This window comes from Cetorhinus maximus, chromosome 12 (assembly GCF_964194155.1).
Source record: "Cetorhinus maximus chromosome 12, sCetMax3.hap1.1, whole genome shotgun sequence".
NCBI lineage: Eukaryota > Metazoa > Chordata > Chondrichthyes > Lamniformes > Cetorhinidae > Cetorhinus > Cetorhinus maximus.
This window is the reverse complement of record NC_135890.1, coordinates 90,511,981-90,656,159: the sequence shown is the minus strand read 5'-3', so window position 1 is coordinate 90,656,159 and position 144,179 is coordinate 90,511,981. Positions and strand designations below refer to the sequence as shown.

Below are 144,179 nucleotides of genomic sequence, written 5' to 3'. Positions count from 1 at the left end.
CATTTGATGCACATTTCTTTCCCAAGTTCTATTTTAGCTCTGTGAACATGGTTTCCTGCTCTTCCCCAAGATTGTTGTTCCCCCCTACCCCAACCTCCCTCCGTACAATCCCCACCCCACCCCTGCCCCCCAACTTCCAACCTTGCTCTAAGACTGTTCTGGCTCCACTTTATCATTTTGTGCCCAGCTCAAACCTGTTCTATTCGAAGCGATGCAATCTCTTCCTTGGCTCCATTCAACTTTGCCTCAAGCTTCACGATTCCCCTCTTGGCCACATATTAACACATGTACATTCTATCATCTGTAGAGAAAGAGAGAAAAAACTGCAAATACTGGATATCTCCGATGAGCAGAAAATGCTGCAAATGCACAGGTCGGATTCTGACAAAAGGTTTTATTTTTCATTCCCATCTTCACAGGTGATATTAATCTACTGTCTAATTCCAGCATGTTTACATTTTTGTATTTTATAATCTGTGGCTTGTCCAAAACATAATCTTTCATTTAATCATTTTGGTCCGATATTTTCTTATTTGTTGCAGCTTTTTAAAACGTGGACGCCTGGAGCGATCTGCAAAGATGCGGGCTGGAATGGATGGGAAATGCAGATAATTAGATGAGCAGCAACACATAACACAAATTACTGGAAAATCAGTAATGACCATCATCCTGAAATAAATCAGAAGACAGACTGGTGAAATTCCCTCGGAATTACAAGCTAAATTTTGAGATGCAGAAGTGACATGGAGCATCTCTTCACCCTCAGGCTGGTCCTTGGAAAGTACAGACAGTACAGGAGACATCTGTTCATGAGCTATATTGGTTTTTTTTATTAGTACCCAGCAATAAACTGCCTCAACACTGGAAAGTTTTTACAAGAGTAGTTCAGGCTAGGTCGAGGTGAAAAGACAAAATAGTTCAAGATGAAAGTAGGGCTGCGATGTCTCACCTCCACATATTTTAAACATAAAGGAAATTATTACTTCCATACACGCAGAGGGCTAGCAGCAGGAGTCATAATATCTGGGTTGCAGCTTAATAATCAAGGCTGCTATAACGATATTTATTTTATCGACAGTGCAAGAAGGGATGTAAACCATCCCTTTCACATTGATCATCGCAACTAGTTTTAGAAGGTATAAAATAAAAACAGAAAACGCTGGAAATAGGCGGCAGGTCTAGCAGCATCTGTGGAGAGAAGAACAGACGTTTCAAGTTGATGACCTTTCACCATGATGAATGTCCAGCATCTACAGCGTTTTGCTCCAGCCAACTGTGTTTACGATTTCATAAATTGTCTAGCAGAGCTCCTAAACACAACTTTGCTGAAAAGAGATAATGGCCCAGGAGGAAAAAACCATTCGGGCCAGTATTCTTATTTCCCAGTTTTTACTGGTGTTCCATTTTAAAGTATACAAGGCCAGTTTGGACAAGTATTCTTATTTCCAAGTTTTTACTGGCATTCCATTTAAAGTATACTAGGCCAGTTTGGACAAGTATTCTTATTTCCCAGTTTTTACTGTTTTTTTCCTTCTGGGGGCTATCTTCCCATTTCCGGTCTCTTGCTAAAGCACTTTCCTGCAATTTCTGTGAACCCGCTTTACCCGTACTGATCATATACTGAGAGCACCTCAAAGAAGAAAATAGGGCTATTTTCCTTCTCCAATATAAAGCTTAATCCTGGGAGTGAACCTCAGATTATTCCTCCAATGAGAATTCCTGGGTCAAAATCCTGGAACTCCCTCCCTAACAGCACTGTGGGTGTAACTACACCACAAGGACTGCAGCGGTTCAAGAAGGCAGCTCTCCATCACCTTGTTAAGGGTAACTAGGGATGGGCAATAAATCTGGCCCAGCTAGCGTTCTCACATCCCGTAAATGAATTTTTAAAATCTGATCAACTATCGTGACTGACATCAAGTTTTATCCCCGCCAGTCAGATTCTTCACTGTTTGAAGTCCAAATAGATGTCAAGACCTTACAGCATCCTAAATCATCATCCACCAAACATTACAATTCTATGGGCAGGATTTCCCAGTCGGCAAGCCGGGGGCGGGGCCTGCTCGTAAAATGGCGCAGGATGATGTTGGGCGGAATTCCAACATTTTTGGCATTCATTTTCTTGGGCACTTTCAAACACTAGACAGGATCTGGCCTCAAGCATTTATAAATAAATTATTATATGACCTCACAACAAAGCTGCAATTATGTCCTAGGAACATAGGACTTAGGAGCAGGAGTTGGCTATTCAACCCTTCGAGCCTGCTCTGCCATTCAGTAAGATTATGGCTGATCTGGTTGTGGTCTCAATTCCACTTTCCTGTCTGTCCCCATAACCCTTGACTCCTTTGTCTATCAGAAATCTATCTGCCTCTGCCTTGAATAAATCCAATGACACACACTGTTCTCTGGGAAAGAGAATTCCAAATACTAACGAGCCTCAGAGAAAAAATTTCTCATCTCAAGTCTTATAAGGGAGACCTCTTATTCTTAAACTATATCTCCTAGTTCTAGTCTCCCATAGAAGTGGAAAAATCCTCCTGGTGTCTACCCATTCAAGTCCCCTCAGGATCTTATATGTTTCAACAAGATCACCTCTCATTCTTCTAAACTCCAATGGGTACAGGCCCAACCTGTTCAATCTTCCTACACAGGATAAGCTCTTCATCCCAGGAATGAGTCGAGTGAGCCTTCTGTGAACTGCTTCTAAGGCAATTATATATTTTTTCAAATAAAGAGACCAAACTGTACACAGTAATCCAGGGGCTGAATTTTCTGTTTGGTTGGGGGGGGGGGGGGGGGGGGGGGTGGAGTGGGAGCGGGTGCGGGCATAGACAGCAATTGGGTCTGCGCTTCCATTTTACGCGGGCGGGCCAATCCGCGCTGCCATTTTACGCGGGCGGGCCAATTAAGGCCTGCCCAGCGTAATGCACGGCTCCCGAGGATAGCGGGAATGGGTGGGCAGGCGGCAGCGGGAGTGCACTGTCTGCCGGGTCCAATGGCGACCCGGCAGCCTATTTATCTGAAGCACTGACAGCCTTTGCAAGGCTGCTCACAATGGCAAGTGGAAGGGCTCACCAGAGGGCTGGAGGGTAGGGCAGTGGGACAAGCCAGGCCGGAGGGTAGCGCGGGGGGCCAGTATGCCTCTCGTTTCTCAGATGACTGACTTGCTGCCCTCCTCGAGGAGGTGGCAGCATGGCAGGATGTGCTAGTTCCCCCGGACGGGATGAGGAGACACTCCCACATGACGAAAAGTGCCTGGGAGGAGATGGCGGAGGTGGTGAGCTGCAATTGAATCATTGACGACATTTGCCCTTTGCTGGGTGGGCCAGCAGATATTGCCCATGTTGAGGTCAGCCTGAAGAGATGTATTTTGCCCCCGCAGCATGTGTCACACTGAGTCCCACGCGACTGGTTTGGGGGCAACCTGGAGGAGCTGTACCTAGGCACTGTGCTTAAAGTCCAGGACATGTCCAAGTCAGGGTGATGACATGCTGGGAAGGGAGCTTCAAGGTGGCATGGCAACGAACCATCTGCTGTGCTCTGTACTCCATGTGCTTGCACTTCCTTGCGTGACAGACATCATCGCGCGCCTGCCCAGCGAAATATCGCAATGGTGCGTGGTGACGTCGGGGCCAAAGGGAAAATCCTGCCCCAGATGTGGTCTCACCAATGCCCTGTACAGCTGCAGTAAACCTTCTCTACTTTTATATTCCATTCCCATTGCAATAAATGGCAACATCTAATTTGCCTTCCTAATCAATTCCTGTGCCTGCATACTAACCAGGACACCCAGATCCCTCAGTATCACCAAATTCTGCAATCTTGCTCCATTTAAATAGCATGTTTCTCTTCTATTCTTCCTGCTAAAATGGACAAGTTCACATTTTCTTACTTTATACTCAATTTGTTCATTTTTTCTCCCACTCATTTAACCGGTCTATTCTCTTTTGCAGACTCTCTACCTCCTCTTGACAACTTACTATCCTGCCTATCTTGGTGTCATCAGCAAATTTAACTACCAGATATTCACTCCCTTCAACCAAATCATATATGTTAGATTGTAAAAGGTTGAGGCCCCAGCACTGATCCCTGTGGCACTCCATTAGTTACAGCTTGCCAACTTGAAAAAAAACCCACCTATCCCTACTCTCTGCTTCCTGTTAGCATAACCAATCCTTTATCCATACTAAAATGTTACCCCCTACACTATGTTCTCTTATTTTCTGTAGTAACCTTTGATGAGGCACCTTATCAAATGCCTTTTGGAAATCCAAGTACACCACATGCACAGGTTCCCCTTTATCCACCTTGCTTGTTTCTTAAAAAACTAATAAATTAGTTAAACATGATTTCCCTTTCACAAGCCCATGTTGACTCTGATGAAATTATGATTTTCTAAGTATCCTGCTGTAACCTCCTTAATAATGTCTAGCAATTTCCCTGTGACAGATGTTAGGCTAACTGGCCTATAGCTTCCTGCTTTCTGTCTCCCTGCTTTCTTGAATAAAGGTGTTACAGTAACTATTTCCCAATCCACTGGGACCCTTCCAGAATCTAAGGAATTTTGGAAGATTATAAACAATGCATCTACTATCCCTGCAGCCACTTATTTTAAGACTCTAGGATGTAGGCCATCTGATCCTGGGGACTTGTCAGCCTTTAGGTTTAATAGTTTTCCTGGCACCTTTTCCCTAGTGATGATTGTTTAAATTTCCTCCCTCCTGCTCACCTCTTGATTTTCAAGTATCTTTGGGAAGCTTTCTAAGGTTGGTACCAATGACTTAGGTAGGGAGGGGGATGTAGTCCTGCAGAGAGGATTTAGGGAGCTAAGTAGAAATTTAGTAAGTAGGTCCTCAAAAATAGTAATCTCCGGATTACTCCCAGTGCCATGTGCGAGTGAGTACAGAAATAGGAGGATAAGGCAGATGAATGCATGGCTGGAAATATGGTGCAGAAGAGAGAGCTTTAGGTTCCTGGGACACTGGGACTGGCTCTGAGAAAGATGGCACCTGTACAAGTTGGACGGATTGCACCTGAACAGAGCAGGACTGAGTTCCTTATGGGGCATTTTGCTAGTGCTGTTGGGGGGCTTTAACCTAACTCGGCAGGGGTGTGGGAACAAGGAGAGAATCTTAGAGCATAATACTAACATGCACAAAATACTGGGAGAGACAAAAAGCACCAGAATAGAGAATAGTAAGTTAATAGGCAGAATCGGAGTAAGGGAGAAAGTACTGAAGTCTAAATCATGGTTATACTGCATGTATGTGAATGCACAGAGTATAGTAAATAAGATTGGTGAGTTACAGGTGCAGATTGCCATGCGGAGTTATGATGTCATGGCAAAAACAGAGGCCTGGCTCAAGGAAGAGCAGGGCCAGGTGTTAAATAATCCTGGGTGCAAGGTATTCAGGAGAGACAGGGCAGGAAGAAAAGGAGAAGGGGTGGTGGTATTGGTTAAGGAGAGTATTGCAGTGTTGGAGGAAACGATGTCCCAGAGAGTTTAAGGACAGAATCAATTTTGCTGTAGCTGAGGAACAAAAAGGGTGCAATTACATTGCTTGGTTTTGTCAATAGGCCACCAACTATTGGGAAGGGTGTCGAGGAACAAATCTGCAGGGAAATTACAGAGAGGTGCAAACATTATAGAGTAGCTATAATGAGGGACTTTAATTACCTGAATATAGACTGGGATAGCAGTAGTGTAAAGGGCAGAGAGGGGCACGAGTTCCTAGAGTGTGTTCAGGAGAATTTTCTATGGCAGTATGTGTCCAGTCCAACAAGAAAAGGTGCACTGCTAGACCTGGTTCTTGGAAATGAGGTGGGCCAAGTAGATCAACTGACAGTGGGGGAACATTTAGGAGACAGTGATCATTGTATCATAAGGTTTAGGATGATGGTAGAAAAGGATAATGGGCAATCCAGAGTAAGAATAATTAACTGGGGAGAGCCAACTTCAATGGGGCAAGAACTGAGCTGGGCCGGATAGACTGGAACCAAAGGTTGGCATGAAAAACTGTAGTTGAACAATGGGCTACCTTCAAAGAAGAAATGGTTCGGGCACAATCAAGGTATATTCCTTCAAAAGGGAAAGATAGGGCAGGCAAACCCAGAGCTCCCTGGATAAAAAAGGAGATAGAGATTCAGGTAAGGAAGAAAAAGTCTGCTTATTACAGGTGCCAGGTAGAAAATACAATTGAGAACCAAGCTGAATACAGAAGGTTCAGAGGAGAGGTGAAGTAAATAAGAGAAGCAAAGAAGGATTAAGAGAAAAGACTGGCAGCCAACATAAAGGGCCTAAGTCTTCTATAGGCACATAAATAGTAAAAGGTTGGTAAAAGGAGGAGTAGGGCCCATTAGGTACCAAAAAGGGGATTTACACATGGAGGCAGGGGACATGGCTGAAGAGTTAAATGAATACTTTGCATCTGTATTTACCAAGGAAGCAGATGCTACCCAGTCCACGGTGACAGAAGAGAAAACTCTGTCACTAGAAGGGTTCAAAATTGATAAGGGGGAGGTATTGGATAAACTGTCAGTACTTAAAGTTGACAAGGCACCTGGACTGGATGAGGTGCATCCAAGGACATTGAAGGAAGTGAGAGTGGAAATTGCCGGGACACTGGCCATAATCTTTCAGTCTTCTCTAGACTCAGGGGAGGACACCAGAGGACTGGAGAATTGCAAACATTACACCCTTGTTCAAAAAAGCTTGTAAGGATGAGCCCAGCAATTACAGGCCAGTCAGTTTAACTTTGGTGGTGGGGAAACTTTTAGAAACAATTATTCGGGATAGAATTAACAGTCATGTGGAAAAATATAGGTTGATTAGGAAGAGCCAGTATGGATTTCTTAAGGAAGACTCATGTTTGACTAACGTGCTGGAGTTTTTTGAAAAGGAAACAGAGCGGGTTAATGAGGGTAATGCTGTTGATGTAGTGTACATGGACTTCCAAAAGGCATTCGATATAATGTCGCACAACAAACTTGTGAGAAAAGTTATAGTTCATGGAATAAAAGGAACAGTAGCAACATGGATACAAAGTTGGCTGAGTAATAGGAAACAGTGAGTAATGGTTAATGGCCATTTTTCGGGCTAGAGAAAGGTTTGTAGTGGAGTTCCCCATGGGTTGGTATTGGGACCCTTGCTTTTCCTGATATATATTAATGATCTAGATCTTGATGTGCAGGGGACAATTTCAAAGTTTGAGGATGATACAAAACTTGGAAACATTGTAAACTGTGAGGAGGGCAATGTAGAACTTCAAAAAGACATAAGCACATTGGTGGAGTGGTTAGATAGATGGCAGCTGAAGTTCAATGCAGAGAAGTGTGAGGTGATTCATTTTGGTAGGAAGAATGTGGAGAGACAGTATAAAATAAGGGATACAACTCTGGAGGGTGTGCAGGAGCAGAGGGACATCGGTGTATATGTGCACAAGTCATTAAAGGTGGCAGGAGACAACATAAAACATACAGTATCCTAGGCTTTATTAATATGAAGCATAGAGTACAAGAACAAAGAGGTTATGCTGAACTTGCATAGGGCACTAGTTAGACCTCAGCTGGAGTATTGTGTACAGTTCTGGAGGTGAATGCATTGGAGAGTGCGGAAGAGGTTTACAAAAATGGTTCCAAGGATGAGAAACTTCCTTTATGAAGATAGATTAGAGAAGTTGGGACTGTTCTCCTTGGGGAGGAGAAGGCTAAGAGGAGACTTGATAGAAGTGTTCAAAGTCATGAGGGGGCTGGACAGAGTAGATAGGGAGAAATTATTCCCGCTCATAAAAGTATTGAGAATGTGAGGGCACATATTTAAAGTGATTTGCAAAAGAAACAAATGTGATGTGAGAAAAAGATTTTTCACACAGCGAGTGGTTCGGGTGTGGAATGCAGGTGATGGAGTCAGGTTCACTTAAGGTTTTCAAGAGGGCATTAGATGATTATTTGAATAGAAACAATGTGCAGGGTTATGGGGAAAAGGCAGGAGAATGGCACTGAGTCATAATGGTCATTCAGAGAGCTAGTACAGACACAATGGGTTGAATGGCCTCCTTCTGCACCATAACAGTTCTGTGATTCTGATTCTGTGAAGTCTTCTGTAGTGAAGGCAGACATAAAATACCTGTTCAACACTTCCACCATTTTCTTGCTTTCCATTATCAATTCCCCAGACTCACTCTCTAACTTTAGTTACTCTTTTCCTATTTGAAAACTTGTAAAAACTCTTACTATCTGTTTCTATATTACCAGATAGCTTTCTCTCATACTCAACTTTCTCTCTCTTTATTTTTTTAGTCATTCTTTGCTGATTCTTAAAATCTGACTATTCTTCTGACCTACCACTAATCTTTGCAGATTTATACAATTTTTCTTTCAATTTGATACAATCCTTCTTAGTCAGCCATGAATGATGTATCCTTCTCAAAGAGTCTTTCTTTCTTACTGGAATAAATCTTTGCTGAGATTTATTAACTATTTCCTTAAAAGTCTGCCACTGCATATCTACTGTCCTACCTTTTAACCTAGTTTCCCAATTCACTTTGGCTAGCTCTGTTTTTATAACCTTACAATTACCTTTAATCAGGTTTGAAAAACAAGTCTTAGACCCACACTTCACCCCTTCAAACTGAACATGGAATGCTATCATGTTATGATTGTTGTCACCTAGAGGCTCCTTTACCATGAGCTTATTGATTAATTCTGCCTCATTGCTCATTATCAGATCTAGAATAGCCTGTTCCCTGGTTGGCTCTAGAACATACTGCTCTAAGAAATTGTCCTGCATGATCGCATTTTCCAGGCTACCTTTGCCAATCTGATTCATCCAATCAACATGTAGATTAAAGTCACCCATGATTATTGCAGCACCTATCTTACATGCCCCATTTATTTCTTCCTGTATACTCAGCCCCAGAGTGTGGCTACTGTTAGGGGGCCTATAAACTACTTTCACAAGTGACCTCTTACCTTTCCTATTTCTTACCTCTACTCAAACTGATTCCACATCTTGCTCTTTTGAGCGAGGGTCATCTCCCACATCTGTACTAATGACATCCTTAATTAACAGAGCTACTCTACCACCATTTCCTAGCTTCCAATCCTTTCAAAATGTCAAATACCCTTCAATATGCAGGTCCCAGTCATGGTCACCCTGCAACCATGTTTCCATGATGGCTATCAACCCATACATATTTATTTCTATCTGTGCTAACTATTCATTCATTTTGTTATGGATGCTGTGCGCAGATATAGAGCCTTTAACTCTGTCTTTTTACCATTTTTGCAATCTAGGGCCTTATCTACTAGCACACTAAGTTTGTACTGACTCTTCCTGTCACACTCTTATTATCTTTACCCAAATTGTCACCCGGCATTTACTGCCTCATTGTTACCCTTTGATTTACTACATCTCTTCTCACACAATCCCTTCCCCCCACTATTTAGTTTAAAGCCTTCTCTACCACCCTAATTATATGACTATCGGAACACTGGTCCCAGCAAGGTTTATCAATATCTTATTAACTACATTGTTAATGTTTAATGGCAATTACATTGTTAAACAGATGATGGGTATTTGTACCTATAAATGGGGATAGCTGGGACACTCGGGGGTTGGAATAGTGTTGACTGTGAACTAAGTCAATAAATTTTCTCCAGCAAAGAAAGCAGCTGTGTCTTTGTCTTAACTTCACCAACTGGTGTAGATTTGAATAACACGGTTCAGGTAAAGACCATCCCAACTGTAAAGCTCCCACTTTTCCCTGGTGCTAATGCCCATGAATCAAAACCCATTTCTTCCACATCAACCTTTGAGCCATGCATCCAACCTCTTTCCTGGTCCTGTCTATGTCATTGGTACCAACATGGACCGTGACAACTGGATCCTGCCACCCCCAACTGCAAGTTCCTCTCCATCCCCGAGTAGATATCCCAAACCTTGGTGCTGGGCACGCAACAAAGCCATCTGGACTCAAGCTTTCACTGCAGAGAACTGTGTCAACCCCCCTGACTATACTGTCTCCCACTACCACCACATTCCTATTAACTCCCCATACTTGAATAGCTTCCTGTACCACGGTGCCATGGTCAGTTCACTCATCCACCCTGCAGCCCCTGCTTTCATTCCCACAAGCTGCAAGAACCTTGAACCTATTGGACAATTGCAAGAGCCAAGGCTCCTCCACTTCTACCTTCGCGATCCACTTACCTGCCTCACTCGCAGTCACACTCTCCTGTCCCTGACCACTGACTATATCAGAAGACACTAACCTAAGGGGTGTCACCGTCTCCTGGAATAAAGTGTCCAGGTAACTTCCCCTCTCCCTAATGCATCGTAGTGTCTGCAGCTCGGCCTCCAGCTCAATGACTCTGAGCCGAAGCTCCTCAAGCCGCTGACACTTACGACAGACATGTTTGCCCTGGATCACACTGGTGTTCAGGAACTTCCACATTCTGCAGACACAACACATCACCTATCCTGCAGTTATATTATGTGTTAATTAATGTGTTAATTAATAAATTTGACTACTCCCAATGAGCTTTACTACCGCTAGAAAACCTTACTACTACTAATGAAACCTTATAATTATTAATAAATTACATTTGTTTTGTAAGATAAATGAGCAAAATACTTACTGACCAATCACTATCCTGATTCCCTCCTGCCTCATTGTACTGAATTCCTTCACTCAAATTCCCAATTTCACACCCTGTGACTAGCCACACTGAGTGATGACCTGCTGTCTTTGCACTTGCTTACTTTGTGTGCTTAGCAAGACCACTATATTTATACTAGCTGGAATTCTACGGAGATAAGTCAGCACTGCTGGCTAGAGAGTCTAGTTCAAACTAGCTACCTAATTAAGTAACTGCAGCTGCCCGTCCTGTAGGGAGCCTGTTTATCTCTAAGACTGAGAGAAACTTAACTTTAACAGTAAATTGTAATTAAATTCCAAATGTAGACTAGATGTTAAAAAGAGAAAATACATTTTGGAAAGGCTTTGCAAGCGCTCTCAATCACACTCCTGCTGTTACTTATTCATCACTGTTACTTTGTTGCTAAATTGTGGTGCCCTAGCAGTAAACATTTCTCACTGAAAGAACTAAGAAAGCAATTAAAAAATCGCAATGCTTTAAGTGGTGCAAGTTCACTTTAAAAAGGCATCATGCCCACCAAATATCCTGCCCTCCCAATCAGTGAGCTACCAATCAATGCTGTGAAGGCATCAGCAGCTTGCTTATGTAATTCAAATGAGGCCAGGGCTTGAAAATGGCTCTAGTCTTTCACTGGTACTATCAGACGAGTATTTTGATCACTCCATATATCAGCTACCTGAAATGCACCACATAATCAAAATCAACTCCACAGTAATTTTCAGAACCAGAAAGACTCTCTTGATCCATCTGACCAGCCCTGGAGTTCTAGAGCAGAATACATAATTCACTACTTATATTCTCAATCTAGGTCTATCTAATTCCTTCTTAAGATGCCTGACGTTATCAGTCTCAGTCACCTCCCTAGGCAGTCCATTCCATACATTAACCATCCACTCTAGGAAGTAGTTATATGTGATCCCTCTGCTCATCATCCCTCTCTTGACCTTCTGCACATGTCTCACTCTCAAAGCCATGGTATGACCTTTAAATATCCTTTTGGATGAAGACTGCATCCGTTGACATTCATGGCCTTGCTAACTCTTTGGTTTGAAGTCAAACTCACACATCTTCTCCAACCCTGAAGCATAACTTCCTGCTTTGTGCCAAGTATTTATTTTCCCCAACAACCCTTAACTTCCTATAAAGCTTGAAGTCACTCCAAGAATTCAATATTACTATCGGAAAATTTCAGGGCATCGAACTCCTGTGGAAGTAACGTGTCATCTGCATCCAAAGTGATCTCGGCAGAACTACATTAACAAGGGTTGATGGCTGAAAAGGTCCAGATAGGAAAAAAATGAATGTAGGGACCTGATGGACAAGCTTTCAGAAAAACAGTGCCCTGTTTTTGCCCAAGGATTAAATAAATGATTAGTCAAATAAGGGAATAATTATTGACATGTAAAAAAGTTAATGAAAAACGACAGCTTTCCAAATGTAGTTTCAGTGAATGACAGAGCAGCTATAATGCAGCACTTCTCATGATAATCCAGTATTCATGCTGCAATGAGGTATTATTATTAAATAGTAGGATTTGGACAATGCAAGTAATATAAAGTTTACAAGATGATGCCTGCACTGAGGCGATAGGCGTGTGTCATAATTGTTATGTTGTATTTTACAAGCTGGGGCAGAATTTTATGCTGGGTGGGGGCAGGAAGAGGGCGGCGATGACATCAACGCGGACGCGGGTGAGCGCTGAGAGAAAGCTCCCTGAAGGCAAGAGAGCTGCCTCAGGGAGCTGCAGACCCAAAAAACCATCAAATAAAGTTTCAAAAAGCAGGGAAAAAATGTCCAACCATCAGAATCAGGCACCTGAAAATATAACGGATAAAAAAAACGCCCAACTCAATCAAACGTAAAATCGCCCGCTTTGACATCATCGCCCACTCTCCTCCCGCCCCCACCATGGCAGTGCTGAGCTATCCAGCGCATGCTTCACGCTGGCTGGCCCTTCATTGGCCAGCCAGTGTGAAATCGCGGTCCGCAGCCAATTGCGGTCAGTGATCCGTTTCCCAGCTGATCGCGCCCACCCGCCGAGCTAATTATTCAAGCCCTAATTCTTAAAACTTAAAACTATAGGGTGTCAACTATTTAATTGCTTTGAATGACTGCCACCTTGTGGTTATTGCTGATGATTTATAAACACGAACTCCATCCCCTCCAATCTTTTACTAAAATTCTTTTACTGGAACAGAAGATGAGGATTCAAAACTGAAACGGCTGCTTGAGCAAACAATTTTTGGCTTATTTGAAAATCCATAGAAAACAATCTGCAGGTTAACAAGACCATAAAAAAACTAACCAAGCACTTCGATTTATTTCTAGATGGATAGAATGGAAAAGTAGAGCTGTTATGATAAACTTGTATCACACTTTGGTTAGAACTTATTTGGAATATTGTGTAGATCTCTGGAGAGGGTGCAAAAAAGATATATAAGGATGGCACCAGAAACGCATAGCTCCTACCAGGAAAGGATGAACAGAGTGGGTTTTGTTTCTCCTGAAAAGAGAAGGCTGAGGGATGACCTAATTGAAGTCTTTAAAATTATGAAAGGTTTTGATAGAGTGGACACACCATAAAACCATACACATCATATTTCTACCTCTCTTCAGCTCCACAGAAGAGTCATAATGGACAGAATCACAGAATTGTTACAGTGTAAAAGGAGGCCCTTCAGCCAATTGGGCAGAATTTTGCCGTCGGCGAGGAGGGGGCAGGGCCCGCTCGCCAACGCGTAAAATGACGCGGGATGACGTCATGTAGGGTTTAAAAAAGTTTAATAAACTTATTATGTAAATTATGAACATGTCCCATTTCATGTGACATTGTCACATGAAGGGGACATGTTAAGGAATTTTTTTTTTCTATTTTTAATATTTTTCAAAGTGGAAGCGATCTCCCTGAGGCTGCACTTAGTCTCAGGGAGATATACGCTCTTTCATGCGCATGCGTGAAAGAGCACACTCTCGCTTTTGGGGATTCCCCCCCCCACCACCCGCCCACATAGCGCTTCCCGCCGGACGTCACGTTGGGCGGGCCTTAATTGGCCCACCCACGCAAAATGGCGGCGGGGCCCGCTTCTCCGGCAGGGATCGGCTCCCTGCCCGCCAGAGATTGGGTCGGGCCCACCCGCCCAACAGGCAGAAAATTCTGCCCAATGTGTCTGCACCGGCTCTCTGAGCATTTTTACTTAGCACCGTTAGTACTCAAAACATTAACTCTGTTTCTCTCTCCACAGGTGCTGCCAGACCTGCTGAGCTTTTCTAGCACTATCTGTTTTTATGTTGCTAGAGTTAGTTGAGGAAGGAGGCAGAGGAGAATCGAGTGGAGCATAATGCTGGTATGGACTGGTGAGGCCAAATATCTGATTTTTGTACCGCATACTCTATGTAATTCCTTTCAAAAAAAATAGAATGCACGGGTACATAACCATCTCATTAGTCATGTTATTTAGAATTCACAAGTTAGCTTAATTCAATTTTGGACTATATACCATATGAAAGCAACCAGACAAGAATTTGAATTGCGACTGAACTCAGACCTAAGGAAGTACAATGAAAGATGGCGAGGCAAAGGGGTGTTGTGAAGCAGTAAATCATCACATGAATTGATAGTATATTAACTTAGAGCACTGATTCTTGAATACATGGATATAACAGTTTCTGGAAGACATCATTTATCTGGTAGGGATCTAGAAATCCAGACTATTTCAACTGGAAGATGGACATTTTTAATACCACTAGGAAAAGGAGAACTTAGAATAGAAAAGGGCCACTGGCTTCTGGGGAATGAAGGCAACTATGCAACAGGAAAAGATCAAGCACAAAGCATAAACATAGGAGGATGGGTTTTGACACCATTTAAGTTCTGTGTTTGTACAGAAGTTTTGAAATTGCACAAATACAGCACAAAACCATAATATACATCCACAAACAATTGCAAGCACTGAATCATGCCATAGTTACTACCAGACAAAGTGCTATTTTAAAAATTAAACATGAACATTCTTAGTTGTGACTAAACCTAATTTCAATTTTACAGTACTTTTGCATATGCTTTGAATGTCCTGAAAATATGGATCAAAATCATTTTTCGACCCTTTGATGATTTAAAAGAAAAAAAAGCCATTCAAATGGAATGAATGCTACCAAAGGCAAAGAATTAAGAATTGGATCAATGACCTGCCACTGATTTTGAAAGCAAACCAATCAACTGCATCAACTACTAGTCCATTCTATTACTGCTACCGTCAGGGATCCACAGAAATACTGACAGACATTTTGACAGAAAGCACTGCCCTATAATATTGCTCCCTTAATTTAACACACTGTGGCATTAATCACCAACAAACTATATAACTGGAGACTGACATTAAATTGGACATAGCGTTTAGAACACATTAGAAGTTCCAATGAATGTTAAGTGTGTTTTGTAGATACAATATTAAAATTCAAATCTATTTCAGAGCATTTATGCCAATTCAACAACAACTGTGAGTCAAAGTCGTCCCAAATCACAAGCAGGGCCTCTGTGTGTGCCTAATTTTCATTCATTTAGTTATAAATTAATTAGGAAGATTTTTCTTCTGTGTTTAAAACCACAACATAAATTTAAATCCACTGTCACCCTCACCAAAAAATTTAAACGGAAGGTTTTTTTCCTTTGTCTATCTCTCTTCTATTGAAGGCATGAAGTGCAGCTCCGCTGCAGCCTGAGCCCTGCTCATTAGACCACTTTTGTTTGTGAAACTAGACAGTCCGCTGCTGGTTCTTCAGCTGTAGGGGCATCATATGCATCACAGCTAATGCAATCTGTCTTATCTGATGTCCACATGCTCTTAATATTCAGTAACCCATGACGAAAGTGATGAGGAGCTATAATGCTGGCAGCACTTCCCGTTCTCTAACCCAGGGATGCTTGACCACTTTAACGCTCTTGCCACTATTTTGGCTAAGATTAGCTAATATGATAAGTCTGGTTGAATGTAAGACATCCTGCTCCATATAACTGGGATCAGGTTCAAAAAGGCAGCTCATTACCACCATCTCAAGGCCAATTAGGGATGGGCAACAAATGCTGGCCTAGCCAGCGACGCCCACATCCCATGAAAGAACAAATTTTAAAAGCCTACTCACTGAGCTGCTGGGGGAGTTCCAGAGTTAAATTTCTGTTTCTATGGTTTGCACTAAGTGCAGTAGCGGGCAGGTAAAACCACATTTTACCCACCGGACGCAATGGCGGCTTTTCACGCCGTATCGTCCCAAACTCGCTGCATTAATTATGCATTCCCGGGAAACACACCGTTTCCTTGGCAGACGGGCTCTCATTCGCCCGCCAAGCCATCACCTCGCCGCTTCATCATGCCGGGCACCATATTTAAAGTCCAGCTGCACACACACCTCTCGGTGCTTCCAGCCCACGGCTGCTGCAAAGAAGACATGGCCCCGAAAGGCAAAAAGGCTTCGGACCCCAGGTTCAAAGACGTGCCCCTTGAGCACATTTTGGATGCAGTGGAGGCGCGTCGTGATGTCCTCTAACCCCACTCTGGTCGCAGGATGGGCACCAGCCTCACTAATCCAGCTTGGGGGACAGTGGCAGCAGTGGTCAGTGCCAATGCCCTGCAAAAGAGGACAGTCACCCAGTGCCGCTACAGGATGAATGGTCTCATCTGTTCTGCCAGGGTAATTCACTCTTCTCATCACTCTCAACTCACACACTCACAAATCCCTCACACATCCACAGGGATCTCACATCTCAAGGGACAACACCACTAACTCTCACACACACCCTCACATCTCCATGAAGCTCATACCCTCTCGAGCTAGGGTCCTCAACCTGTCCATGGCTCCGCTCACCACACAAACATTCCACACAGTGCCATGTGTCCTGCTCACACTCTCTCCATCTGTTTTCATGCAGGAGAAGCCTGCTCACATCAGCAGGGAGAGGTCCCAGACCAGGAGGCGGAGTGGCCCACATTAGGCCCCTTGCTCACTTTGAGGAGTGTGCCATCTCACTGACTGGTGAGGACATAGACTGTGCCTCCTGTGATGGTGAGGTTGGCGGCAAACACCCACGTGAAAATCCTGCACCGCATCATCCCTGTCTCAACACAACTGTGAGTGTGCTCCCTCCTGCTTTTGACTCTGCTGTTATTCATTAATTATCTCTTCTTTGGTTCACAGAGAGCTCTGCCAAGTGACCGACACCCTCAGACAGCCAGTCCCTCAGGTCCATCCACGTCCTCACCTCCAGTCAAGGGGACACCTCCTCCATTGGAGAGCTGGAAATAAGCAGCCTGGAAGGCCCGTCACAGTGCTTACCCACACCCTCCACACACCTCAGTGGGACCTTGATCTAGAGCAGGCTTGGGTTCACAACCTGGTGGTCACCACACGGACACATGTCCACAGCATGAGGAGGCAAGTTCCTGCGAGCTCCCCAGCACTTGAAGGACTGCTGGGGAAGAGGCATCTGTGAGGTCCGAGTCAGATGATAAGCCCCTGGATTCGGCCTTCCAACTCATTCTGGGGAGTCAGCAGAAGGCGTGGGAACATCACGCAGAGCTGTTGGTAGCCCACAACAGAGTGGCACATGAGTCGGAGGAGTGTGTCCACCTGCTCTCTGATGAAGTGTTGCCCACATGTACATGTATGGAGGTCTCCATGGGAAGGATGGTGGACACTATGGAGACCTTGGTCCAGCAAAACGCAGAGATATGTGCAGACCTGCACTCCAACGCGGTAGCAGTGGATGAGTTCCTGCAGTGGCAATGCGAGAGGGAAACGGGGCACCTCGACATCCCTCCAGGTGCTCCTTCCCCTCAAGGAATCAGGCCAGGGCCCCCAGGCACCCGAAGGGAGGAGGAGTGGCAGCTGGACACCCCTGGGTCATCCACTCAGGAATCTCAGAGGCTGTCCACTCCCTCTGAGTCCCCTTTGCCTGTGAGCCCCTCAACCTCGTCCTCTATCACCATAGAGGGAGCAGCTGGTCAATGAGTGATTCTGGAGGGAGAAGTGTGTGTGGGGCATGGCCTTTCAGAGCCTCGTGCAAGCACTCTCCCACACACACGGATCCTTCCCAAATCACACTCACCTCAATGTGCTGAGCATTTTCAATGCTGCCTTCTGGGGTTCATTTTCAGTTGTCCATCTGAGCTGACCGACATCTCCGTCCACCCAATGATCACACTCCCTCACAGCACCTGATCTCGCCCCCCATGACTCTCATTTCAATTTCGATTTGAACAGTATGGTCTGCATTCACTTTTTCATCAGCTCCCCCATCTTTTCCCCTCCCCCAGTCAACCATTTCCTTTCCCCCATCACAATTGAACCCCCGGCATCCCCTTCCACCTCCCCTCTATGACCTACCAGCCACAACCCTTTTTACTTCAGGGATGCCCAGGTGAATTTGCACATTCCCTTCCTTCCCGAAAATCCCACCCCCATCCACATTCACCTCCCTGACCTCCTCCTTTCCACTCCCAGGGTCCGTGTCTGCCTCCTAGTCCCCACAAACCACCCTCGCTGTCCCTTCTATCACTACCGTCGAACACTCACCTTCCCACTCTACGGCCTCACTATGCCCTCAGTCATTCTCATTATTCCCTCATACCATGGCCACCCTCAGTTCACTCCCCAGGAGGCAGCCATGGATCCATCAGACCCCTCCCTTGCACGTTCACCTGAACATCCCTCCCCCCACCAGACCTCTTCACCCCCAGAACCCCTTCCCCCCACTCTGGACCCCTTCCCCCCAGAACCCCTTCCCCTCTGGAACCTCCCCCCTTAGTCCTCCCATCCCCCCCAGACTCCCCACCCACTTAGTCCCTCCCCCTTCCTGACTCCCTCAGAAACCCTTACTTCTTCCACCACCCTTAACCCTTCCCCGCCCCCGACTCCTGCCTCCAGCTTTACCTCTTCCTCCAGCCTCACTTCTTCCCCCTTCCTGACTCCCTCAGACATCCTCACTTCTTCCTCCAGCTTTACTTCTTCCTCTCTCTGCATTCCTTCCTCCCCATGGACACCTTCCCCTCTCTGCACTCTTCCCCCACCCAAACTCTTTACCTTACACCTTCCACCCCCTTACACCTACCTCCCCTGTTTCCATCTTCTCCCCTGTTACCCGCTCCTCCCCCTGTACTCCCTCCCTCTCCCAACCTCACCCCACCCCCCGACACCTTCATCCTCCCCTCCCAACCCCACCCCACCCCAACACCTTCATCCCCCCCACCCAACCTCATCCCCCTGACACCTTCATTTCCCCCTCCCAAACTCACCCCCCCGACACCTTCATTTCCCCTTCCCAACCCCTCACCCACCTGACACCTCTTCCTCTGACCTTCCTCTCCCAGCCCCTCGACCATCATCCGTTGTGAGCATCAACGGTGACTTTCCAACTTCCGTGGGCTGCTTTGTAGCAGAGCCATGTCCATGAGAATCCAATCAGCATGCCATGGACATTCCTCCAGGATCCCATCAGTGTCGGGCTCCAGCACCTTCTTCTCTTCAGATGTCCACGACCTGAGCAAGACCCTGGTGGTAAATCCTTTCTTCCGCACGTCACACTTGTCAAGACGTATTCTGCACGGGCCTGTTTTCCCGCTGACGTGGGCGGACGATCCAGCGGGGGTGGGGCAATGAGTCCGGCGGGCTGGCCTTATAATGATACGCTGATGTATTACAATGAGGTTCCCTATATCCAATGGTGGGAAACGCGGTCTGCGAACTGGCTGACCGGGTGATCGCAAATTGGTTTCACTACTTTGTGAGACTGATTTTTGGCCCTCTCGTCATATTGTCCGTTCACGCCACTGAACATGCCCAACACCAGCGGGCATGGAAAATCCCGGCCTATGTAATTCTAGTTCTCAGGAAAATTGTTACTTCTTGCTATTTAAATGTTATTTTCTATGCACTTAACATTGCCCCTTACTTCATAGCAAAAACTATTCACTTATTAATAAATATTTTTTATGCAAAAGCAAAATACTGCAGATGCTGGAAATCTGAAATATAAACAGAAAATGCTGGTAGTACTCAGCAGGTCAGGCAGCATCTGTAGAAAGAGAAACAAGACAATTGCAGGACAATGACCTTTCAATCAGGACTGGGAAAAATTAGAAATGCAATAGGTTTTGAGCAGTGAAAGGGGGGAGGGAAGGATAAAGAACAAAAGGGAAGGTCTATGATAGAGTGGAAGGCAGGAGAGATTAAATGACAGAAGTAAAAAAGGTTGGGTGTGCAGAGCTAATGGGGTGGTAATGGAACAAGTTAAGAATCTAAAGAAGTGTCTAGAGAAGGTGTGAATGGCACAATGATAAAAAGCAAAAAAAAAAGAGATAAACAAGAGAGTGAAACCAAAACCATCTAAGAAAAGAAAACTAAAACCGACTAAGAAAAGGAAACTAAATGGGGGCAGAGGTTACCCTCTGAAATTGCTGAACTCAACGTTGAGCCCAGAAGGGCGTAAAGTGCCTAATCAAAAAATGAGGTGCTATTCCTCGAGCTTGTGTTGAGCTTCATTGGAGCACTGCTGGAGGCCGAGGACAAAGGGGTTAGCGTGGGAGCAAGGTGGGGAATTAAACTGACAGGCGACCAGAAGCTCGGGGTCATGCTTGCGGACTGAACAGAAGTTTTCCACAAAGTGGTCACCCAATCTGCATTTGGTCCCTGAGTAGACCACATTGTGAGCAGCAAATATGGTAGGCTAAATTAACTATCCTTACTCAGCCTGGCCTATATGTGACTCCAGTACCAGGTTTATGCCTGCCTTTTGTGGGATATGTGGAACATTACTACTCCCCTCCCTCGCCTCTTTTTTCAGTACATTGATTCGGTGCTGTTTCCTGCACCCACCCCAAACTGAAAAATTTCATCAACTCTGCTTCCAATTTCCATCTCCAAAACAGTGAAAGTACACTCTCAGAACAGGTCCTAAGAGCAAAAACCCTTTCGCTTAGACAAGGAAGCAGCTGTCTTTGTTCACTATTTAACGGTTTTCAAGCCTATCAATTTCACAGCCCCATCAACCCATGCTGTGCTCTTGCCTCATTGACCTTAGCGAGTTTCAGGCAGGACAAGAAACCCATGGGCTGGCAGTTAAAACCAGCATGCAGGGTTAGCTCTTCATTCAATGCCAACTTTACGTATTAAAATCGCCATCCCACCTGCCCCACAGGTCCCCATGCACCTCCAAACGCACGCAGGTTAAATGCAAAAGTGAGCAGGATCATATTGGCTTTCCGGCAAGGCGGCATATTTTGATGTTTTATTCCCCTGCATGCATCGACACCTCTCAGCCCTCACTGGGTAAAGTTTCCCCCCACTGTCTCTCAGAACAGCCCAGCCATTAGATAAAAATATGAAGGAGCTTGACAGGGTAGGTACTGAGGCATTGGCTGGGATTTTTCTGGTCCTGCCCACTGCGGGAATTGTCCCGGGTGGGGCAGAAAATTTGATGGTCCAGCCAAAGGTCCGTTGACTCCGGGTGGGAATTTCCTGCCCCGCGGCAGGCGGGACCTGAAAATCCCGGCTATTGCTTCCCCTGGCTGGGGAATTTAGAACAAGGAGGCACCAGTTTCAGGATAAGCGGCTGATCATTTAGGACTGAGATGAGGAGAAATTTCTTCACCCAAAGCGAATCTTTGGAATTCACGACCCCAGAGGAATGCAGGTGTGCCACCATTGAAGGTATTTAAAGCTGAGATAGATAGGTTTTTGGTGTCTCAGAGAATCAAAGGGCTTGGAGAACAAGTGGGAAAGCTGAGTTGAAGCCCAAGATCAGCCGTGATTGTATTGAATAGCGAAGCAGTCTCGACAGGCTGAATGTTCTTATACCAAGGATAAATCTGTAGTACTTTTTGACAGTCTTCAACCCATATATCAAAATTGGATGCATGTACAAGACGGAAACGTACACTAAAACTTAGGGCAAGCAGAAGTGACCAATTTAAAACTTCTAAAGGACCATCTACAACCATCAACATTTTTGCGAGTGCAAGAGATACTTTGGGTGGATGAGTTTATCCCCACTTTTGCTGTTACTTACAAATTCCTTTGGCATTTTCTTTCTCCCTTGGAACAATCCCTGCAACTGAATGATGTGAGGTCCTCAGTTTCAATAAGCTGCAAGGTGCAAAAGTCCTACCGGCAACGAGTGATCGTAGATTGGGCTGCTGCTAGCAATGCCACTGAATATGCAGCATCACAACAAACACATTTTATTCATTTTATTTTCATCATGTTATCTGCCAGAGAATGTGAGTTTAATCTCAAATTCAACATATTGACAGAGCGGAACTGTGCATAATTTATATGGAATACAAGGACTATAATTTACTTAAATACACCAGTAATTATGCTATAGTTTACTAAACACTCTGATAATTATTCTGTTGCTTAAAAAGCCTTCAGCATTTTGCATCTTCAAGGCCAGTCCTAGGTCTTTCAAAATAATTAACCATCATTTACACCTAAGAGGTTATCAATCACACAATTCCTCACAATTTAGCAATTCAATTGATCAGCCCCAACTTCCCTTCCTGGTCCCTATGTCAGCTGATCTTGTTGATGGTTCCCTCTCCTCAGGTCCCCGTCAAATCTGCCACCGTCATCTCTCTCCTCAATAAACACCCTTGACCACTAAGTCCTTGCAAACTACCCCACCATCTCCTACATCCCCTTCCTCCCCAATGTCCTTGAACACATTGTCACTTTACAAATCTGTGCCCATCTTTCTCAGAACTCCATGTTCGAAACCCTCCAATCAGGTTTCTGCCCCATCAAAGTTCTTAACAGCCCTTATCAAAGTCACAAATGACATCCCATGTGACTGTGACCATGGAAAATGATCGCCCTTCATCCTTCTCAAACTCCCTGCTGCCTTTGATAAGCTGACCACACCATCTTTCTCCAATGCCTCTCCGTCATTCAACTCGATAGGACGATGTTTGCCTGATTGCATTCTTATCTATCCAGAAAATCATCTGCAATGGCTTCTCTTCCCACTTCCAACACCATTACATCTGGAGTTGCCCACAAATCTAACCTTGGCGCCCTTCTATTTCTCATCTATGTGATGTGATAGCATTCAGAAACACATCAGGTTCCACATATATGCCGATGACACTTAGCTCTATTTCATCACCTTGACCCCTACACTATCTCCGATTTGTCATACTGCTTGTCTGACATCCAGTACTAGGTGAGCAGAAATTTTCTCCAACTAAATACTGGGATGACCAAAGCCATTGTCTCAATCCCCATTGTAAAGTCTGTTTCTTGGCAACAGTCAGATGCTGAAACTGAGATTATTCTCAACCTTGATATTGTGTTTAACTGTGAGACCAGCTGACTGAGCCCTAGGCCAGGATTTTCCCCTCGGCAATTTGGGGGCGGGGCCCGCTTGCCGAGGGGAAAATGATGCGGGACGACGTTGGGAGGAATCCCCGACGTCAACCAGGTCCCTTTAAATATTTAGGAAGGTGGGCGGACAGCGAAATCAGCTGTCCGCCCGCCGACCTGTCAATGGCCAATTGAGGCCATTGACAGGCTAATTAACCTTATTAAACACCCTGCCCGGCCAACCTTAAGGCTGGCGGGCAGGCCAGGAGCCCCAGCGGGCTGCAGATTATTCATGAAACTTCATCTACTGGCGAGTTGAAGTTTCATGTCCGTTTTGTGAAAAAGTTATAAAGTTTATGTGCTTTTTATTAACATGTCCCATCTCGTGTGACATTGTCACATGAGGGGGACATGTTAATAATTTTTAAATTTTTGTCTTTTTAAAGTTTTTCGGACTGTCACTGGTCTCCCTGAGACAGCACCTTGCCTCAGCGAGAAGTGCGCTCTTTCGCGCACATGCGTGAAAGATCGCACTTTGGCAGATGGGGATTCCCTCCCCCCCGGAACAGGAAGCACGTAGCGCTTCCCATCAGGGATGCCGCTGGGTGGGCCTTAATGATCCTCATGATCCCTTGTAGCCAAAAGAGCAGACCCAGAAACTCACCTTTCAAAACCTGCTTGTGGTTATCAGCCAATAAAAGCTCACAGAAAAGAAAAAGAAAATTCAATATTTCCCTTCAAGTTGACCACTGTTACTTTAAGGTGCACCACGTAGTAGTTTGTCCAAGAACTAGTTATATAAACCAGATATGAGGCTGATGTTATGTTGCACCAGTGATCTGTAAAAAATTAGCAGTTGTTAAAACGTACTGTTCTAAAACAGGCTGTGGGTTGCACTTTGCCTGGTCATGCTAATAATTACGCATTCTGGTAAGCATAATCTGCCTCACAAGGAGTAAATATTTAATGTTTGAGAGCACTGACAACAGGCACAGAAGATAAAAGTCTCAAAACATTAAAAATATACAATAGTAAATTTATAAAGTACCCAGAAGGTCCAACAGACCCCCTGAGCAGCTCTTAAACCCAATTTCACCTCACCATGGAGTCTTTGCAACCATTTTCACACTGGATGGTTTTAGTGCATATGACAGTCACAGAGGGATCAGTTAGCAGAGTTAGGCTGAAAACGTTGCACAAATCCAGGGAAATAGGTAGGCACTACTGTGGCTGTCAACGTGACTCCAGGATGGTGTGTTGCCTCCCTGGTGCCAGGGTCTGGAATGTCACTGAACGACTGCAGGGCATTGTGAAGGGGGAGGGTGATAAGGCAAAGGTCATGGTACATGTTGGTACCAATGACATAGGTAGAAAGAGGGATGAGGTCTTGCATCAAGAATTCAGGGAGTAGACTAAAAAGCAGGATCTCTCAGGTTGGAATCTCTGAATTACTCCCAGTGCCACGTGCCAGTGAGCACAGAAATAGGAGAATAGTGCAGATGAATATGTGGCTTAAGAGTTGGTGCAGGAGGGAGGGTTTTAGATTCCTGAATCACTGGGACCGTTTCTGGGGAAGGTGGGACCTGTACAAGCGGGACGGTCTACATCTGAACCAGAGCGGGACTAACATCCTTGCAGGTGGGTTTGCTAGTGCTGTTGGGAGGAGTTTAAACTAATTCGGCAGGGGGAGGGAACACAGAATGTTAACAGAATAGGGACACATCATAATACAGTAAAACAATCAAGTCAGAGGGAGTACAGCTACATTACGTTTCAAGGGAGTAAGGCAAGGCTGGATGGCCTCTACTTTAACGCCAGGAGTATTACAGGTAAAACGGATGAGTTAAGGGTGAGGATTGACCCGTGGAATTGTGATATAGTAGCCATCACTGAGACGTGGTTGAGGGAAGGGCAGGGTTGACTGCTCAACATTCCGGGAAAGAGAATCTTCAGGCGAGACACGGGAGGGGGTAAAAGAGGAGGAGGCATTGCATTATTAGTTAAGGAGTCGGTTACTGCAGTAAGGAGAGATGATATCTTGGAGAGGGCATTGAATGAAGCTTTGTGGGTAGAGTTTAGGAATAAAAAAGGGGCAACCACATTAATAGGTGTTTATTATAGACCCCCAGATAGTCAGCGGGAAATTGATGAGCAGATATGTGCACAATTCACAGAGGTGTGTAAAAACAATAACGAGAGGGTAATTATATTAGGTGATTTCAACTTTCCCAACATTAATTGGGATAGGCATAGTGTTAAGGGCTTGGATGGAGTGGATTTCTTAAAATGTGTACAGTAGAACTTTTTAGGTCAATGTGTAGAGGGTCCAACAAGGGATGGCGCAGTGCTGGACCTAATTATGGGGAATGAAGCCAGACAGGTGGCTGAGGTGGTGGTGGGGGAGCATTTTAGTGATAGCGAAAACAACATGGTACAATTTAAAACAAAATAAAAACAGAATTACCTGGAAAAACTCAGCAAGTCTGGCAGCATCGGCGGAGAAGAAATCAGTCAACGTTTCGAGCCCTCATGGCCCTTCAGCAGCTGAAGGGCCATGAGGGCTCGAAACGTTGACTGATTTCTTCTCCGCCGATGCTGCCAGACTTGCTGAGTTTTTCCAGGTAATTCTGTTTTTATTTTGTTTTGGATTTCCAGCATCCGCAGTAGCTTTTAGCTTTTTGTTTTTATCATGGTACAATTTAAGCTTGTTATGGACAAAGAAATAGACAAGTTGCAAATTGGGGAAAAGCAGATTTTAGTAAAATAAGGCAGGATCTGGCCAAGGTAGACTGGGAACAGCTACTTGTGGAGAAATCTACAGGAGAGCAATGGGAGCATTCAAAAAGGAAATGGGGAGGGTACAGGCTCAACATGTTCCCTCTAGGGTGAAAGGAAGGAGTAACAAGCCCAGAGAACCATGGATGACCAGAGATATTCAGGATACAATGAGAAGGAAAAGAGAGGCTTTTAGCAGGTACAAGGGAAGCAAATCAGCAGACACATTAGTGGAGTACAGACAGTGCAGGGTGGAGCTTAAGAAAGCAATTAGGAGAGCAAAGAGGGGATATGAAAAAGCTCTGGCTGGTAAAAGTAGGGAAAATCCCAAGATATTCTATAAGTATATCAATGGGAAGAGGATAACCAGGGAAAGAGTAGCGCCCATTAGGGACCAAGGGGGAAATCTTTGGGTGGAGCCAGAGGACATCGGTAGGGTGTTGAACGAATACTTCACATCCGTCTTCACCCAAGGGAATGAGGATGAAGGTTTGGAACTCGGGGAGAGAGACTGCGAGGTTCTTGAGCAAATTGATATAGGGAGTGACAAGGTGTTGGAGGTGTTGGCAGACTTAAAAGTGGACAAATCTCCAGGTCCAGATGATTTGTGTATCAGGCTGCTGAGGGAGGCAAGGGAAGAGATCGCAGGGGCTCTGACCCAATTCCTCTCTGGCTACGGGGGAGGTGCCAGAGGACAGGAGAACAGCTAATGTGGTTCCGGTTTTTAAGAAGGGTTGTAGAGATAAGCCAGGGAACTACAGACCAGTGAGTCTCACGTCAGTGGTAGGGAAACTATTGGAGAAAATTCTGCAAACGTGAATCTATCTCCACTTGGAGCGGCAAGGTTTCATCAGGGATAGTCAGCATGGCTTTGTCAGAGGGAGGTCATGCCTAACAAATTTGATTGAATTCTTTGAGGAGGTGACCAGGTGTGTAGATGAGGGTAGTGCAGTTGATGCAGTTTATATGGATTTCAGCAAAGCCTTTGACAAGATCCCACATGGGAGACTTATAAAGAAGGAAAATGCACATGGAATACAGGGTAATTTGATAAGGTGGAGTCAAAATTGGCTTAGTTGTAGGAGACAGAAGGCTGCTTTCGTGACTGGAAGCCAGTGTCCAGTGGTGTACCACAGGGATCTGTGCTGGGTTATATAAACGACATAGATGACTATGTGGGGGGTAGGATTAGTAAGTTTGCGGATGACACAAAGATTGGCCGGGTAGTTAACAGTGAGGTTGAGTGTCTTGGGCTACAGGAAGATATAGACGGGATGGTCAAATGGGCAGGTAAGTGGCAGATGGAATTTAACCCTGAAAAGTGTGAGGTGATACACTTTGGAAGGAGTAATTTGACAAGGAAGTATTCAATGAATGGCATGGCACTAGGAAGTTCTGAGGAACAAAGGGACCTTGGCGTGTGTGTCCATAGATCTCCGAAGGTGGAGGGGCATGTTAGTGGGGTGATGAAAAAGACATATGGGACAAAAGCAAAATACGGCGGATGCTGGAAATCTAGAACAAAAACAAAAATACCTGGAAAAACTCAGCAGGTCTGACAGCATCTGCGGAGAGGGATACAGTTAACGTTTCGAGTCCATATGACCCTTCATCAGAACTAAGAAATATGGAAATGAGATGAAATATAAGCTGGTAGAGGGGGGTGGGACAGGTAGAGCTTGATAGGGGGCCAGTGATAGGTGGAGGCCAAGAAGAGACTGCCAAAGATGTCATAGACAAAAGGACAAAGGGGTGTTGACGGTGGTGATATTATCTAAAGGATGTGCTAATGGAGACATTAAGGGTAGCAAGCAGGACAAGCTAGTGGCAGATGGCCCTAGTGGGGGTGGGGTGGGGGGTAGCGATGCACACTCACAAGCCTAGCAACCCAGCAAATGATTCCCAGGAACTTTTTATTACACAGAAACATAGAAACATAGAAAATAGGAGCCAGAGTAGGCCATTCGGCCCTTTGAGCCTGCTCCGCCATTCATTATGATCATGGCTGAGCATCCGACTCATATGGAACACTTGCCTTTATCAATCGAGGCATAGATTACAAAAGTAGGGAGATTATGTTGGAGCTGTATAGAACATTGGTGAGGCCACAGCTGGAGTCCTGTGTGCAGTTCTGCTCGCCACATTATAGGAAGGATGTGATTGCACTGGATGGGGTACAGAGGAGGTTCACCAGGATGTTGCCTGGGATGAAACATTTAAATTATGAAGAGAGGTTGGATAGACTTGGGTTGTTTTCGTTGGAGCAGTGAAGACTGAGGGGCGACCTGATCGAGGCGTACAAGATTATGAGGGGCATGGACAGGATGGATAGGGATCAGCTGTTCCCCTTAGTTGAAGGGTCAGTCATGAGGGGACACAGTTCAAGGTGAGGGGCAGGAGGTTTAGGGGGGGGATGTGAGGAAAAACTTTTTTACCCAGAGGGCGGTGACGGTCTGGAATGCGTTGCCTGGGAGGGTGGTGGAGGCGGGTTGCCTCACATCCTTTAAAAAGTACCTGGATGAGCACTTGGCACGTCATAACATTCAAGGCTATGGGCCAAGTGCTGGTAAATGGGATTAGGTAGGTAGGTCAGGTGTTTCTCATGTGTCGGTGCAGACTTGATGGGCCGAAGGGCCTCTTCTGCACTGTGTGATTCTGTGAATATATTGACTTTGCTTGATACAATTGTTTAAATATCATTGGATTGTTAAAGAATTTTTAAAAAGCAGATTGAGGGAAAGCTGCTTTTACATTAACTGTATAGACGAGTTTGTCCAGTTACTGCACAATTTTCAAGTAGGATACACCTATTTCACCTAAATGCAAGCTTGCATTCAAGTTTCTCGACCACCATAACCCAGCATCTTGCCAACATTATAAAACTAAGAAATTTATTTTTACCATACAAATTGTGTAATTATTTATACAGTCAAGCACAAAAGAGTTCAAGGCCGTCAGTGTTTCAAATGGAATTTATTTACCATTACATCAAGGATGCTCAAAATAAATTCCATGAACCAAATGCACACCCACAAGTCTAGCAACCTAGCAAATGATTCCCAGGAACTCTTTATTACACAAAAACACAGAAACATAGAAAATAGGAGCCAGAGTAGGCCATTCGGCCCTTTGGGCCTGCTCCACCATTCATTATGATCATTGCTGAGCATCCAACTCAATAGCCTGCACCCCCTTTCTCCCTATATCCTTTGATCCCTTTCGCCCCAAGAGCTACATCTAACTCCTTCTTGAAAACATATAATGTTTTGGCCTCAACTACTTCTGTGGTAGCGAATTTCGAACAGGTAGATTTTAAGAAGTATCTTAAAGGAGGAGAGAGAGGTTTAGGGAGGGAATTCCAAAGCTTGGGAATTCGGTAGCTGAAAGCACAGGCCCCAATGGAGTGATGTAGATGGGGAATGTGCAAGGGGTCAGAATTGGAGGAGTGCAGAGAGCTCAGAGGGTCGTAGGGCTGGAGGAGATTCCAGAGACTGTCTGTCATGGAGAGAGTGGCTGCCTCCATGAAGCTTCAAGCATGGCTCTGAAATGGGTCCATGCAGGTCATGACCACGGCCGTGCACGAGATGTCTGCTGCTTTAATGATGACAGACTCCACCCCCTCCCCCAGACACACTGTCCCATCTCCCACCAGCTGAATCTGCTCCTGCACAGATACAGGTGGATCAGTCTTTGCCGGGACCCTGAGGGGCTCTGAGACCCAGAGGGTGGAGACCACAAGCCTCTCGGCAGTGAGAGCAGGGATCTGAGCAGCCTGTCTCTCCCTCTGCTGAAACCACACAGGATGCACCATCTAGAAGCAATAGTAAGGGTCTGGGCCAGAAATTGTAATTCCCCAAGGGTGAGCACATGGTGAATTGGTAATATATTAATTTCTTTTTTAAATAACGACATAAAGTGTATTGATTGGAACCAGTTCCAGCTCAAGCCCAATCCTAAACCCAGAGGACCAGCTCACCCTTTTACTGGTTTCATGCTGTAAGATTTTGATAATATAACTGATTTTTAGGGTTCTATGTTGGTCTGAAGTAATATTTATGGATTTTATCTTAACCACTTTTTAAGGAGCTCAGTTTGAATTTCTGTTGGTGTGGAGCTGCTTGCGAAGCCTTAAAGGAGCCAAAGAGTCTGAGTTCAAGGAATTCTATTTGTTTTACTTACACTATGTGCAATTGAAGGCTTCTTTTTTAGCTTCAAAGAAATAAACATAAGCAAGGGTGCAGTCACAATGTTGGGGGTTTACTATAGGCCTCCCAATTGCCGGCGGGAGATTGAGGAACAGTTATGTAGGCAGATTTTGGAAAGATATAAAAGCAATAGGGTTGTTGTGGTGGGTGATTTTAACTTTCCCTATATTGACTGGGAATCACTTAGTGCTAGGGGTTTGGATGGTGCAGAATTTGTAAGGTGCATCCAGGAGGGCTTCCTGAGACAATATGTAGATTGTCCAACTAGGGAAGGGGCAATACTGGAGCTGGTATTAGGGAATGAACCCGGCCAGGTGGTCGAAGTTTCAGTAGGGGAGCATTTCGGGAAAAGTGACCATAAATCAGTAAGTTTCAAGGTACTGGTGGACAAGGATAACAGGAGTCCTCGGGTTAAGGTGCTTAATTGGGGGAAGGCTAATTATAACAATATTAGGCAGGAACTGAGGAATCTAGACTGGAGGCGGATGTTTGAGGGCAAATCAACAACTGACATGTGGGAGGCTTTCAAACATCGGTTGATAAGGATTCAGGACCGGCATGTTCCTGCTAGGATGAAGGATAAGTATGGCAAGTTTCAGGAACCTTGGATAACAAAGGATATTGTGAGATTAGTCAAAAAGAAAAGGGAAGCATTCGTAAGGGCTAGAAGGCTGGGAACAGATTAAGCCCATGGAGAATATAAAGAAAGTAGGAAGAAACTTAAGCAAGGAGTCAGGAGGGCTAAAAGGGGTCATGAAAAGTCATTGGCAACCAGGATTAAGGAACATCCCAAGGCCTTTTATACATATATAAAAAGCAAGAGGGTAGTCAGGGAAAGGGTAGGCCCACTCAGGGACAGAGGTGGGGATCTGTGTGGGAGCCAGGAGAAATGGGAGAGATACAAAATGAGTACTTCTCATCAGTATTCACCAAAGAGAAGGACTTAGCGGTCGATTTGTCCAGGGAAGTGTGTGTAGATAGCCTGGATCATGTGCAGATCAAAAAAGAGGTGTTAGGCGTCTTGAAGAATATTAAGGTGGATAAATCCCCAGGGCCAGATAGGATTTACCCCAGAGTACTGAGGGAGGCAAGGGAGGAGATTGCTGGGGCCTTGACAGAAATCTTTGTATCCTCACTGGCTACGGGTGAGGTCCCAGAGGACTGGAGAATGGCCAATGTTGTTCCATTGTTTAAGAAGGGTAGCAGGGATAATCCAGGAAATTACAGGCCGGTGAGCCTTACGTCAGTGGTAAGGAAATTATTGGAGAAGATTCTTCGTGACAGGATTTACTACCATTTGGAAACAAATGGGTGTATTAGTGAGAGGCAGCATGGTTTTGTGAAGGGGAGGTCGTGTCTCACTAACTTGATCGAGTTTTTCGAGGGAGTGACAAAGATTATCGACGATGGAAGGGCAGTGGATGTTATATACATGGATTTCAGTAAGGCCTTTGACAAGGTCCCTCATGGCAGACTGGTACAGAAGATAAAGTCGCACGGGATCAGAGGTGAGCTGGCAAGATGGATACAGAATTGGCTTGGTCATAGAAGACAGAGGGTAGCATTGGAAGGGTGCTTTTCTGAATGGAGAGCTGTGACTAGTGGTGTTCCGCAGGGATCAGTGCTGGGACCTTTGCTGTTTGTAGTATACGTAAATGATTTGGAGGAAAATGTAACTGGGCTAATTAGTAAGTTTGCAGACGACACTAAGGTTGGAGGAGTTGCAGATAGTGAAGAGGATTGTCAAAGGATACAACGGGATATAGATCGGTTGGAGACTTGGGCGGAGAAATGGCAGATGGAGTTTAATCCGGACAAATGTGAGGTAATGCATTTTGGAAGGTCTAATACAGGTAGGAATTATACAGTAAATGGCAGAACCCTTAAGTGCATCGATGGGCAGAGGGATTTGGGTGTACAGGTCCACAGGTCACTGAAAGTGGCAAAGCAGGTGGATAAGGTAGTCAGGGAGGCATATGGCATGCTTGCCTTCATCAGCAGGGGTATTGAGTATAAAAGCTGGGAAGTCATGCTGCAGCTGTATAGAACCTTGGTTAGGCCACACTTGGAATATTGCGTGCAATTCTGGTCGCCACATTACCAGAAGGATATGGAGGCGTTGGAGAGGGTGCAGAGGAGGTTTTCCAGGATGCTGCCTGGTCTGGAGGTTATTAGCTATGAGGAGAGATTGGAGAAACTCGGATTGTTCTCACTAGAGTGACGGAGATTGAGGGGCGACTTGATAGAAGTTTACAAAATAATGAGCGGCATGGACAGAGTAGATAGTCAGAAGCTTTTTCCCGGGGTGGAAGAGTCAATTACTAGGGGACATAGATTTAAGGTGAGAGGAGAAAACTTCAGAGGAGCTGTGCGGGGCAAGTTTTTTACGCAGAGGGTAGTGAGTGTCTGGAATTCGCTGCTAGAGGAGGTGGTGGAAGCAGGTATGATAGTGGTGTTTAAGAGGCAGCTTGACAAATACATGAATAGTTTGGGAATAGAGGGATACGGACCCCGGAAGTGCAAAATGTTTTCGTTTGACAGGCAATATGATCGGTGCAGGCTTGGAGGGCCGAAGGGCCTGTTCCTGTGCTGTACTTTTCTTTGTTCTTTGTTCTTTGTTCTTTGTTCTTTGTTCCACAGGCTCACCACTCTCTGGGTGAAGAAATTTCTCCTCATCTCAGTCCTAAGTGGTCTACCCAGTATCCTCAGACTGTGACCCCTGGTTCTGGACTCCCCCAACATCGGTAACATCCTTCCTGCATCTACCCTGTCTGGTCCTGTTAGAATTTTATAGGTTTCTATGAGATTCCCCCCTCATTCTTCTGAACTCCAGCGAATATAATCCTAACCAACTCAATCTCTCCTCGTATGTCAGTCCTGCCATCCCAGGAATCAGTCTGGTAAACCTTCACTGTACTCCCTCTATAGCAAGAGCATCCTTCCTCAGATAAGGGGACCAAAATATTTCAAGTGTGGTCTCACTAAGGCCCTGTATAACTGCAGTATGACATCCCTGCTCCTGTCACTATGAAGACCAATATACCATTTGCCTTCTTTACCGCCTGCTGCACTTGCATGCTTACCTTCAGCGACTGGTGTACGATGACAACCAGGTCTCATTGTACATTCCCCTCTCTCAATTTATAGCCATTCAGGTAATAATCTGCCTTCCTGTTTTTGCTACCAAAGTGGATAACCTCACATTTATCTACATTATGCTGCATCTGCCATGCATTTGCCCACTCACTCAGCTTGTCTAAATCACACCGATTTGGACAAATCACATCCTCCTCACAGCTCACCCTCCTACCCAGCTTTGTGTCATCTGCAATTTTGGAGATATTACATTTAGCTCCCTCATCTAAATCATTAATATGTATTGTGAATAGCTGGGGTCCCAGCACCGATCCCTGTGGTACCCCACTAGTCACTGCCTGCCATTCGGAAAAAGATCAGTTTATTCCTACTCATTGTTTCCTGTCTTTCAGCCAGTTTTCTATCCATCTCAATACACTACCCCCAAGCCCATGTGCTTTAGTTTTACATGCTAATCTCTTATGTGGGACTTTGTCAAAAGCCTTCTGAAAGTCCTAATAAACCACATCCACTGGCTCCCCCTCATCAATTCTACTAGTTACATTCTCGAAAAATTCCAGTCGATTTGTCAAGCATGATTTCCCTTTCGTAAATCCATGCTGACTCTGTCCGATTCTGCCACTGTTTTCCAAGTGCTCAGCTATTAAATCTTTTATAATGGACTCTAGAATTTTCCCCACTACCGACTTCAGGCTGACTGGTCTATAATTCCCTGCTTTCTCTCTATCTCCCTTTTTAAATAGTGGGGTTACATTAGCTACCCTCCAATCTGTAGGAACTGTTCCAAAGCCTATAGAATCTCGGAAGATGACCACCAATGCATCCACTATTTCTAGGGCCACTTCCTTAAATACTCTGGGATGTAGATTACCAGGTCCTGGGGATTTATCGGCCTTCAATCCCATCAATTTCTCCAACACCATTTTCCTACTAATACTGATTTCTTTCAGTTCTTCCCTCCCACTAAACACTGTGTTCCCCAACATTTCTGGTATGTTATTTGTGTCCTCCTTTGTGAAGACAGAACCAAAGTATGTATTTAGTTGGTCAGCCATTTCTTTGTTCCCCATTATAAATCCCCTGTTTCAGGATGTAAGGGACCTACATTTGTCTTCACCAATCTTTTTCTCTTCACATACCTATAGAAACTTTTACAGTCAGTTTTTATGTTCCCCGCAAGCTTACTCTCATACTCTATTTTCCCCTTCTTAAACAATCCCTTGGTCCTCCTTTGCTGAATTCTAAAGTGCTCCCAATCCTCAGGTCTGTTGTTTTTTCTGGCCAATTTGTATGCCTCTTCCTTAGATCTAATACTATCTCTAATTTCCCTTGTAAGCCATGGTTTGGCCACCTTTCCTATTTTACTTTTGCTCCAGAAAGAAATAAACAATTGTTGCAGTTCACCCATGCGCTCTTTGAACGTTTGCCATTGCCTATCCACCATCATCCCTTTAAGTAACATTTCCCAATCCACCATAGCCAACTCGCACCTCATACCACCGTAGTTTCCTTTATTAAGATTCAGGACCCTAGTCTCAGAATCAACTACGTCACTCTCTATCTTGTTGAAGAATTCAATTGTATTATGGTCGCTCATCCCCAAGGGGCCTCGCACAACTAGATTGCCAATTATTCCTTTCTCCTTACACAATACCCAGTCCAGGATGGCCTATTCTCTAGTTGGTTCCTGGACATATTGGTCCAGAAAATCATCCCGTATACACTCCAGGAATTCCTCCTCTACAGTATTGTTACTAATTTGATTTGCCCAATCTATATGCAAATTAAAGTCACCCATAATTACAGATGTTCCTTTATTGCATATGTCTCTAATTTCCTGTTTAATGCCATTCCCAACATCACCGCTACAGTTTGGGGGTCTATATACCACCCCCGATAACATTTTTTGCCCCTTAGTGTTTCTCAGCTCTACCCATACAGATTCCACATTATCAGAGCTAATACCTTTTCCTCACTATTGCATTAATTTCTTCTTTAACTAGCAACTCCACTGCCTTTTCCTATTTGTCTGTGCTAAAAATTTACTGTGGAGATGCTGGGGATTGAACCCAGGGCCTCATACATGCAAAGCATGCGCTCTACCACTGAGCTACATCCCCTACACCTGTTAGGACTTTGATTGTTTACTCTCTGGCTTGCCTTATTTTGAAACCTAAGGTGTGCCTATATCATGTGGACTGCAGTGGCTCCAGAAGGCTCCAGGTGGCACCACCACCTTCTCAAGGACAATTAGGTATTGGCAATAAATGCTGGCCTAGCAAGCGACACCCACGCCCCATGAATGAATTTTTAAAAACTGTTCTTCGTACTACTGCTGCAATAACAGGCAAATCCTAGATCAGAACTTCAAAATCTGTTTGTAGCTGCAGCTGAAGGTAAATATTAATTAACAGGAACATTGGTTTAAAACTTAATAGTCCTGAATTTTCTGGTTCTCAATTACACCCAAATTTGCAGCAGTTTCTACAAGATCTTGCCAATAGTAATGGATGCCCAAGTTTCCTGCAGAGCTCATTTGCCTTCAACAGAACATAAAAACTGACATAAAACAAGCGCAAATTAGGTATAATTGCAAATGAGCTGCTGTCCTCTGCCAGGCATCTCACTATGAGCCTCTGCTGCTCTGCGTCCAATAAACAGAACAGCTGGTTAAACCAACTGAGAAGGTTATTCCAGCTCCTTAATCCCTCTAAACACATGGAGGGTGGAGCAGGAGTCGAAATAATTTTGGGTTCAAAGAGATTCACAGAGTGTAGGTCAAATGTGTCTGGGCCTCAGTTTTGCCAAAAAAAAACTATTATCCTGATTCTTTCCTCAAGAAGATAACAGAATACTTTTTTTGACCTTCTGTATAAAAAATATGTATAGAGGATATATAGAGGTAATCCCCAAATTAAACACAGTACAAAATCAGGTCAACCCAAAACACACTACTTAAATTACAAGGCACTAATATCCAATGCTGTCCATCTGTTGCTAACAAAACAAATCTGATAAAAAGCAGCAACACATGCTCCAACTAAGGAATAACACAAGCTGCTATTGCTGCATTCAAGCACTTCAGAAAAACAAAATTTGCAATGTTTACAAAGATCTCTTAAAAGTGTTACAAACCAGTGCTGCCAGACTTTGTGCTGTCAGGCACATGCCCTCCTCATTCCCTTTTCCCTCACTGCTCACAAATGCCAGGAATCCAGCAGTGAGTCAAACCCCTTGTTTCATCTCTTGGTTCTGATGAACTTTAAACTACCCCTTCGTAATCCTGCCAAATCCCAGATTTTCCCTCCACGGTGATGCCAGACCTCCTCCCCAGTACTGTCAAGTCCTAGCAGAGCCGCTGCTGTGCTTCACTCAGTACTACAAAAGATCTTTAACATCCCTGAGACCTATCAAAGTCAAGGACTACTGCAATTCTACCAAAGTGCAATACCTCTCCCATTGTAAATAAACCCCATTCTCCTTATCCAGTACTGCTAAATAGTAAGATATGGAGTTTCTGCTCAATTGCATTGATTTTGTTCAGCACAATATGTCCATTTGTCCATCATATAGCATCGCAAAATGTTAAGAGTAACTCCAGTTTCCTCATTTTACCACTAGTTTTAAAAACATTGCTATAAAAGCAGACCCTGCCCAGAAAACTGTCCACAGGCCCAAGATGTTTTTTTTATTTATTCACAGGATGTGGGTGTCGCTGGAAAGACTAGCATTTATTGTCAATCCCTCAATGCCCTTGCGAAAATGGTGGAGTGCTGCCTTCTTGATCTGCTGCACTCCCCGTGTGGTGAAGAGGCTTTCACAGTAATGTTAGGTAGGAACGTTCAGGATTTTGACGGTGACAAAGTCAGGGTGGTGTGTGACTTGGAGGGGAACCTAGCAGTAGTGATGTTCCTACGTGCTTGCTGCTCTTGTCTTCCAGTTGATGGAGACTGCAGGTTTGGGAAATGCTGCCGAAGAAGCCTTGGTGAGTTGCTGCAATACATGTTGTCAATTGTACACACTGCAGCCACAGTCTCCCACTGGTGAAGGAATTGAATATTTAAGATGGTTGATGGGGTGCCAATCAAGCGGATTTCTTTGTCCTGGGTGGTGTTGCGTTTCTTGAGTGTTGGTGGAACCCCACTTATCCAGGCAGGTGAAGAGCATTCCATCATATTCCTGACTAGTGCCTTGAAAATGATGGATAGGCTTTGGGGAGTCAGGAGGTGAGTTGTTCACATCGGAATTCCAGCCTCTGACCTGCTCTTGTAGTTACAGTATTTATATGGCTGGTCCAGTTCAGTGTTTAGTCAATGATAATGAATGTTGATAGTGTGGGATTCAGTGATGGTAATGCCATTGAATATCAAGGGGAGATGGTTAGATTCTCCTTTGTTGGTGATGGTCATTGCCTGGCACTTGTGTGGTGCAAATATTACTTACCACTTGTCTCCTTCCCCACTTTCTCTATCGCCCTCCCTCTTTCCCTATCACTCTCTATCTGCCTTAGTTTCTCTTTATTTCCCTCCCTCTCTCTATCCCTCTCTCTACGTCTTTATGAATTCCTTACAAAATCCAAACTTTATCTCCTCCTAAAATTTTCTATAAATAAAGCGGCAGGTAGTGCAGCCTTTTATTTCCATCAATCCATCGACATAAGTTCGGCTCTGGCTGCAGTTAAACTTTACAGGTGCTGCTGTTAAACTGGTTAGACAATTCCATTGCGGGAGATTTACCTAAGGGGCTCCTATAGCCATCGGCTCTGGGATCTTCTTCCCTTCCTCACTCACTCCAGGGTAAAGCCAACCAGCCTACCCATCTCCCAAAGCATTTCCCACCCACCTTTCCCACCGATTGGCTCAAATGCGCACAGCACTGCAGTTTGATTGGTCAGTGCGCACATCAATCATAAGGAGCTCACTGCAATGAGGCCATATAACAAGGTGCTGAGAATACAGGCCTCATAAACCAGCATCTGGGCCCTAAGAATCAACTTGATATTATTCCATGCACTTTTCCTGAGTCGACCAGAGGTGGTAGTTTTTTTTTTTTGCAAAAATATACTTTATTCATAAAATATCTTCAATCACATTCCAAACCATTTCAAAAACACCATTACAAGGGTACAATCCAGGTTAAACTTTTACAAAATGTATCACCAGGTGCATCAGTACAAACAATATTACAATCATTTACAGCCTTTCATTTTGAGCTGTACAGCCCGAGGGGCTCTAAACAGTTCCCAGTCTCTCGGTGCGCTGTGGCAGAAAGGTCTTAGACAGCGACCCTTCCCCATTGCGCCTTTGCGGCAGCTGCCCCAAGCTTTAGTGCGTCCCTCAGCACGTAGTCCTGGACTTTGGATTGTGCCAGTCCGCAACAATCGGTCGGGGACAACTCTTTGTGCTGGAAGACCAACAAGTTTCGGGCAGACCAAAGCGCGTCTTTCACCGAGTTGATGATCCTCCAGCTGCAGTTGATGTTTGTCTCGGTGTGTGTCCCTGGGAACAGCCCGTAGAGCACAGAGTCCTGTGTCACAGAACTGCTCGGGATGAACCTCGACAGCAACCACTGCATCTCTCTCCAGACTTTCTTTGCAAAGGCACAATCCACAAGGAGGTGAACAACGGTCTCTTCCCCACCACAGCCACCTTGAGGGCAACGTGCAGAGGGGGTGAGACTCCTGGCGTGTAGGAAGGATCTGACGGGGAGGGCCTTTCTCACCACCAGCCAAGCTACGTCTTGGTGCTTGTTGGAAAGTTCTGGCGATGAGGCATTCTGCCAAATGACTTTGACAGTCTGCTCGGGGAACCATCCCACAGGGTCCACCCTATCCTTTTCCCTCAGGGCCTCTAGGACGTTACGTGCTGACCACTGCCTGATGGACTTGTGGTCAAAGGTGTTTTTCTGCATAAATTTTTCCACCAGGGACAGGTGGTACGGCACGGTCCAACTACTTGGAGCGTTCCGCGGCAGCGTGGCCAGACCCATCCTTCGCAACACCAGGGACAGGTAGAACCTCAGCACGTAGTGACACTTGGTGTTTGCGTACTGAGGGTCTACGCACCGCTTGATGCAGCCACACACAAAGGTGGCCATCAGTATGAGGGCGATGTTGGGCACGTTTTTTCCCCCTTTATCTAGAGGCTTGTACATCGCGTCCCTGCGGACACGATCCATTTTCGACCTCCAGATAAAGCGGAAGATGGCTCGAGTGATCGCCATCGCGCAGGAGTCTGGAATGGGCCAGACCTGCGCCACGTACAGCAACAGCGAGAGCGCCTCACACCTGATGACCAGGTTCTTACCCGCAATGGAGAGGGAGCGTCGCTCCCACATGCCCAGTTTCCTTTTCACCATAGCCACTCGCTCCTTCCAGTTTCTAACGCATGCCCTGGTCCCTCCGAACCATATCCCCAGCACCTTCAGGCCGTCAGCCCTGACAGTGAAGGGGACGAAGGATCAGTCAGCCCAGTTCCCAAAGAACATGGCCTCGCTCTTCCCACGATTTACCTTGGCTCCCGAGGCCAGTTCGAACTGGTCGCAGATGTGCATCAGTCTGCGCACCGACAGCGGATCCGAGCAGAAGACGGCGACGTCGTCCATGTACAGGGAGGCTTTTACCTGAGTGCCTCCACTGCCTGGGATCGTCACTCCTCTTATGCCCGGATCCTTCCTGATGGACTCGGCAAAGGGTTCTATGCAACACACGAAAAGAACAGGCGAGAGAGGACAGCCCTGCCTGACTCCAGATTTAATCGGAAAGCTATCTGTTTCCCACCCATTGATTGAGACTGCGCTACTGATGTTAGTGTAGAGCAGTTGGATCCAATTTCGAATTCCCTCCCCAAACCCCATTTTGGAGAGCACATCCCCCATGTAGGTGTGCGATATTCTGTCAAAGGCCTTCTCCTGATCCAAGCTGATGAGGCAGGTATCCACACCCCTGTCCTGTACATAGGCAATCGTATCCCTGAGCAGCGCCAGGCTGTCAGAGATCTTCCTGCCTGGCACAGAGCAGGTCTGGTCAGGGTGAATCACCAATTCCAGAGCGGATTTGACCCGATTGGCGATGACCTTGGACAGAATCTTATAGTCCACATTCAACAGTGAAATGGGTCGCCAATTTCTAATTTCCTCCCTTTCCCCCTTGTGCTTGTAGATGAGGGTGATGATGCCTTTCCTCATGGATTCTGACATGCTGCCAGCCAGGAGCATACTCTCGTACACTCCTAGCAGGTCTGGGCCGATCAAGTCCCACAGAGCCGAATACAACTCCGCCGGCAAGCCGTCGCTTCCGGGAGTTTTACTCTTCTCGAAGGACTCAAGGGCCTTACTCAGTTCATCAGGAGTTAGCGGTTTGTCCAGGCTCTCCCGCGTACTGTCGTCTAAGACCTCCGTGATAGAGGACAGGAAGGACTGGGAGGCCGTGCTGTCCGTGGGCTTCACGTCATACAGTCCGGCATAAAAGGATTTGCTGATACTCAAAATGTCGGACCGTGATGACTTTACTGAGCCGTCTTCTTCCTTCAGGCTGCTGATCACAGAGCTCTCTCTGTGTACCTTTTGGAAGAAGAAACATGAGCACGTCTCATCCTGCTCCACGGAGCGGACTCTGGAACGGAAGATGATCTTGGAGGCCTCCGAGGCAAAGTGCGAGGCTTGCTGGCTCTTCACCTCTTGGAGCTCCTCCTTGACATCGACCCCCATCGACTGCAGCCGCAGCAGATTCTGCATGTTTTTCTGGAGTCGGGACATTTCCCTCTGTTCCTTTCTAGCTTTCTGGGTGCCTTTGAGGATGAAAAACCTCTTGATGTTTCCCTTGATCGCTTCCCACCAGTGTGTCAGGGACTCAAAGAGGGGTTTCACGGTTCTCCAACCTTTGTAATCCCTCTTGAGCTCCTCAATGTTCTCTGGGGTCAGCAGTTGCACATTTAGCTTCCATGCCCCCCTGCCCACCCTCAGGTCCTTCTCCAAGTGGCAGTCCGCCAGTAGGAGGCAGTGGTCAGAGAAGAACACCGGCTTGACCTCGGTGGATCTGACTGTGAATGCACGGGACACAAACAGGAAGTCTATCCTGGAACGAATGGACCCGTCTGGCTGCGACCAGGTGTATCTACGCTGCGCTCCGTCTGCAGGGTTGCTGAAGACGTCGTGCAGCTTGGCATCCTTAACTGTTTCCATCAGGGATCTGGACGTAGCGTCCAATCTGCTGCCGGCCTTGCTGGATCGTCCAGCCGCATCGATGATGCAGTTGAAGTCACCGCCCAGAATGACCGGCCTGGAGGTCGCCAGCAGCAGTGGGAGCTGCTGAAAAACCTCCAGCCGCTCAGCCCCTTGTGCCGGGCCGTACACGTTAATTAACCGGAGTGGAGCGTTCTTGTACATTACGTCTGCTACCAGGAGTCGCCCGCCCACCACCTCCTTAACCTCGGAGACGGTGAAGTTGCCTCCCCGCAGCAGAATACCCAGGCCGGAGGAACGAGAGTCATTTCCGCCCGACCAGATCGATGGCCCATGGGACCACCATCGTGACCATTGCCTGTAGGAGCTGAGGTGCGGTATCGCACACTCCTGCAGAAACAACAGATCAGCTTTGACCTTGGCTAGGTAGTCCAAGGTCGCAACACATCGCGTAGTAGATTTAATGCTACGCACATTTATGGATACAATCTTTACACCCATTTTAAAGCATTTATTCTCCTACCAAACCCACTGTCTCTGAGAGTCCCAGACCTTTAGTCTGCTCCTTCATACCCGTAGTGAGCTCAAATTCCTTCACTTTGGATGGGCTGAGGTAGATCTCCTTGGCAGTGTTCTGCTCAGGTGGCATCTGGAGGTTCACGTAGAGAGCGGGTTTTGAGATGACCTTTGCTGGAGAAGCTTCTCCAAAACTCACCCCCTCTGGGGTGTTGCTGTTCCCGGCTTCCTGGAGCTGGGGTGCGATGATTGCCTCACTGCTCCCAGATTCCCGGGGCTGTGGTGCACTGGCCTCCTCAGGTTGCAGGCAAAGTTGGGGTGCGCTGGTCTCCTTGTTGTCTCCAATGTTCTGAAGCTCGGGTGTCTCGTCCTCCAACGCCCTGGAGCTTTGCCGCCTCTTCTGTCGGTGCCGCCCTGGCACTTCATCATCCGAAGAGCTGCTGCCCTTGTCATCCATGTCGGATGGGAGACGCCTCTTGCCGCTTCTCTGGGAAATGGCTTTGCTTCTTCTTCGCTCCTTCTTACTTTTGTTGTTCTTCACCGTCCACCACTCCCCCTGCTGCTTTTCCACTGCTGCCTCCTCCTCCATTGATTCGCTGTCCTGAGGACTGGGGGGTTTAGGGGGTAGTGCCGTTGATTGGCTCTCTGTTGCCTCAATCTCTATCTCCACCTTGTCTCTCTCTGTGTCCTCCTTTGTCCCGTTGAGCTCCCTGGGGGCCTTGGTGGTTGGAGTGACACGAAACATTTCTTCTGCTTCCCCCTCGTCGGCTTTGGCTGCCTGTGCGTAAGTACGGCAGCGTTTGGGGCAGGTCCTGTAGAGGTGACCTGCCTCGCCGCACAGGTTGCAGCACTTGGCCTGTTTGCAGTCTTTTGTCTGGTGCCCTTCCTGTTTGCAGATCTTGCAGAGGGAGGCGCTGCAGTTGGCCGCCACATGACCAGCCTTGCCGCATGAGCGACAATGCTTGGGTTGCCCAGCGTAGACCAGGTAGCCACGGTTTCCCCCGATAGCGAAACTGGAAGGAGGGTGGAAAATGGCTCCCTTACCATCGGTCTTTAGCGTGACCTTAAACAGGCGTTTGCCTGTCCAGATCCCCAAGTCGTCTCGAATCTCGATGCCGCTCCCCACCTTATCGAAGTACCTGGTGAGGAAGGTGACCACGTCGGCGACAGGGACGAAGGGGTTGTACACATGCACCATCACCACACGTTCCCGTTGCAACGGCAGAGAAAAGTGCGGCTCCGCCGTCAGGATCTTCATCTCCGGCAGGTCTCTCTTCTCCTCGAACACCCTCAGGAGCTGGACGCAGTCTGCCACCCACTTGAACGTCACGTCGAAATAACCAGCTTTGCGGAAGTCCTGCAGGGTGTAGATCTCCGGAGCTTCGAAGCCGCACGCCTTCAACAGGATCCTCCTGGCGAAGAAGTCCCGATCCATAGGTGATCCTCCTTCGTTGTCGTTCACCGTGACTCGGACGGTGATAGGTAACCCACGGTATGGATTTCGATTGGTTATAGCCTTTCCATCCCGACCTTGCCTTGGCAGGACCATGGTGTCGCCCCTGCAACACTTGAGGTGGTAGTTGTTTTCCCTATGTGTGTATCAAGTTCTGCATCTAGAGACAGATTGTCCATGCACCCAAGGTAATAGAATTTGCTAACCACTTCCAGCAGGGTGTGATTTAGTGTGATTAGGCCAGAGTTGTGACACCCTGAGCAGAATCATCCCAGATTTGCAGTAAGAGGGGTAGCGAGCGGGTAAAATGATGTTTTATCTGCCGGTTGCAATGACAGCTTCTCACATCGTATCATCCCAAACCCACCACGTTAATTATGCATCCCTGGGAGACACGCCATTTGCATAGCAGGCAGGCTCCGATTTACCCGCCACGCCGTCACCTCGCCACTTCATCATGCCGGGTGCCATATTTAAAGTACAGCTGCGTGCACACCTCTGTGTGTCCAGCGCAGGGCTGTTGCACAGAAGACATGGCCCCGAATAGCAAGAAGACTGCAGCCCCCAGCTTTAGTGATGTATCCCTCGAGCGCCTTTTGGATGCTGTGGAAGTCCGCTGTGATGTCCTCTACCCCACTCTGACCACAGGAGGAGCAGCAACATTACCACTCCAACTTGGTAGGCAATGGCAGTGGTGATCAGTGCCAAAGCTGCACAGAAGAGGTTGGCCATCCAATGCAGATAGAAGATGAATGATCTCATCCGTGCCGCCAGGGTAAAGCAGCCATCTCAGCACTCTAAACTTACAGACTCACAAGCCCATCACAGATTCTCACTCACTGCCAGCTCAAGTGACATCTCCACCCATTCTCACACACACATACCCTCACATCTCCATCTGGCCTCATCTCCTCTGGAGACTGCCTCCATAGCCCTCACCATCTTGAGGCCACTTGCACAGATCAATTTGTACCCCCACACAAACCCTGGGATACCCCCTCTTCCTCAGTATAGCCCCAGCCCTGCAGCCTCTTCCCTTGCCTGAGGCCACTTCTCCCCCTTCCCCAAGCAAGCCCTAGCCCTGTAGCTGTACAAAGCCATCCCCCCCTATGGCTGGTCTGGTTGGTAGAGGTCTGCCCGTGAGCCCCGCTAAAACTATCTGCGAAGCCTGGCGCTGATGAGCTGCCCGAAACAAGGTTGGCAAACAAACCTCGAAGTCCCGAGCGAAGTGCAGCTCACCAGATGCATGTCGCTTATGTGCAGTTGTGAAGCACGGCGTGCAATCACCCTGACTTGAGCGAACAATCCAGCGTGGGGGAATGGGTCCGGCAGGCTAGCCCCTTAATGATATGCAGATTTAATACAATGAGGTTCCCGACACCTGATGGCGGGAAACGCGGCCCGCCATCGAAGGGCTGAGCGGACAATCGCAAACTGGTTTCACGACATTGTGAAACCGATGTTTGGCCTTCTCGCCATATTGTCTGCTCACACCACCGAGCAAGTGAGCTAGAGGATACAGGTTTGCTGTGTGGGGAGAATAGCTACTTGATTCCTCCCCACCATTCCCAAAACACATAAATACACCAATCTTCACTCACCAACTTTCCAAGGCTGTAATATTAAAATCATGACCACACTCCTGCCTATATTGCAGAGCAGAAATGAGCATTTCCCAATAAATTTCCATTCTGCTTTATTTTATTCAAATTATTGGATAATTCATTTTTTAGTGTAATAACAACTTTGAATTATCAGGAGGCTGCATGCTGTGTTTTGCACAATTATGTTATCATTTCAGAAAACAGAAATTAATGTTTGCTCCCTCTAGTGGTTAACAATTGCAGCAATTCACCAAGCCTCCTTTAACAACAGTTTCCAAACCTGCAATCTCTACCAACAAGGACAAGGGCAGTAGACACTTGGGAACACTACCACCTGCAAGTTCCCCTCCAAGCCATACACCATCCTGACTTACAACTATATCGTTACTCATTCAGTGTCGCAGGGTCACAAGCCTGGAACTCCTGGAATTCCTGGAGGAATTTTTTATCTCAGAGGGTCTTTGGGCTGTGGAATTCTCTTCCACAGGGAGCACTGGAGGCTGGGGCATTGAATATATTCGAGGCTGAGTTAGACGGATTCTTGATCTACAGGAGAATCACGGGTTATGAGGGACAGGCAGGAAAGTGGAGTTAAGGCAACAATCAGATCAGCCATGATCTTGTCAAAAGACAGAGCAAGCTTGATGGGCCGAATGGCTTACACCTGCTCTTATTTTTTGTGTTCTTCTGTTCTTGTAACTCTATCCCTAACAGCAAGAAGGCTGCTCATCACCACCTTCTCAAGAGCAACTAGGAATGGGCAACAGTGACATCCACATCCTATAAAAGAATTTTAAAAAGTATGTTTCTGATCAGCCCACCCTTTCTTTCACAGAGAGATAAAACAAATATAGTTGAAGAATTTTGGAGTGAACTTGGAATGGAACTTTCACTTTCTTGGTAAAGAGCTCAGCAAGTCAGCTTGACCAAACACAGGATCCATATTGTCCGGGGTGCTGAGAGAGAAAAACCTTTGTGTTAGCCAGATGAAATGGAGTCTCGATAAGAGTCTATCTAAAGAAACAATGCAGAGGTAAGGAAGCAAGGCCTTCAAACTGATCCTTGATATTTGATGACAAAATGGCAGATTTTGGAAAGGAAACAATAGTTAAGTAGTTAATACTATAAAGGTTTTGAGGAAAACCATGGATTACATCAGAACAAGGTGCCGCAGCAAAGGAACCTTTATTTTCTTCGCAGGACGAAGAAGATGATGAATCTTTTGGCTTGAGTTGCGACTCACTAGAAAGAAAAGGACAACATGAAGTTACTAATTCCTTTCTGTATAAACTGTTGCACTGTATGCCAAATTCTTTAAAGTTATAAAATAACTAGAGTGTCTCAGTTGGTTTCTTAAACCTTTGTATTCTGAACAGGAGGCAACAGTAACCTAACACTCTTCTCTGACCCCACCCTCAGCTTTGTGTGTTGAGGATTGGCTCAATGAGCTTCCAGTCAAAGTTTACCACCCTGAAAGAAAAGTGACCTTCTGCCTCGAGGTGAATGAAATGCCACACTCACCCCTGATCATGGAATCTGTATTGCCTGTTCAGCTATGTGCCCTGTCAAACTGTTAATTGTATATTAATTTTGTTTAATTGTATCCATGAGGTGAGCAATAACTGGGGATTCACTGGTGCTCCGATAAGTAGGAACAGACTGAAACTGGGGTTGTACCGTTAGGAGGTGCATGTTTGTAATGTGCATTTCTGTAAATAAAAGCTTACAAAAATATGTAAAGATTGGCTCCAGCTCTATCCTTTGCTGTTGGCCTTTCTGGAATAGAAAATGGCAGCAGAGGATGGTTACCAAAGGTGAAGTTTGGAAACTATGAAAAACATTTTTAGACAGAAAAGTAAAATCCTAATGGTCTTTGTGGAAGATGGCAGAAAGCAAGTCTAAATTGTTGGGATATGATTATCATCTGATGCTCTCAGAGGCTGCAACATATGATCAGTGGAATAAAGCAGTGGATAGATTGGCACCGGTTAGATCCTACCAGAGAAAAAGTAAGATATGGTTTGGTATAATCTCTTCCTACAAGAAGTAAAATCAGAAGTACTTTGGGAGGTGGATGTTCATCACAGAATCATTGAATGGTTACAGCATAGAAGGAGGCCATTCAGCTAGTTGAGCCCGTGCCAGCTCTCTGCAAGACCAACTCAGCTAGTTCCATTCCCCCACCTTTTCACCGTAACCCTGGAAATTTTTTGTCTTCGGGTGCTTATCCAATTCCCTTTTGACAGCCACGATTGAATCTGCCTCCACCACACACTCAGACAATGCATTCCAAATCCTAACCACTTGCTGCGTAAAAAAGTTTTACCTCGTGTCGTCTTTGGGTTTTTTTTTTGCCAATTACCTTAAATCTGTGCCCTCTGGTTCTCGATCCTTCCGCCAATGGGAATAGATTCTAACTAAGCTTTCCAGACCCCTCATGATTTTGAGCAGCTCTATCAAATCTCCTCTCAATCTTCTCTTCTCCAAGGGGAACAGTGCCAGCTTCTCCAATAAAAACAGCAAGTGCTGGAAAAGCTCAGCCAGCCTGGTAGCACCTGCGGAGAGAGAAACGGATTAATTAGATGGCAAAGATAGTTTGGCTTTTCTATTAGAGTTCCTGAATGAAATCTACAAGAAAGATAATCTATTAAATGCCTCTGAGGCATGGTCAGAATTTGATAGATTTCAAAAAACAGGCAGTCATTCCATGGAAGAATGTATCATACACTTTCACAGATTGAATAAGTGCAATTTGGGGACCCCTGGAATCGGTATTGGCATTTAAATTACTGGATTGTGCCAAGATGTCTCATGTGGGTGGGCAAATGGTTCTATCTGGTAAGCACCAGATTTTCTAAGGAGGAGACTTTTGGATCAGATGTCTGCTGCCCTAAAAAAAAAAATGCCCTGGGAAAACAGTCAATTCCTTCGGCCTTTATGCAAAAAATGAGAAATTTTGTGGTGACGCAAAGAATGGAAGACTCAATGATTGCCAAATTTTGAAAAAGTCAAGATAATGGATGCAGGGGTCAATATAATGGAAGGATTAAAGGCAGGCAGAATAAGAATGAAAGCACCTTTAGCAGATCTGGCTACTATAACAGAAGACAAACTTGGGCAGAAATAGTGGGCGAATGAATCCCCGGAATGCCCAAGGAACAGTTAATAGATGCTTCAGATGTGATTTTAAATATCATTATGCACTGTCCTACCCAAAGCAAGAGGCAGAGCCCTCAAAGTGACATGTGACAAAGAGAATTCTGAGAAAGAGGGAGAAGATAATGATGAATTTGAACAAATTTTGCTGGTCACAGAGTTTTACTCCTGTGATGTATGTATTACTATAGACTCCTTTAACTGTACAGTACCAGATAATCTACTTCAACAGTATGTCAGACAGGTTGGTTAAAATGTTTTCTAGATTCATTAAGTATTGAGGATCAATGCAAGATTAAGGAATGCAAAAGTATGACTTGCTTTAGGTTTGGTGATGACAACACATTGAGGTCACTAAAGAGAATTGTCATTTCATGTAAAATAACTGGAGTAAGTCATTTTATAAGTACTGACATAGGGTGGAATTTTCCATGCCCGCTGGCGTCAGACATGTTTGGCAGTGTGAGTGAACAATATGGTGAGAAGGCCAAAAATCCATTTCACGATGTCATGAAACCAGTTTGCAATTGTCCGCTCTACATATGAATGGCGGGCCATGTTTCCCACCATCAGACATCGGAAACCTCATTGTCATAGAGTCATAGAGCCATAGAGGTCTACAGCACAGAAAAAGGCCCTTCAGCCCATCGAGTCTGCGCCAGTCAAACAAGTACCTAACTATTCTAATCCCATTTTACAGCACTAGGCCCATAGCCTTGTATGCCATGGCATCACAAGTGCACATCCAAATACTTCTTAAATGTTATGAGGGTATTTGCCTCTACCACCCTTTCAGGCAGTGAGTTCCAGATTCCCACCACCCTCTGGGTGAAAAAATTCTTCCTCACATCCCCTCTAAACCTCCTGCCCCTTACCTTAAATCTATGCCCTCTGGTTATTGATCCCTCCACCAAGGGAAAATGTTTCCTGTCTATCCTATCTGCCCCTCATAATTTTGTACATCTCAATCATGTCCCCCCTTAATCTCCCCTGCTCCAGGGAAAATAATTCCAGTCTATCCAATCTCTCCTCATAACTAAAACTCTCCAACCCAGGCAACATCCTGGTAAATCTCCTCTGCACTATCTCTAGTGCAATCACATCCTTCCTATAATGCGGATTCCATAACTGCACACAATACTCTAGCTGTGGCCTAACCAGAGTTTTATACAGTTCCAGCATAACCTCCCTGCTCTTATATTCTATGTCTCGGCTAATAAAGGCAAGAATCCCATATGCCTTCTTAACCACCTTATCTACCTGTCCTGCTACCTTAAGGGACCGGTGGACATGCACACCAAGGTTCCTCTGATCCTACCGTTCATCATGTATTCCCGTGCCTTATTTGTCCTGCCCAAGTGCATCACCTTACAATTATCCGGATTAAATTCCATTTGCCACTGATCAGCCCATCTGACCAGCCCATCTATATCCTCCTGTAATCTAAGACTATCCTCCTCACTATTTACCACCCCACCAATTTTCATGTCATCTGCGAACTTACAGATCGACCCTCCTACATTCAAGTCTAAATTGTTTATATATATACCACGAACAGCAAGGGACTTAACATCGATCCCTGTGGAACCCCACTGGACACAGGCGTCCAATCACTAAAACACCCCTCAACCATCACCCTCTACTTCCTGCCACTCAGCCAATTCTGGATTCAATTTGCCAAATTGCCTTGGATCCCATGCTCTTACCTTCGTTATCAGTCTCCCATGCGGGACCTTATCAAAAGCCTTGCTGAAGTCCAAGTAGACTACATCAAATGCATTGCCTTCATCTACACACCTGGTCACCTCTCTGAAAAATTCAATCAAATTGGTCAGACATTACCTCTCCCCTTAACAAAAGCATGCTGACTGTCCTTGATTAATCCCTGCCTCTCCAAGTGTAGATTAATTCTGTCCCTCAGAATTGCTTCCAATAGTTTCCCACCACTGAGGTTAGACTGACATGCCTGTAGTTCCTTGGTGTATCCCTTCCTCACTTCTTGAATAACGGTACCACATTGGCTGTCCTCCAGTCCTCTGGCACCTCTCCTGTGATCAGAGAGGTATTGAAAATTATTGCCAGCACCCCTGCTATCTCCTCCCTTGCCTCACTCAACAGCTTGGGATACATTTCATCCGGGCCTGGAGGTTTATCTACTTTTAAGCCTGCCAGACCATTGAGAACCTCTTCCCTTTCTATGCTAATTTCTTTAATTATATCACAGTCCTTCTGCCTAATTTCCATACCCACGTCGTCCCTCTCACTTGTGAAGACCGACACAAAGTATTCATTTAGAACCCTACCTACGTCTTCCGGCTCCACACACAAATTACCACTATAGTCCTTAATGGGCCCTACTCTTTCCCTAGTTATCCTCTTACTCTTAATGTACTTGTAAAATAACTTTGGATTTTACTTTAATTTACCTGCCAATGTTTTTTCATGCCCCTTGTTGCTCTCCTAATTACCTTTTTAAGTTCCCCCCTACACATTCTGTACTCCTCCAGGGCTTCTGCTGTTTTGAGTCCTCGGTATCTGCCATAAGCCTCCCTTTTTCTCTTTATCCAATCCTGTATATCCCTCGACATCCAGAGTTCCCTGGATTTGTTGGTCCCATCCTTTATCTTTACTGGAATATGTTGGCCCTGTACTCTCCCCATTTCCTTCTTGAATGAGTCCCACTGCTCTGACGCAGATTTACCTAAAAGTAGCTGCTCCCAGTCCACTCTGGCAAAATCATATCTGATCTTATTAAAATCGGCCTTCCCCCAATTTCAAATTCTGATTTCTGGACCATCCTTGTCCTTTTCCATAGCAACCTTGAATCTAACGGAGCTATGATCGCTTTCTGCAAAATGCTCCCCCACTGATACCTCTACCATTTCATTCCCTAAAATTAAGTCCAGGACCGCCCCCTCTCTTGTAGGACTTTCTATGTACTGGCTTAAAAAGCTCTCCTGGATGCATTTTAAGAATTCCGCTCCCTCTAAACCTATCACACCATGACTAACACAGTTAATGTTGGGGAAGTTGAAATCCCCCACTATTACTACCCTATTATTTTTACACTTCTCTGAAATTTGCCTACATATCTGCTTTTCTATTTCTCTCTGACTGTTTGGGGGCCTATAGTACACTCCCAGCAATGTGATTGCTCCTTTTTTGTTTTTCAGTTCTACCCATATGGCTTCATTTGAGGAGCCTTCTAAGATGTCATCCCTCCTTACTGCTGTAACTGATTCCTTGATCAATATTGCGATACCCCCTCCTCTTTTACCTCCTTCCCTGTCTCGCCCGAATACCCTATATCCTGGAATATTGAGCTGCCAATCCTGCCCCTCTCTCAACCATGTCTCTGTGACAGCAATAACATCATACTTCCATGTGTTAATTTGTGCCCTCAACCCATCTGCCTTATTTGTCAGACTCCTTGCATTAAAATAAATACCATCCAACCTTGCCAAACTCCCTTGTGCCTTAACTGGCCTATAATTTCTATGCCTTCCAAACTCACTTGCTCTCTCTTCTAATTTCGGCTGTGCACCTCCTCCTGCTGAACCTCCTCTCAGGATCCCATCCCCCTGCCAAGCTAGTTTCAACCCTCCCCAACAGCACTAGCAAACCTCCCCGCAAGGATGTTAGTCCCATTCCTGTTCAGGTGCAACCCGTCCGCCTTGTACAGGTCCCACCATCCCCAGAAACGGGAGCTTTACTCTGTATCTAATCTTGTGCTGTACTTGTCCTGGGAGTGTTTGATGGAGACAGTGTAGAGGGAGCTTTACCCCGCATCTAACCCCGTGCTGTACTTGTCCTGGGAGTGCTTGATGGGGGCAGTGTAGAGGGAGCTTTACTCTGTATCTAAACCCATGCTGTACCTGTCCTGGTAATCTAAAGCCCTCCCTCCTGCACCATCTCCCCAGCCACGCATTCATCTGGGCTAACCTCCTATTTCTTTACTCACTTGTGTGTGGCACCGGAAGTAATCCAGAGATTACCACCTTTGAGGTCCTGTTTTTTAATCTGCTTCCTAGCTCCCTAAATTCTGCTTGTAGGGCCTCATCCCTCTTTCTACCTATGTCGTTGGTGCCAATATGTACCACAATCTCTGTCTGTTTGCCTTCCCCCTTTAGAATGCCCTGCAGTCATTCAGTGATATCCTTGATCCTGGCACCAGGGAGGCAACATACCGTCCTGGAGTCACGTCTACGGCCACAGAAACGCCTGTCTGTTCCCCTTACTATTGAGTCTCCTACCATTATTGCTCTTCCCCTCTTTTTCCTCTCCCCCTATGTAGCTGAGCCACTCACAGTGCCATGAGCGTGGCTGCACTCCCCAGAGGAACCGTCACTCTCACCGTTTTCCAATACAGAAAAACAGTTCTCGAGCGAGATGCACCTGGGGATTTCCTGACTACCTGCCTGACTCCTTTATTCTGACTGATTGTCACCCATTCCCTCTCTGTCTGCACTTCCGTAAGCTGTGGGGTGACCACATCTAAAAACGTGCTATCCACGAAACTCTCAGCCTCGTGGATGCACCTCAGTGCCTCCAGCTGCTGCTCAAGTTCCAAAACTCGGAGCTCAAGTAGCTGCAGCTGGTGACACTTCCTGCACACATGGTTGGTTGGAGCGCAAGGAGCGGCTAGGACCTCCCACATGTTGCAGGCGGTACATAACAAGGGACTGAGCTGCCCTGCCATGCCTCGAGTCGAAAAAAGCCTTTACTTTAAGTTAAATACAGTAAAAAAATGTATATTATTTATGTACTTTAAATAAAATCTAGAACCCTTACCTTTCCTTAGCTTAATCTATTTTAAACTGGAGAAAAACACTTACCCACTACTCACCAATCAGCTCTCACCTTTGTGCTGACATCACTTTTTGAAGCTTCCCCACAATCGTGCTGGTTCTGATCTCTCTGCTGCTCTCTTGCGCTGTCTTGTGATGTCACTCTTGTTATTTTCACTGTGATGCTGACTGCAGGACACTCTTCCCAGACTGCTTCACAGCGATGCTGAGTGCAGGAGACTCTTCCCCTGCATACCATTATAAGCCCAGCTTTCCGGAATCATCCCCCCATTCTGGATAATCTGAGCACATCGGCATGCATTTCACAACATGCACCTGGAGAGCTGCACTTCGCTCGAGACTTCGAGGTTTGTTTGCCTATCTTGCTTCGGGCAGCAGTCGCAGTCATCAACGCCAGGCTTCGCAGACAGCACCAAAGCACTTTTGGGGGGCTCACAGGCAGATATCTACCTATCAGACCAGCCATAAGGTGGATGTGGTTTCTCAATGGCTGCAGGGCTAGGGTTTGCTTGGGTAAGGGGGAGAAGGGGCCTCAGGCAAGGGAAGAGGCTGCAGGGCAAGAGCTGCACTGGGGAAAGAAGGTAACTCAGGATGTGTGTGGGGCACATGTTGATCTGTGCAAGTGACCTCAAGATGGTGAGGGCTGAGGAGGAAGTCTCCAGAGGGGATGAGGCCAGATGGAGATGTGAGGGTATGTGTGAGAGAGTGAGTGGAGATGTCCCTTGAGCTGACAGTGAGTGAGGTGCCAGTGAATATATGATGGGCTTGAGTGTGTGAGTGTAGAATGATGAGATGGTTGACTTATCCTGGTGGAATGGATGAGATAATTCATCCTCTTTCTGCACTGGATGGCCAACCTCTTCTGTGCAGCATTGGCACTGACCACCACTGCCATTGTCTACCAGGCCGGAGTGGTAATGTTGCTGCCCCTCCTGCAGCCATAGCAGGGCTAGAGGACATCACGGCAGGCCTCCACGGTGTCCAAAAGGCGCTCGAGGGATGTGTCACTAAACCGGGAGCTGCAGTCTTCTTGCCTTTTGGGGCCATGCCTTACTTGCAGCAGTCCTGGGCTGGAAGCACTGAGAGGTGTGTGCGCGGCTGCACTTTAAATGTGGCGCCCGGCATGATGAAGTGACGAGGTGACGGTATGGCGGGCAATTCGGAGCACACCTGCCATCAAAATGGCGTGTTTCCCAGGAATACTTGATTAATGAGGCGGGATTGGGACGGTACAGCATGAAAACCTGCCATTGTGGCCGACAGGTAAAACGCCCCTTTTCCTGCCCACTACCGCACTTAGTGCAAATCCAGGACCATTCCACCCATAGTCTCTAGTGAGATACTCATCTTGTTGAGTAAACCGATGCAAAAGGCACAATTGAAATTATTGGAAAGTCAGTGGATCTGCAGTTTACTCATCCAGGACATTATTGTATCTCCTTACAAAACCTAATGGGCCGTAACTCCCAAGCTCCCCGGTGCTGGATTGAGGGATGAGGCGGGGGGGTTACCCAAAAGTTGCGGTGGGGAACCCTTCTCAGAACTTCACAGGTAAGGGTTTGCACAGCAGTTGCCCGGAAGTGCAAACTTCCTCTGGGCAATTGCCCTGCGCTGGGAACCATCTGAAAACACGATTTAAATCACAAACTTTGGATGATTCTGACAGGGTTACACTAATAGTTACCCAGAAAAAGTTAGAAAAATTAAAACCTCTTCTAAATTCTAGATAACTATTGTACAGACCGAGACTGACTACCCCCCCCCCACGTTTACAGGCCTCCCCCCACATGCCCGACCCCCAAGGGGGATCCCCCCACCCCCGCCTAACCAGCTCCCCACCAAATTCCCCACACCCCCAACCCCTTATGGGATTCCCCCCACCCGCACAAGACTCCTCCCCCAACCCCACAGGTCCAACTCTCAGCCCCAAACCCGTCCAATACCCGAACAGAACCCCCTGACCTCCGACGCCCTCACCCCCATTCTCACCCTCCCCCCACCCCGACCCCGCGGACTGATCCCCCAACCCCAACACCCCCCCACCACCATGCCTCTGACGCTGATTGCCACTCCAAGGAAGTTACGGCCCATGTTTTTCATCAGAGTATCAGACAGGTAAAGAGCATCCGGTGATAAGAATCTGAAAGAAAAAACAAATTGTCTTAAAAAGTAACATAGACAAATTATTCACCTTACATATCAAAGAGAGGGGTTGATTAGCTCAGTTGGCTAATTAGCTAGTTTGGGGTTAAGAATAACCCCAGGAGGGTAGGTTCAATTCGCATTCTAGTTGAGATACACTTGGGGCCTTTCTCTTCACCCTGTGCCTGAGAGTGGAAGGCAATGACACTGACAAAAACTGTTCAAAAATTGGCTCAGGTTGAAGCACCAGCAGACAATGAGCCAAGAACCTACCTTCAGGCAGAGCACACAGCACTTCTTATCAAATCCTGAAAAAAGATGCACATGGAGTTGATGAAGATTTATAGGCTAATAGAAGATATTAGTGAGAATTGTGAGCCTTCCATTGGAACATGACCTTAACAATGTAGTTGTCATGGATCTAAAGGTATGGGACAAATACAGAAATATTTTCATCCTACATTTTATAAACTGGTGACTGTAATTGAAGGATGCAATACATTAAGGGTTAACCTGGAACTGGGTACAATACCGCCTACTGGTGACATAAGAAGGCACCTTACCTAGAGCTTAGTTCAGAAGTGTAGAGCTAGGTAGCAACATGTAAGGACATGCAATGTAGTCCTCTCTATACCTGTACCACCTACTATAAATATGTACATAGTTTGGAAATGTTAACAAAGACTTCTTGGTAACTTCTACAAGACTGCTTAATGGTGTCTAAGCAGTACACACCACAGGTAGCGACAACCAAACAAAACAATGGCCTGATTTAGTATTTCTACAATGATACATAGTAAGAACAAAAGGGTTATTATAGATAAAATTGTAGAAAAATGGATAAGTACTGGGCTTGGAGATCTCCAGCAAAGTTTCTGATTGATAATGAAGGACAATTTGCCAATGATGGATTCAGACATGCACGACAATATGATGGTCACAAAAACCACAGATAAAAGTCTTCTTAGCAATGGGCTTTATGAAAGGAATCATGCAGTGATCAATGAAATGCTGCATAAAATTTTAGCTGATGAACCAACTGCAAGTTGACAACCACCCTGGCCTGCATGGTTCATGCAAAGAATTTCCTCAAGATGGTTGGAGGATATAGTCCCTGTCAATTAGTCTATGGGTGGAATTGTCCCAGATTTGCACTAACTGCGGTAGAGGGCGGGGAAAAGGAAGTTTTACCCACTGGCCTCAATGGCGGCTTTTCACGCCATATCATCCCATTCCTGGCATGTCCCGCCTCATTAATAATTAATTCCCGGGAAACACGCCGGGTCGTTGGCCTCTGATTCACCCGCCCCGCTGTTACCTCAGGCAGTCAGTAAACCAGGAACCATATTTAAAGGGCGCTCCTGCACAGAGCTAGCACTCTTCACGTGATAGGAAGCTGCTGAGAACTGATGACAGCCAAGGGAGGAAACATGCTGCCCCCCAAATTTAGTGACTCCTCCCTTGAGCACCTACTGGACACAGTGGAGGCCCGCTGCAATCTCCTCTACCCCTACTCTGGACAAAGACCAGCAAGCAGATCACCAATCCAACATAGGAGGTGGTGGCAGCAGTGGTCAGCGCCAATGCCTTGCAGAAGAAGACCGCCACCCAGTGCCCAAAGAGGATAAATGATCTCCTCCGTTCCGCCAGGGTAAGTCACTCTTCTCATCACTCTCAACTCACACACTCACAAACCCATCACACATCCACGGGGATCTCACTCACTGCCGGTTCAAGGGACATCACCATTCACTCTCTCACACACACCTTCATTTACCCTGCAGATGGTGTCCTCATCCCATCCATGGGACCACTCACCACCCACACACATGTCAGACATCCTAGTTATCTGGCCTGGCAGGCGTCCTGCTTACACTGTCTCCATCTGTATTTATGCAAGCTGGCACGCAACAAAAGGGAGAGGTCTCAGACTGGTGGAGGAATGCCTATATCAAAATTCTCACAGATTTGAAAACAGAGCCACCCAGCTGGCTGGCGAAAATCTGGACCGTTCCTGTGCTGACGGTGAAGTCACTGTTGCTCAGTCAAGTGAGGATCCAGCAGTGCAACATCCATCAGACAACCATGCTGTGAGTCTTGACCCCTGTTCCGCAGTCCCCTGCTATGTCCTAATTATCTCTCCTTGCTTCACAGGCACATCTGGGAAGCAGCCGAAGGGGTCCACGACCCAGGTCCTCCTGCAGACACACACCTCGGTGGAATCTAGCTCTAGAGTAGCCTCGGAGTCACAATCTGGTGAGCACATTGCACAGTCTGAACCACAGCAGGTGGCGGCAGGGACTTCCCAGGTTTCCGGCACTCGGAGGACTGCTGGAGGCCAGAAATCTGCTGGGTATGAGTCAGATGAGGAACCTCTGGACTCGGTCATATCTCAGTTGCTGGAGCTGCAAAGGCAAGCTCGGGAAAATGAGGAAGGGATGTCCGCTGCACTCTCAGATTACAAGGCATGATGCAGGAGTCCATCCACCTTGAGTCTGAGGTGATAGCGCCAACATGTCAATGCACCGTGGTCAACACTGGTAGGATGTCGGCTGCCATGGAGACCTTGATCCAGGGTATTGGTCCTTAACTGCTGCGTGGGCTGAACTCCATCGCTGATGCCATAGTTGGCCTCCAACAGTCTCAACACGAGAGGGGTGCAGGCAGTTTGATCTCACTCCAGCTTCCACTCTTCTCAAGGAGTCAGCTAGGGACCCTCGAGCACCCAGGGGCAGGAAGATCAGCAGGCGCACACCCCAGGGCCATCCACCCAGGTGAGTGGGAGTGTCCGGCCCATCCGAATCCCCTCTTCCTGTGGCCCCAGCAGCTCCAGCTCCACAGGCCGAGGAGGGTGCCATTGCCACACAGCAGGACCCTGAAAGCAGACCGGCACCCTCCAGGTCTCAGCCCTCCAGATGACGTCCGTCAAGTCATTTCAGACAGAGTGTAGCAGTCAGCAGGCTGCCTCCACCTCCACTGTGGATGTCCGGAAGCACCAAGACAAAGCGGCAGAGTTATGAAGGTAAAGAAGATGTAGTTGCACAGCCTGGGCATGGGTGTTAATCACTTGTACATTATGTTTATTATTGTAAATAAACTCCCAAGAATGTCTTCCTTCCTATGGCTCATTGTTCTGGTGCAATGTTCATGTCACTCAGATGTGAAACCTTGGTCACTGCAAAAGATAAAGACAGGTGTCTCAGTCCAGGGCCTCTTCTGTGTGCTCTGTGCAACCTTCCCAGCACACTGATGGTACGCCTTCACAGTCACTGGACACGTCAGTCATGTCTGCCCCTCAATGGGGCTGATCATTGCTGCCAGAATGTCCTGGGCCGGCAGCACAGAGTTCCGTCATTCTCTCTGTGTGCTCTCAGCACCTTTGAGTCATCAGCATCTGTGTCCGGTGACGGTGTGGTCCTGAAGGGTTCAGCTCACGAAGGATGCCATAGGATCAGGAGAAGTTAGTTTCCTCACTGCATCTCCATGATATGACCCTGTTCACAGAGTACAAGCGAGCTGCCATCGGCCAGACAGGAGTCAAACATTCGCTGATGCAATGTGAGGATCTATGGCGTCTCCTCACTGCATGTAGTCATCATCCTCCACAAATCTAACAGTGATAAGGACGTGCCTGCCTCTTCTGGCCAGTGTGATGGCCTCATCGCCATCATCCTCACCTTCCAGGACCTCCTCACCCTCATCCCCATCGATGTCCTCCTCATTGGACGAGACAAACAGCTCCTCCATCCCCTCCTCAGCCAGCTCTTCTACCTGTTGCTGTGCCAGGTTGTAAAGGGCGCAGCAGGTGACGAGGACATGTGACGTCCTCTGTGGACTGTATTGCAGGGCTTCACCAGACCGCTCCAGGCACTGGAATCTCGCTTTCAACATCCCTATGATTTGCTCTACCATAGTGCAGGTTGCAGCATGAGCCTCATTGTACCTTCTCTCTGCTGCAGTCTGAGGCCGCTGCATGGGCATCATCAGCCACGTTCTCTGTGGGTAGCCCTTGTCCCCGAGGAGCCAACCCTGCAGCCTCTGTGGACCCTGGAAGACATCAGGGATATGAGACCTACTGAAAGTGTCACTCGCTGGGAATTGTGCGCAGACCTGTAGGATGTGTTTGTGGTGGTCACACACCAGCTGAACATTCAGCGAGTGGAAGCACTTGCAGTTGACATAATTGACTGCTTGTTGCCATGGCGATCTGAGCGCCATGAGTGCAGTCGATGGCATCCTGCACCTGTGAGAAACTTGAGATCTGCACAAATCCCAGCGCTCTTGCTTCCTGACCTTCTTGATCCCAGGCGAAATGCATTAAGTTATGTGCCTTCACCAATATGGCATCCGTGACCTTCTGGATGCATTTGTGGGTGGAGGCTTGTGAGATCCCACAGAGGTCACCTGTGGAGCCCTGGAAGGAGCCACTGGCATAAAAATTGAGCATCACGGTCACTTTCACAGCCACTGTCAGTGGATGCCCTCCATGTCCCCGTGGTGCCAAATTCTGCAACAGATGGCAGACGTGACTGACCAGTTCCCTAGACATGCGCAGTCTTTGGTGACACTGGTTCTGTCATCTGCATGAATGACAAGCGCCATCTGTAGACCCTGCGTCTAGCTAGGCGCCAACCAGTGATGGCTCGCCTTGGCTCTTCAGCGGCATTCCCAGGAGCCCCAGCCGCCCCTTCTTTTTGAGGGTGCTGCTCCTCCCTCTGCCCAGCCAGGTGCCTCTGTCACTCTCTTCTCCTTCATCTCCTCTCCCTTTAAGCCATGAGGCATATCGCTAGGTCACCAGGCTCCATGCTCCTGATGTACTCCTCCTGCAGGATGAAAGAGAGGGATGCGCAGGTTAGCACTCGTGTATTAAAAGCCTCTCTTGGTTAATTTTGAAGGCCCCTTAACGCATGCTGAAGAGTGCTGGCCACCACTTGGATGGCCAGAGATTAGTGAGCTGCATGGCTGCCCGAAACCCCACCCACCTCTGTCCCACTCCGCCTGACCATTTGGCAGCAGCTTTGCCCACTGGACTGCATGCTGTGCCCTCAGTTCAGGTGCCAACATTCTCCTAACTCGCACTGCAAAGCTGCGCTGAGGGAGAATGGTCCAAAACTGAATGAAGACATTGCAAACGTCTGTGAGCGCCTCCACCAGTGACTGCTACATGGCCAGCTTTCGCAAGGAGATTATACAATGTGCCAATGTGTCCAATCGTTCTGCAGTCCACTAACACGCTCATTAGTTTGCAGTTTGTACCTGAGGGGTGGGAGTAATTGGTGGCACGTTCATGCCTCTGCGTTGCTTGAGGGGGCAGATAAGCTAGAGGCCCAACTCCAAGCATGTCAATGTGGCTGCACCTGAACTGTCTCAGCTGTGGAGGAATGGTCACTTTATACAAGGTTTCTCTAATGTGTGGCCACTTCCCTCACACCACCCACCCCGCATGTGCTTGTGCACTACCATCAGACCAGGCTGCCTTGCACCCCCCCAACTCAACCCAACCGCAGTGCAGCCCTTGCCCTGGCACCGCACTGTCAGCCAGCCGGGAAAAGTGACTTGCCTGTGCCCTCGCCTGAATACGCGGCGCCTCTTCCTTGAAGTCGATCGAGTGACCCTCGCGAGCGCTGCACAACGTTACTGTGCACTCACCTACGAGTTCCCCTTGAAGTTCAGCTCACCAGGGACACGCCTTTTAAATGCTGTTGTGAAATTCAATCACACCGACGTGCCTGGATGATCCAGCGTGGGGGGACGATTCTGCCGAGCAGGGCTTATAATTATATGCAGATGTATTAAAATGGCGTTCCCAAAGTGCGACAGGGGGTAAGGTGGCCCACCAATGATGGGTGGAGCGGATGATCACAAGCTGGTTTCACGACAGCATGAAACCGATTTTTGGCCATCTCGCCATGTTGTCCACTCACGCCACCAAACACGCCTGACGCCAATGTGGCCAGAAAATTTCGGCCTATGAGTGAAATCCAAATTGCCTTCTGTTCTGTACATTGGTCCCCCTGCAATAGAAGGTACTACATTTAGTTCAATTTTTTTCTGCACATTTGAATGATTTACATTCAGAGAGCGGGCTTTCATCAAGACTGAGATCTCGGAGAAAATTCAAAGAGCACTGAGGCATTGTATAAGACCATCTGAGACAGACTTCATTTCAGGATATTTAGTACTACAAAAGAGCAAGTCATAAGGAGCGGAAAGGCCCTCATAAGGTAATGGGTAGGTCATGAGGGTGAGACAGCGAGACAGTAGTTATCAAACATTGCAATCAAACTATTAAGGTTCATTCTGCATGATTAATCAAAACTAATTATCAAATCTCAGATTCTGAACAGCCAATAGAAGTAAACGAGGCACCTTGTACCTCAAATGCTCATGTGATGAGGGTCCTGAGGAACAGAGTGTGGTAAATCATAGGCTGGATAGTGGCAATGCGAGTTAGCATGACGCACATGACAGAGCTATCACATCCACAGGCCAATTTACCACAGTGGGTACGTGGGTGATATATATTTCAGAGGGGTCTACTAAATTGAAGGATGCAACAATTTGGGAGATGCAGGAAAAGCTACTGACAGGTTTAAATATTGGTTGAATTTTCATGATGCTGGCCAAGGAGCAAAGTCCTTGGATTGGTAGAATGAGATCAAAGAATGGAAAGTAAGAAAGGACAGTGCAAGCACCGCTATGGAGCCAGGATGTGACTTTGAACAATCACATACTGAGAAAGATACTCTAATATTGCAAAAGTGAGATCTCCCAGTTGGAGTGCCACTGACATAAAAGTAGCAGAGCTTGAATAGATTAGACAATGAAATAAAGGCCACAGAACACTCTCGTAACATAACGAGAAACAGAATTCTTCATGATCCTGATGTTTTGATGACTGCCAATAACATTGAAGATAAACTAATAAGACAGGCAAAACAAAAGGAATCAGATAGTTGGAGAGAGTTTGGAGTTTATTCCGAGGTGCTAGATAAGAGCCATGCAGCTTTGTTGCATAGGTCGAGTTGTACTGAAAAAGTCCTTGAAGATAGGACCAATAAGGTTAAACGAAGCACAAGTAAATCCCCCACTAATGCCCACCTTTGGCATACAAGGAAACACAATTAATATACAACTACAGACCGCCTTCTCTTGCCTTAAATAAAAGTTAGGTTTTATGTTCCAACATGCAAAATTTCAAGCTAGGGAGCTAGGGGTTTTCAAGACTGACTGGCTGATACAAGTGTTGGAGTAGACTCTCCCACAGCTGGAAAAGTAATCTTGAAAATATTTTAATCTCTTTTGGCCACAAATTCATGAGAGTGTAGGTCAGACGACCTAAAAGCTGCATTTCTGCAGGATGATTGATACTTTTCAGGGAAAAGTATTTTTGAAACAACCCAAAGAAGCAGCAGATGCAGAAGGAAAACTATGGAAACCAAACAAATGCATCTATGAGAAATGTTGTCCTTTAGCTTGGGAAGCTAAGAAAATGAAAAGGGTTGTTATAAGTACTTTGCCTACCGAAATACTGACTCTTGCAGAGGCAGTGGATATGGGATTCCATTTGTCAAACATTTTTAATGAGATCCTATGCAGTGGGTGTACTGAAGATAGGATACCCATTAAATGTTCTGTAGATAATCATTCATTGGGGAATAATGTACACTCTATGAAAATGCGAGTGAGAAAAGGTTACAGATTGACCTTGCTTCTTGAAACAAATGCTAGAGAGAAAGTAAACCTCTAAACTTAAATGGTTGGATGCAAGCTATCAATTGTCAGGCTGTTTTATGAAAATTAATGTATGTATAAAGAAATTGTTAGGGGTCTTGGAGAGAGGACATTTTGCAATGTAATGATTTGTACTGAGTATGGAAGTCTTTCAATTTAATTTGTTTTGAAATTTTGCTGGTTGGCACATAAAACCTAACTTTTATTTAAGGCAAGAGAAGGCAATCTGTTAGTTGTATGTTAATTGTGTTTCATTGTATGCCAAGGGAGATTTACTTGTGCTCCAGTAAAAAAAGAGCAGATTGAAAATGGAGTTGTTGGAGTGAGGACGTGCATGTATGTAATGTTTATGTCTGTACATAAAATCTTATAAAGATTGGTTCCAATTTTATTATTCACCATCTTGCTTTCTGGAATAGGACACAGATCGCTTTGGAATCATTGTATCAACAAAGAGGGGTGTGGTTTTATGATCCCTGGATTTGCCTATTGTTTAACTAAATATTAGGCAGTAAATCCAGATTGTAAGGATCAAGTGGTAAATAACCAAAGTTACTAAACACAATGGATTTTCTAATTTCTAATGAAATTGCTCATGCTTAGTTTGACACTCTAATGCAAGATACTAAGTTTCCATTTACAGAGATGTGTAGTATAAAGGATTAATTCTAACTGTGCAGTATGATAATCAGAAACTGTGTATATTATCAGAAAGTGATGCAACATCACATGGTTGGCTCTCTCCCATGCAGCCTCATGTAAGATGTGGCCAGCACAGTAAGATGTCTCTCAATGAAGCTCCTGTTTTATAGACCTCTGCAGCCCCTAGAGTCTCAGTAAATATTCTGTACTTAAACAATACCAAAAATATATGGTGGCAGCAAGTGCAAGAACAGTTAGGAAACGTCTCTACATTTACTGGAAAGCTTTGGGAAAGTCACATACCCTAACCAAGCAGAAGCATGGCTGAATTAGTATCAGAGATTTGTTAAATATCAAACCGCATCAGGCCTCACTGCAAAGGTGAGCAATGAGTAGGTCAGCACGCTGTTATATGTGATGGGTGACTGTGCAGACGATATTCTCCTCAGGCAAGGTACCAATGAGGAAAAAGCCACATACAATAAAGTAATCAAAGTACTTGATAAATGCTTCAATCTGAGAAAGAATACAATTGTTGAGCGGGATGAATTTAACAAACGCACCCAACAATGAGGGGAAATGTTCATGCCTTTATAAACGACCTCAATAGACTTGCAGAGAACTGCGGGTATGGCACCCTAAAAGATGAGCTGACCAGAGACAGAATTGTTGTGGGAGTTTTGGTTGATGCCTTGTCTGACCGCTTGCAATCGTGAGATAATCTAACCTAAGCAAAGGCAATCCAACTGAGTAGACAAGCTGAGATCAGGAAGCAAACTTGATCTGTGATTTGAGGCGACAGGGGGAACCTGATCTAAAAAGCAGCTGACTCACTCGAGTATGTCAAATTTAAAATCAGAGCAGCTGTCGTAAAATAGGCAGGGAAGAGAGGGAGAGCACCTATCAACAGCCCCAACTTGATATGGCAGAAAAAACACTGGCGGGAAAACTGCCAAAGAGGCTGAATGCCATTTATATAGAAAGATGGGCCACTTCCAGGCTTTGTACCGTAGCAAGAAGACTATACAGAACAGAGACCAAGGGAAGCCTTTGAAAAGTGGCAAATCCATGAAGTAGATGATATGAGAATATCAATCCAGAAACTTCAGAGCTGAATTTTCACATCTGTTCACAGGACTAGGAAAGCTGAAGACAGCATATCATGTAACTTTACCTCCAGAAATGAAACATCCATTGGCCAATCAATCAACTAGAGGCGACTTGCCAACCAAGCAGCACCCTTATCTCCTGTAGTATAAATTGTTGCGATCATTTAGAAATTTGGCATTCTTGTCTATGTCCTGAGGAGTGCAAGAGGAAAAGGTTCAGCAATACGTCTCTCTTTTCAACAATATTGTAAGGGTGGTTAGACTTGAAATGCCAAGACCAACACTCTGAGCAAGTTTTGTGTGCACATCTACCATGCAAATCCTGCAACTTCGTCAGTGGTGAGGCAGATAGTGAGATGCCTCATTCACGAAACTAATGGCGCAATGCCACAACTTGGGACAGCAACTTTCGGATATTGTGTTTAACCATGCATCAGCCCATTGTCTAAATTCGGTGTACCACTGACACAAAAAAATAATGGCGATCTTAGCTTGTTAGCTTAGTTATTTCGAGTAGAAAATCTGACCCTAAGTGGAATGGGATCTTTCTTTATATCTATAAAATGCGTGTGTATATAGATTTTAAAGTTAGTCCTATAACCTATCAATATTTAGTTCACAAGTTGGAATATTTGATTTTTTATTTTAAAAAAACATACATTTCTGATAAAAAATGTTTATTTCCACAGAGATTTATTACAGGTTGACTCCAAGTCTGCGACACTTGTTGTTACTGTACAAATTGGACATTATTTCTCAAACACCATGATGTACAGTTAAGGCAGGGATAACGAGCTGAGCATTTTCCATTTCCTGCCTATGTGCAGCGATGTGGCGCTCACGTTCCCCGCTGAACCAACATTCGCCGAGAGGACTTTGGCAGACCTTGGGAGAAAAACACACAAACGCCGACCTTTCTAGCCAGAAAAACAAGAAGATGGCGGCGATGTGGCCCGCTCGGATGTGGAGATCGTCGGCACTGTTGGCGCGGAGTTCGGTGGCACTGACTCTCACCAGGTAAATGCCGCGGTTTGTGACCGGCTCCTGTATCCCTTGTGCCGCTGGCGGAGACCCTTGCGGGCCAGGTCCCACAGCTGAACGAGTGATCTTTCTGTTCACGGGACGATCACCGCGTGTTTAACGCGTCTCATTCAAAAACGAACACCGCGGTTCTCCCTCAGAATGTAAGCATTTGAAGTTTGGGATTGATCACAGGTGTCATAGTTCCAGCAAGGTGCTTACAAAGTCACTTGCATTCACTCAGGATGTTGTTGTTAGCTACAAATAAGAACTTGGTTCATGTGCGTTGGAGTATTTGAAATCCACTTTCTCATTCTTCTTAATAAATGTTGCGAAATGAGTGCAATTCCTGAGCTGTTTCGATATCTCAACTAAATTCCCAGCTTGACATCTGCGTTTTTACAATTGTGATGAATTGCCCATGAAAAATTGGTCACTTTCTGAAATAAGAGGTTCAAAAAATTGTTATGTCTTCTGATTCAGTAACCTGATCATATTGTGTTGCCTCTAGCTAAGGGTGCATTCACGCCATGTGGCATTAGTGTACAAGGTTTTGCTTCACGCCAGCATTTAGTTAGAATGGAAACGCAGCCTGAATCCAATGTCATGGCTCAAACTGACACCAGATCAAATGCTTCCTTTTGGAGTCAGTTTCGGCCTTGACTCCCAATTCAGTCTAGTGTTGGTGGAATTCACACAAACATCATGTAAGGGGGAAAAACATACTTGACCTCATCCTCACCAATTAGCCTGTTGCAGATGCATCTGTCCATGACAGTATTGGTAGGAGTGACCACTGCACAGTACTTGTGGAGACGAAGTCGTATCGTCATATTTAGGATACTTTCCATCGTGTTGTGGGGCACTACCACCATGTTAAATAGGATAGATTAAGAACAAATCTGGCAACTCAAGACTGGGCATCCATGAGGTGCTGTGGGCCATCATCAGCAGCAGAATTGTATATAACTACAATCTGGAACCTCATGGCCCAGCTCCACTTTATGATTACCATCAAGCCAGGGGATCAATCCTGGTTCAATGAAGAGTACAGGAGGACATGACAAGAGCAGCACCAGGCACATCTAAAAATAAGGTGTCAACCTGGTGAAGCTACAACACAGGACTACATGCCTGCCAAACAGCAAAAGCAGCAAGTGATAGACAGTTAAGCCACCCCACAACCAACAGATCAGATCTAAGCTCTGCAGCCCTGCCACATCCAGTCATGAATGGTGATGGACAATTAAACAACTAACTGGAGGGGGAGGCTCCACAAATATCCACAAATATCTCAATGATGGGGAGCCCAGCACATCAGTGCAAAAGATAAGGCTGAAGCACTTGCAACAATCTTCAGCCAGAAATGCTGAGTGAATGATCCACCGCGGCCTGCTCCAGAGAGCCCCAGCATTACAGATGCCAGTCTTCAGCCAATTCGATTCGTTTCACGTGATATCAGGAAATGCCTGAAGGCACTGAATACAACAAAGGCTATGGGCCCTGACAAAATTCTGGAAATAATACTTAAGACTTGTAGTAATAGGTACAACGCTGGCGCCTACCTGGTAACGTGGAAAATTGCCCAGATATGTCCTGTACACGAAAAACAGGACAAATCCAACCCGGCCAATTACCACCCTATCAGTATACTCTCAATCAAAGTAGTGATGGAAGGGGTCATCAATGGTGCTATCAAGCAGCACTTGCCTAGAAATAACCTGCCCACTGACGCTCAGTTTGGGTTCTGCCAGGGTCACTTAGCTCCTGACCGCCTTAGTCCAAACATGGACAAAAAGAGCTGAACTTCAGAGGTGAGATGAGAGTGACTGCCCTTGACATCAAGGCAGCATTTGACCAAATATGGCATTGAGGAGCCCTGGCAAAACTGGGGTCAATAGGAATCAGGGGGAAACTCTCTGCTGGTTGGAGTCATACCTAGCACAAAGGAAGATAGTTGTGGTTGTTGGAGGTCAGTCATCTCAGCTTCAGGACCCCCCTGCAGGAATTCCTCAGGGTAGTGTCCTAGGCCCAACTATCTTCAGCTGCTTCATCAATGACCTTCCTACCATCATAAGGTCAGAAGTGGAGATGTTCACTGATGATTGCACAATGTCCAGTACCATTCGCAACTGCTCAGATACTGAAGCAGGCCATGTCCAAATGAAGCAAGGCCTGACAATATCCAGGCTTGGGCTGACAAGTGGTAAGTAATATTTGCACCACAAAAGTGCCAGGCAATGACCATCTCCAACAAGAGAGAATCTAACCATTGCCCCTTGACATTCAATGGCATTATCATCACTAAACCCACGACTATCAACATTCTGGGGGTTATCATTGACCAGAAACTAAACTGGACTAGCCATATAAATACTGTGGCAACAAGAACAGGTCAGAGGCTAGAAATCCTGCAGTGAGTAACTCACCTGCTGACTCCCCAAAGCCTGTCCGCCATCTACAAGGCACAAATCAGGAGTGTGATGAAAAACTTTCCACTTGCCTGGATGAGTGCCGCTCCAAACAACAGCTCGACACCATCCAGGACAAAACAGTCCACTTGATTGGCACCCAACCCACAAACATTCACTCCCTCCGCCACCAACACACAGTGGCAGCAGTGTGTACCATCTACAAGATGCACTGCAGGAACTCACCAAGACTCTTCACACACTACCTTCCAAACTCACGACTGCTACCATCTAGAAGGACAAGGGTAGCACATACATGGGAATGCAGGTTCTCCTCCAAGCCACTCACCATCCTGATTTGGAAATATATCATTGTTCCTTCACTGACGCTGGGTCAAAATCTTGGATCTCCCTCCCTAACAGCACTGTGGGTGTATCTACACCACGTGGACTGCAGCGGTTCAAGGATGCAGCTCACCAGCACCTTCTCAAGGGCAATTAGGGATGGGCAATAAATGCTGGCCTAGCCAGCGATGCCCACATCCTTCTTGAAGACTCCTAAACTGACTGAATAATGACTCCAGTGCTGTGCAAAGCCACATTTTATATGTTATAATTCGGGCTTCTTCAGATTTGTTTCCTTCTTGTAGGCTTCAACCTTGTAAAGCTGGTTTTCCACCCAAAAGACTGCTAGCCTGTCAATCAGGCTGAGAGTGGGCGGAACCCAACAGGAAAAATTACAACATCCATGCAGTTAAATTCTTTTAATAGTTAAATAGTTCCCCAACCTCACAACCGCCTCCCCTTCCATCCCACCCCTCATCCAGAATTTACTTCCAGGATAAAATCCAGGCCATCATCTCTCCTTCAAAACCAAGATGTTTTACTTACAGAACAATCAGGTAGTTTGATTGAATACGCACAAACAGTGCCAATGGTTTGCTACCTGTGGTGTCTGACAAAAGCCATGTCTGCTGAAGCTACTCTGATTAGATTATAAGAGCAAAATACTGCAGATGCTGGAAATCTAGAACAAAAACAAAAATAGCCGGAAAAACTCAGCAGGTCTGACAGCATCTGTGCAGAGGAATACAGTTAACGTTTCGAGTCCGAATGACTTTATCAGAGCTAAGGAAAAATAGAAAAGAGGTGGAATATAAACTGGTTTAAGGGGAGGGTGGGACAGGTAGAGCTGGATAGAGGGCCAGTGATAGGTGGAGATTGGCAAAAGATGTCATAGACAAAAGGACAAAGAGGTGTTGACGGTGGTGATATTAGCTAAGAAATATGCTAATGGGGATATTAAGGGTGGAAAGCAGGACGAGCAAGGTACAGATAGCCCTAGTGGGGGTGGGGTGGGGAGGAAATCGAAATAGACTGAAAGGTAGAGATAAAACAATGGATGGAAATACATTTAAAGATAATGGAAATAGGTGGGAAAAGAAAAATATATATAAATTATTGGAAAAAGGGAGATTAGAAAAGGGGTGGGGAAGGAGGAGAGAGTTCATGATCTAAAGTTGTTGAACTCAATATTCAGTCTGGAAGGCTGTAAAGTACCTAATCAGAAGATGAGGTGCTGTTCCTCCAGTTTGCATTGAGCTTCAATGGAACATTGGAACAGCAGGCCAAGGACAGACATGTGGGCATGAGAGCAGGGTGGTGTGTTGAAATGGCAAGCGACAGGAAGGTCTGGGTCATGCTTGCGGACAGACCGAAGGTGTTCCACAAAGCGGTCACTCAGTCTGCGTTTGGTCTCTCCAATGTAGAGGAAACCACATTGGGAGCAGCGAATGCAGTAGACTAAATTGAGGGAAGTGCAAGTGAAATGCTGCTTCACTTGAAAGGAGTGTTTGGGCCCTTGGACGGTGAGGAGGGCGGAAGTAAAGAGGCAGGTGTTGCACCTTCTGCGGTTGCATGGGAAGGTGCCGGGGGAGGGGGGTTGAGGTGTAGGGGGTAATGGAGGAGTGGACCAGGGTGTCCCGGAGGGAACAATCCCTGCGAAATGCCGCCGGGGTGGTGAAGGGAAGATGTGTTTGGTGGTGGCATCATGCTGGAGTTGGCGGAAATGGCGGAGGATGATCCTTTGAATGCGGAGGCTGGTGGGGTGATAAGTGAGGACAAGGGGGACCCTATCATGATTCTGGGAGGGAGGGGAAGGTGTGAGGGCAGATGGGCCGGACATGGTTGAGGGCCCTGTCAACCACCGTGGGTGGAAAACCTCGGTTAAGGATTAAGGAAGACATGTCAGAGGAACTGTTTTTGAAAGTGGCATCATCAGAACAGATGCAACGGAGGCGAAGGAACTGAGAGAATGGAATGGAGTTATGTTGACATAATGTAATTGTTTTTTGTACTTGGGTAACTTCAGACACATATTGGTTAGTAATCCACATTAGTAGCTTCGATGGTATTTTTTGCTGCTATTAATCAACTAAAAGCGCAAGAAGAGAAGGCAATTTCCTAACATGCATTTGAGGGAGGTATCTTAAAATAACATATTTTTACAGCTAAGAAATGTTGCCCAAAGAGAGGAACCATTAATTTTTGACAAAATATAGTCTACTGTTACCAAAATAACCTTTTTAATGTTAGGATAAAGCAAATGCTTCTATCTTAATTTCCCAACATTAAATTAACTGTCAGAAGAACGGAGCACAGCATGTATGTCAGAGCACACATGTTGTTTGATCTTGGAGCCTGTCTGTTTGAAATCAGTCTACATTATAATGAGACCTCTAACTGTGTGTAACATTTGGCTGATGATAACCTTACATTGGTAACTACAGTATAAATTCAACTATAGAGAAGGATATCTTCCAGATTAAATATATCAAAATGGAGATGTTACTGAGTCCTTAACACTCTACATGTGCAATAAAACCAAACTGGATGACTAGCCATCTTACGAAAACAAAAATACCTGGAAAAACTCAGCAGGTCTGACAGCATCTGCGGAGAGGGATACAGTTGACGTTTCAAGTCCGTATGATCCTTCATCAGGACTAACTTACAACTTATTTGTTCCTCTCCTTTCAAGCATTTGCTGTGATCACATTCCTGATTTCTGAAAAGAATAATACAGAATTTGCCATACTTCGAATTTTGACAAGGAAAATATAGCAAATTCTCAAACAGGACACCATTTATTTTTTTCATTAAATATTGCCAATGACAACTGCATAAATACCATAAGAATCTCGCTGCGCTGAAATTTCCTCCCTTATTCCTGCTAATCTTCAGATACATTATCCTAATTGCTTCTCCTCCTCCCTTCATTGTCGCCGTTGTAAAATTGAGACTTATTCCACCATCTTCTGCTCTTAACCCATTTTCCTCGAATCTGTAAACTGTGAAATTCCTTATGTGCCTCAATCTTATCTTCTTCCAATAATCTAGACTTTTAAGTGGTGACTTTGCGATGCCCACAAACTGTGAGGTTCCACACTGGGAACTTAATAAATGACCCCTTAAAGCCAGCCACCTAAACATACTTTTTTGCTTGCCTTATCCTTTATCTCATTAGTTTTTACTTTGCTGCACTGGGGGATTATCCTCTTAAATAACTTTCTCAACGATAAAAAGATGATAAGTGCTAAGCATGCAAATCCTGCTTCGAGGCCCACTGTCAAAGCCAATTTAAGCTGGCCACCTCATGTAAAAGTGGATAGGGAGTGGCGGGGGGGAGCATGCATCTGTGTGACGTTGTACTTGTCTCTCTCTGTTTGTAAAGCTCAAGTCCAAAAATGACCGTGTCACCCTATAGCGCTTGGAGCTGCATGCTTATTGCCTGAAGTATTTTCCATTTGTATCTGTACACTGTAGGACAGAAGCAGCCAATATTACTGTTCTCTGTTTCTACATAAACACACATTAACCAGAATTTTACGCCCCACGGGCGGGCGGTGCCCGACCTGAATAGGCGTGAAATCGCGCAAGATGATGTCGGGCGAGCGTCCCGACGTCATTGTGCACTCGTGCAATATTTCGCTTGGCGGGCACGCCCAAAAGTCGGAAGAGCGCCCGCCGACAATTAAGTGGGAAATTAAGCCCATTAATGGCCCAATTGTCAGTGATTTTTCGTGGCCCGTCGAACCTTACAGTCGGCGGACGGGCCAATCAGCCAGGCGGGCTTTACATTTTTGATGAAACCTCATCCAAGGGCGGGATGAAATCTCCATTAGGATTTAAAATAAGAAAAACTACCTGGGGATTGTTTTTTTATGAGGTCTGTTTTCAGGTGCTTGATTGTGCTGTATGGACATTTTTTGCAGCATTTTTGGATTTATCTTCTTATTTGGAGGTCTGCAGCTCCGACGAGTGCAAAATTCAGGCCATTAACTTTTATGTGTTTTTTTTTCAGGGCAAATAGCAAAGGACAGCAACAGGACAAAGGGTGGTTTCGATCATTATTTGTCCACAAAGTAAATCAAAGAAAAGATGCTCACTCCAATCTTCTTTCCAAAAAGGAGACCAGCAGCTTGTATAAAATGCAGTGTGAGTGCAAACCATTTAGTCCACATCTTTAATCACCATATTAAAAGTCAACTGATGGTTCAATTCATACTGAAAGCTTTTTCTTCTTATCTTAGTTCATAATGTGAAGCCAGAATGTCTGGACGCGTACAACAGTTTATCGTAAGTTCCCTACCTCTTAAACAAAATCACCGATTTTCTTTATACAGTCTCTTAAGCAGTACATTACCGCATTTTGTGTTGTTACTTTCTATTCCTCATACTAGCATTTCCTATGGTTGCTGATTCTCTTATTTTGAATTAAATTAGTCTTTTTAAACGTAAGGCCCAATCCTCCAGCATAGAAACACTTCCTACATGCTTTTCTGGACTATATAAAACACCTCAGAAATAATTAAACAATAGTTGCTTTATGCTGGAGCTTGTTTAGGTCAGATTATAAATGACCGCTAACTGGCTCCTGATGTTTGCACTTGTAAATCCATCTCCCTTATCCTGGCGGCAGAGTCATAAATCCAGTTTTTTGTGGTTCTTTTTTTCAAGCTGAGGAGCTGGATTTAGTAGGGTGATAGAGTGCCAAGCTCCAAGAATTTGACTTAAATGAGCATCAGATTATAAATCAAACTACAATGTTTATCCAATTATTAGGATCCAGTCTTGACCGTACTAAAGGAATCACTATACACAACACTAAACAGAAATAGGAGGTATGCCATTTTCTTTCAATTTCAATAACACCAATCGTTGTATATTCATAAAATACAACAGGTAAATAATTTCTTGACTTGGCCAAATAGAGTACAGCAGCAACTTGCCACATGTATGTGTATGGTCAGTTCTGCATGCTGTTTAATTGTCATATCCTGTTTTCTATCTTCACCTTATTTTATAGGAATGCTTTCATTTAATTACTAAATAATCAATTGTATTGCAATTTAAAAAGTAATCTTTAGATGCTCTCTACACCCACAAACACCCCTCTGGATAACATTTATTCAGCTATCCTTGTGTGCTTCCCCCACCAAATATCTTAGTCTTTTTTTAATAGTTGATCTTGAGCTTTGAATCATGCTGTCCAAACCATCTCTAGTTGCCTTTCATAAACCACTGCAGTCCTTGCAGTGATGTTGACTGCTCAATCATAGGTTGTAGAGAACTCCAACTTGAGCCAGTGATGGTGAAGCAACAGTCTAATATGTGTGGGCCATTTTCTTGCCCTTACTGCTTTTTTTTTTCTTAACCAGCTGATTTACAACTTAGTTGCTTTTGAAAGTACTCCAGAGAACACTAAGAGTCACTGACATGTTGTGAAACTGGGGATACGTGTTAGTACACAAGAAGGGTGAAGACCATTAGCAAATCAGTTGGATTTTTATGGCACTTTGGAAGATATCCTACAAATGACTAATTTTCACAACTTGCTGTGGCAGGATTTACGCAATCTCTCTGTTGCTAAGCTATTGTTCCAGTAGTTGCCAGTGACCTTTGCCTTTCCTAGTTGTGTATGGTGGTGTGCAAGTTTTATCTAATTTTTCTACTTGACTCGCTCCAGCTGGTTCACACAGAGGTAAATTACTGTAGTTCCCTCACAGCAAGCAGCAGAGAAAGGAACACTCAGGTCCTGTGAAAACTCAAGGGTGCATGATTGTTTTCAAAAGTCTAAGGATGATTTTTTTTTGTATTAGCTAAGAAGCATGGTGCAGTGAAGAAAAGGCATTATAAACTGTGGGAAGACTCATCTGTTTGCAGTTGCATAAGTTGTTTTGATGTCAACTTCGTTTGCTTCAAGGGATGCTTATTTATGTCCAAAAAATTTTACCATCTGCCTTACTGAATTTCAGTAACTTGTTACTTCACTCAAAAAATGTAGCACCACTTCTTCGTAGCCATGTGTTCTGACCTTTGCGCTATAGACCACCTAACCCTTCACGCCCTCTGAAAAAAAACCTTTGCATGAAAAGCCTGTTAACATTCTTTGTGGCTTTGTTTTCTCTTCAAATATTAGTGACCATATTATTTTGTGCTGTCCTTATTTCTACAAGTATTAGACTAATAGATGGTAAAACTGGAGCCACATCCATTTTTATTCATTGGATGTGGGCGTCACTGGCCAGCATTTATTGCTCATCCCTAATTGCCCTTGTTCAAAGGGCATTTTTTAAGAGTCAACCACATTCCTGTGGGTCTGGAGTAGACCAGACCTTCCCTAAAGGACATTACCAGGTGGGTTTTTTACAGTCAACATCATTAGACTTTTAATTCCAGATTTTTATTGAATTCAAATTCCACCATGGCAGGATTCAAACCCAGGACCCCAGAGCATTACTCTGGTTCTCTGGATTACTAGTCCAGTGACAATACCACTATGCCATCGCCTCCCCTGCAATTAGTAAGGGATTGTATACTTTTTGGATCTAACCTCTTCATTTTTTAATAAAATGTGAAAACCCAGTAGATTTTATACTAGGCACTCGGCTCCACTTAAAGATCCATTTGCTGAGCCTAGATTTAGATTGTTTCCCTTTTGATGAAAAAAATTCATTGTTCATGACCACAGGGAGCAAATATTGCAAAAGCTGCACAATGATCCTGACTACCCGTGTGAGATCGTAGGAAGCTGGAATACTTTGTATGGTGAACAGGACCAAGCGGGTAAGGCTGCCATTTAGCTTTGATTGAATCTGTACCCAACTTTAATGTTTCCTCATATTCTCTCTTACCTTTAACAGCCCCAACCACAGTCATTCTTCAGTTGTTATCATTTTTGGCCTCACTAGGGTAGATTTTCAACATGCTACTCAAGCATTTGCGCATTAGCTGCCTATTATAGAAACTGCCCAGTTTTCATTTCAGTCAAAACCAATGGAAATTAAAATCAGGTGGTTTCTATAATTAGCACTGGTCCACCATATTGGGTTTTACACTCAGACAGCAAGTAAGAAATCTACCCCACTAGCTCCCCGGAGGCTGAAGCTGTCTCCAGAAAGATTGACCTTCTCTTTCATACCAAACACTCCTTTTCCCTTTAGCAATTTGTTGAAGTAGATGACTTGAAGACTGCTTCCATATCTGCCCTTCTAATGCCTCCCTCACACGTCTAAAGATAAACATATAATGTTGGTGTGAGGTAAGTGTTGCCACTCTCGGCTCCAGCCACCATCCTTCCTTTACCTGTCACAGCACTTCTCCCCTTTCTTTACCTTGTTGATACTTTACCCATGGTTCCCCTAAATTTTCCTGGCTTGCCTGTTTTTCGTCTTCAGACCAAATAGACCTATTACAACTTCAGAAGTACACACCTGAGCTGTGAGTCTGCAGTGTATCGTGAATTTGCTTGCGCTACATGTCGTCAGATAGTAAATTACCTGGCGCAAACCCATGTACTGCAAAATTGCACCTCTTGAGATAGCATTGAGTTAAATAGAAACACAAAGTACTGGAAATACTCAGCAAGTCAGGGAGCCTCTATGGAGAGAGAAATAAAGTTAACCCAAAGGCTCAAAGAGCTAAAATATTGGGCTGAATTCTCCACAATGTGTGGTGATGGGTTGGAGGCAGGAAAATAGGAGGAGCCGCATTGGGACAGCTCCTGAAACATTCCAAAGAGTAGGATGGAAAGCTGTTCAGCTGCCCGCTCTACGAAGGCGGGCAGGCAAGTTGCATGTTTGCATTTGACATTCGAGACAGCTCCACCATTTCGCTGACAGCAGAGCAACACCCAGCCCTGCCAGTGTGTGGCGAGGCCACCAGCTCAACGAAGGCAGCCCTTCTGCGGCAGGCTAGAGAGCATCTGAGCCAGAGGCCCCCATGCCACAGAGAGGGAGCTGTATTAACAAAAGGCACCGATCCAGCTATTTAATTATTGATGTTCAGGCCAGCGAGAGCCTCTCCATATTGAGGCACTCTCAGAGTCCCCAACATGCCTGAGCAGTGCCCACCTCTCCTGGTGCGGCTGCCGAGGTGCTGCTGGCAGCATCGTGAACCCACCCACTGTTCTTAATAGGATGGTGAGCTCTGAGGTGGCCAGTTAGGATGCCCCCTTCTGGACGGTTGCAACACCTGACTGGCTGCCAACAAGTGTGGTCTCAGGACCCCTATATGGTCCTGGCACCGGGGTGCCAAAGCCCATGGGAAAATTCTGTCCATTAACACTGTCTCTCTCCACAGATGCTGTCTGACCAGCTGAGCATTTCCAGCATTTTTGGCTTATATTCTAGATTTCCAGCAATATGTTTGCCTTTTACATGAAAATTGTTTTTCAGACCCAATTGCCCTTGAGAAGGTGGTGGTGAGCTGCCTGCATGAATCACTGCAGTCCATCTGGTGCAGCTACACCCAGAGTCCCAATAGGGAGAGGGTTCCATAACTTTGGCAATGAAGGAACGGCGATGTAGTTCCAAGTCAGAATAGCGTGTGACTTGGAGAAGAACTTGCAGGTGGTGGTGTTCCCATGCATTTGCTGCTCTTGTCCTTCTAGGAGGTAGAGATTGTAGCTTTGGAAGGTGCTGTCGAAGAAGCCTTGGCCAGTTGCTGCAATGCACCTTGTAGATGGTACATGCTGCCACTGTGCATCAGTGATGGAGGGAGTGAATGTTTAAAATGGTGGATGGGGTGCTGATTAAGTGGGCTGCTTTGTCCTGAATTATGCCAAACATGTCGAGTGTCATTAGAGCTGCACTCATCCAAGTTGATTGTATTCCATTACACTACTGACTTGTGCCTTGTAGATGATGGATTGGCTTCGGGGTAGTCAGGAGGTGGGTCACTCACCACAGAATCCCCAGCTTCTAATCCGTTCTTGTAGCCAAAGTATTTACATGGCTGGACCAGTTAACTTTCTGGTCAATGGTGACCCCCCACCCCAGGATGTTGATGGCAGGGGATTCACTGATGGTAATGCCCCTGAATGTCAAGAGGAGTTGGTTAGATTCTCTCTTGTGGGTGATAGTCTTTACCTGGCAGCTTGTGTGGTGTGAATGTTACTTGCCACTTGTCAGACCAAGCCTGAATGTTGTCCAGGTCTTGCTGTATGCCTACACAGATTGCTTCATTATCTCAGGAGATGTGAATGGTACCGAATACTGTGCGATCATCAGCGAACATCCTCACTTCTGACCTTGTGATGGAAGAAGGTCATTGATGAAGTGGTGAAGTAACTGAAGATGGCTGGGTCTAGAACATTGCTCTGAAGAATTCTTGCAGAGGCTAAGGTGATTGGTCCCAACAACCACAACCATCTTTTATACAGGAGGAGGTCGGGATGGATCATCTACTCTTGCTGAGGATGGTTGCAAGGACTTCAGCCTTGTCATTTGCACTTGAGTCCTGGGCTCTCGATAGTTGCTTGACAGCTCCATTTATGACTGGATAAGCAGGACTGCAGAGCTTTGATTTGATCCGTTGATTGTGGAATTGCTTAGCTCTGCCTGTAGAATGCGGCTTCTGCTGGTTAGCATGTAGTCCTGTGTTGTTGCTTCATCAGTTTGGCAACTTATTTTTAGATATGCCTGGTGCTGCTCCTGCCATGCTCTCCTACACTTCTCATTGAACTAGGGTTGGCCTTTGTTTTGATGGGAATGGTAGAATGAGGGATATGCCAGGCCATGAGGTTACAGATTGTAGGTGTATACCACTCTGCTGCTGTTTATAGCCTGCAACGCTTCATGGATGTCCAGTTTTGTGTTGCTAGATCTATTTTGAATCTACCCCACTTAGCTCAGCAGTAGTGCCACACAACACGATGGAGGGTGTCCTCAGTATGAAGATGGAATTTCACTCCACAAGGACAGTGAGGTGGTCATTACCACCAATACTGTCATAGATAGATGCATCTGCGACAGGGAGGTTGATGAGGGTGAAGTCAAGTAAATCTTTCTGACAGATATGTCCATCAGGATTCGGTCAGCAGTGGTGCTACCCAGTCACTTATAGTGATGGACGTTGAAGTCCCCCATCCAGAGTACATTCTGTGCCCTTGCTACCTTCAGAGCTTCTTCCAAGTTGTTCAACATGGAGGAGTACTAATTCATCAGCTGAGGAGGAAAGTAGTTGATGCAATCATCAGAGAGTTTCATTGCCCATGATGTCATGAGAGCTCATCGGGTGTGCAGCCGACGTTGAGGACTCCCTGGAGGCTGTATACCACTGTAATGCCATCTCTGGTGGATCTGTCCTGCCGTTGGATCAGGCCATACCCAGGGATGATGATGGAGGATTCTGGGACATTAACTGTCAGGTATGATTTGGTGACTTTGACTACATCAGGCTGTTGCTCGACTAGCCTGCGAGACAGCTCTCCCAATTTTGACACGAGTCCCTAGTCAGGTGGACTTTGCAGGTTTGGCTGTGCTGTTTGTGCCTTTGTCATTTCCAGTTCCTAGGTCGACACTGAATGGTCATCTGTTTTATTCTTCTTAGACTTTAGCATAGCGGTTTGATACAACTAAGTGGCTTGTTTGGCCATTTCAGAGGGCAGTTAAGAGCCAACCAGATTGTTGTCAGTCTGGAGCTGAATGTAGACCAGACCAGGTAAGGATGGCAGGCTTCCATCCCTAAAATACATTAGTGAATCAGGTGGGATTTTTTTAACAACAATCTGATAGTTTCATGGTCACCATTACTGATACTAGCTGTTTTATTCCAGATTTATTTAATTAACTGAATTTAAATTCCCCAACTGCCATGGTGGGATTTGGACTCATGTCTATGGATCAGTAGTCTGGGCCTCTGGATCATTAATCTAGTGACGTAACCATTATGTTACTGTACTTCAGCAAAGATTCATCATCGTGAAGGAAGTCCTCAAAATGCCCGTGGCATATAATTTATTATTGAGTATTACCAAATTTCTTCTATCATACTGTAACACCTTTTTTTGTGTACACGGCAAATTTGTCATTTTTATTTTGCACAGTGCATTTGTGGCGGTTTTCTGGTGGTTATCCTGCTATGACAGATGCTATGGAGAAGCTATTACAGAATCAGGTAATAGATGAAAGCCAATCCCTCAGTCATCCAGACTCAGACAGTTAAACTTCGTTTCATTTTATTCAGTCAACATTAGTCTGTGCACATGCTTGTATTTTTCTAATCAGTAGCATGTAAATGAGCAACTGTGCATTCGGAAGAAGAATGGGTTAAGACAAATATGCTCATGCTAATGTGACCTGTGTTACTGTGTATTTTCTGTGACCATAAGACATTCCAGTGTAAAGGTTAAAAATGACTGACATTTTTAAACAAATTTCAGGCCACCAGACATCGCTGCTGGTACGGACAACTTTATCCTCCTCAACCTCACTGCATCAAGTGGGCACTCCGTTGTCCTCCATCATTTCACCTCCGTGACAGTGCCTTAGCTTGGTTCCATATCTCCTACCCAATTGTAATATGTGCATCTCCTGCTGTGGCTTGTTCTACATTGGCTTTTCCTCCTGAAAGTGCATGTACACTTCAGGTGTGTCCCATGTTCCACCTGTGGAGCTTTTTCTCATCAATATACTGCCCATTTGTGACATCATCCATAGGTACAGGGTCAGCTTTCATATGTATATTGATACCCAACTCTACCTCTGCATCACAACCCTTAATTCCACCAATGTTCTTTCCAGCTGCATGTACAATATTAAGGCATGGATGAACTTTCCACAATTAAATATTGACAAGATTGGAGGAAACATGTTCTCCCATTTAAAAAGCCCACACTCTGGTCCTTGATTTCATTCCTCCCTCTGGCTGTTCACTCAGACTTAACCCTTGAAGCCTGTCTGACCCTAACCTGAGCTTCAAACCCCATATCATAGCCACCCAGATCTGCCTATTGCTATCTCCTCAACATTACCACACTCAGCTCCTATTTCATCCAATGCTCATCCATAAAATCATTTCTGTTATACTTAACCATTTAATACTGCCCCAGTATATCTTGGTCTCCCTACATCCACTTGTCCTTCGCAACATCCATTGGATCCCCCAACACCCAAATCCATGCCCTCATCTACAGGTTACTCGTCCATGTCCTTATCCCTCCCCATCTCTGAAAATCTCCCTTATGTGCCAGCACTGCCCTATTGCTTTCCTGAAACATTGGGCTGCATTTTACTGAAACATGGGTGGGGAGCCCACCCACAATACTGACAGCTGCCCCACAACAACTTAGCACTGGGAGAAGCGTTCATTGCTTTAAGGCGTGACTTCCAACCACTCTCTCAGGAGAAAGTCCCACCTTAGAGTGCTGCCAGCCCCATCGGATTGGCCAGCAGCTCTCTACCCGCAGCAGCATCAGCCGGGAGCAACAGGCAGGCTCACCACGCCAGGGACCCCAGGTAAGCCTGGGGTCAGGGTGTCAGCGAGGAGGTTGAGGGGCCGGGTTCAAGTGGTTGGGGAAGGTTAAAGAGAGGATGACCGTTTTTGTGTGGGACGGGGGTGGTGCCTCTGATTGGCCCATGGGGCCTGCAATGGAGGTGCCCCCACCTTGCCCAACACCAGCCCACACAGCTAAAGCGTGGGCCTGCCCCCATCACGGGTAAGATAGTGGCTGGGGTGTGATGAGGCTTTTAAGGCCACTTAAGAACCTGAATAGGCCCAATGGTGGGCTGGCCACCTAATACCTCCCCCCATGCCCCATAAAATTTCAGTAGGTCAGGGGTGGGTAGGTACTCGGCAAGAAGACCACCTGCTGGATTTAATGTGCCTCCCGCCTTCAAACGAAAGCGTATAATCCAGCCCATTGTTCCTCTACAGCCATTCTGCCCCTAAACACCAGAACATTTTCCAAACCTGTCTGTCTTGTTACCTCCTTCACAATTCTCCTGAAACCCTACCCACCCAATCATGCTTTCAGTCTAATTGGTCTGCCAACACTGCTCAATGTTTGGTTTCAATTCTCTGAAGTGCTTTGGGATGTTTTATTAAGTTGAAAGTGTTACATAAATAAATGCAAGTAGTGTTTTTTTTTACCAGTTTATTGGAAACTTTGAGACTCTTTCTTGTGTATTCCAGTTTGAGCTGGTGTTTGAACTAGTGTTCAAGATTGTGGCTTTGGATGATTGACTGTTTTCCATGTTTCAGGAATATTTGGAATACCGAAAGGAGAGGAGCAAGATGTTACTCTCTCGTAAAAATCAGTTACTCTTAGAATTCAGTTTCTGGAATGAACCATTACCAAGACTGGGACCTAATATTTATGAACTTCGGACATATTATTTAAAGGTAGGTCACACCAAGAGAGAATTTACTGTCCATTACCTGGTAGGAATCAGCGGTAGTTTTAAAAGGCAGGGAAGTGGATAACGGTTTCAGAGAACTGGCACAGATCTGATGGGCTGAATGGTATCCTTCCATTCTGTAAAATCCTGTGGCTGTGAATTTCCTCAGAGTGCCTCTGCACCAATTGAACATAAGTAACTGAGAAAAAAACAAGAGATCTTTCAGCTGAAAAAAACTTTTTCACACAGTGAGTGGTTCGGGTCTAGAATGCACTGCCTGGAAGTGTGGTGGAGGCAGGTTCAACTGAGGCATTCAAGAAGGCACTAGATGATTATTTGAATTGGAACAATGTGCAGGGGTACGGGGAAAGGGCAGGGCAATGGCACTAGGTCATAATGCTCATTTGGAGAGCCGGTGCAGACACAATGGGCCAAGGGGCCTCCTTCTGTGCCATTAAAATTCAGTGATTCTGTAAAATTGCTCTGAAATTCTACTCCTGTGTACACTTTGTGATGCGGCTTACATTGAATTTCATCAAATACAATAGGATTACTTTAGAGGTGCACCAGTAAACCGGAAATTTGAGCAGCTAATATTAATCAGGTTTTGGTATTGAGTTAGGTTGCCTCTTTTTAAAGCATTATCACCCTTCTCCATCATCATCCCTGTCTAATAACATGGAAACCTGGATGTTCATCTCTGCCTGTCTCACTCCCTATGAGAGTGACTTGGGGTGACTCATCCCTTTTTTCAGTCCCTTCCCTTTAGAGAAGCAGCAACCCTGCACTCGATATCTCCCCATGGAAGATATCATCATGTGGCGAATTGTGGAAACAAACTTCCTTCTGACCACTCTTTCATGGCACCAGCTTAAAAAAGTGAATCAGAAAGGCTGCAATGTTTCACCAAGAAAATCACAGTGGCGGGGTGGGGTGAAGGGGGGAATTTTTGTCAACAATGATTCGCCACCTCTGTTTGAAATTACAAATAGGAGAGTATATAATAGAGAGGTTGTGTGTGTGTGTTTTTTGTGAGTTGTGTGTGGGTGCGTCTGAGTAAAAATATTCCACTGAGGGCCCACAGCACAGAGCTAATATTACATGTACTGTTTCATTAACAAGTGACTAGCTGGTCACCATGTGGCCTGGAAACCATTACTGACTGGTGCAGGAAGACTTGGAGAAAGAATAAAAATTTATTTTTCTTTATCTCTCAATGCACCAGCTTAACCACATGCTCAAATTCCATGGGAGAAAACAGGAAATGCTGGAAATACTCAGCAGGTTGGGCAGCATTTGCTGAGAGATAAACCATGTTAATCTTTCAGGGGGTTGATCCGTGCGCTGACCCAAAGATCGCACGGGCCCCGAAAAATCGGCGCCGATTGGTGAGTCAAGGGCCTTAAGTGGCCCGTTAATTAATGATATGATGATGATATCCGCTGCGTGCCCGCCCAACGAAATATCGCGGTGTTGTCGGGACGCTCACCCGATGTCACCGCGCATCATTTTACGCGCGGACGTGCGGGAAAATCCTCCCCTATAACACAAATGGTAATCCCACATTGGCTTGTTCAAGACAGTTCCCAAAATGGTAAAACAACCCCAAATTAATCTGTTCGCGATAGTTCCCCAAAATGGTACAATTCCCTTTGGTTCATACATCGCCAGGGGCAGATTTTTTTGGTCATCGAGTGGGGGCGGGGCCCACTCGCCGACATGTAAAAAGACGCGGGGATATGTCGGGCGTGCGTCCTGACGTCAGCCTGCGTCATTTAGATTTTCAGTTCGGTGGCTGCGCGCCCACCGAACTGTCAACGGCCTATTAAAGCCATTAAAAAACTAATTAACATGATCAATGGACCTGCCCATCCAACCTTAAGGTTGACGGGCAGGCCGGGAGCCCAGGCGGCCTTCAGAAAAAACTTAATGAAAGCACAATCACATTTAGTTTGAAATCAAGGTCTACAAATTAACTTTTAAAAATTCAATACAGGCTTAATACAGGTTCTTTTAAAATCAAGAGCAAGGCAGAAATTAATTGTAAATATATAAAATTGGAAAAATTAGTCATTCCAGGCCTCAAGCCTCCAGTAGTCAGGTCGTTAGGGGGAAGTGGGGCAGGCGCTCTGTTTCTGTCTCCAAAGATACTGCCTGACCTGAGTGACCTCAGCAATTTCTGTTTTCATTTCAGATTTCCAGCATCCACAGTATTTTGCTTTTCTATTAGTATTAGCTCAATGTGCAATTTGTCTTTTCTCCACATCGCATACACAAAGCAGACCATCAAAATGGCCCAAAAAAAATCGGTGTATCTATTAGGGTCGTGAATAGCTGAATCTATGTGTTGCATTCTTAGCTGTAAATTAAGGTGGGTATGTTTTAATTTAATAAGATGTGGTGAATAGCTTTTACTCCTGTTACTAGGACTCAATACCTCAGTTGCTTAAAGGGAGTCATTTTATTCCAGCAATTATCAGTTGTTCGATGAAGGTTTAGGGGGAATGTGAGAAAAATCTTTTTTACCCAGAGGGTGATGACGGTCTGGAATGCACTGCCTGGGAGGGTGGTGGAGGCAGGTTGCCTCACACCTTTAAAAGGTACCTGGATGAGCACTTGGCACGTCATAACATTCAAGGCTATGGGCCAAGTGCTGGTAAATGGGATTAGGTAGGTAGGTCAGGTGTTTCTCACATGTCGGTGCAGACTCGATGGGCCGAAGGGCCTCTTCTGCACTGTGATTCTGTGAATCTAATATCAAATGTGATTTATTTTTTCCCCTTTGTAGCCGGGGACCATGATTGAATGGGGTAACAACTGGTAAGTAAGTGGTTTACAGATCTATTAAACTTAAATGGGTTGTAATTGTTGTTTGACGTTGATCTGAATGTGGAAGGTATGTGTGTAATTTGACACATCTAATTGCAGCACCAACAACTTGTTCCAAACTAATACTAATGTCAATGATAGGTGTAAACTATAGGCTAGGTGACATGGAGAAGCTAAATACTTTCTGTTCATGGTTCATAAAATCTCATCAAAACGATGTGTGAATGTGCAGTGTTCCAAGATTTTTTTAAAATTCATTTGTGGGACGTGGGCATCACTGGCAAGAGCAACATTTTTATCCATCCCTAATTTCCCTTGAGCAAGTGGTGACTTCTTGAACTGCTGCAGTCACTTGAGCTACTCCTACACTGCTGTTAAGTAAGATGTTCCAGGATTTTGACCCAACAACAATGAAGGAATGGCAATATAATTCCAGGTCAAGATGCTATGTGACTTGGAGGGGAACTTGCAGACGGTGATATTCCCATGCGCCTGCTGCACTTGTTCTTCTAGGCAATGGAGGTCATGGGTTTGGAAGGTGTTGGCAAAGATGCCTTGGTGAGTTGCTGTGTTGTATCTTGTGTATGGTACACATTGTTGCCATGGTGCATCAGTGGTGGAGGCAGTGAATAATTAAGGTGGTGGATGGGGTGCCAATCGAGCAGTCCCAGATGGTGTTGAGCTTCTTGAGTTGTTGGAGCTGCATTCATCCAAGAAAATGAGGAGTATTCCATAACACTCAAGACTTGTACCTTGTAGATGGTGGAAAGGCTTAGGGAAGTCATGGGTGAGTTACTTACTGCAAAATTCCCAGCCTCTGGCCTGTTCTTGTGGCCACAGTATTTATGTAGCTGGTCCAGTTAGGTTTCTAGTCAATAGTAACCCCCAGGATGTTGATGGTGGGGGATCCAACAATGGTAGTTGGTTAGGTTCTCTCTTGTTAGAGATGGTCATTGTCTACCACTTGTGTGGTGCATATGTTACTTGCTACTAATCAGCCCAAGCCTGAATGTTTACTATGTTGGCTCACCAGGGGACAGCGTTTCAATTAATGAACACTATGCCTTTGGATTGTATCTTCACAGGTTTGCTTTGAAACAATGGGGCTGAAATTCAATAAGGATTCCAACAATTTCCTCCTAAAACTCAGCAAGACACAGGTGGAACCCCTGCAGAATTTCAGCCCCAATGTAATTGTTTCTTAGAGGACATGTCAAGTTTTCGCTGCAGAGTTCATAGAAAGATAATCCCTGTGGTATTTACAATCTCTACAAAATATTTCCTTTGGCAGTATTTTGGAGTGAACGATCCCTACGGAATGCCGCCGGGGGGATTATTAATTTTGCTTCCAATTTCCACCCCTCCATCATTTTCACATGGTCCATTTCTGTTCCCTCCGTGACACCCTGGTCCACTCCTCCATCACCCCCTACTCCTCAACCCCCTCCCACGGCACCTTCCCATGCAACCGCAGAAGATGCAACACCTGCCCCTTCACTTCCCCTCTCCTCACCGTCCAATGGCCCAAATACTCTTTTCAAGTGAAGCAGCATTTCACTTGCACTTCCCTCAACTTAGTCTACTGCATTCGTTGCTCCCAATGCGGTTTCCTCTACATTGGAGAGACCAAACGCAGACTGGGTGACCGCTTTGCAGAACACCTTCGGTCTGTCCGCAAGCATGACCCAGACCTCCCTGTCGCTTGCCATTTCAACACTCCACCCTGCTCTCATGCCCACATGTCCGTCCTTGGCTTGCTGCATTGTTCCAGTGAAGCTGAACGCAAACTGGAGGAACAGCACCTCATCTTCCGACTAAGCACGTTACAGCCTTCCGGACTGAATATTGAGTTCAACAATTTTAGATCTTGAACTCTCCTCCATCCCCACCCTCTTTCCGTTTTTTCCCCCTCCTTTTTGTTTTTTCCAGTAATTTATATAGATTTTTCTTTTCCCACCTATTTCCATTATTTTTAAATGTATTTCCATCCATTGTTTTATCTCTACCTTTTAGCCTTTTTAGATTCCTTCACCCCACCCCACCCCCACTAGGGCTATCTGTACCTTGCCTGTCCTGCTTTCTACCCTTAATTAGCACATTCCTTTAGATAATATCACCACCTTCAACACCCCTTTGTCCTTTTGTCTGTGACATCTTTTGGTTATCTCCACCTATCACTGGCCCTTTACCTAGCTGTTCTTGTCCCAACCCCCCCCCCATCTTAAACCAGCTTATATTTCACCCCTTTCCTATTTTTACTTAGTTCTGTTGAAGGGTCATGAGGACTCGAAACGTCAACTGTGCTCTTCTCCACCGATGCTGCCAGACCTGCTAAGTTTTTCCAGGTATTTTTGTTTTTGTTTTTGTTTTGGATTTCCAGCATCTGCAGTTCTTTGCTTTTATAAAAAAATATTATGGTGAGTTAGTTACTTTAGCTCTAATAGAAGGAAATGAAAGAAAAACAGCTGGTTTTATCGCTACGCCTACTGTCTCCGGTATTGACAAATGAAAATAAAAGGGCCTGGTATTCTGGCTTCTCTAGTTGCCAAAGAAGTGGAATAAATAGCCTGTCAATTCTAGAGCCAGTGCTGATTCAGGGTGGTATTTTTTCAACAGGCACACAGGCTTGCTTAATATCAAAGTTGTAGATAGGCTGATTTATTGAGTAGAGCAGAAAATTGACTGATTCGGTGACCTCCTTTAAGCTGATCTGTGAGTCTGCCTAAAATCCCAAGTCATGCTGTGAAGCAGCACATTCACTGTATGGAGACTCAATTGTCAGCTTTCCTGACTGACTTGCGGAATGGAAGGGAGGGGATCCAGCCAGAGCTGGATGAAACAGGTCAGGCTGAGTATGAAACACAGATGGATCTTCACTTTTGTGGTGCAGCAGAGATTGGGCTACACCCAGGTACTGTAGTGAAAGCTTACTTTAGGAGTGCCTTTATTTTAGGCTCCCCATGAAACTTAAATTCCTGCTTGTGTTTATGAGTGAGTCAGCTGGTCAAAACTATGAAAACAAAAACCACAAAGCCACAAAAACTCTAAACCTGTCTCACTTGCCTTTATTAACATTAGCCCAGAGCCCATGTCAGTCACTAATGAAGTAATCAGGTCAGTCATGGCCTTAGCAACAACCAATGAGGTAGTGCAAACATGACATAAATAGAATTGGAACTTGTCACCTATATCAAACTAAGGCTGTTTTGTTCTTAGTTGAGTTTCTGTAATAAGTGAATATTGTACGTGTCCTAATTATAATCTTCTAAAGTTCTCTCGATTCAGGAACTGTTCCTTCAGATTAGAAAATTGTTCATGTTACTCCACTATTTAAGAAAGATGTGAGAGGGAAATCAGGGGGTTATAGACCAGTTAGCCTAATGTCTGTTGTCAGGAAATTGCTAGTGTCTGTAATTAAGGTTAGAGTAACCGGACATCTTGAAAAATTACAGCTGATTCGAGAATCAGGATGCATTTGTAAAGGACATGTCATGCCTGATGAATCTAATTGAATTTTTTGAAGAAGTGACTAAAGCAGTCGATAGGGGAATGTCAATGCATGTTATTTATATAGATTTCCAGAAGGCATTTGATAAAGGCCCTCATAAGAGACCATTAGAACAGTTGAAAGTAATGGAATTGAAGGCAAATTATTGACCTGGTTTGAAAATTGCCTTTATGTCTACAGGAATAGAATACAAGGGAGTAGAGTCAGACTACAGCTATACAAAACCCTGGTTAGATCACATCTGGAGCAGTTCTGGACATCACACCTTAGGGATGATATATTAGACATGGAGAGGGCATAGATTTACTAGAATGATACCTGGACTCCCAAGGCCTGAATATTGCTGTCGGCGTGTGGAGGCGGGCCCGACATGCCGACACGCAAAATGACGCAAGATGACGTTGGGCGTGCGTCCTGACGTCATCGCGTGTTATTTAGATCTTTCGTTTGGCGGGCGCGTGCCAGAGGTGGCTGTGCACCCACTGAACTGTCAAAGGCCTATTAAGGCCATTAGGGAAGTAATTTAGATAATTCACAGCGCTGCCCGTCCAACCTTAAGGCAGGCGAAGAGCCCAAGCGGCTTTCACGCTTTTCAGGAAACCTCATGCATGGCCGGGATGAGGTTTCCTAAAGGTTTCATAAAATTATTAATTCATCTTTGCGCAATTCATAAACTTGTCCCAGCTCATGTGACAATGTCACATGAGGGGACATGTCTAAATAATTTTTAACGTTATTATTTATAAACTTTTATTATGTGCTTAGTCTCCTTGAGGCAGCTCAGTGCCTCAGGGGGATTTCTGTGCTCTTTCGCGTGCATGCACAGGCCCCAACTCTCCCTCCTCCCCCCGCCCGCACAAGTAGCGCTGAGTGATGCCTGCTGTGCTTCACGCTTGGCGGGCCTTAATTGGCCCGCCTATGTAAAATGGCGGCGCACAGCCGATCGCGGGCTACGCGCCTGCTCCCACCCAACACAGGCAAGTTTCTGGCCCCAGGTTTAATTTATGAGAACAGATTACACAAACTAAGGTTGTATTTTCTGGAAATTAAAAGGATAAAAGGGGATTTGATCAAAATTAAAGGGAACAGATAGAGTAGATAGTGAGAAATTATTTCTGCTGGTTGGGGAGCCTAGGACTAGGGGGTGTAGTCAAAAAATTAGATCCAGACATTTCACGAGTGAAGTTAGGAAACCCTACTACACACAAAACGGTGATAGAAATTTAGATTTCTCTTCCGTAATGGCAACTATTGCAAGAGCATTGGTAAGTGTGAATCTGAGAATCATAGATTTTTATTAACCAAAGATATTAAGGGATATGGGACAGAGGTGGGTATATGGAGTTAGGTCACAGAGCAACCATGATCTCATTGAATAGCGGAACAGATATATGGGGCAAAATGACGTAATCTGTTCCTGTATCCGTACAACCCTGGGATTCCAACCTAAACACACCCAGTTGAGAAGTAGGTGTTTATTTCTTGTATCATGGGCTGCCTAACTAATGTCATGACTTGTGCTGTTTTGCTTTCTGATATTTTTAAATACAAAGAAACTGGGCATTCATCAAAAGCTTTACCAATTCTTGTTAAACATTGCATATTAATTAATACAACCTTTGGAACAATGACACTCCTTTATTTTAAAACTGATTGTTCCTGTTTCAGTTCCTTTTTTGTTTCCATCTTGTCAACTATGTACTTAAGTGAACTGACAAAAAGAAAAAGAATTGGCTACATTATATAGCTGCTGTGCTGCTGCATTACCTTTTGGATTATTTAAAAACAACTTCCAGTTATAATAATGCCGTTGAAAAATAATAGAGCTTCACAGAGGTCTAATTAAAGAATAAATATTCAGCTAAAGAATTAGATATTAGGGGGTGACCAAAAGCAAAGGGATGGTTAAAAATTGTGGGTTTTAAAGAGGATCTTAAACGAGGAGAGGAAATAGGAGAGGCAGAGGGGTTTAGCAAGGGAATCCTAGGCTTTGGGCTTTAAGTAGCTGAAGGCATGGCCACCAGTGAACTGGAGAGATACAAAGAGTCCAGAATCAGAGGAACGCAGAGGCGGGGAAGGCTGGGATGGGGGAATTATAGGGCTCTGGGTAGTTACAGAGATAGGAAGGGTTGGAGGGATTTAAACATGAAAATGAAAATTTTAAATTCAAGGCGCTATGGCAGATGGACCTGTAGCGAGTTAGGAAACAGCAATAGAGTTTTGGATCTGCTGATGTTTACAGAAGGTGACGTTTGGTGTGTTGGCCAGGAAGATTTGGAAGCTATAACATATGACTACTTGCCAAACAGCATAAGCAGCAAGTGATAGACAGAGCTAAGCAATTCCACAACCAACAGACCAGATCTAAGCTCTGCAGTCCTGCCACATCCAGCCATGAATGGTGGTGGGCGATTAAACAAGTCACTGGAAGAGGAGACTCCACAAATATCCCCATCCTCAATGATGGGGGAACCCAACATGTCAGTGCAAAAGATAAGGCTGAAGCACTTGCTACAGTCTTCAGCCAGAAATGCCGAGTGGATGATCCATCTCAGCCTCCTCCGCAGGTCCCCAGCGTCACAGATGCCAGTCTTCAGCCAATTTGATTCACTCCACATGATATCAAGAAATGGCTAAAGGCACTGGATACTGCAAAGGCTATGGGCCCTAACAATATTCCGTCAATAGTACTGAAGACTTGTGCTCCAGAACTTGCTGCGCCCCTAGCCAAGCTGTTCCAGTGCAGCTACAACACTGGCTGTGTGGAAAATTGCCCGTGTGTGTCCTGTACACAAAAAGCTGGACAAATCCAACCCAGTCAATTACAGAACAAAATAAAAACAGAATTACCTGGAAAAACTCAGCAAGTCTGGCAGCATCGGTGGAGAAGAAATCAGTCAACGTTTCGAGCCCTCATGGCCCTTCAGCAGAACTGAAGCATAGTTTCAACAAGGGAGAAATATAAATTGGTTTAAGGTGGGTGGGGGGGAAGAGACACATTGAGGGTGTGGTGTGAGCAGATAATCAAAAGATGTCAGAGACAAAAGGGTCAAAGAGGTGTTGAAGGTGGTGGTCTTTGTCTGAGAAAAGTGCTAATTAAGAATGCAAGACAGGATATTCAAAGTACAGCTCTAGTGGGGGTGGGGTGGAAAGACTAAAGGTTTTAGTTTTAGATTTAAAAATAATGGAAATAGGTGGGGAAAGAAGAATCTATATAAATTATTGAAAAAAAAGGCAGGTGGGGGGGGGAAAAGAAACGGGGTGGGGATGGGGGGAGGGGGAGTTTAAGATCTAAAGTTGTTGAATTCAATATTCAGCCCAGAAGGCTGTAAAGTGCCTAGTCGGAAGATGAGGTGCTGTTCCTCCAGTTTGCGTTCGCAAACTGGAGGAACAGCACCTCATCTTCCGACTAGGCACTTTACAGCCTTCTGGGCTGAATATTGAATTCAACAACTTTAGATCTTAAACTCCCCCTCCCCCCATCCCCACCCCGTTTCTTTTCCCCCCCCCACCTGCCTTTTTTTTCAATAATTTATATAGATTCTTCTTTCCCCACCTATTTCCATTATTTTTAAATCTAAAACTAAAACCTTTAGTCTTTCCACCCCACCCCCACTAGAGCTGTACTTTGAATATCCTGTCTTGCATTCTTAATTAGCACTTTTCTCAGACAAAGACCACCACCTTCAACACCTCTTTGACCCTTTTGTCTCTGACATCTTTTGATTATCTGCTCACACCACACCCTCAATGTGTCTCTTCCCCCCCCAGCCACCTTAAACCAATTTATATTTCTCCCTTGTTGAAACTATGCTTCAGTTCTGCTGAAGGGCCATGAGGGCTCGAAACGTTGACTGATTTCTTCTCCACCGATGCTGCCAGACTTGCTGAGTTTTTCCAGGTAATTCTGTTTTTATTTTGTTTTGGATTTCCAGCATCCGCAGTAGCTTTTAGCTTTTTGTTTTTACCAGTCAATTACAGCCCCATCAGTCTACTCTCGATCATCAGTAAAGTGATGGAAGGGGTCAACAGTGCTATCAAGCAGCACTTGCTTAACAATAACCTGCTCATTGACACCCAGGATCACTCAGCTCCTGACCTCATTACAGCCTTGGTTCAAATGTGCACAAAAGAGCCGAACTCCAGAGGTGAGGTGAAAGTAGCTGCCCTTGACATCAAAGCAGCATTTGACTGAGCGTGGCATCAAAGAGTCCCAGCAAAACTGGAGTCCGTGGGAATCAGGGGGAAAACTCTCCGCTAGTCAGAGTCATACCTAGCACAAAGGAAGATGGTTGTGGTTGTTGGAGGTCAGTCATCTCAGCTCCAGGACATCATTGCAGGAGTTCCTCGGGATAGTGTCCTAGGCCCAACCGTCTTCAGCTGCTTCATCAATGACCTTCCTTCCATCATAAGGTCAGAAGTGGGGACGTTCGATGATGATTGCACAACGTTCAGCACCATTCATGACTCCTCAGATACTGAAGTAATCCATGTTCAAATACAGCAAGACCTGGACAATATCCAGGCTTGAGCTGACAAGTGACATTTGCACCACACAAGTGCCAGGCAATGACCATCTCCAACAAGAGAGAATCCAACCATTGCCCCTTGATATTCAATGGCATTACCATCGCTGAATCCTCACTATCAACATCCTGGGGGTTACCATTGACCAGAAACTGAACTGGGCAAGCCATATAAATGCTGTGGCTACAAGAGCAGGTCAGAGGCTAGGAATCCTGTGGTGAGTAACTCACCTCCTGACTCCCAGAGCCTGTCCAGCATCTACAAGGCAAGTCAGGAGTGTAATGGAATACTCTCCACTTGTCTGGATGAGTGCAGCTCCATAAACACTCAAGAAGCTTGACACCATCCAGGACAAAGCAGCCCGATTGATTCATTCCTCCAACATCAACATACAGTAGCAACAGTGTGTACCATCTACAAGATGCAGTGCAGAAACTCACCTTGGCTCATCAGACTGCACCTTTCAAAACCGCCACCGCTAACACCTAGAAGGGCCAGGGCAGCAGATACATGGGAACACCATCGCCTGCAAGTTCCCCTCCAAGCCACTCACCATCCTGACTTGGAAATATATCACTGTTCCTTCACTGTCGCTGGGTCAAAATCCTGGAACTCCCTAACAGCACTGTGGGTGTACCTACACCACATGGACTGTGGCAGTTTAAGAAGGCAGCTCACCACCACCTTCTCAAGGGCAATTAGGGATGGGCACTAAACGCTGGCCTAGCCAGCAAAGCCCACATCCTTTGAATGAATAGAAAAAGAGATTTGGATTAGTCAAGCCTGGAGGTGACAAAGACATGGATGATGATTTCAGCATCAGACAGACTGTGGTAGGAGCAGGGACGTGCAATGTTACGGAGCTAGAGGTAGAAGATTTGACATGGTAGAATATGGAGTTAGAAGCCCACCTCAGGGCTAAATAAGATGACAAATTTGCAAAAGGTTTGATTCAGCCTAAAATAACAATTATGGATTTAGTGCCAAGGATACAGAGCTGCAATGCATGTCAAAACAATGCCTTTGATCTTCTTATTTAGCTAGAAGGAATCCAAGATTTTAAGTTGGTCAAGCAGCCTGACAACAGAGGCAGTGGAGAGATGGTGCTTTCAGTCTACCTATGGAAGTGCTGCATTATTGAAGGTGCAACCTTGTGTCTTATTTGATCCTGAGATGAGCTTCCAACCTCATACTTGTTCCATCACCAAGAACATCTCCTTCCACTCCTGGAACATTGCCCATCTCTGCCTCTGATCACTTGCTGCTGAAACCCTCATCCATACCCTGTTACTTCCAGTCTCAACTATTTCACTTAGCTCAGTTGGCTGGATGGCTGGTTTGTGATGCAGAGTGACGCCAATAGTGTGGGTTCAATTCCTATACCTGTTGAGGTCATCCATGAAGGCCTCGCCTTCTCAACCTTGCCCCTCACCTGAGGTGTGGTGACCCTCAGGTTAAACTCACCACCAGTTGTCTCTCTCTAATGAGAGATCAGACTATGGTCCTCTGGGACTACAGTGACTTTCATTTTGTCTCTGATGTCCTTCCAATATTTGTATTTTTTTTGATGAGATGCCAGATTTGAATATTGCTGCAAATGGGGTTTGACCAGTGCATGTATTGCATCAGCACAATCTCTGGAAACTTTGTTCTCTAATGTCTAGCTATATTCCCGCATTCATTAATTACTTTGCCACATTGTCTAGACTATCATTTGTAGTTCCTTTGTAAGTCACTACTTGTTGCATTGGAGCAGGGAGCGTATAGAATGAAAATGATGTGACACATTGAAAATGTGGAATGATTAAAAATAACTAATAAAAAAAAACATGTTGGCCCCTTCACATCAAGATTTGCCAATAAACAGTACAAGAACAGGACAACAGATACTGCAGCTTTAGTGCTGTTTGAAACTATTTAAATCTTTTGATTGTCTTCAGGGCACGAGCCATTCGATTCCGTCAGGAAAATAATGAAGCTGTTGGTGGATTCTTTTCACTGGTTGGTGACCTGTATGTGGTGCATCATCTGTGGGGTAAGTTGAATGAAATTTTGTTTCCCAATAGTGTTTGTGAGTTTGGGGTAGATTTTCACTTTCCCACCTGGAGTTGTGAATCAACTGAAAAGGTGCCAAATTACTGTTTTACACCAGGGCAGTAAATTGAAACATCTATCCTTCCCTCTGGTAAACAGTTTTGTTAATGCTCTTTTTGAATCAAATGTTGAATTTCTAGACATTCTTTCCATCATACTAATATGGCAGTAATCACAATTCGCTTTTGTTTTGTTTAAAACAAAAACTCTCTTCACTTCCCTTCTGGTTCTTTCGCCAATTATCTTAAACCTAAATCTTCTGTTTACCAACCCTCCTCGTGGAAGCAGTTTCTCTTTATTTGGCCCACTAAAATTGGTGTGAATAATGATAAAAAAAATACTTACTTTTTTCCATGTTGCTAATCAATTCTAGCTTACAAAGACCTTGAGTCCAGGCACGAAACACGGAATGCTGCCTGGCAAAAGCCCGGATGGGATGAGTGCGTCTATTATACAGGTAACCTAGTGCCTATTGATTAAGCACTGAGAAACCTTACAATAAAGACAAAAACAATTGAAACTCTCATTGAAATGGATGTAGGTCTTTCTAATAAAATGAAGGAGATATAGAACAGAAAAAATAAATTCAAAGTATCTTATATAAAAAAGCCTACCTGCAGCTTACAGTTACCAATAAATATGAATCTATAATCCAGATCAGAAACAGTGTATACAGTATATTCCATATTTCTAGCTGTGTCAGTGCATATTGTTGCCCTGTATAATGTTGCAATAGTTTGAAATAAACCAGGCAATGTTTCTCGTAAGATTTTTAAAATATTCTTTCAAGGGATGTAGGCGTCGCTGACAAGGGCAGCATTTATTAATCATCCCTAATTCCTACAACTGAGTGGCTTGCTAGGCCATTTCAGAGGGCAGTTTCGAGTCACCCACATTGATGTGGGTCTGAAGTCACATGTAGTCACATGTACAGACCAGGTAAGGACAGGAGATTTTCTTCCCTAAAGGAATTAGTGAACCAGATGGGTTTTTACGACTCTCGATGATAGTTTCATGGTCACTGTTACTGAGACTAGCTTTCAATTTCAGGTATTTTTATTTATTAATTGAACTTATTAATTGAATTAAAATTCCACCAGCTGCCATGGTGGGATTTGAACCCATATCCCCTGAGCAAACATTGCCTTACGTTTAACGGTTAATGATGAGGAAGAGATAATTACAGCACTTCTGTGGAGCTTCTGTTCTAATGGTGTTTCGTTCTATATAAACAATACATCAAGTAATGGTGGATAGCAAGATAAAGGTAAAATACTGCAGATGCTGGAAATCTGAAACAAAAACAAAAAATGCTGGAACAACTCTTGACAGCATCTGTGGAGAAAAAGACAGAGTTAACGTTTCGAGTCCGTGTGACTCTTCTTCAGAGCTAAGAGGAGTAAAAATGTGGTGAAACTTATACTATGTAAGGGGGTGGAGCAGGTGAAGCTGGATAGAAGGCCAGCGATAGGTAGAGACAAAGGAGAGATTGTCAAAGATGTCATAAACAAAAGGTCAAAGGGGTTGTTGATGGTGGTGGTACTGCCTAAAGGAGATGCTAATGGTGACATTAAGGTCAGAAAGCAGAATGTGATAATAGCCGGACAAGGGTAAGCACTCTGGAAAGAACAACATGAGCAAGTGACATATGGCCCTAGTGGGTTTGGGGTGGGGGGAGGGGACAGTGGTTGAAAAAAGATCGAAAATAGGCTAAAAGGTGGGGATAAAACAATGAATAAAAATGAAAATAAATTTATAAAATAATAAAAATAAGCGGGAAAAAAATAAAAATGAATATTGAAAAAAGGGGATAAAAAGGGGTGAGGATGGAGGAGAGAATTCACGGTCTGATGGCAGCAGTTCTGCTCTGATCTAGGTATATTGTAAAGTTTTTGGTCAAAGATCTCATCAGGATTCAGCTAACATTCAATTATGGTCCAGTTTTTTTTGCCCTCAATTACATTTTATATAGATACAACTGAAGTGTTACTGTAAATGGTTCCCTGTCCTTTGCCACTGTAGACCCACTCCAAAACTTCCATCAATGCCAACCTCTCCTAAGGAGCCATCTTCGACCCCTCTGTTCTTACAAGCTATGACCCCATCTTTAGCTTCTTCAAAGTCCTGTAATATGTTCCTACCTCCCAGATCTGTGATCACTTCTCTTGCGACTTCCTGTTTCAATCTCTCCAATCAGGTTTCTGCCCCACCCACAACACTGAGGTGACCTTAAACTATGTCATGAATCACATCCTCTGTGACTGTGATGCATTGTCCCCATTCAACCTCTTTGCAGCCGTAGATACGGTTGATCACACTAACCCCTCCTCCACAACTATTGTTCAGCTTATTGAAACTTGAAGTCCTTTTCACCAACTCTGTTGCTCCTCCTTAGCCCTGAATCAGGCTGTTCAGTTCAATTCTGAAACAAGGTTCTGACCATTTATTCTTACATCCTCTACATTCCATAAACTTCAGCTTGTCCAAAACTCTGTTCCTCGTACCCTATCCCACACCTCCCATCACCACTGTTCTTGCTGATGTACATTGACTTCCAGTCCTCCGTTCCTCAAATTTAACATTTCCATCCTTCTGCTTAAATCCCATTATGGCTTCATCTCTCCAATCTCCTCCAGTCCTACAATCCCACCCTTGAACTCTTCCTTCCTCTGACTCCAGTCTCTTATGCCTTTCCTTCTCCCTTCAGCCCACCATTGGCAACCATACCTTTACCTGCCTAGACACGATGCTCAGGAATTCTTTCCTCCAACTGCTCCACTCAATTTCCTTTAAGGTCCTGAAAAACAATATTTGTATAGCACCTTTAAAACATTCTAACGTGTCTCATAGGAGCGTAGACAAAAATTGATACCATTGCAAAGGAGGAGATATTAGATGGAATACCTGAAAGCTTGTCAAAGAGTTCAGTTTTAATGATAAGGGTCTTAAAGGAGGAGAGTTTTAATGAAGGAATTCCATAGCTCATGGCCTAGATAGCTGAGGGCTAATGGTGGTGTCAGGGGAATGGGGGAAGGGTAAGATCCCAGAGTTGTAGGGTTGGAGGAGGATACAGACATAGGGAAGGGTGAGGGCATGGAGGGATTTAAATATGAGGATGGGAATTTTAAATTTGAAGCATTGGTGGACTTGGAGCCAATGTAGGCCAAAACCCATGCCTTTGACCAAATTTTTGATCACTGTCCTTAATACCCCCTTCTTTGGCTCAGTTTTTAATCTTTTTCCATACACTTTTATGGACCACGTCAGAATGTTTTTCTATGTTAAAAGTCTGAGTTAAATGATGTTATTATGTCTGAAATGTGTTGCAGTGACAAGCAAAGTAGACTTCAGCTGTCCATGATTTAAAATCTTAACCGAAGTTATACAAGAGTTTATCTCATTTAAAATGCACCCTTTACATTGACAGACAAAGGATAAGTGATGTATTGCCTTTATGTGATGAAATGGTTAACTCCATCCTTGTGCCTCAATTCCTACAGTTCCCTTGATCCGCTACATGGAATCGAGGATTATGATGCCGCTTACAGCCTCTACTTTACAATGATGATCTCTTGGTTTTCTTATATTCCAATTGGACATAAATCCTGTACAGATTAAATATAGTCATCAGTGTTTTTCTCAAATGCTAGCGTTCAACTAAAATGTAACCATCCTCATGGAAAGATTGGTGTTTACTAGATATATAGTAGCAGGTTGCACTTTAGCCAGCATTTACAGAATGGCAGATTGTCTGTCATTTGAGAATATTTGCAGTTCTGTTATCAGTAATTGTAATGCTGGATTATTTCCACTTTTTCTAACATTCTAATGTGTCAATTATCAGGTGCTTATACTGGCACAAAAATAGACTACTGCTGAATTGAAGCACAAATTATTTTATTTACTGTTGACATTTTACTGTATGTGGCCATTTATCACATCTGAAGGGACAGTTTTTAATGTACAGGATCACTGATGGTTTTTACATGCCTTTCTAGATTCTATTATAGCTTGACATTGCTCGCTTGAAAGCTGCTGAGTGGTATTACAATATTTTAAAATGTCCTAGTAATTCACATGGGTAATTTTGGAAAACATTGCACTTTATGTGCTGTCAAGCGTCTACAAATAATTACTTTCACACTTTCCTTAATTCCTTGAAATGTTCCTTTTTTAGTGGATGTTTTGTACAAACCATCCTTCCCATTAGATAAGATGGTTACAAATGATTGATTGACATGAATTGCCATTAGAAAATTAAGGCCACAAATTTCTGATGTTGAAAGCAAGATTTGGTGCTGCAATAATTCAAGACTTTTTAAAAGGAAAACTGAATTCCAGTTGAAGCTGCTTACGTGACTGATGCTGTGCTCAGTGCACATTTGATAATCCGACTTGGGAGATGATTTAATGTTGAATAAATCTTGAATTATTTCATAATCTGTTTACAGTTGAAGTCTTGAAATTGTGCTGTTGATTTCTTTTTGTGATTAACGTTTGTGATGTATTTTTAAAGAAAGTGTACAAATTTTAATTCTAAAACTAATTAAAATATACATTTTGAAGCATTTTGTAAGCTTGAACTTCTCCTGCAGCAGCATTTAACAGAGAAATCATTTCTATTTGGAAAAAGTGGGCAATTTTAATATACTCCCTCTGTTCGTAAATCTTCCAACATTTTTACAAGATGCAAAATTTGCATCGCTTAGCAGTTTGAATCTCAGCCTCAGCTGTTTAAACCACACTTCCTTCAGTGAAGATTTCTATCCATTACATAGAATGTTATAATACAGAAATAGGTCATTTGGTCCAACGTGTGAATTCCAGTGTTTATGCTCCACTGAACCTCCCCCTACCCTACTTCATTTCACCTTATCAACATATCCTTCTATTCCTTTTTCCCTCATGTGTTTATCCTGCTTCCCTTTAAATACAAATATGCTATTTGCAACAACCACTTCATGCAGTAGCAAGTTCCACATTCTCAACACTCTCAGGAGAAGCCTCTTTACTCTGAATTCCTTACTGGATCTCTTAGTGACTATTATTTTTCTTTCTAATCTGCCCAATCGAACCTCTTCATAATTTTAGAGATTGCTATCAGATCACCTCTTTATCTTCTCTTTTCTGGTGAAAAGAGTTATACTTCTTTACAAGTGGTTGGTCCATTTGTTTTTCTTCCTTTGAAAATGATTTTATTCTCACTAAGATGAGAAATGTTCACTCTGGAGTATGGAAAACTTTCCATTTCATACTCCCAGTGCCACCATCAAACATTCCTGGATCATGCATAGTCCAGTTAGATGAAGAGTAAAGTTTAGCTTTTTTGCCGCAATATTGCATTTTTACCACTTTTCACTGTCCTTTCTTGATTGCATTCTCCCTTACTGGGGTATGAAGACTGGCAGTCCTTTCATATTTCATCCAAACAAAGAATGTGGGGATTACAATTGCATCCAATTCTGTCCAGACTTTATGTTAACAAATGTACATTTTTAGCAGAGGTCATTAAATTGGTATGAAGATAGATAATTATCCCTCATTGTTCCAGAGGAACTGAAACCAAATGTTGCCTGGTTGACTCAACACAGACCAGGAATTTGAACTTATGACTTCCTTTTTTATATAACTTAGTGACATTGCAAGTCTAACACAAAAGTGATATTGTTTACTTCTGTGGACACATCACACATACTGGACATGTTACAAACTGTCACAATTTTGATATTTTTAACCTGCTTCACTTTTCGTTAAAATTTAAAAATGTATTGATTTTCTCTCCTTCCTGTTAATCGTGTCGACTCCCTTTGGGTAAACTCTGGTTTATACCCAAGTGGGTAACATACATAGAATGAGAGCCACGCTGCCGCACAAAATGCCATTGAGCTGACCATTGGGATGCTTAAGCAATGCTTCTGCTGCCTGGACCACTTGGAGCAGCCCTGCAGTGCCCTCCGGAACATGTGTCATGATTCATTATGATCTGCTGCATCCTGCACAACCTTGTTAGCCTGAGGGCACAACCCTTGTCACAACAAGCAGTTCAAGAGAAGGAGGCAACCAACATATACCCTCTTCACCCGGGCTGCCCGTGATCGGCTCATCTGATTGCGGTACCAGTGAATGCAACCCCAATTCCCCATTCACCAACAGTCCCAGGCCGTACCTTCCCTCAGTTAATGACCAATGTACAGTGATCTTGACCACAATTCCACTATTGACACAAAAGCCACTACAAAAGAAACATTCCAACCCACCCTTATCAATTAAGCCTTCCAATATTCCAGACAAAAGACAACTATTCATCATTGTGCATTCCCTTAGTTTTTGTTTTGTGTGTGCCTTTGCCTGTCCTAGTGCTCTATAGCAGAACTATCGCAGTAATTGCAGCATGCCTGCTGTAAGGTTGCTGACTTGCACTGAGGGAGACTGCAGATGGCCTTGCAGGATGACCTCGTGCAGCCCTGACCCTAGCCGACCCAACAGCCTGAATGGACTGGCTAGCAAGCAGGGCCAGGGAGAGAAATATTGGGCCCTGGCGCTCCTCCTGTTTCTGGGCCCCTTCACCCTCCTCCCCTGGGACCCTCCCCCTCAATCATGCATGTTATTCTTTCCCCCTTTCAAGATTCACCAATCACTTCACTAAACAATCACAGAAAGGTCCCAGTAAAATGGTAACGCACATTGTTGGCATCTGGATACAAATATCATTCAATATATATGCAGCATAGGTCATCAATATTAGGAGTAGCAGCAATATAATGCAGTGTTAGTTAGTGTGTGCCCTATAGGTGATCCCACAATGACCATTAAACAAACCAGTGAGTACAAATTATATCTTAACACCATTGTGCAATATTGCTAATCCGACAGCAAACAATTCCATTAGCTATTTATAGCACTGCATACAAATAACACTGATTTCAGTGACTGCCTCATTAACATGTTCTGTACATTTCACTGTAACGGTGACAGTAGTTTCATAACTTAGTGCAGATGCTGGAAATCTGAATTAAAAAGAAAAAATGCCAGAAAAACTCAGCAGGTCAGGTAGCTTCCATGGAGAAAAACAGAGTTAACTTTTCACATCGGCGGCCTTTCACCTGAAAGGTAACTTCAAATTTCGGAGAAAGGTTCAATACTTGGAACCCAGATTGCAAGAAAGCCTTCCGATTTTGTTTTATATTTTGACTACCTTTTCTGAACAGAAAAAAAGACTGTCTCCATGCTGCAGCTCGTATTGTTTCATTGTTGGAGTTGTAGAAAGAGAGAGGGAGGAAGGGGAGGAGGAGAGGGGATGGTTCCGTTCACTGACTGCTGCCTGAGCTCCCTTCTCCCTCCCCGGACAGCAGCAGCCGCCAGTGAGGCCACTCAACTTCATCTCTGCCCAATGACCCCGCCATGTGGCTGATGGCATAGGGCCGCATTGCTCAAACAGAGAGAGAGGGGGTAGGCCAGCCAGTTGGAGCCATACCTTGCTGCCAGCTGCAGGGGGAGGGAAAGGAATGAAGAGCTGCTGAGGATATAGAATCTATCCATTATACAGAAACGCACCTTGGCAAACCAGCTCTGGGTCCCCACTCCACAGACTTCGCTGTACTCACAGCCTCCCTCTCCCACTGGGACCAGAAGACGAAAACAGTGGGTGGGAGATGGGAGAGGTGTTGGTGCCTGTTGCCCCAGGATTGGCTCCCAGGAGCCAGCCATGGCTTTGGGTTTGGGCTGCACTCAGGGGTGCTTTGGTCCCACTCCAGCTTTTCCTCTCTTGCCACAGGTTTTTTTTTTTTTTTGATTTTTGTTTCAGTGTCTCTTTAAACTCTTTCGAGTTATCAACAGTCACAGATTGCAACTCTTTCGAGTACAATCACAGTTCTTGGTTTCCGGGAGTGGGACGTGAACCCACAACCCTCTGATTCAAAGGCGAGGGTGCTATGAACTGAGCCACAGCCTCTCTTGCCACAGGTTCCGAATGTAATAGTTTCTGTCATTGTGTTTGGCTTTCAACTGCAGTCAGTATCTGGCTGAGGTCAGCACTTTGCCAACACATCTAAGTCCACGTTGTAATATTTCAGGCATTATATTCTCACTCACCTCACTCAGGGTGAGACATCCCCGATCACTCATTCAAATTTACAGAAATCCTGAGGCTCCCTTGAGAGCCTGAACCTGGGTTCAGCCTACACTGTGGCAGTTTGAGATATGCCCATCATCTGATGGGCTGTGCATTCTCCACTCTTGATCCTTGTTGGTTGCACTGATGAGAACACAGCAGTATTGTGCCCAAAATTGCTGGGTTACGACTCTGCCACGACAAGAGAGAAGGCGAGAGACCTGCCTGCCAGGTGCCCAGGCTGTTGATTACATCCAAAAACTCAGGAATAGGATTATTTCAATATTCAAACAGAGCATTGACTCTACTGTGCAGCGAGCGAGCTGGAGGCAGGGCAGGACTTGGGAACCTTTGAACTTCTGAGCAAAGTAACACTAAGCAGCGGAATTATTTCTCCAGAAAAATGCAATAAGAGAAGGACAGCTACCTAATACAAATTAGGTTCGCAAAATCAAACCTGGTTACTTACAGAATGGCTAGACTTCACGTCTGATTGGTGGGGGAAATGGTCCAATCATTTCCATTCTGGCTGGATTATGTCACCGGTTGCCACTAAATGGAACTTTAATATTGGGCGTGAGGTTATATATCTGTAGAGATGCAATTAAGGCGTCTTCCCTTGCTGGTAGAAAGCTGAAGCAGCACCCTACCTTTCTGATGGGCAAAAGTCCTCCCCCAGTCCCTCGATGCAGACTCAGGGGAGAGATCCCAGGGAAGAGGGGAAGGGCCCTGGGCCACAGACACCATCATCAAGGGACTGGACTGGGGGACGACTTAAAAACTCAGAAAAGATCGGCGGAGGGGGGGGAAGAGCCCTGGGCCATAGGCACGAGACACCTTCATCAAGAGATTGAACTGGGGGGACGACTTCGGGACTCAGAGAAGAGATTGAGAATGGAAGGGCCTTTGTGGGGGGCAGGTTAAGTAAATGTAGAGGCACTTACTTTGCGCTCCAGTCAGGGAAGAAAGCGGCACACAAGTCTGACACAAAAACTGGTCACGAGGAGATAGGCAGGAAAAGGAGGAGCTGAACAATAGCAATCGTTGGCTGAGTAACCTGCCGATCAGGGTGACCCAGTTGCCAGATTGGCTGCTTTGAACACTGACCATCCAGAATGACAGGCTACTCAGCCAATGATCATGGGCCCCCCTTGCCCCAAGTGATTGGCACCATTTGCATCCCCCTCACCTGGACCCTGCTGGCAGGCAAAAACAAGGACACTGGTGGAGTGGCAGTGCTGGGTGGATGAACGTTGTAATCCTGAGAGAGGAAGAAGGTACATGCTGCACAGAGCCACTGCAACTCTGCTGGGACAGCGCCGCAGAAATCCCAGCAATTTGCTGGAGTACAAATTTCAGGACTGCTTTGAGAGCCCAGAAGCTCCTTTGAACACTGGTATCTGCAATGGCAGCAAGTGAGCTTGTGTGACAACAAACTATGTTTGCATGACTTCAGTCTGAGCAGCCATGACTTAAGCTGTGACTTCCACTTGTGCTGACTGGAAGCTGAGAAATCAGTCACCAGATACTGGCTCATGGTTGGGTACATAAGTGTGATAATGGAGTTCACCAGTTCCATGTTGGAAAGGATGGGCTAGGCCCTGTGCCAAGTTGGTGCCAGAATCCTCCATACTCCTTGACAGTGAAGCAGGTTTTTTGGGAGGCCTGCCTATGTACCAAGCATTTGTGTGTGCATACTCATCAGCGTTCTTCCATATCCTGCCCCATCAGAGTTCTCATCTGAGTTCTCTTCAGCAGAACTCATGTGCAACCTCCTCCCACAAAGAATTGCTATCTCCCTATGGTGCACAATCACCAAGTGCAGATCACACCTCTAAGCTATCCGTTACAATACGTGCAGTGTCACTATCTGAGCTGGAAGCTGAGAGAGTCAGAGCAAATGGATGTATTTCATCATCAATTGTCTTGTCCCTTCTTGCTCTTACCCCACTGCCTGGCCAGGTTGTAGTTCTTGGATATCTGAAAGGAGAAAAGCACAAAGGTAGGAGGGTTGTAGTGAGGAAATTGTGGGGGAAAGAAAGGGGTGTGATACTTACACAATCTGTAGCTTGTAAATCAGAAGAGATTGTGGGATGAGGGAGGGGTGGGATGTGGTGAGGAGGATTATGTATGAGGGGACCGTCACCTTCAGTGGTTCCAGCCCCACTGCTGGCCCTGGCCTCAGTCATGGCCGCTCCAATGATGGTGAATACTGGCTCCTGCATCAGGATGAAGACATGCAGCCAAGCCTGTCTCCCGTCAGTTGGTTGCTGTTGCCTGTGGTTCTGTGGCACCTTATCCTGCAAGAGAGAGGGAAGTGTGTTAGTCAATGTGGTCCTATGTGTTTTGGAGAATGTACCTGTTATGGTTGAATAGCTGACAATGTGTGCATGCTGTGAGATATGTAAGGCTTGTAGAAATACAAAGCATGTGAGGGTGAGGTGAAGCTCTGAATGTATGATTTAGTTAAATTCTAGTCAGATAGGCTGCAAGCTTGAAATTATCAAAAGAAGTTAGGGGTAAAAGGTATTTGAAATGCTAACGAGTAAACATGGTGAGGTCTTAGCATGTAGGGTGTGAAGGAAATTTGCGTTTTTAGATAAGTGAAGGAGTTATTTGGGTTTCAAAGGGATGGTAGGATGTTTACAACTAACAAGATAAATAAGGCAAGGTTATTATGTTATTTTTCCCAAAAGGTACTGACCATTTTGGCAACATGAAAGATTTTTATATTATGGGAAAAGTACAGTTCCAAAGGCATATGGAACAGTGAAGTTTACAGATTAAAGAGAGAGAAACATATATAAAGGAGGAAGGAAGGTGATGTTGGGGGATGGGAGGGGTGCATGTAAGATCTAACAGGAGTGTGTGAAATAGCCTTGGGGAAGCCTCCAGCCATTTTTGCAAAAGTCTGCTGTGACCAGTAAATAAGGTTGGAGAAAAGCCTTTGGAATTCCACTGTTGAAAGAGTGCTGTGGTAAATTTGTTGGCTTGCTATTTAAATTTAAAATCAATTTTTGGACTGTTGCTTTAAAGGGGATGTGGTCCTTCTGAGTGAGATTGGCAGTTTGTGCTAGTATAGCATATATTTTGTGCGGTTGGAACGTATCCACTCTGAAGTAGACTGAGGTTGTCCAAGGATTGGACCCATACAGCCAACAGAGAGGGAAAAATAAACTTTCATCAGGCCTCTGGGTCTGACATCAGTTCAGTCTAGATCAGTGTGGGTTAAAATCAAATCCGGGGTTAGAGGTGAAAAGCACTGTACTAACCGACTGCACCTGCCCATCTCCACCCCAGATGCCACCCCCCTCTCCTCCCCAGTTATTTTGTTATTTGGATTTCTTTCATCCATTGGGGTGACACAGCCAAGAGCTCACAGTCTGGGGAGTTGGATGTCAGGCACAGATGCTTGGTGTCCTTGCACAGTGGCACAATGGTAAGCAGTCACCAGGCGGCTACCAGGCTGAGAAGGCTCTGGGAACGGACACATAATATTTGCAGTGCCTTGGACTGACAGAATCCCCAGAAACAGCAGGAGTGGATTCTCAGGGCTAGGACTGTGGGATGTGAGGAAGGAGTCACCATGTCAGCCTTGACCAGGGGCCTGGATTGATGATCAAGCCGAACTTCATTCACTGAGCGCAAAGGCTGGGCCAGTGGCTTGACCCAGACTAAAGCCACGGTCCTAATAACTGACAGTGTCCCAACAGCAGAAATTTCACACACCAGGCACCACGTTCCAGTGCAGAGAGGCTGGTAAACATTAGGGGGGGGGCGGAATCATGAAACACCCAATTATACAGTGTGTAGGCAGGCAGTGGGAGGGTTACAGCTGAATACAGTACTAGTCTTCCAAAAAGGAGTCAGTCAGCCTATTTCCCACTCTAGAAAGAGCAAGAAGGTGTTGTGTGGTGAAGTATTTAACAGGCATGCTGCTGAACCTATAAGGTTACTTTTCAGCTAAAGGAACGATAAAAGTTTTCACATCAACAATCACATCAAGTTCAGCACAGGCACATTTTCAAGCAAATCCCTTTAACAGGATATTGATGAACTTTACATTCAAACTGTAAATGCACAAGGAGATTATAGTATTGTAATTTACATGGGGGTGGGCAGGGCATGATTACTAATCCTTGTGAAAACAGATCCTTCAACTAAAAAGGTTTCCACCTATATTTCATCCAACATCTTGTAGTCTGATGAAAGATCATCCATCTGAAACACTGGGCTGAATTTTCCTGGCCCCATGGTGGTGGGCTTCAGGACGACTCACTGATGCATTCCTGTCTGGGGTGGGATCTTTCTCAGGAGTGGTTCAGCTGCATTTGCACAGTGAAGACTCCAATTAGGGGTGATCTCGAGGCCTCCAGTCGTTTTGATGGTGGCATGGATCCGCCCTGCTAGCTCAAAGGAGGGTCATCGGAGTCGGATGCAGGGTGACCAATGGCCATTTTACAATGGTGTTTTACAGGATCGCACTGTATTTCAGCCAATTGTCCTGTACTGTTTTCTCCCAGAATACCATTCGTCTGCTCTTTCTAGAATGCCGTGTCTGCATTGCCCTCTGTGCCAGCCTCCAGCCTGGACACTCCATAATCTATAATGCAGTGGGGGCTACATTTAAAAAAGACCACAATCACGTCCTACATCAATCTGGGGAAGAGTTTGTCCACCCCGATTCATCAACTGGACTGTGCCCTTGCTATTTAATGATTGCTTTGCAGTTCAGCAAGGGTGTCTCCATTGTTCAGGTGCCCTCGGGGTCTCCTACCTGTCTCAACAATGAATGCCCACCTCCTCCCAGGGCTGGGGCTGCCCAGGCTCCAGAGCTGCTGCCTCTCTGATTGGGCCTGAAGCATCAGGCGAACAATTCGGGACTCACCTCCTGGAAGATTGCGATGCTAGTCAATGTGCGGGCTTAGGACCCAGGAAAATTCTCCCGGTGAACTCTGTTTCTCTGTCCCCACAGATGCTGTGTGACTCGATCGGGAATGTCTCCAGAATTTTCCTCATTTTTATTTCAAATTTCCACCATACCGACAGCATGTTACTTCTGCTTCAAAAACAAAAATAGCTGGAAAAACTCAGCAGGTCTGACAGCATCTGCGGAGAGGAACACAGTTAACGTTTCAAGTCCATCAGAACTCAACATACCGACTCGAAACGTTAACTGTGTTCCTCGCCACAGATGCTGTCAGACCTGCTGAGTTTTTCCAGCTATTTCTGTTTTTGTTTCAGATTTCCAGCATCCGCAGTATTTTGCTCTTATGTTACTTCTGCTTCCCTGTTCCCCATGTCTTGTTCTCTGAGGTAGGTGAGATCTTGCATTCCTCAGCTCTGCTTTTACCTTCCAGCAAACACAGGGAGGAGCGAGCTTCAGGTCCTCCTCCAAATCGCATCGATCAGATTCCAAAAACAGAATTACTTGGAAAAACTCAGCAGACTCGAAACGTCAACTCTTTTCTTCTCCACCGATGCTGCCAGACCTGCTGAGTTTTTCCAGGTAATTCTGTTTTTGTTTTTGTTTTGGATTTCCAGCATCCGCAGTAGTTTTTTGTTTTTATATCGATCGGATTCCTTCGCGTTAGTCTCTTAAATGGGCAAGTATTTCATGTCCCCCTTGACAACAAAGTTAGCTGCTTGGCAGCCTCGCTGCAAATTTACTTAGACCAGGATCGCTCAGGTTCACTTTAAATGGCTACGCAATGCATGAGTGAGTCCTGAACTGTAAGCAGCGCTTTACTTGTTGACCGCATAGTTGCATTAGACGATACCTTTGTCCACGAGGGAGCGTTTCGGAAGTGGGTCATGTTGCCCAAGTAACGAGGTTTCCTATCCCTATGGTTACCTGGTCAGGGATAAAACAGACACAACATTCCCGGCATCTGGGCCAGTGGTTCTGATTTCCGCCTCTGCAGAACATCACATTTGTTTCAAATTTCAGCAAAACCCCTAACACGTTGAAAGAAATGGCAAAACTTTTCGGAGACTATTTTAAAAACTTGATCGAAGACAAGCTGACGTAAGTCAAACGTTTTTTTTTTGGTCTTACTACTTTGCAAATTGCTGCGGTTTTGGAGTAATGGTGTGAAGGAATTTCTTTATGATTAACGTAAGAGTTTTTACGTTTACATTTACATTTCATAGAATACCCCGTTACTTTGGAATTGCAAACTTTTTTCTTACTTATTAAGGCGTATGTGGATTTCAGGAGAAATTTAGTTAACGGTGTAACAATTCCAGGGCTGTCTTATTGTTAGTACAATGCTGTTGGAATGGTTATTTGCAGTAACTATTAGTGAACTGGATACTACATATAGATACCTATTCAAAAACAAGAGAGTAAAAGGACTGCTGGGGTGTGGTTTAATGTCTTTGGGTAGAGAAGGTTAAGGGGAATTTCATAGAGATGTTCAAATCATAAAGGATAAAGTAACGAACAGCTGTTTACAAGCTGAAGGACACAGTTTTAAGTACTTTGCAAAAGAACTATAGAGATGAGATGAGAATTTTGTTATGCGGTGACTGGTTCTGATCTGAAATGTACTGTCTGAAAGTGTGGTGGAAGTAGATAAAATAGTCACTTTCAAAAGGAAATTCGATTAATAATTGTAGGGGTGAGATACGAAGGACTTTGGGGAAAATACGGGGTGTGGGACTATCGGACAGCTCTTTCAAAGAGCTGGCACTGGTATGATGGGCTGAATGGCCTCCTTCTGTGATGTATCATTGTATGATTCTATGATACTTTGGGTCTGATTTTCAGGGGCATTTTTGATTTATTTTTCTGACTCCTGTACATTTCCCCATATCATGTGGTAGTTTTAATAAAACTTCATTTAGAGAATCTTGATAAATACGTACAGTTTATGATTTAGTGCTCCTACTCTAGCCCAGTATTGCATCATAATGTTTTGAAGGTACATATTATCTACCCATTGATAAATGTTTCCTGGTGAGGATTAATAAATTGAATTTATTGCCCATCCAGGACAAAGCAGCCTGCTTGATTGGCACCCCATCCAGAAACATTAACTCCCTCTGCCACCGATGCACAGTAGCAGCAGTGTGTACCATCCACAAGATGCACTGCAGGAACTCACCAAGACTCCTTAGACAGTACATTCCAAACCTACCATCTAGAATGACAGGCAGCAGACACATGGGAATACCACCAAGCCACTCACCAACTTGACTTGGAAATATATCCTTCACTGTCGCTGGGTCAAAATCCTGGAACTCCCTCCCTAACCTGTACCTACACCCCATGGACTGGTTCAAGAAAGCAGCTCACCACCTTCTCAAGGGCAATTGGGGATGGCCAATAAATACTGACGTAACCAGTGATGCCCACATCCCATGAATTAATTTTTTTTAAAAATTCAGTTGGCTTTTTTGAATATACATTTTCATTTTCTAAGAATTATTATTCATTCAAAGTTGGGCAATGCCAGCATTTGTCGACCATCACTAATTGCTATAGTCCATCTAGCGCAAGTATACCCGCAGTGCTGGTAGGAAGGGAGTTCCAGGATTTTGATCCAGCAATAATGCACTTGTTAATTTTTTAAACTAACGAGGCTGAATTTTTCCGCTATCTGTAAGTCCTGCTTCTGGGCCAAAACTGCGAGCTGACTCCACTTTAATGGGTGACGGGACCCAAGGCGACATATTTGCCGGCAGTAGCCAATTAAGGACAGCGGTCGTCCCCCAGCAGCTGCTGGTCCAACATGAAGGCCAGCAGCTTAGCAGGCTCATCAGCACTACCACTAGCCATCGCTGATGCTGTAACGCAAGGAAGAGGGTGCCTCAATGCTGGCATATCCTTGAAGACAGGTAAATTAGGCTGGGGGATGCCAGGGTGGTGCCATTGTTGCAGGGGTGGTGATTGCCACATTGGGTGGGGGGGTGGGGGGGAGGGGATGGTGGTGGGATCCTCCGTGGACAGTGGAGCACTCTTCGTCAAACAGGGCTCCTCTCTGGAACCTGCTGGGAGGCTACCAGATTTACCTGGCAGTATCTCCATGCAGCAGCAGGCCATTCCAACATGGGTAAAATGCCTGCAGAGGAGAGAAGTGGCTTTGGGTGCCCCCCCCCGGTCATATTGCCAGCTCTCCCACCTGTCAGCTTGTATCCAATGGTCTGGGAAAGCTGGGGCAATAAGATGTGAACATCAAGGTGGTGGTACTACATGTGCATAAACCAACCACTCATTTCTTGGCCAGAAATTTGTGTAATTCTTCCGAAGGAATTGTGTTGGCAATCCTGTCTTCACATTTAGATGATTATAGTTAAGATATTGAAAAGTTTAATAGGTCTGTGATTCTACAAAACCTGAAAGTGCCCTTACCTAGTTGAAGTAATTTTTTTTGGTTTTAGTGATATCAATGGGTGTCTCAAATTATTGGTGTCCTGTGCAGTCACCAGTAGGTAATAAAGCAATTTTCTCACCGGTCTCTCAACTCCTTATTAGGTTATATTTGTGTGAGAACGCAGCAGAGTCTATATATAATGCTATTTATGAAATGTCGATTCTCTCAAGCAGGACTCACAGCCAGGTGAATAATAACATGGAAAGAATAGCAACATAAAAGAGGGAATCTAATTGCCTAAACTCTATAGGATGCACTTAATCAGTGCACTTTGACAATAATGAACTAGCCTTCAAATTCTTATGAAACAGGCCAATGTTCTTGTCTTTCTTTTAAAACTTCAACAATTGTGCAGCTGTGGTTGGTCTGCTCACAAGAACACAAGAAATAGGAGCAGAAGTAGATCATATGGCCCATTGAGTCTGCTCCACCATTCAGTACAATCATGGCTGATCTTGGGCTTCAACTTCATTTTCCAGCCTGCTCCTCATATCCCTTAACTCCCTCTGGGATGTAAAATTCCAAAGATTCATAACTCCTTGAGTGAAGTAATTTCTCTTTATCTCAGTCCTAAATGATTGGCCCTTATCCTGAGGCTGTGTTTTAGATTCCCCAACCAGGGAAAACAATCTCTGTGTCCACCCTATCAAACACCCTCAGAATTTTGTAGGTTTCAATCAGATCACCCCTCATTCTCTAAATTCCAGAGAATATAAACCCAATTTACTTACCAGAGGACAACTCCCTCATCCCAGGGACTAATCTGGTGAGGGGAAGCAGTCGCAATGTGGTATTGTCACTGGGCTAATAATTGGGAGACCCAGAGTAATGCTCTGGGGATCTGGGTTCAAATCCCACCAAAGTGGATGGAATTTTAATTCATTAAAAATTTGGAATTGAAAATCTAATGATGTAGATTGTCGTAAAAACCCATCTGGTTCACTTACGTCCTCCCTTTCAGGAAGGAAAGCTGCCATCCTTACCAGGTTGGGCCTACATGAGACTCCAGAGGTTGACTCTTAAATGCCCTCTGCAATGAAACTGGACAAACCACTCAGCATCGACTTTGGCACCAGAAACGACAACTGCAAACCCTGTCAACTCTGCAAAGTCCTGCTAGTGCCAAAATTGGGAGAGCTGTCTCACAGACTAGTCAAGCAACAACCTGACATAGCCGTACTCATGGAATCGTATCTTACAGATAATGTCCCACTGGCAGGACAGACCCAGGGATGGTGATCATGGTGTCATTATCACCATCAATGATGGACATTATCTGTAAGGTATGATTCCTGCCAGTGGGACAGGACAGCAGCGGTGATGCCACAGTGGTATACAATCGGGAAGGAATTGCCCTGGAGTCCTCAACATCGACTTCGGACCACATGAAGTCTCATGGCATCATGTCAAACATGAGCAAGGAATCCTCCTGCTGATTACCATGTAAATCAGTACTCCTCCATGTTGAACATCACTTGGAGGAAGTACTGAGGATGATGAGGATGCAGAATGTAGTCTGGGTGGGGAACTTCAATGCCCAAGAGTGGCTCAGTAGCAGCACTACTGACTGAGCTGGCTGAGTCCTAAAGGACATAGCTGCTAGACTGGGTCTGCGGCAGGTGATTTGGGAACCAACAAGAGGGAAAAACATATTTGACCTCATCCTCACCAAGCTGCCTGCCACAGATGCATCTGTCCATGATAGTATCGGTAGGTGTGACCACCAGTATTGATAGGAGTGACGAAATCCCATCACCACATTGAGGGTACCCTCCGTTGTGTTGTGTGGCACTATCACCATTTCGAACAGATCTAGCAACTCAAGACTGGGCATCCATGAGGCGCTGTGGGCAATTAGCAGCAGCAAAATTGTACTCGACTACAATCTGTAACCTCATGGCCTGGCATATCCCCCACTCTACCCTTACCACCAAGCCAGGGGATCAACCCTGGTTCAATGAACAGTGCAGAAGGGCATGACAGGAGCAGCACTGGGCATATCTAAACATGAGGTATCAACCTGGTGAAGCTACAACTCAGGACTACTTGCATGCCAAACAGCATAAGCAGCATGCATTAGACAGAACTAAGCGATCCCACAACCAATGGATCAGAGCTAAGCTCTGCAGTGCTGCCACATCCAGTCCTGAATGCTGATGGACAATTAAACAACTCACTGGAGGAGGAGACTCCACAAATATCCCCATCCTCAATGATGGGGGAGCCCAGCACATCAGTGCAAAGGATAGGGCTGAATTAAGCATTTGCAACGATCTTCAGCCAGAAGTGCCGAGTGGATGATCCATCTCGTCCTCCGCTGGAGGTCCCCAGCATCACAGATGCCAGTCTTCAGCCAATTCGATTCACTCCATGTGATATCAAGAAATGGCTGAAGGCACTGGATACCACAAAGGCTATGGGCCCTGACAATATTCCGGCAATAATACTGAAGACTTGTACTCAAGAACTTGCCACACCCCTAGCCAAGTTGTTCCAGTACAGCTACAACATTGGCATCTACCCGGCAATGTGGAAAATTGCCCAGGTGTGTCCCATCCACAAAAAGCAGGACAAATCCAACCCGGCCAATTACTACCCTATCAGTCTACTCTCGATCATCAGTAAAGTGATGGAAGAGGTCATCAACATTGCTGTCAAGCTGTACTTGCTTAGAAATAACCTGCTCACTGATGCTCATTTTGGGTTCTGCCAGGATTACTCAGCTTCTGACCTTATTACAGCCTTGGTTCAAACATGGACAAAAGAGCTGAACTCCCAAGGTAAGGCGAGAGTGACTGCCATTGACATCAAGGTTGCATTTGACCAACTGTGGCATCCAGGAGCTCTCGCAAAAATTGGAGTCAATGGGAATCAGCTGATTGGAGTCATACCTCGCACAAAGGAAGATGGTTGTGGTTGGTTGGAGGTCAATCATCTCAGCTGTAGGACATCACTGCAGGAGTTCCTCAGGGTTGTGTCCTCAGCCCAACCATCTTCAGCTGCTTCATCAATGACCTTCCTTCCATCATAAGGTTGGAAGTGGGGATGTTCGCTGATGATTGCACAGTATTCAGCACCATTCATGACTCCTCAGATACTGAAGCAGCCTATGTCCAAATGCAGCAAGACCTGGACAATATCCAGTCTTGGGCTGACAAGTCGCAAGTAACATTCATGCCACATGTTATGGCACAGCCGATGGTAAATGCCGAGCTGCTCAAATCCCAAAGGGAAACTTGAAACAACTGCCACAACTGTTTTGTAATTTACATTTATTTCGAGATGCGTGCCTTGAGCTCAGTAGTAATAAGACCACTGGGTCTTGTAGGTTTCTTACAAAGCTAAATTGAACCTTTATTAAATAAAAAAATGATTTTAAGCACATACATAGGTTTACAAATTACTACTATGATGTCTCCTAGCTCCCCTAATTAATCTAACTCCCAGTTCTGTTAAGGCAACAGTAAACCACATAGGCCAAGATTTTCCAGTCAGTGAGCAGGGGGCGGGGCCTTAATTGGCCCGCCCACGTAAAATGGCAGCGCACCCCCGATTGGGGGCACCAATCGGAGGCGCGCCTTCACAGGCCCGCTCTTCAACTCACCCCCCCCCACCCGACAAGGGGAAAATTCTGCCCACAGACACAGACCCCACTATTACTCTACAATAAATTTCAATAACATTATGAAAATTATTATATCTTCCTGACACCACACAAGTACCAGGCAATGACCAACTCCAACAAGAGAGAATCTCATATCACCCCTTGACATTCAATGGCATTACCATCGCTGAATCCCCACTATCAACATTCTGGGGATTACCATTGACCAGAAACTGAACTGGACGAGCCATATAAATACAGTGGCTACAAGAGCAGGTCAGAGGCTAGGAATCCTGCAGTGAATAACTCACCTCCTGACTCCCCAAAGCCTGTCCACCATCTACAAGGCTCAAGTTAGGAGTTTGATTTAATATTTTCCACTTGCCTGCATGAGTGCAGCTTCAACAACACTATCCAGGACAAAGCAGCCCACTTGATTGGCACTCCATTTACTCCCTCCACCACCGATGCACAGTGGCAACAGTGTGTACCATCTGCAAGATCCACTGCAGGAACTCACGAAGGTTCCTTAGCACCTTCCAAACTCATGACCACTACCATCTAGAAGGACGAGAAGCATGGGAATAACATCACCACCTGGAAGTTCCCCTCCAAGGCACCCACCATCCTTACTTGGAAATATATTGCCATTCCTTCACTGTCACTGGGTCAAAATCCTGGAACTCCCTCCCCAACAACACTGAGGGTGTACCTACACAACATGGACTGCAGTTCTTCAAGAAGGCAGCTCACCACCACCTTCTCAAGGGCAATTAGGGATGGGCAATAAATGCTGGCTTAGCCAGTGATGCCCACATCCCATGAATGAATAAAAAAAAGTGAACCTTCACTACTGTCTCCAACGCAAGTATATACTTTCTTAAATGTGGTGACCAAAACTGCACTCAGCATCCCAGATGTGATCTTACCAAAACCCTATACAACTGTGGCAAGACTACTTTATTATTGTACTCCAATCCCCTTGCAAAATGGCCAACATGCCATTTGTCTTTCTAATTGCTTGCTGCATCTGCATGCTAACTTTCTGCATTTGTTGTACAAGCACACATAAGTCTCTTTGAACATCAACACTTCCAAGTTTCACACCTTTTAAAATATATTCTATATTCCTATTACGACTAAAGTGAATAACATCACACTTCCCTACATCCTACTCCATCTGCAATCTTGTTGCCACACACTAAACCTGTCCATATCCCTTTGCAGACTCTCTGTGTCCTCCCCACAGCTTACCTTCCCACCTCGCTTGGTATCATCAGCAAACTTAGATACAATACTCTCTGCATCGTCTAAGTCATTAATATAGATTGTAAATAGCTGAGGTCCCAGCAATGACCCTTGTGTCACTCCACTATTCACTGCCTGCCAACTTTTAAGCCCACTCTCTGCTTTCTATCCATTAACCAATACTCCATTCATGCTAAAACATTACCCCCAACTCCATGAGCCCCTATCTTGCCTATTAACCTTTTATGTGGCACCTTACCGAGTGCCTTTTGGAAATCATGTATCCATCTACTGTTTTCCCTTTATCTACCCTACTAGTTACATCCTCAAAAAATGGTAATACATTTGTCAAAAAAGATTTCCCCTTAGGAAAACCATTTTGACTTGTTCTTGTGCTGAAGTTTGATGGATCAGTATATTTTAAGTCTGCTTTTTGTTGGCTGATCATGGTGAAGAATTTCTGAACCAGATTTTAATTTTATATTTGGGCAGTTAATCATGGCACATCCAGATCAGGCATTCCATAGCAAAACAAAATACTGCAGATGCTGAAAATCTCAATTAAGAACAAAATATGCTGGAAAGACTCGGCAGGTTCTGATGAAAGGTCATCAACCTGAAACATTAACTTAGTTTTTCCAGCATATTTTGTTCTTATTTCAGGCAAATCATGGGTCAGATGCAACATAAATCCCCGTTGATATTGTCTGAAAACCTATTTTAACCTCAGCCTCATAATCACACTTTGTTGTGAACTTTTCATCCTCACAACAATCAACCTTTTGGTCAATCTGAGCGAGTTTGTGAATTACAACATATTATCTTAGGTGCTGTGGATCTGCATTTACCAGGATCTGGGTTGAGAGCACTCAGCTGATTTCACTGAGGATCCATATCTTTGGCAAGAAAAGGAGACTTGCATCACAACAACTCAGAACATGTTAAAACTCATAAATGAGAAAGAGCCATGCCATCCTCTGGAATGTTAATTTACCAAAATAAGCTCTCAGCTCTTGAAACATTTTGAAAATTTCTGGATTTAAACATGGTTAGGGTAGCGCACTTGGCCCATATCTGGTTTTCTTAACTATTTTCTACAGATAGGAGTTAGAAAATTGCTTTCAATGCTGGATTTTAAAAACCATGTGTACTCCCAATAAAAGGTATAGGCCAGGATGTTCCCCTCGGTGATCTGGGGGCGGGGCCCACTCACCGAGGGGAAAATGACATGGCATGACAACGGGAGGAACCCCCGACATCATCCCGGTCCCTTTAAATATTCACGAAGGCGGGTGGACAGCGAAATCAGCTGTCTGCCCGCCGACCTGACAATGGCCAATTAAGGCCACTGACAGGCTAATTAACCTTATTAAACACCCTGCCCGGCCAACCTTAAGGCTGGCGGGCAGGCCAGGAGCCCCAGCGGGCTGCAGATTATTAATGAAACTTCATCCACTGGCGGGATGAAGTTTCATGTCCGTTTTTAAAAAATTTAATTAATCTTATGCGTTTATTATTAACATGTCCCATCTTGTGTGACATTGTCACATGAGGGGGACATGTTAATAATTTTAATATTTATCTATTTTTGGATTTTACTTACCTCTCACGAATCTCCCTGAGACAGAACTTTGCCTCAGGGAGCAGTGCACTCTTTCGCACTTTCAGAATGCACTTTGACAGTTGGGGATTCCCTCCCCCAGCCCCGCACAGGAAGCGCATAGCGCTTCCTGTCGGGCAGGACGCTGGGCGGGTCTTAATTGGCCCGCCCACTCAAAATGGCGGCAGGCCCCATTTTGGCAGCGAGGTTCGGATGCCCGCCCGCTGCCAAGCCGGTGGGGCCCACCCACCAGCCAAGGGCTAAATTCTGTCCATAGGCTGGGATTTTCCAGCCCCACCGGGGGCGGGGTGGCGCCCCAGCCAGAAGTCCATTGACTTGCAGCGGGATGAGAAGATCCCACCAATAGCCAGTCAAAAGGTGGTTAATGTGATAATTGGGAAGATGTGTTTCCACAAGACTAAGCATTAAGGCCTCACAAGTTTTCTAGGGGTTTGGAAAAACATTACTTGCCACTCTGGTTGGAAAGCTCCCCGTTGATCTGTGAGATGGGCAAGCTTTTTAAAAGAAAGTGAGAGGCTTTTCAGAGCAGAACACAGACACCAAGAAAGGCAATCCAGCTTTTAGGAAACAGAATGCTGTACAGGCAAATCGAGCGGCAAAAATCTGCGAAGAGAAGAGATTTAATCCTCCGACTGTCGGATAGAATACAGAGTACTCTTCTGTTTAATGTGAACTGACAACCCGCTGAATTGGATAGCACTGCCTGTTCTTTATTTAGTATCATTACATGAATATAGGTTGGACCGATTGAACGAAGTGACAGTTCATATCGCTGTGTGCATTTCACCTTAATGTGGAATATAGCTGCTCATGGTTTGAGCCAAACTTCACTTCATCTGTTGCTAATTCTGCCTGATTTTTGAGAAATTGATGAAAAATATGTGCAAAGGACCTTAATATCTGATCCAGACAGATTGCACTGGGATTGTATTGTTAAATCTCCAGGCTACTCTATTGTATAAATATTGTGCGAATAAATACAGTATGGCCAGAATTTTGAGGTTGGTGGGCCCGGGAGCGGCCAGGAAATGGCTCGCCACCTGCAGTCGGCCTCCAACTGCAATTTCATGCTGGCTGGCCAATTAACGGTTGATGGCCTAATACAATAAATTGAATCAAGCCTTCCATTGACTATTTTGAAAATTCCTCCATGTTGTGAAGTGAAGCTGAGAATGAAAAGAGTGATAATATATATGAACCTTGAGTTATTTCTCTTGTTTTTTTCAAAGCAAATTGTCCGAGCAAGAACCGTGCCCTTTAAATACTGCCGCTGCATTATTGGACAAAAGACAAGAATTGGCAGACGTGGAAGCAGCTCTTGCTGTTCAAAAGGAGGTAAAAAAAACTGGCAGGGCAAAGGTTAAACCTATGTTCATAAATCAAAAAAGAATAAATGGATATATAATATTAAAAATCTCCTTTCTCACTTGGCTTTTCCCCCTACAAGAACCACCATTCTATATATTGTTTACAAATTAGCAAATGCTGTTCAGCACATTTAGTCATTTCTCCAGATCATTGGTTTTGCAATCTGAAGTCTACCCTACTTTATCACAGCTTATTTGACCCAGCAGCAATGCCATTTTCACTGTCAGAGGTTGTCTGCCAATCAGTACTCCATTTAGAAATTAAACCTTTGAACAGTTAGAGTTTATGATTAACCTTGACACTTAGAAGCCAAACACACCGTTTCATTCTGACAGAAGGTTATGCAGCTCCTATCTGAGCAATTAAATATTTATCACCTTGGGTAGTTAGTTGTTCACTACATTAACAATTTTTCATGGTTTTCTTTTCAATTCTGACACTATTAGTGATTTTCTGATTTTAAAATCATATAACGATACATCATTTCAAACGCATCTGTAGTATAAGTTTCTCGCATTGTTTACCTAGAATCAACTCCATTCCACACAAGTTAAAGAGACTAGCGTTTAGAAATTGGAGCTAAAACAAGATAATTAGAAATGAATGCATTTCAGGGACTGTAGTTACAGATTTGTAGATGTCTCAAATAAGCAAATAAGAGTGATGTAAGGAAGTCGCAGAAACATTGGCAGAACAGAAGCAATTATCTTGGAGCGAAATCGCAACCATAAGGGGACGTATTAGAACTGTGGCATCAGGATAAGAAATGGCAGTTTTAACACAGAACTTTATTTTTATTTGTTCTTGGGATGTGAACATTGCTAGCAAGGCCAGCATTTATTGTCCATCCCCAATTCCCCATGAGAAGGTGGTGGTGAATCACATTCTTGAACCACTGCAGTCCATCTCGGTGAGTATGACTATGTCAGACTGTTACTTGTGGGACAGCAATGTCAATTTTGGCACAAGTGGCCAGATGTTAGTGAGGTGGACCTTTCAGGGTTGACTAGGCACAGTGTGATGTGAGAGGATCCATTAAATACTAACAATTTTAAATATTTTTCCCTCTTTCCCCAAAATCATATTTTCTTAAAGAAAGTAACTCAAGGTCCCTAGATCATCCACATTTTTCTATGTTTTGTTAAAGCTGTTGCTGTTGTTATGACCACAGCCAGTGTTAATTGCTGAGCAAACCAAATCCCAGAGGGGAACTTGGCTTATGGGCCATACTCTATTTTTTTTTATATTCTCAAACTGAGAAGACAACATATCAATCTCAGCAGTAACAGGTCCAGTAACACTTTTGGGATTTAAGAAAATTAAAAGTAAAAGTTTTATTAACAGGATTAAAATAAAACTTAAAGACACAAGATTATAGTTACACAATTAAGGTTAGTCTTACAAAACATTCCCCCAAAAATCTCTCCACTTAGTGAAACCCACAAGTAAACATCTTCCAGGCAACATTCCCTCATAGATGTCTAATTATGAAATCCAGTAATGTTACACAAGCTGTAGCTTTAATAGAGGCATACCACATGACCTCTGCCCTTTTCCACTCTGCGGTGGAATCCGCTTCAGAATAAAACTGCCTGTTGCAGCTCAAGACATTCTGGCTTGACTAAATGGTTGCTTCAAACTGCACCTCCTCCTAGCCCAGTGCTAACAGCTCCTAGCTCAGCTCCAGCTATCTCTATATATCCTAAGCTCTCCACACTAACTCTAAAATATCTTCTTTCCCCTTTGATCGCCAGTTCCATTGTTCGCACACCTCTTTGAAACTCAAATCCTTCTTAAATATAAAATCTTTTATGGGTCTATCTTGTCTTTGCTTTTGGGTCAATAAAATATAACATCCACACTACTAATTACCTATGGAACTCCTGCAAGAGGCAAGCATGTTTCCTGGTACCTTTGACTCTCTTTTGATGTTCAAACAAACTCTCCACTTATCTAAAAATGCAAATCTAACCTATTGTCTCTCACACACACACACACACACACACACACAACATACACACACACACAACACACACACACACAGACACCCGGTCTTGTTCACAGAATAACACAATATTCCCTAAAAATATTTTTTAAAAATAACATCTGTTCTCACACAGTTATGTAAGCAAATGTGGCAACCATTTTCCATATCAAGTGTAACCAGTTTATTCCTTTTAGTAGTGAGAGAGAAATGTTGGCCTGTAGGAGAATTCCCTGGTCTTCTAGAAATAGTGGCATTGGATCTTTAACATCCACCTAAACTATTGGAACAGGCAGATGTCTGATTTAATGTTTCATGTAAAAGGACAGCAGCAGTAACATTGCATCATTCTTTGCTACAGCACGAGAGTGGAGCTTAGCTTGTAAGCATAGATCCCAGTTTGGGGAACCCACAGTTTTCATGCCCAGAAGCAGGAATATTACCAAGTGAGATAAGTTGCCAAATAAAGACTCGAGACAGCACAAAGACCAGAGATAGATATAGAATTCAAGTGTGGCCCAAAACTAATTTTTAGTATAGATCTACTAAGATCACTTTGGCTCTGATGCCTTTGGTTATATATCCCATTATATGGTTACCTCGTTGTGCACCTCTTCTTCCTTAATGTCCGCTTAAAACCTACCTCTGTAACCAAGCTTTAAGGTACTCCTCCAAATAACCTCCTCCTTTGGTTTGGTGTCAATATTTATCTGATCATGATTCTGTGAAGTGCCTTGGAATATTTTCCTACCTTAAACTTGTAATATAAATGCAAGTTGTTGTTGTAACAATTTCAGTGACTAGTTGCTAAACCCGGCCAAATCTTTGTCCCACTCAACATTCTTTAAAGATTTTTTCCCTTATTTTGTAATCATTTTTACTACTTTTGGTACTGTGATGGATATCTAGTTCATGGTTCATGTTGGTATTTTTAGAGGTAATTTTTAGTTCTGGGAAGATTAAAGTTTTATTGTAGAAAATGGGATAAATAAAACTAAAGCAGCTTGAAGACTACTACACTTGAAAGGTTGAGGCTTTGCTGATTTAAGGGGTTAACAGCAAGAAAGGAAAGATCTTAAAATAGCAGGTGGGCTTACTTAGCTGGAAAACTGGAGATGTGGTGTCTATACTGCTTGCAAAGAGGTGCAGCCCAGAGAGATGTTTGTTTTGCGACTTAGAGCTAAATTAGTTTAAAAGCATTCAGTAAACCATAAAAGGCAACATTGCCATGGTGATGAGTGGAGTTTAAGAACTTTACGAAGGTTCTCTGGGTTTCAATTTATCTGTGTGTTTTCTGGGAGAGGGGGTGTTCTGCAGCAGGAGAAGAGACTTAATCTTGAAAAGCTGCTGTCAGTGGCAGGCTCCAGCCAATTGGGACACAGAAAAGCCCTGGGAGTCGTACGGTGCAGCTGAGGCTTGCGGTTTGGACCTTGGATGGTTTACCGCTCACAGAGAAGTGCTGGAAGCCATTCAGTGCAATTAGGGCTCTGGAGAAGTCCTGGAAGCCATTTATAGCTATTGTAGCCAGCAGACTGGAGTTCCAAGAAACTGAGAGGCAGTGCCAGCTTAGTGAAGCTAGCAGTCAGTGAAAGACTTCGAAGTGTGCTGGTAATTAGAGGTGCAAGTGCAGCTTTATGAATCCCATGGAATGCAGTCTCAGAAGAAGAGACTGAACCATCAAGGGGTGAACAGTCATTGAGCCGGTCTGAGTCAGAATAGTTTTTATGGGAATTCAGAGGCTATGGGAAAAATTTTCCCCCCGTTGGAGGGGAAGTGCAGGAGTGGGTGCGGGCAGGCGCGTCTCCAATCGGGGACACACTGCCATTTTACGTGGGTGGGCCAACGCTATGCGCTCCTTGTGTGTGGGGGGGAGGGGGGGGGTGGGGGTGGGGGGTGGATTCCCTCAACCGAGAGTGTGGTCTTTCGCACATGCACACGAAAGAGCACACTGATTTCCCTGAGGCTAAGTGGTGCTCCAATTTAAAAATGTTTACCAAATGATAGCAAGATTTCCCTGACATGTCCCCTCATGTGACACTGTCACATGAGTTGGGACATGTCCATCACTTTTACTGAAACCTTTATTAAATATTTAAAAACTCTCATGAAACCTCATCCCGCCTGTGGATGAGATTTCATGCTTTTTCTTAAGCCCGCCAGGGCTCCCGGCCTGCCTGCCAACCCTAAGGTTGCACGGGCAGGTTCATTTATGATGTTCATTACTTTTTAAATGGCCTCAATAGGCTGTTGACAGGTCGGTGGGCGCACAGCTGATTCGGCTGCGCCCCTGCCGACCTGAAAATGGAAATGACACGGGGTGACGTTGGGAGTTCCACCCGATGTCATCCCGCGTCATTTTACACGTCAGCGAGTGGGCCCCGCCCCTGCTCACCGACCGGAAGATCCTCCCCTATGTCTTTAAAAATGAGGAGTTTAAATCCTTTGTGAGGGAGACAGAGTTTTAACAACATACTGTGAATCATAGTGGTCACTGATGTCTGGGTGGGTTGCTGAGAAATCTGTGCAATCCATCTTAGTTGTATCTGCCAGTTAATGTGCAGTGTGGTGTTTTTGATCAGTTTGCTTATTAATTCATATTTACCTCCTGTTAATTCTGAATGTTAGAGTATAAGATAGATGTTGTAAATTGTTTTACTTTCCTGACTTTGTAAGTAAAGTTTTTTTTTAAACCATGGAATCATGTGGCTTTATTTTCCTAGTGGGTAACCAGGATTTCAAACTTTGTCTACTTTAAACAATAAGTTGCTGGTCCCTAACTGGATTGTACTATCACCAATGTACATTACATTACGCATCTTTATATTGAATTCCATCTGATAATCAAACATCAGTGTTCTGTTTCACTGTCTGTTACCACCCAATACAATTTTGTACCATCAGCAAATTCTACAGATCCCGTTTTGGTGAGGCTATGGTGCACTGAATTGCAATATCAACTCATAGTGCCCTGGAATGATGGCCATCTGTGATCCATCACAGCAGTGAATTGCCAATTTAATCTGTGTGGTCATAGGTAAATGCTTAGCAGAAGTCAGGCATTTCCCCATGGGTGGGAGGGAAAATTGACGTGAGACTGTTGAGTGAACACATTTTTGGCTTGTATCAGTTGCTGAGAAGATTCTCTCTACTGTAATTGGTGGGTAGCTCACAGGGGAGATAACAACTTGGAAAAAAAGCATTTGTAACTTGAGAGTTCATAAAACTCCCTCTAATGACTGAATGTCGTGAGGTCACACAAACTTAACTAGTCACTCCTTTTAGTAAGATCTGATTATCTTTAAGAATCTTCTGCATATGTTTTTTTTAAGTCATGTTTCTCCTTTGGCAGGACTTCCAGATGAAAATGAAAATTTTGCAGCAGAGAAGAGAGGATCTAAACCAAAAGGAAGGAGAGCTGAAACAATCACTTCTGAAATTTGATAGGTATTTGGAGGTAAAGTTGCAGTGTGGATTGGCGAGGCCGTTTTGGTTATATTAGCTGGTTTTGAAAATCACCTGGCAAAAATTTTTTAAATTTAATAATGATTCTTATTCTGCAACTCAGTAACTCTAACTTATTCAGACTTAACTCTTGGGCTATGGAGCTGGCCTACTCCAAGAATAATACAGCCCCAAGGCCAGAATCTGGATAAATTGATCCGAAATTAAGTGGTATCAAAAGTAATAGTAACATCTCTATATTCGCATGAAATGTGTCACTTTCATTCAGTATGTGTTGCAATCGAAGGGACGTAGAGAAGGATGCCCTCCAGTAGCTACAATGTACTCTATACCTGTGAAGATAAGGATGAAGGGTGCAAGAAGGATGGCCAGAATGCTAACCATGGCACCAAGGAACCGGAGGCAGTCTAAAGAGAGGGAGGAGCAGAATAGGAAGGTTGCAAACACAGGAAGTTCAATAATTAGGAAGATAGATAGCATCCTCTGCAGTTGCAATTGAGAGCCCAGGCGTCTGTGTTTCCTACTTGGTACAATGGTAAAGGATATCTCAGAGGACCTGGAAGGAACTTGGAAAAGGAGAGGGGGGGTGGGGATTCAGTTCTCATATGCCATGTCTAGACCAATAACATAGGGAAGAACAAGTAGGAGGAACCAATAAGGGAGTAACTCTTTCGAGTACATTCACAGTTCTTGGTTTCCGGGAGTGGGACATGAACCCACAACCTTCTGATTCAAAGGCGAGGGTGCTATGAACTGAGCCACAGCTGACACCTCACCAATAAGGGAGTATGAGAAGCTAGGAATCAAATTACAAAGTAGGATCCCACAGGTGATAATCTGTAGATAACTACCCGAGCCACATGCTAATTGGCAGAGGAATAAGTAGACCAAGAAGGTAAGTGCCGTTTCAGAATGAAAAGCATCAACTTATAGGTAATAACAGTTAAATGGCATAAATATTGAATAATTACATTGCCTCAATATTTACCAGGGAGACTAAAAAAGATGAACATAATATTAGAAAAAGACATTTAAAAAGATATAGAGATATTTAAGAAAGAAAGGAGAGATAATTGATAAATTAGGCAAATTTGGGGAATATAAAACCTTGATTCAGATGGATTGCATCTGCGCATATTAAATGAAATAAGGGAAGATATACCAAATGCATTATTAAATGTTTATAAAACTTCATTAGAGAAAGGGAAGGTCTGAGAGGACTGGCAGACGGCCAATGTTATTTCTATTTTTTAGAAGAGAGATAGAACATATCCAGGGAACTATAGACCAGTTAGCTCACCATTGGTGGTAGGAAAGAGCCTTTACTTAAAGCTGTAATAGGAAAAACATCTGGGCCAGAATTTTCCAGCTGACGAGCGGATGGCGTAGCCCGCACGTCAGCACGTAAAATGACGTGTGCTGATGTCGCGCAAGTGTGCCGACATCAGCGCACGCCATCGTGATATTTCGGTGGGCGGGCGCGATCAGTTCACCCACCATTAATTGAAGGGCTCGTTAAGCCCCTCAATTTGCCAATTGTGTACGATTTTGAGGGGCCCGTGCGAACTTCGGGTCGGCGCACGGGCCCAACGGGAAGGTGGGTAGGAGATTATTTAAGAAAACTTTTGCAATGTTGGGATATGTGGACTCAGAGGGGTTGTTCATGTTTTTGACTAAGTTATAATTGATGAAAGTGTTTTAAAATTGCCTGTGCGATTGTTAGTAGTTCTCATCGATTTCCAAGAGCTTCTTGTGTACTTTGAAACCAGTCTGCAGATAGTAATCTTTCTCGGACCTGCAGCTTTCTGGAGGCCTCCATTTAGCCTGGGGATATGGGTTCTGATCTCCCCACTGGAGGCAGCTCCCCTGAGGAGGAAGGGAGGGATAGAATAAGGAGGAGGCCAGGACTGGACAATCAGCCTCCAGGGGAGCCACCTTTGGGAGGCCAGGCACAGGCACAAGGGGCGCAGGGCCAAGAGGTTGTCCAAGGCGGAAGGGGCCGCAGAAGACGCCACTATCCTGCTGCCAGAGTATACAGGTGGCAAAGCAGCTACCTCAATATGACTGAGGTGCAGTGCCGATGGAGGCTCCAACTCTCAAGGGAGACAGTCAACTACATCTGTCAGATGATTGGCCCTGAGATCTCCCCTAACTGTGTAGGTGAACACCCCATGCCAGCGGCTCTGAAGCTCACAGTTGCCCTCCACTTCTATGCCTCTGGCTCCTTCCAGGGGTCGGTGGGTAATCTTTGCGGTGTCTCCCAATCAGCTGTCCACACTTGTGTCAAGCAGGTTACAGATGCTCTGTTCAGACGGGTATCCACCTTCATCCACTTCCGCTGCGACCAGGCAAGCCAGACAGAGGAAGCCAGAGGCTTCGCCAGAGGCTTCGCCAGAAGCCATTGCTGGCTACCCCCACGTCCAGGGTGTTATAGACAGTACACATCTGGCCATCAAGGCGTCAGCAGGTGAGTCCGGTGCCTTCGTCAACAGGAAGGGCTTCCACCCCATGAACGTACAGATAGTGTGTGATCACAGGATGCAGATTCTGCAAGTCTGTGCAAGGTACCCAGGCAGCTCCCATGACGCCTACGTCCTCAGACACACCCAGGTGCCGGGGCTCTTCAGTGCTCCGGCTCGGCTGGATGGTTGGCTGCTGGGTGACAAGAGCTATCCCCTGCGAAGGTGGCTCATGTACGCCGTCCAAGAAGAGAAGCTGAGCAGCGGTACAATAGGAGCCAGGGCACCACAAGGGCTGTGGTGGAGAGAACCATCGGTCTTCTCAAGATGTGCTTCCGTTGCCTGGACCACTCAGGGGGTGCACTCCAGCACCCCCCAGATCGTGTCTCTCTGATAGTGGTAGCATGCTGTGCCCTGCACAATCTTGCACTGGAAAGGGGGGATGCAGTTGATGATGAAGACCTTGACGCCCTGGATGAGGCTGCACATGATGTATCCAGCAGTGCCTCAGAGGATGAGGAAGCACAGGGTGTGAAGAGGGGCAGCACGCCGACCGGCTACTACACCAAGGAGGCAGGGACACCCGGGACCATTTAATCCAAAGTACCTTCAGCTAGCTCCACACACATGGATCAGCAGGAACAGCATTGTCTGGCACTTCCACACGTGGCACTTAGGTGCCACATCTTCCACCTGTTCAGCTGCAAATAAGGGCTTAGTACAGAAACATCAATGTCCACTCAAACACTCATGATAAATATGTGAAAAAGAAAAATGCACCACAAACAAAAGACCCTCAGCCATGGTTACAAAGGTGGACTTTATTTTGTCCAAAACAAAAACACACACCACTTGTTAGTGATCACAACAATATGGGTCCCTATTCTAAGGCCAACACAAAATCACCAGTGACATACCCGGGGAGTGCCTAAGGTGCCTTATGCTTATGTTTTCGGGTGCTTACGTCTAGGTGCTGCCCCATCGCTCGGAGTGGCTTGAGAGACAGCCTGCTGACTCTGGTGTCCTATTGGGCTTGATGACCTCGGCGGGCGTCCTCTGGCCCGTGGAGCCTGTGATGGCCCCGCCTGGGAGGGAGTGGCCAGTTCCAGAACTGGCACCTCCCCAGTTGTTGCAGCCTCAACGGAAGAAACGTTGACTGGCAGAGGGGCAGAGGAGCTGCTGCCCTCATCCGGAGCACCATGAGAGGAGCTCGCAGTGACAGCAGGCAGCTGCTGCACCGACGTAAGGTCCAAATCTACCTCCCTGCTCACCGCTGATGCACGGGCACCGAGTGCCGCCGCTTGGTGTCCACAACATCTCCCACAATGGAAAACACCACCTGTGGCCAGAACCGCTGTGAGGGCTCGCGGGTCAGAGCGTAACCCAGTCATATTTTGATCCATTTGATGGAAGCCCCTCTCTATGAGAGTCACCAATCTCTCATTGAAGGAACAAAAACAAAAATACCTGGAAAAACTCAGCAGGTCTGGCAGCATCTGTGGAGAGGAGCACAGTTAACGTTTCGAGTCCGAATGACCCTTCAACAGAACTCATTCGGACTCGAAACGTTAACTGTGTTCCTCTCCACAGATGCTGCCAGACCTGCTGAGTTTTTCCAGGTATTTTTGTTTTTGTTTTGGATTTCCAGCATCCGCAGTTTTTTGCTTTTATCTCATTGAAGGAATCCTGATGCTCTGCCCTGAGGGTGGAATCTTCACGTGCAGTCTGCCTAGACTCCTCCGTCGCAGAGACCAACTGAACCGTTCCCTCATGCAATCCTGCCAGATGCAAACGCACTTCCTGCCGCCTTTCCTGCAGCTGCTGCAATGGGGACAACTCCAGGGGCACGTCATCAGTGCCGGACTCAGCATGTGCCTCGTCCCCTGCAGCCCTCCGGCTGCTGAAGCCATCGGCACTCTCTGCCCTTATCTCCTCCAGCGATCGTGATGTGCCCTCTCCACTGTGACCCGGGACACTAGCCGACGGTAAAGTCCCCACCGGGGTGTGTGTGTCCGCGCTGGTGCCTGGCTGGCTGAAATGATGTGCCGCAAGTTGCATTTGTTGGCCCTCAGGTGTGGAGGGGGGGCCGCAGGGTCGAGGTGCAGGTCGCTCTGGTGGTGATGCTGAAATTAACAACAAGGACTGTGCATCAGTTAGCGAACATTCAGTTCAACCTTTCATCCCTTTCCCCCTCAGCCTCAAAAGTCGCTCACCCTTCAAGACCCTAAGGAGAAGAACATTGGTGAGGTGAAAAAGAGTCAAGACGAGCCCCAAACATTAAACGCACATGCAGACAGGCTGGTCAGATGCCTCAGGAATGCCATATGGCATGTTATGAACCATAAGGGTGGGGAGAGTGCAGAGGTACCTGACCTGGATAGTTGCGGGGCTGAGGAAACATCGCAAACAGTAGCGATATTTGCCGTCGATAACAGGAGATTGAGAGGTCACATTATTGGCCTTCATTCCATAAGGAGGGCCTAGACCAGGTGGGCAGAAGGCAACATTTCCCCTTGGCGCAGGGATGAGTAATGTGGTGGCATTCATCTAAGTTGAGTGCCATGATGTTCACAGCTAAGGTGCTGAGGACCTTTTGGACAAAGTAATGTGGGGCACACTGGCTGAAAGGGTGCTGGAGGTCCCAAACCTCCTCAGATGAAATAAGTCTTTGGCTGTGCAGCAGCGATCCAATGGCATGTTAGGCCATGGTGATTGTGGTCACAAATGGGATAAGGTGACTTTGGAAGGTGGTGGAGACGAGATTCCTCAAGGGGATGAGGGTCACTCCTCTATGACCCACACGTCAGAATGTCTCAGTCTGTGAATGAGCAGCGTTTCAGCATTAACGATTGCAGCAACCATCAGTGGTTTGGATGGTGTGCAGACAGAGTGGGTGGGACTGTGGACCTCAAATACATGCCCGCTGGACCCCAGCCTCGCCACCCCAGGCCGCCCTGGCCTCCTGACTGCTGCCCAGCTCCGTGACCTACTCTTCAAAAGACGTGAGGTGCTGCAAGAGGGCGCGCCCACCTCCAGTCCTCTGGTGCTCCCGGGCATTGTGGTGAGTTTTTGCCTGCAAAACAGAGAAGAGGATTTATTGGGGCTGTTCACTCATGTAGCCTGCACGCGCATGCCGCACCCCAACCACAGTGGCCCATCTGAGGCCTCCAGCTGCTCCGGTCCACACTATTGGTGATCAGTCCCCAGAAGATAGCACGGCTGGTCCCAACCCCCTCCCCCAACGGCCACCTTGGACACATTCGGCGTCCATCACTTTGAATATCACATGGCTCTTAGCGTCCATGGCAAGGAGGCGCAACTAGGTGCGGTGCCAATGCCAGCAGTTGGCACTTGCCCAAAACACCTTGAGGCACTCCTTGCACCATCTCATTACCATCAATATGACATGTTTTGGAGTTCTGAGTATGTGTCGTGTGGCCTTCCCTGCAGGTTGCCCCCAGACTACTCAAATGCCACAAAGACCAACATATGCTGCAGTGAGAACCCTTCTTCTCCTCAACCACTAAGGCTGGTGTAAGCATTGTCAGTAACCATTTGCCCACCCAGCGTGTGACAGATGCCCTATGCAGTAATGACAGCAAGACACGGTGGGGGGTGACAAAGGCTAAGGCTGCCTTCTGGGTCAGATGGCCAAGACAGACAGGGTACTCACCCTTCCAGAGCGCAGCAAATCATTGAATCGTTTCCTGCACTGTGTGCCAGTGCGCCGCATATCATCATGGGCACTGACAGCGTCACCCACCTCCTCCCACGCCCAACTGGTGACATGGGGGGCCCTCCTCCTCCCATCCTCCGGATACAGAAGGTGTCGACGGATGCCCACCTCTTGCAGGAGGACAGCAAGGCAAGCATCGGAAAATCGGGGGGGCACAGTGGCCCCCCGCTGGCCTCTCCTGCAGCCTGCCCCCCTCCTCCTGCTCATGCTGCTCTCCACTCGGACCTCCCTCCCTCTCTCCCCGAGTGGCCATGGCGCACTGCCTCAAGCAGGCTGCCTGGCCACTCTTTATACAGGCTGCTGGCTCCACATTGGAACTGGCAGTCTGAGGCCACCCGCCCCCGCAACTATTTTCCCGTTCTCCACGGGAGCCGCTTACCCGCGGGGTGGGCCTTAATTGGCCCGCCCGCGGAAAATGGCGGCGTGGCCCGTTTCTCCAGCAGCAATCGGCCGCCCACACAACGAATGTAAAACTCTGCCCCTGGAAACCAAAAATATTATGAAGAAAAGTATCGATTTCAAAAGGGAAAGTCATGTTTACTCATCCTTACTGAATTCTTTGAAGATGTAACAGAAGAAGAAAATAAAGGTAATGTAATATACTTGGATTTTCAAAAAGCCTTCCAAAAGGTGCCACACAGTAGACTCATGAGTATAGTCAGATCATATGGAGTCCAGGACAAGTAGCAGAATGGATAGTAAGCTGTCTGCAAAACTGGAAACAGGGAGCAGAGGTTAGAGTGCTTAACAGATTGGTGGAAGGTAGAATGTATGGTGTTACACATGGATCGATAAATGGGGCAATTTTTGTTCAATATTTACACAAATGATTTAGACTGAGATACAATTTTCAAAACATGCAGATGACTCCAAATTTCAGGATATAGACGATGACAAAATACAAAAAGACATTGATAAATTAACCGAATGGGTGTGTAATTAGAAAATAAATTTCACTAAAGATATGTGAGGTGGTGCATTTTGGAAGGGGAAAAGGGAGGCAACATGCTCCATGGAAATTAAAGAGACCCAGGGATACAGACAAACAACAAGTAGCAACACAAGTTAACAAGGCCATAAAAATTTCAAACTATGCTGGAAGGTAAAAAAAGTGGTGTTCCACATGAATCAATACTGAAATGACTTTATTTCAACATTTACAAAAATGATTTGGACTTGGAAATAGGAAATTCAATTTCAAAATAAGCAGAGCAACTGATTTGAAAAGCAGAGAAGTTATATATAAACTTGACTGAACCACGTTTTGAATACTGTATACAGTTTTTGTCTACATATTACAAAGAGCATATACAAGCACTGGAGAAGGTGCAAACGATAATCACAAGGACAATACCAGACCAAGAGGCTATAACCATCAGGAAGGACTGAACAGGCCACGGCTTTTTTCTCTAAAGAAGTGAAGGTTGAGGGATGACCTAATAGTTGTCTTTAAATTTATGAAGAGGATTGATAGAGGATTTGTTTCCACTTGTGGGAGAATCCAAAACTAGTAGTCACGAATATAAAATCGTCACTAATGTATCCACTAAGAAATTCAGGAGAAACTTCTCTACTCGGAGAGTAGTTAAAATGTGGAACTTGCTATCATATGGAGCAGTTGAGGTGAATAGCACAGATAGGGAAAGCTCAATAAGCTTGAGGGAGAAGGGAATAAAAGATTCTGCTGATAGGGTTAGATGAAACAGGGTGAGAGAAGGTTGATTTAGAGCATAAACAAAGGCATAGACCAATTGGGCTGTTTCTGTGCTATGGATTCTGTATAATTTTATGTACTAAAAGAAAAGTAAAACTAAAGTAGAACTATTCAGTAGTGGCCTCCATTCCTCTGCAGCTTTAGGCTTTTGGCCTTCTGAGTGCTATCGAGTCCATCCTTAGTCTCACTGCTCTAAGATTAGTTAAAGAAAGAGAGCACTGTTATTTTAAGGTGCCAGCAACAGGCACCTTTCTCTTTTAAGGAGTGTGGAGTCTGTTACTATGGTTATTTCTGAGTGGATCAGAAGGTTCACCATGTACTCTCCTGTTGTTTCCAGCATCACTTCCAGTTTTGGACAAGTGAACGGATCGAGACACGACTTCTGATTCCTGATCTCCCTTTTTACATTTTTATTTTGGGGCCTACAAGGCCATACAGGGTTTCCAGAGGTCAGTGCCAAAAGTTTTGAGTTGATTGATTTCAAAGACCATGCAATACATGCCTTTGATCAGGCACAAGTGAAACATTTCTGAGTCAAGGGTCTGTGTACATTTATAAACCTGGTGATCTCAAGTTGGATGTATCAACTTTCATTTTGGAAGGGATGTGTTGCTCCGATAAAACAGTAGCTGGGAACGTGCAGTTGGCTCCATCAAAGGGATGGGGAAGTGGTATTATTTGCTCATCTTAAGTGAAGGAATAATTTAGGGTAAAAGACTCAGACAAGGGCCTCCCTTAATCCTGGACTATTCATTAGGCCTAAATTAGAGATGTAATTTAAAGGGTTTACAGGAGAAGATGACCTACTCAAAATCACTTTTTTAAAATGTAGCAGTAATTTACGCAGTAATGTCTGTTTATGTCTCTCTTCTCCCTCCTAAGGAAAATGATGCCAAGCAAAACAGAGTAAACAACAAAATAATTACTGAAACTGAACTAGTAAGACAAAAAGAGAAGGATGTTGTTCGATTTGAAGCAGAATTGAAAGTTCTTATCGATATGAGGGAGCAACTGAAAAAGAAAGTGGAATCATATTCCATCTATCCAAAATTCTTGGAGAAAGTAATCAAAATATCAAAGGAGGTAACTGTGAAAAGAGTGTATTGCTTAAACTTTATTTACATAAATGCATGTATGGTACAGGTAGACTCTTTTGGCAGGGAACTTAACATACATAGCAATAGCGTGCACTTTTTTAGCACATCTAATGAATTAAATGCTTCAGAGAGGAAAAAGTAATCTGATACCAAGTAGTGCTGGGAATAGATAATGACTGAAGGCAGTGTTAAAGCAGTGGGTTTTGGGGAGGCTTCTGAAGTGATGGAGAGAGATAACAGAGAGACTATTCCTGATTATGGGGCTAAGCTGGTTTTCAGCCATAGATGGAACAGAAAAAGCGAGGGGTGCAAAAGAGGCCAGAGCCAGAAGATCAGTGAGTGCCTGATGGAATATTGGTCTAAAGGAGGTAGAGAGGAGCAAGGTCTTGAAGAGACTAAGAGATGATGGAAAGGATTTTTTTATGCATTCAAGGGATGTGGGCTTCGCTGGCTGGGCCAGCATTTATTGCCCATCCCTAGTTGCCCTTGAGAAGGTGGTGGTGAGCTGTCTTCTTGAACTGCTGCGGTCCATGTGGTGTAGGTACACCTATCAGTTAGGGAGGGAGTTCCAGAATTTTGACCCAGCGACAGTGAAGGAACGGCGATATATTTCCGAGTCAGGATGGTGAGTGACTTGGAGGGGAACTTCCAGGCGGAGGTGTTCCCATCTACCTGCTGCCCTTGTCCTTCTGGATGGTAGTGGTCGTGGGTTTGGAAGGTGCTGTCTAAGGAGCCTTGGTGAATTCCTGCAATGCACCTTGTACACACTGCTGCTACTGTGCGTTGGTGGAGGAGGAAGTGAATGTTTGTGGATGCGGTGCCAATCAAGCGGACTGCTTTGTCTTGGACGGCGTCAGGTTTCTTGAGTGTTGTGGGAGCTGGACTCATCCAGGCAAGTGGGGAGTATTGCATCACACTCTTGACCTGTGCCTTTTAGATAGTGGACAGGCTTTGGGGAGTCCGGAGGTTAGTTACTCGTCGCAGGATTCCTAGACTCTGACCTGCAGTTGTTGCCACAATATTTATATGGCTAGTCCAGTTCAGTTTCTGGTCAATGGTAACCCCCAGGATGTTGATAGTGCGGGATTCAGCGATGGTAATGCCATTGAATGTCATGGGGCTATGGTTAGATTCTCTCTTGTTCGAGATGGTCATTGCCTGACACTTGTGTGGTGTGAATGTTACCTGCCACTTGTCAGCCCAAGTCTGGATATTGTCCAGGCCTTGCTGCATTTGGACATGGACTGCTTCAGTATCTGAGAAGTCAAGAATAGTGCTGAATATTGTGTGATCATCAGCGAACATCCCCACTTCCGACCTTATGATGGAAGGAGGGCCATTGATGAAGCAGCTGAAGATGGTTGGGCTGAGGACACTACCCTGAGGAACTCCTGCAGTGATGTCCTGGAGCTGAGGTGACTGACCTCCAACAACCACAACCATCTTCTTTTGTGGTAGGTATGACTCCAACCAGCAGAGAGATTTCCCCCGATTTCCATTGACTCCAGTTTTGCAAGGGCTCCTTGGTTAAATGCGGCCTTGATGTCAAGGGCAGTCACTCTCACCTCACCTTGGGAGTTCAGCTCTTTGTCCATGTTTGAACAAAGGATGTAATGAGGTCAGGAGCTGAGTGGCCCTGGAGGAACCCAAACTGGGTGTCAGTGAGCAGGTTATTGCTAAGGAAATGCCACTTGATAGCACTGTTGATGACCCCTTCCATTACTTTATTGATGATCGAGAGTAGACTGATGGGGTGATAATTGGCTGGGTTGGATTTGTCCTGCTTTTCGTGTACAGAACATACCTTGGTCGTTTTCCACATAGCTGGATAGATGCCAGTGTTGTAGCTGTACTGGAATAGCTTGGCTAGGGGCACGGCAAGTTCTGTACTACAAGTCTTCAGTACCATTGTCAGAATATTGACAGGGCCCATAGCCTTTGCACTATCCAGTGCTTTCAGCCATTTCTTGATATCTCATGGAGTGAATTGAATCGGCTGAAGACTGGCACCTGTGATGCTGGGGACCTCCGGAGGAGGCCGAGATGGATCATCCACTCAGCACTTCTGGCTGTAGCTAACGCTTCAGCCTTATCTTTTGCACTGATGTGCGGGGCTCCCCCATCATTGAAGATGGGGATATTTGTGGAGCCTCCTCCTCCAGTGAGTTGTTTAATTGTCCACCATCATTTACTACTGGATGTGGCAGGATTGCAGAGCTTAGATCTGATCCGTTGGTTGTGGGATCGCTCAGCTCTGTCTATCAATTGCTGCTTATGCTGTTTGGCACGCAAGGTCCTGTGTTATACTTTCACCAGGTTGACATCTCATTTCTAGGTATGCCTGGTGCTGCTCCTGGCATGCCCACCTGCACTCTTCATTGAACCAGGGTTGATCCCCTGGCTTGATGGTAATGGTAGAGTGTGAGATAGCCAGGCCACGAGGTTACAGATTGTATTTGAGTACAATTCTGCTGCTGCTAATGGCGTACAGCGCCTCATGGATACCTAGTCTTGAGTTGCTAGATCTGTTCGAAATTTATACCATTTAGCACGTTGGTAGTGCCACACAACACAATGGAGGGCATCCTCAATGTGAAGAAAGATAGAAACTAGGAACAGGAGTAGGCCATTTGGCCCTTCGATCCTGCTCTGCCATTCAATATGATCATGGCTGATCTTCTATCTCAACGCCAAATTCCTGCTTTTTCTCCATACCCCCTGATGCCTCTAATATCTAAAAATTTCTTTCTTGAATATACTCAGTGACCCGGCCTCCACATCCTTCTGTGGTACCGAATTCCACAGGCCGACCACCCTCTGAGTGAAGAACTATTTCCTCAGCTTGCCCCGTATCCTGAGACTGTGGCCCCTGGTTCTAGACTCCCCAACCAGGGTAAACATCCTCCCGGCACCCAGTCTGTCTAGCCCTGTTAGAATTTTATACGTTTCAATCAGATCCCCTCTCATTCTTCTAAACTCTAGTGAATACAGGCCCAGCCGAACCAATCTCTCCTCATATGACAGTCCTGCCATCCCCAGTATCAGCCAAGTGAACCTTCACTGCACTCTCTCTATGGCAAGCATATCCTTTCTTAGGAAGGGAGACCAAAACTGCAAGCAATACTCTGGGTGTGGTCTTGCCAAGGCCCTGTATAACTGCAGTGAGACATCCTACTTCTGAACTCAAATCCTCTTGCAATGAAGGCCAACATACCATTTGCCTTCTTAATTGCTTAGTGCACCTGCCCATTTACTTTCATTGACTGGTGTACAAGGCAACCCAAATCCGTTTGTACATCCACATTTCCCAATATATCACCATTTAAATAATACCCTGCCTTTCTGTTTTTCACACCGAAGTGTATAACTTCGCATTTATCCACGTTATACTGCATCTGCCATGTGTTTGCCCACACACACTTGTCTAAATTGCTCTGAAGCCTCCTTGCATCCTCCTCACAACCGTCAACCCCACCCAGTGAAGACCCATTTATTCCCACTCTCTGTTTCCAATCTGTCAACCAATTCTCAATCCGTGCCAGTATATTACCCTCAATCCCATGTGCTTTAATTTTGCCCACTAGCCTCTTACATGGGACCTTATCAAAAGCCTTCTTGAAGTCCAAATACACCACATCCCTATCTATTCTACTAGTTACATCCTCAAAAAAACTCCAGTAGATTAGATAAGCATGATTTCCCTTTCATAAACGCATGCTGACTTTGTCTAATCCCGTTAATGCTTTCCAAGTGTTCTGTTACCACGTCTTTTATAATAGACTCTAGCGTTTTCCCCACTACTGATGTTAGGCTAACTGGTTTGTAATTTCTCTCTTCTGTTTTTTCTCTCCCTCCATTTTTAAATAGTGGGGTTACATTTTCCACCCTCTGTAGGAACTGCTCCAGAGTCTAAAGAATTTTGGAAGATGACCCCCAATGCATCCAATATTTCCAGGGCTACTTCCTTTAGCACTCTGGGATGTAGATTATCAGGCCCTGGGGATTTTTCAGCCTTTAATCCCATTAATTTCTCGAGCACCATTTTTAAAATAATATTGATATTCTTTAATTCCTCTCTCTCACGAGGCCCTTGGTTCCCTAACATTTCTGTGAAATTATTTGTGTCCTCTTTTGTGAAGACAAAACCAAAATATATGTTCAATTATTCTGCCATTTCTTTGTTCCCCATTTTAATTCCTTCTGTTTCTGACTGTAAGGGACCTACATCTGTCTGCACTAATCTTTTTCTCGTCACATATTTATAGAAGCTTTTACAATCAGTTTTTATGTTCCTTGCAAGTTTACTTTCATACTCCATTTTCCCCTTCTTGATCTTTTTGTCCACTTTTGCTGAATTCTAAACTGCTCCCAATCCTCAGGCTTGCTGCTTTTTCTGGCAATTTTATATGTCTCCTCTTTGGATCTAATACTATCCCTAATTTCTTTTGTAAGCCATGGTTGAGCCATCTTTCCTGTTTTATTTTTGCGCCAGTGGGACTTCATCTCCACAACAACTGTCACTCATACCGATACTGTCATGGACAGATGCACCTGCGGCAGGCAGATTGGTGAGGATGAGGTCAAATATGTTTTTACCTCTTGTTGTTTCCCTCGCAACGTGCTGCAGACTCAGTCTAGCTGCTATGTCCTTTATTACTCGGCCAGCTCAGTCAGTAGTGGTGCTACCGAGCCATTCTTGGTGATGGATATTGAAGTCTCCCACCCAGCGTACATTATGTGCCCTTGCCACCCTCAGTGCTTCCTCCAAGTGGTGTTCAACATGGAGGACACTGATTCATCAGTTGAGGGAGAGCGGTATGTGGTAATCAGAAGGAGGTTTCCTTGCCCATGTTTGACCTGATGCCATGAGACTTCATGGGGTCCTGAAGTCGATGTTGAGGACTCCCAGGGCAACTCTCTCCTGACTGTATACCACTGTGCCGCCACCTCTGCTGGGTCTATCCTGCCAGTGGGACAGGACATACCAGGGATGGTGATGGTGGTATCTGGGACATTATCTGTAAGATACGATTCTGTGAGGATGACTATGTCAGGCTGTTGCTTGACTAGTCTGTGAGACAGCTCTCCCAATTTTGGCACTAGCCCCCAGATGTTAGTAAGGAGGACTTTGCAGGGTCAACAGGGCTGAGTTTGTCGAAGGCGTTTCCAGTGCCTAGGTCGATGCAAAGTGGTCCATCCAGTTTCATTCTGGTTTCATTTCAAGGATATGGACTTAAAACCTTTGAAGGTTAACAAGAATGGGGTGATAAAGAAGTAGGACTTAGGGCTGAATTTTATGTGGGGGGTGTAAAAGTCAAAGGTGAGCCCAACTTCACTTGGCCAGCTTGCCCCATTTAATGGCTGTAGGAGCTGTAACTGGCTCAAAACAGGCCTTCTGCTCTCACCAAAATGTTCCACCTCAGAGCTGCCAGCCAATCAAATGGCCGCAGTTCTCTTGTCCCAGCTGCACCACTGAGTGCAGTGACCATTGCTGGGACTGCATGCAGACCTGAAGAGGCGACACTGATGAATCCCAAACTTTTAGGTAAGTTCAGGCTTTTGCTGGAGCCAGACTCACAGGCCACGGGCAAAGTGGGTGGGGGCTAGGATCAGCAGTTCAGGGAGGGAGGGCGGAATACTTTGGGGCAGACCTCTGATGGGCACAGGGAGTATGAACCTCACTCCAGCCTGGTCACAAGGCTGCTGGGTTTTGCCTGGTGGTCTGGACACTTGGCATCAGCCTTCTTTGCTGTGGAACAAATCCCACGATGATGGGAGGAGGCCTTAAGAAGCCATTAATTGGCCATTTAAGGGCCACAATTGTCCCACAGGTGGGCAGGCTGCCTGATGCTACCCTACTGTGTGTAAAAAAAAACCAGCATGGCCATGGCACTCAATTTTACTCCCCAACCACCCCACCCACCCTGCCTGCCATCCCGCTCCTGGTGGGGGTGAGGGGATGTAAAACTCAGCCCTAGCCCTCAGTAAGGGAGAGGAGGCAAGCAGCAAGGTTTTGTATGTGTTGCATTCTGTGAAGGGTGGCACTTGGAAGACCAACAAAAAGAGCATGGAGTAATCAAATCTGAATATTGCAAAAGTATATGTAGCATTTCAGCCTGAATGATGGGAGGGCAAAGATAAGTGATATTACAGAGATAGAAATAAGGAGTCTTGGTGTTAAGTAGTTATTAAAGGCCCCTTTGTAAGATTGATGCAAGTTTCATTAAATGCCAGATTTATTTTTTTCATAACTATTTGTAATTGAACAAACTTTCTGATTTTCTGTGTGCCTTTTTTGAGTTTCAGGATATCAGAATGGTGAACACACGTTTTGAGACTTTGTTTGGTATACATGATCTTCTAATTACAAAGTACCAGGAAGATCAAGAAGCCATGAAGACAATTAAATCCAATCATAATCAATTTATGATGGAAAAGAACAATGATATAATGATGTACCATAATAGTCTAGCTGTACTAAAAACTCGATTGGACGAAGCCAAAGCTAAAACTATAAAAGGGGTAGGTATTTTTTAGCAATTAAGTCAACAAGAGCCAATTCCCTAGATCTCAGCCTTTTGCATGGAATGCAATATTCCAAATGCTACTTAACTGGTTTAGACTCTGCAGGGCGCAGGAAGAATTCTTCAATCTGATTGGTTAGTGAGACACATGCTCCCATAGGTCCTGGATCTTCTGGAGGAGAGGCTGCACTATTTTGAATCTCTTTAATTAACATATGTAAAAGTCCACATTATATGTGAGCAAGTTTAAGAGTAATGAATGGTGAGCAATGTTTATTTGCAGCTAACTGCATAATCTGGGTCAATGTTATTTCAGAAGTATTTTTCCAGAATAAAATTTCAAATGACCAAGAACTCGCTTTTCTTGAAGATCATAAATAACTTACACAGTGATTTAAAAATACTGTAATTGTACCTTTATCTAATTTTGCAGGAATCCCTTTGGATACATATTCAAAACACCGCAGCCAAAAGGACCCTTATCTTGGGTATGACAAAGGTGGCAATTTTTAACCTTTACATGCATGTAAGAAAAGCAGGTATACAACCTGGCGCTGTATCAGAGGACACAGTAATACAGCTTCAGGCAGTAAGTTGTGCTAGTTATATATAGATCATATCTATTCCGATTCTATTTCAGACTTTTTTCCTGTATTTTTGCAGAGGGGATGGGACTGTTCGATCGTGTTTTCTTCCCAGTTTTCTCCTCTCTGAAATGCTAACTTCTGCTTTGGTATAGTTACACCCTTAATGACAATCTTCTGGTACCTTGCTTGAATCAGTGAGCATTCTTCATGTACGAGTCTGGTGAGTATCAGCGGGCTATATTTTCCTTCACGGGCATCACAGCTGAATCCAATAATACCATCATCAAATAGTCACTTACTAGCAGTGGTCAAGAATGGAAAGATTGGATGATTTCCTCTCTCTCACTGAAGCCAATTCTGAAACACCTACTGTTGAATCTGTTCAGGACGGGATCAAACCTAGGACTTTCATTTCTGAACTATTTTATCAACTGATCCATTGTTGGAACTGGTGATTGTTGAGTTTTTTTTCCATGGAGGAGTATAGACTATACTGGTAACATAAATTTGCAGCATATACATGGATTGGCGGACTAGCAGGCTGCAGCAATCAAAAGTATACTGACTTGCACTGGTGGTTTCCTTCAAGGCGAGTTTGCCTGGGTCATTTGGGCAGCTGTCCAAACTAAGAACTGGAGAGAAGTAACGAGAAAATGAAAAAACGTGCTGTCTTTAAATGCTTTCAAAAATCTTTTATTGAGGCTATGATTCCTCAGACTGAGACAACTTTTTGTTATGTGGTGTTTCAAGGGATATGGAACAAGGGTGGGTAAATGGAGTTAAAGTATGGTGGAGTAGACTTAAGAAGCTTAATGACCCACTTTTGTTCCATTGATTCTTTTCTCTTCCTCTTCCTCTTTTTTGGGTCATCCTATGCCATGAACCATTTGCAAATTGGAGGGGAAGTTTTCATTCAGAACTGCATGAACACTGCTTTGAAACCAGCTTCCAGAGAACAATCCTGGAGTATTCTGGAACAACCCTTAGGATTTTATTCCTTCCCTTCCTGAGGAAAGGAGATAGGGTAAATGAGTGCCAGTGACACTTAAGGCAGGATTTTCCTCTGGGCTTTAGGACCTCAAAATTGGGACCAAATGGGGGTGCTACCGAGCCCACACTTACTGGGAGCCAGACCAGGAGAGCTGTTTTCCCAGAGACTGCTTCCCACTTGGCGGCCTCCTGATGCTAATGGTCCAATCAGAGGTTTAATAGCTCTAGAGCTTTGGCAGTTCCATCAGGAAAGGTGGGCATTGCTGAGGTAGGCAGATGACCTCAGGGACACCTCAAAATGGAGGCACCTTCAGGTGAGTAAAAATAATTATTTTAGAGGGGAGAAGACTGTAGGCCCCTCAGATCGGAATGGTAACCCTTCTGGATAGCTAGTTGGGGCTGCAGACAGGCTACCTCCGCAGCCCCTCTTCTCAGGAGAACCCTTGTGGAAATTAAATCCCTGTAGCTGTAAATATGCAAATTTTAAAAATGAATTTATGTTTTGGGATTATAAAGTTTAAAAATAAAATCATTCACAGATTGTAAGATTAAAATCTGTTCTAGAATGAAAGTAAATGTATTTTTCTTGAGCAGAAAATATACTATTTATCTTATCAAACAATAAAGGAATGTGTATCCATTTATCTCAATATTGGAATCAATAGCCAGCTACATAATTGCCTGTTGGCTGGCTCCACAATCACCAGGCTAACAAACCACAGATAGTATCACAGCTAACACACTCTTATAATGTCACTTAGGTCAGGTTTGCTCAGAATAAAATAATATAGCTCTATCACAAACAATGTGCAGCTAACACACTCTTGTAATGTCGCTTAGGTCAGATTTGCTAGGAATAAAATAATATAGCTCTATCACAAACAATGTGCAGAATCAAAGTACTCATTTTTAAATTCCTACCTTTACAGAAAAAAAGTAATGTGCTCCCACATTTTTTTGAAGTATTGATTTAGCTCTCTCCATTTCCATTTTCACTCCTTTCTCCCCTTAAGGTGCTGGCCACCAGTGGTACTTAGTTGACATCGGGCATCCTCTGGTATCTTGTTTGTGTTCATTCTTTGTATATTAGTTGTGACAGTGAATGTCAACAGGTTAAGGAACAGCAGATAGCACTAACCACATCAGGCCCTGTCCTCGCAAACTTACTGACGGCATAGCGACCAAGATTAGGACCCTGTCTTTTTTTTCCCTCCATTTCTAGCCCAGGGGCATTGGTGCTAATTCACAGTCACTTCCGCTTGGATGGAAACAGCTAATTTAGCACAGATCAGGGATTGTAGAGATCAGCATAGTGAATGTATGCATTGTGAGGTTCAGGAATAGATCTGGCAGGCTTTTAATTAGCGACCACAAGGAGTTGACAAATTGGTTAAATTCTGGGCAGGGGTGTCTAACATTTTGGAACAGTAAGGCTGGATCCATAAGTTACGACCAGTGAGTAAACCCCACTATGCTAAGGATTCCTGTCAACCATAAGGTGAAAAATCTAGCTCTTGCACAGAATCACATAGATTCTTCACTTAACCTTCTCTTCCTGGACCACTCTACTATTTCTCTGCTCTCTCCTGCTGTTTCAATTGCACTGGCTGCCCCATTTTTAATTGTCCTATTTCAGCCTTTTTAAATTTCCTACATATGAGTTGCTTACCGATTGGTCCATTTTGAACAATGAAATAGCATTTTTCAACCAATCAGAGGAAACTTTATCTCCCAAAATAACAAGGTCGAGTTGATTTTCATTTTCCACAATGCAAAATAGTCTATTTGGTCAGCAGTTCTGAATAACAGCTGTATGTTTGCACAATTAATAGTCAGCCAGGATTCTCACTCATCATTATCCAGTGTGCTATGCTAGATATGCATATTTGTCAGGAATGTGTGGGTGTGGATATGAGCCGAGGAAAATACAGTAACACATTAATGACCTAATACTAATGTATAGACATTACAGGTGAATAGACAAGATATATAAGTTTGATTATATGTGGATTTGACCAGTTGTGTCATTTTACCCACATTTTAAATGGTCCATTAAGATAATTTTAAAATGACTGAAAGACACTGATTATTTTTGGAATTCTCTTGCAGATTCAACATTACATCCTGGAATTGAGTGATATTGTACATGACGTGAAGAAATATTTAGCGTTTGGCTCATCTTCAATGGCACTAACATTATAATGGTGCAGCTTAGTATAGAAATACTTCAAAATTAATGAAAGTTTTACACTTGTTCTATGATAATAAATGTATGTTTGTGTATTTATATGGAATATAGGTAGAAGTCAAAATATCATGTTGAATGTACTTTGTGAAAGTTCACGTCTACAGAAGATCCACTACCTGTGTCAACCATGCAAAAAATTTTAGGACACCTCCTGAGCAGTTTCCAGAACAGAGAAAATACCATATTCAATGTATGTAGATGTGCTGGGTTTTCAACAGAAAATATTGGCCAGGAATTTCCCCTCGGCGATTTGGGGGCGGGGCCAGCTCGCTGAGGGGAAAATGACGCAGGATGACATCGGGAGGAATCCCCGACGTCATCCCAGTCCCTTTAAATTTTTAGGAAGGCGGGCGGACAGCGAAATTAGCTGTCTGCCCGCCAACCTGTCAATGGCCAATTGAGGCCATTGACAGGCTAGTTAAGATAATTAAAGACCGTCCAAGCTTAAGGCTGGCGGGCAGGCCAGAAGCCCCAGCGGGCTCCAGATTATTCATGAAACTTCATCCACTGGCGGGATGAAGTTTCATGTCAGTTTTTAAAAAAT

The 144,179-nt window shown here is 44.9% G+C and overlaps 2 protein-coding genes, 1 long non-coding RNA gene and 1 other non-coding gene across 5 annotated transcripts; 2 read left to right on the top strand and 2 right to left on the bottom strand.

The window, feature by feature from the left end:
* Positions 1 to 376: 376 nt before the first annotated feature.
* On the bottom strand, positions 377 to 47,310 carry LOC144687118 (uncharacterized). The gene is made up of 2 exons (XR_013578067.1): positions 47,206 to 47,310; positions 377 to 586 (listed from the first exon to the last, which is right to left on the bottom strand). It is a non-coding gene; the product is annotated as an uncharacterized LOC144687118 (long non-coding RNA).
* Positions 35,138 to 35,209, bottom strand: trnaa-ugc (transfer RNA alanine (anticodon UGC)). The gene has a single exon. It is a non-coding gene; the product is annotated as a tRNA-Ala (tRNA).
* A 17,920-nt stretch (positions 47,311 to 65,230) lies between the features above and the next one.
* LOC144687678 (protein NipSnap homolog 1-like) lies at positions 65,231 to 99,070 on the top strand. The gene is made up of 10 exons (XM_078554079.1): positions 65,231 to 65,451; positions 72,229 to 72,362; positions 72,458 to 72,503; positions 74,899 to 74,993; positions 79,255 to 79,325; positions 81,411 to 81,551; positions 84,336 to 84,367; positions 94,352 to 94,446; positions 94,879 to 94,962; positions 98,006 to 99,070. Exons 1-10 carry the CDS (start codon positions 65,264 to 65,266, stop codon positions 98,068 to 98,070), a joined length of 951 nt encoding a protein of 316 aa, XP_078410205.1. The 5' UTR covers positions 65,231 to 65,263; the 3' UTR covers positions 98,071 to 99,070.
* Positions 99,071 to 108,526: 9,456 nt separating this feature from the next.
* On the top strand, positions 108,527 to 143,975 carry cfap73 (cilia and flagella associated protein 73). Of its 2 annotated transcripts, XM_078552871.1 has the most exons (7): positions 108,527 to 108,643; positions 118,696 to 118,801; positions 124,168 to 124,272; positions 133,072 to 133,272; positions 139,587 to 139,808; positions 140,244 to 140,399; positions 143,497 to 143,975. In XM_078552871.1, exons 1-7 carry the CDS (start codon positions 108,591 to 108,593, stop codon positions 143,587 to 143,589), a joined length of 936 nt encoding a protein of 311 aa, XP_078408997.1. In that variant the 5' UTR covers positions 108,527 to 108,590; the 3' UTR covers positions 143,590 to 143,975. The 2 variants fall into 2 exon arrangements, with proteins under 2 accessions (XP_078408997.1, XP_078408998.1); XM_078552872.1 differs by lacking the exon at positions 140,244 to 140,399.
* Positions 143,976 to 144,179: the final 204 nt, after the last annotated feature.

Coding starts and splice junctions, on each gene's coding strand:
- cfap73 (XM_078552871.1), top strand. CDS start 108,591: ATGGCAAAACTTTTCGGAGACTATTTTAAAAACTTGATCGAAGACAAG. Junction 124,273..133,071: donor AATTTGATAGGTATTTGGAG/GTAAAGTTGCAG, acceptor CTCCCTCCTAAG/GAAAATGATGCCAAGCAAAA. Junction 133,273..139,586: donor TAATCAAAATATCAAAGGAG/GTAACTGTGAAA, acceptor GCCTTTTTTGAG/TTTCAGGATATCAGAATGGT.
- LOC144687678 (XM_078554079.1), top strand. CDS start 65,264: ATGTGGCGCTCACGTTCCCCGCTGAACCAACATTCGCCGAGAGGACTT. Junction 65,452..72,228: donor GTGGCACTGACTCTCACCAG/GTAAATGCCGCG, acceptor TTTTTTTTTCAG/GGCAAATAGCAAAGGACAGC. Junction 72,504..74,898: donor GACGCGTACAACAGTTTATC/GTAAGTTCCCTA, acceptor TCATGACCACAG/GGAGCAAATATTGCAAAAGC.